Genomic DNA, 121,896 nt, shown 5'->3' on the forward strand with positions numbered 1-121,896 from the left:
AATTTTATCACTTCCTGTTATTTTATGAGATAGAAAAGAAGAAAATCCACTCGATATATAAAATGCTTAACAAAGTCCTCCACACTCTCAAACTCATGGGCTAAAAATCAGAAAAAAAAAATCTACAAAATCAGAATGTATGTAAAAATCTCATTTGCTATGTTTTAAAAGTTTCTCGATGAATATTCAGGAGTGCAAAATTCAGGAGTGTTTTCATTAGGAAAAGAAAAATAAAACATCCAGGAAATATTTGATGATAACTACTAAATTCTGTAATTTCAAAATTCTCTGCAATAATTCCAGGTGAAATTTACCTTAATGAAAATGATCCTACACAAGCTTTTAGGTATCAACATTTGAGTCCCTCTCCTTCTGAATACATGTCACTCTTTACATGATAAAATGCAAGGAATAACTGTGCTTAGCTGTACAGGTGATGTACCAAGCAGCTGGTGAATGAATATCTTGTACTTATCTTCTGATTTTATATTATTTTGAATCAACTGCTGCTATTACTCACTTATTCAATAATAACATTGCATCAGAGGCTTAGTGAAGACAGGAGGAAGGAATTTATCATTGAAAAGGTGATCTGAAACACTGCCAGTACTCACAGAATTTTCTTGACTTCATTCTATACATACCATAACATGTCTCGACCATGCCACGGACAACTTTCCCTGTAACAGGAATATTTAATCAGCGTCACCAGATTCGGTGACTTACGTCAATGTGACTACTGGTACGAATGCAGATTACTCATATGAATAAGGGATTGAGACTTCAGTCAGCGCAGCCTCTGGGCACGCTGTCGATGCAAATCACAATATGGAAGTGAAGCCATTAAAAAGTCAGAAGCGGGCTACAATTATCACACTAGTGTTTGAAATATTACTGAGGGGGTGAAGATTCTCCAGCTAGGGTGGGAAAGAAATATGTCGTCTCCAATACTGCTGTGTGTCAACTGTTAAACGCTGAGGTTTCTTTGAGATGACGACCCCTGCGTTGCTGCAGCAGGATGAAGTTTGATGCAATGCAGAATTTTTAACTGGCCATGATAATTATAAAGCAGACACAGAGGTCAGTTAGGCTGTTTTCACGACGCGTATTTCTAATGGGTCCAGGGTTTGGCATCACAATATAACTATTAAATTTTTTTTATTATACGTGAACCTAGCAGCCAAAACCAAGACCCACAGTATTCATTTCTGTCTTTGGGAATCACTAACATTTCTACAGGAGTTTTCAAATCAAAGCAGAATGAAAAACTGGCTGAAGGAAATCTGTTGCAGACCTATGTACTACATCGTTCTGTTCAGAACTGATGGAACTGAGTTTCATTTTCATATATTGAATCAGTCCAGAGTTTTGTTTCAAGCTGCATTTCCTGATGGTACTGCACTGCTTCATAGGCATTTGATTGAGGGAGTCTAATGACCTCTTTCCTTTTAAATGATGGGCTATCCTATCCTTAGCCCTGCAAAGAAAACCTTTTCCATGAGGCCATAGTTTCTGTATGTAAATGCAGAACTAAGCTATGAGAAATATGTATTTATTAACATGGAAATGTTTCTAATCTATGAAACCTCATTGTTCTCTGAAACTCCTTAAACAGCCAGTTCTGGCATTTCCAAAAGAAAGTTTTTAAGCATTTGAAACAAAGGTGTGGTATAATATTTCCATCAGTTTTTATTAAAAAAAATAATTACAAGGATTTTAGAGATCTTATTAAAATTGTAATTCACATCTATAACTTCTGAATTGTCTAAAACATAAAAGATTTTATTTTGGTTCCAAATAGGAATTGGTTTGCTTTTTTAAACTTCAGAATTGCCATAAGACAGAAGAGTCCTCTTTTCGCCTTGACCAAGGATAGGCTGCATATCCATGCTAGGGATATTCTGTGTATTTCAGATCAGAAAAGGAAGCATTTCTCTCCTTTTGTAAGTTATTTCTAGAGATCATTATTTTCCTAAAGAGTACATCATACTTTCTTTTTTGCACACTGTAGCTATCCTACTGCCTCTAACTCCATCTTCCATCATAATAAGTAAAAAGGGATTCTATAACAAACTAGTACTAAGACAAACAGATGAAAGAGTCCAGTTGTCATAAAATTAAATCCCACATAATCCTTGACCACAGAAACATAATCAAAAAAGAAAACAGAAACTATTTACATGCTGACCAGTATTGAAGCAAAATAAAATTCCCTACTATTTTGTTTTTATTTTGAACGGAGTCACCTGGAGACAGGGCGTGCTAGTTTTTTTAATCAGTATTATTGTTTTGTGATAGTATCAGAAGCATATTGGGTATTACATAACATAAGGATATATGATCCTCACTGTTAGTCTGATCTGGCTTCCACTTTGCCTTTGTTAGTTCATTAATTTCTTGTAGGGATCACCAAAGACACGGTACTTGAGCTGGGTTCAGCAGCTGTGGATTCTAAATTTCAGATGCCTGTCCGAGTTGCCTGCCAATTACATTTTAAATTGAGGACCTGAGCGAGTCAGTTTGCTTTCAATGTTCTCTGTGGGTCTACTGGAATATTTCCGCTCTCCCATATTCATCTCCAATTCCCAAATGGATCACAAAGTTTGAGGCACCGGCAGCAGCCGATCCCTGACAGCCTACCGCAGGACCAGCAGCGGCAGTCCGCACCCACCCGTGGACCGGAACACGGACAATGAAGTGCTGTATGTTATTTTCCATGAGGAGCAAGGCTCTGCTCACCAACATACATTTCTATTTTTTTCGTTCAAAATGAACGGTCCTAGGCCTGAAAACTCAGCAGTTTACTCACTAAACCATGTAATTCTCTTATTTCCTGACTAATATAATCCATAAGGGCCCACAATTTGTTAACTTTGCACTCAGTCAACCTTTTTTCCTTGTTTAGACTTACATTGCAGACATCATAAATTTTACATAACTAATTGCAACAAGACCTTTGCCTTACTTATTCTGAAGAAAAAATGTATGTCTCAGCAAGGCAATTTTCTGTTAAGAACTTGAGAAAACGGGGTTTTTTTCTTTCTGCAACACCGACCAATTACTTTAAAAATGGAACAGACTCACCAGCTTCCTGTTTGGTGATGACTATGGGGTTTGTAACCTGTGCTATTTTACACCATCTCTTCTTTCTGAGTGATGAAAACCTCCTTTCCTTAGAAGATTATGCATTATGCAAGAAAGAATTGTAGGATTTGTCTACATGGTGATTTTTTTTATTGTAAACTATCTGCTTGCCCATTAGGCAGTTAGGGTAAACAGCAATATTTGCAGCTTTGAACAAGCATCTGGGGAGCAGTCATAGCAAAAGCCTAAATTGCCTCAAACTGATTGGCAATCAATTAACTCAAGGGAAAAAAATCTAGCATAGCCTAGCTGAAGAGGAAGAGTTGAACTCCCTAATGGCCCAAAGTGGTATTAAAGTACTTAGCAATCACAACCCCTCATGCAAATAGTGGGAATTAGACCTGCTCAGTCTGTTGAAGCCTATTCAGCATTCGGCCTCTTACAGAACTGGCACTTTAACTTCTTTCAAGTCCCTGTGACAATTTCGGATATTCTGCTACAGACATTTTTTCAAAAGATGAGTCAGCTCTTCTGTATAGAGTTGCTAATAACATAAAGACCACAGGTTTCTGAGTCATGCATATGCAATAACGCTTCTTTCCGGAAACATAGCATTGATGTATGCAGATAAAGCTAGATATAGCTGCAGACAAATGATAGCATGTGATGGTATAAAGGCTTCACCGGCAAGGGTTTGAGAAAGCTGAATTGTTCACAATTAGTGAATTATACAAAATGTCCTCAAGAAGTGATGATGCCATATATTTCAGAAAAATTGTTATACGCTTACCTCAGACCTCTACTTCCCAGTTAAACTCTCTCTCTTAAGCCAGGTACATATTTAAACTTGACTGATAAGCAGTCTTTTCTTTTTAATGAACACCCTCCTACCATAATCTCATTGCTTGTATCTGAACATTCATAATCCGTGAAAACTCCTGAAGCAACATTAACAATTTTTTTATTTTTAAAAATTAGGTTTGGGAAATACTGATACAATTTTGTGGCAGAAATAAGAACTAAGACTAACCCTCTGAGCAGCAAGTGTTCTTTGGATGGACAGGAATAGAAAAACACAGAACTTTCTCTGAAGTTGGTTGATGGAAAATCTACTGTGCTCAGTGCTTCTGAAAATCTCACAACCTGACTTTCAGCACTGAAAATCAAACATTTCCCACAAGTCTTTTTATAGACTTGCACAGGACTAAGAAGAAAGCCTAAAAAATCACAGCTATATTCTTAAGAGGGCTCCAGTTAGATTTAATCAATTTGATTAGTTTATGTCTTAACCTTACCTTCATTTTACCACCAGTTTTTATGTCCTGCAGATTGTAGATGCTGATAGGTCGGCTCAATTCCCTATATTTTCCATTACCAAGGTTTCATTTTGCATGTAAAGCATGTTTCCATTTGCCTGAGGTACACCAGGGGCAGGGAAGCATTTTTCAAAGATAACTCATTTAATATTAAATGACAAAATATTACTCACTTCTTTAGCAAGATCATGCAGCTGCAACCTGGAGAATTAATTTGGGATGGTGTCTCTGTGGAGTTCAGGGCGTTGGTCTAAGCATACCTTTTGCTAAACAAAAAGCCATCGAGTTACTCAAAATTTAAAATGCTGCATGGAACTAACTAAAGGGCAATTATGATCAACTAAACATATAGAGGAAGTGCTTTTTAAACCAGAAAGACTGTAATTAATTATGGATAAAACAACCAAAAGAACTTCTTATTGCATAAGGTAATTAAATAAATCTATTAGCATGATAACAAAAAAGTGATCATGACTGTAGACTTTGTTTTGAAGATTATCACCATAGAGTTTTACTCCTGCACAACCAATCATGAAACCAGTGAAAAAAAGAAGCATGAACCCCTCCCCATTTTACAGACAGAAAATTGAGGTAGGAGAAGAAAAGTAGGCTGACTCTGTTCTTACAACACTTGCTTCCCTGTGTTTCATTGGAGAAAATTCCTGATTTACATTCACATAAATCAGGTTAGAGCCAGCCCATGAATGACATGACTGAGGATCTGTGTCAACACTGTGAGCTGATTCTCTGCCTCTCATCTCTGAGTGTTAGTAACAAAGCGTTCCTCTTCCTGGGAAGACCAAAATTGTACTCTGACTTCCAAGAGGAGCTGTTTCCCACTGCCTGCACGGATAATCGTTTCAGGAGGAACAGACACCATCCATCATTGAGCTGTGCATTTGCAAAAAAGGAAACAATACATGATGATAACTGATCAGCCCTCATGTAGATTTCATTATTTATATTGCTATTTGGGCTATTAGGTTTGTAGATTTTGAGTGTTGTTTTTTATTTCTAAGTTTTTCATTATATATTTAGCCAATTCCTTTCTTCTTTACAGCATCAATCTAAGAAACAGATTTTTTTTTTTGAATCACACCCTTTTCGAGACCTTCTACACACAAAATCTAATTTAGAAAAAAGATAGAGTGTGAATTTAAAATAGAATAGCCATTGTTGAACAAAACCATATGGAGATATTTTCCATGTCCATAATTGTTGTCAGTCAGAAAGAATAATTCTGCTTACAACTGACATCCTTTCTTATCTTGAAAACTTTCATCGGTCTTTAAATCCAAATCATCTTAAAGCTCTCCACAAAGAAGTGTATTAATATACCTAGCCTAATGGCACTGCAGTAGGCAAAACAAAATGGCCTTTACAGACTCACTGCACCTCATTCACTACACAAGCCATACGAAGCTTGTTTTGCTCAGAAAGCAAACTAAGAAAAGAGAATCTGAGTTAGCACATGTTCCTTAAAAAATGGCATTTGAACATGATATTGGCACCCTTTTGCTTACCAAACAAGACACGGCCAAAGTCCTCTTTAAAATGGAGAGCCAACTCCTGAGCCCAAACACTTACATGAGAATCATTTTACATCCCTCTCATTAGTTTTCGTTATTTATCAAAACAGTTAAAGTTAGCCAGGCTCATCCACAGATCCTGAAGTTTCTTCCTGAAATCCAAGACATATGGTGTGGCCTTTTGAAATGCTCTTCTGTTAAGTCTCCTCTCTTTGTTCGCTGCAAGTGTATTCTGCCAGATCTTCTTTCTGCTTGGCTTAGAGAGCCCTTTCCAAGCCCCTTCTTTAACCCTATGATTTCATCTAAGGACCTTCATTTTGAAAATTGCTGCCTCTGAGCCATCAGGTAATTCTCAATGCCCAAAACCAGCCTTCAACATGTTCTTTTGGGTTCCCATTTATTTTTTCCTTTGACCCTCTGACTGTAAACGATAAAAAACACCTCAAGAATACTCTTGAGGTTTGCTCTACAGCTCCCCCCTAGCTCTGGCTATAAGCCAGACTTCTAGGTGGGGCCTTATAACCCCAGGATGAACTAAGGTAGATCTGTAGCACCAGCAAAAAGAAGAAATTGGGAATGAGATATTTGCTTCCATTTCAGAAAATGACAAACAAGCATAACTCCCTAGCCCTAGCTGCTCTACCTGGCACAGTTCTGTATGTTGAGGTACTTAGACCACATAGCGATGGATACAATATAAATACATTGCTTTTCCTATATAAATTATATCCTTTGTGGTGCATTTCATGTACATCACCTATGTTGGCACAGCCACCAGCACACAAGAAATGATCTTCCTGCTTCTGACAAGTCTTTTTTATGTCTTTCACCGTGATTCAGCTCTCATAAATATTGTCATTGCCCCAAACCATAAAAGCTTTTTAACAACAATGTCTGAGTTCTGGACAAACTCTTTTCCCTAGTATGCAATAACGATTAAATTTGGAGAGTCCTCTAGTTCCTATGTAGAGATTAGGAATGGAAAGAGAGAGGGGAGGACAGAAGAATTGCTTTTAACCAAGTAGAAGTATTTCCACACTTGCCCTTCCATTGGCCAAGCAGCAATGTTTTCATCTATGTCCAATACATATATATATATATATATAGTGCTTCTGTTGGAACTGATGGCAAAGCCCCCAAACTGAGATACATCTGTTAATATTAGTAGTAAAATCAGCCTAGCTGGGAGGCCCTGAAGGGAGTGGGAGGGCATGGAGACAGTGTTTGACCTGAAAGGCTGGCTGGTACATAAAACAGCTTTCCACGCAAGGGCTGCAGTTCCCAAAAGCCAACATAGTCAAAATGCAGTCTGATTTAGAGCTGGTTTGGTACTTCTGCATACTGATATCACACAGTTCCGCAGGTCATACAAGCAGCTGGGAAATTTTGGTGTTATTTTATCCTTGCTAGTTCCAACACTGCTAGGTGGCTGCTCATGCTGGCATTGCTCTTCTAGCTGCCAAGGAATATCACCACACCCTATAAAATGCATTACACAGTGCAATGATTGTGCATGTTAAAGAAAGAATCATTGCTGCAGGAAAAAAAAATGAGCCTTAATTATAGGTAAGCAAATAAATTCATAATAACACCTTTCCATTTAAACTTTTTATTTCTTTCAAATTCTTCATGCATCTTTCTCATCAGGATTTAGAAATACATGTCTGTCTCACAAATAGCTCTTTAGGATATCCAGTATTTAACCTTCAACATCCACTAGCTGGTAATGTCAAAAATTACCTGGGATTGTGTCTGTTTCCAGGCTGAATAATTCAGGAACAGCTCAGCTGCCCAATTGAATTTGACCCAATCTGCTTGGCCTAGTATTCTGTCTCTGACAGTGGTCAGCACCAGATCTTTCTGAGGAAGGGGTAAAGGTCTCAGGTGCTGGAACATGTAGTAATTTGATTCTCACAAAGGTCTCATCCTAGTCTTGATAGTCAGATACTGTTTCAACCAGAAGAATTATGTTCGGGATTTCCTCTCAAGTGATGCCATCATCAATTCTAATTCTGGACAAGCTTTCTATTGGTATGAATACACAATTCACACTTTTAGCTGGAAACTCAGACTGTGGAATACTAAAATCAAACATGTATATTGGTTGGATTTCTGTTCAAACCTTTTGGTGTAACATTTGCAATTGATAAATATTTTCCCTGGTGAACCCTGGCCATCAAGTATTGTCAGAAATGAAACAGAAATGGATTGTGGATGCCACTCAGTTGAAAACCAGAACCAGCTTTGCACATGCAAACAAGTTTTTATAGTTTTTTCCTTTCAGTGATTGGTTAAGAACATCATGTTTTTATATCATTTATTTGGCTTTGTGAGTGATATGTGTTTCACTGTTTGACAATTCATGGCAAATCAGACTACTATATTTTGACTAGGTGGTTCTACTGAGAATTTAGACTTTGTAAAATAGGATTTTATTCCAGCCACCATTTTATTAAATCAAGAATTTGCATGACTCTTCAACTTTCACCAATTTATTGCTGCACACACTATCTGAAAGACTTTTGCTTGATTAATGAATACGTGATTTGGCCTTAAGTGCTGTGATACTCTGATTGTATTTTTGACATGTCTTTTTTTTCCTGTCATGTGTTATACAAGCCTCTTCTAATATAATATTACAGTCATAAAGATTAATAATGTAAAATGATAAAACAATTAGTAGCATAAAAGCACCAGATTTACTATTTATATAGCATAATAAAACTTCAGCATTCAAAGTAGAAAATGACTGTGCAAAACCTAAACTCTCTTTGAAATTCCACTATAGAAATCACAGTAGTTTATTGCCCAACAAAAGTGAAGTGGAGGAGCAAGTCTTTTCTTATAATAGATTTAAGAAAATTCTGACACTTCCAATTCTCTTAATTAAAAGTGCTCTCATGACTCATGTATGTCACTTTAAAATGGAGAAGTATATCAGGATAGGTTGTGGGTGTGCACTGATACCATGATTTACTCTCGATTGCTGGCTAGACTTATCAGTTAAAACAATTTAAAACACATGGGATTTTTTTCTTAACCACAGGCTAACAGGCAAAAGCTAAATGGATTTAACCCCTACAGTTTGAGAGTTGCGTGGGATTTAGTCACACAGCTCTCATTAAAGTCAACAGAAGTTCAAATCAATGGGTGTGGTATGGCAGCTTTCCGCACAGCTCTCATAAAGCTTCAAGGCTTTGCATGTCTCTGGGGGTAAGACAGTGGGTAAAAATATCCTATCTAGTGGGAGTCAGTGCAATTACACTGACTTCAGTGGAGAATCTGACCTGATACCTTGGGCAGGTATGACCTGGCAGGTAGATATATCTGTGGGCCAGGATCCACAGAGTGATTTCCACCAAGAAGTAAAGAGCAAGTGGAGCTTATACCACTTTGGGGTAACCTACTTCTTCAGCTGTTCTCAAAAACAGGCCATCCGTGACACAGTGTGCCAGCTAAAACTTGTGGGTGGTCTTAAAGGGTAGTCTCACGTGGAGCTCCTTGCTGTAATCAATCTTTTGGTCACAAAGGCACAATACGACTGTAAACCAGGCAATCAATGCCACCCCTTGACTGCAGAAGCAATCAAAGATTCAGAGGAACCTCTTAACTGTGAAGCTCATTAACATAATACAAGCAAAACACACCGACTGCAGGGAACCATTTAGTTTGTCAGGTTGGCTGTAACAGTGTATTATGTTTATGCTCCATAAAAGATCTAGTGCTTCTTTACATTTGAATGTAACTCATGGTGTTGATGCTGCTCTTTAAAAGCCATGCATGAAATCTATGGCTAAGGAAGTATATGGGAATGTTGCCATGAAAATTTCACCCCACATGTGCTTCTGGAGATATACACCTTCCTAAAACAAACATTCCTAGAGGGCAAAGAGATTCTGAACTTTTTAAAAGGCTTGCAGCAATGTTTCAACTTGTCCCAAGCTCTGTTGCCTTTTGCATATTTTTCACTTTTGGAGACAGCTTGGGCAAGATCTCCAGGAACTGATACGTAGAAACAGGCTCTGGCTCCTGCATTTCAGCATCTCCAAACAGCTCCTGCCGGGTTATCTGAGCACAGTTCTGGGCTCTGCCTCAAATCTGCTTGGCGACATGGGGTAAAGTTGCTTACTCTCTCTGCCTCAGTTTTCCACTCTTAAAGCACAGATGATAAAGCCTCCTTCCTTCTGTGTCGTGTCCTGTCTCCAGAGATTGTCAGCTTCAGGAGAAGGTCTCCACGACAAGGCGGTGTTTGTTCTCTGCCTGCAACGCAGGGTTGAGATCCCACTGAAGGCTCTAGGCATACTGGGCTCTAGGCCAAGATACGGATAATCTTGGCTTTTGGTTCAAACAAAGGTTCCCTCTCCTCACAGGCCATCACATTCATTTATTTTGCCCTGTGGTGAAGTTAATGCTATATCTATGATGTCATGGTTGTTTCCATGACAACAGGTTTATGACTTCAATGCAAAGTCAAATGGAAGGAGAAGCTCAGGGACATGAAGGAAAGCTCTTATTCAAATCAGAAACATCTGACAGAATAACAGAAAATAGAAATGGCCAAGAAGGTACATTTCTTTTATTGTTATACATGTTTGTGGCTTCTTCTTAAGTTTTCAACAATGCATACTTCTTCCATCACACTTTTTAATAGCTACTCTTCCACTTACGTTTCTTTAGTTAAAGCTGTTTTCTTTCTTCTTTTAAATACAAAATAAATTTGATACCATTTGTTTAACCAGTTAATGAATGCTTTTGCCTTTTTTCAATTAGGTTTAATTTAATAGGAGTAAATTTGGACTTCAGTATATTCTTCTTTCTGATGCCAAATATGAATGATACTATTTCTGAACAAACAGAGGAGCTGTTAAAACTGTGGCTTTCCATAGTTAGCAGAAAAGTCTTTCAAAAAGAAAATAAAAATATCCCACATCAAAGTTTTTTGAAACACAGATTGAAAAAAAAGATGCAAGAAAGAGCTATTATGGAATAGAAATAAATATTGGACAGGGTAATACAAAGACTCCAAAGGTTTTCTTTCTGAGTTTGTTTGTTTGTTTTTTTCCCTTCAGCAGGAACCTCCTCAAACACAGATGTATTTCCAGGGAGTAAGGTGCCACCAAGGTATAGACTGCAATGTGCCACAGGTAGGCCTCAGTGTTTTTCCAACATCAAGGTGTTTCTCCAGGAGCCTTCAAAGGAGCAATCCATTCTGTAGTCCCAACAAGCAGTGCCCAAGAGTATTTAAAGGTGAAGAGGATGCATAAAGAGGAGCCGTGAAGTTCACTGTCTATCCTTGTTATCAAGTCTAAACACATAAATTAGTCAATTCAAAGACACCGAGAATCACACTAAAAATTAGGATGGATGGCAATGCTTATTTAACATGTTGCAGTTTGATCTGCTGAAAGTACTTCATAATGGATGCCAATAATAAAGAAATTAAAGTCTCAGTTGAAAAGTTTTTGAGTAGTTACTATGCAACCAAAACTGACTAGGTTTAGCATGTTATGTCTTCACCACACTGCTTGGTTCACAAATAGTTGATTGAACTAGTTAATTAAGATAAATAGTTAATTAAGGCTGGAATTTTCAAAGAAGCCACAGGAATTAAGTAACCAAATTCAATGAGATTTGGGTACTTAACTGCCTTAGATTCCTTTGAAAAGCCCAGCTATAAATGCTCACCTCTTTAGTTGCAATTATTTATATTCACAGAATTATGGGTGCAGCTGTTTATAAATGCAGAAGCATGGCTGCAAAAGCAGACATGGCATAAGAACAGAGATTTCTCCATGCATAGCATAGTACATAAATGTATATAAGCAGTGGTCATACATTTAAACTATCCTTAAAGGAAAAATACCAGTGGAGTTAGTAACATCTCTGAAGCTGGTAAAAGCTTCTTAAGCTTACCTAATTAAAATCAATGAGATACACATGGGCGCAAACTTATTTTAAAAATATATATATATATACACACGCATATGCATACATAGAAGTATATGCATGTATATGAAGATTCAGGATGTGAATATGGGTGCAGACGATTGTTTCCATATGTGTTTTTCTTTGCAAAATAGTAAATTGTAACAGTATTTGCTATTGGGACAAGGGACAGCAAAGCTGCCATGGCAGTGTCCATGACCTCATCAAAACATAAGAAGAAATGCCTTTCTTAACAGTTACATGGAGGCAATATGGAGGTAGCTTTAATTTAAGTAGTATAGGAGTACTGTAGCAAAAATCTTATCTAAAACAGTAGCCACCTGATGGTTTAAGATGGGAAAGTAACAACCTACTAATATGCTAAAAACAAAACCCTAATCAACAAAACCTGACACCATGTCTTTGTACTTGACTGCAAAGCAAAAGGAGGAAAGCAACGGGTCTGTTTGATAAAGGCTCCTGGTGTAATAATAAAAATATGGCACAGATATCAAATTCATCCTTGGTGCTATCTCCCACTAAATCCAGTGGAGTTATCTGGGGCACTCTGACATGAACAGTTAAATCTTGTCCCTGTTGAAGTAAATGACAGAAGTGCTGGACCTATGATTGCCTTCCCTGAATACAGCATAGACCTTTCATTAGTGTAATTGCAGCCTCCCTCAAAGTCCGTTATCTTTATAATTACTGCAAAAGGTAAAGTCCAGTTTGCCTAATTAGCTTCTGATCCAGCAAAACACTTACACACATGAATAACTTTAGGCCTACAAATAGTGGTTGGGACGACTCATGTGCTGAAAGAAACACATGGGCTCAGGCCCTTTGTCATGAAGTGAATCACAAAGAGGAGGATATATCCCAAGGCCAAAGGAGTGGGAATGAAGAGCATCCAGCCAAAGCTTGTTCATTAGTGGGCAACATTTTTTTCTATTAAAAACTGCCAGCACTTTAATTCCATGTGTTCACAGCAAGAGTGCTGGCCCATAAACAAATCCAAAACATACAGGAGATCAATTTCTTCTAATAAGGAGGGTCAGTGACTTTCCATAAGAGTGAGTCACTGAGTTCTCCAAACCCTTAAGGTGTAGTAGAGCAAATGAAAATGAGGTTAGCTAAGGAATGCAAACAGACATATGGCACATATAGAGGTTTAGCTTCACTCCAACATCCATATGTGGCCATAAAATACAGCTTCTTGAATGTGAAATGTATAGATTTCCCTCTGCAACAAAGGCATAAAATATCTCACTCCCAAACAAGTATTTGAGCATACGAACATGATCCTTCACTTCATCTAGGACTACCCACCCAGTAAACCAAGCTGTATTCTTTCTGGGTGGCTCAGAGAATAGCATATTACAGTGGAAACACCCATTTATTTCATTTACTGCCATTTATAATATTTTCCACTATTTGTAGATAATGAATTCATCCACTTTTTGCCAAGATTATGCAGCCTGTTTTATAGCCAAAATTATCCAGAATCCTTCTAAAAATGTGTTACCCTTCATTTTCCATGATTGCTTAGTGGTTCTCTTGGAGCAGGACCAAAATCAACCATATTAACAATGCACAGCAATAACTGAACTGTCATGCTCATACTCTCTTAGCAGCAGGAAGAGTGCCATCAAGCTAGTCCCTGAAGTACGCACAATCCAAGAGCATAACTGCTCAGTTTAATTAAAGCCATTAGAGAAATGAGGAATTACTAGTGGAGTTCCTTCCTCTATATGTTCTACAATGGTTTTCTCATAGAGGTAGATACATTTCAGATTATCTGAGATTTTCTTGGCACCAGTGACTCTTCAGTCCTTTAGGATAAACTGTATATGTAGAATATAACACAACAGAGACCTACAATACGTAAAATGCCTGAACAGACCTAGCCCCTGACCTTGTAAAGACTGACAAACATCTTTAACATTACACACCACAAGTAGCTCTATGAGATTCAACACAGCTATAGACTCTGTGTAATACTGGCACTCTGCAACCAAACCCACGCACAGGGCACTGCATAGCTGCACCAAGCCACAAGCAAGGCAAGCAGAAAACTGTGGAAAATAGGGACAAGTCTCTCCTTATTTCTGGGATGATGTGTATTGGATTAGTGATGATTTCTTAGCAGACAACTTCCCTCTCTCCTCACTGGCTTGGCCATGCTGGCATGCTATGGAGGGTGGAGCTGAAGCACCATTCACACTCCACTCCACACAAGAGAAAGAGGAGAAAGAGGCCAGTCACATCTGCTCTTCCCTACACAGGGTCTGGCAGGATGAAAATCCCATGCAGGGGAGAAAGAGGGCTCCTTGCCATCACCAGGCTCACAGCTGAGCCCAGCATGTAAAATGCAGCACATGCAAATCTTTGCAGGAATTACTTAGTGCTCAGCCTGAGTCAAGTTTGATCCTGGAGTCAAGCTCAAGACCCTAAATGAAAGGAGAAATCCCTGCCCAGAGGTTCCAGTGGACAATGTTAGCAGTCGTAACAGAAGTACACAGCTACAATTATAAACAAAGGCTAAACAAAACAAATCCACTTTCATTTTTTACAATTTTACACAGAAAGAAAATGAGTGCAATAAATATGCTAACAGCCAAGTCTGTGTTTCTTTACATTATCACTATTTTCTTTGGCACCACTGGGGATCTCTTAGCGGGAGCTAAGAGGAAGGAGAAACTCTGGCTCAGCAACAGAGGCCCTGTAGCAGCCAAAATCTGTTCTTCACCCAAATCACCACTGATCTGCAAGGCTGAAGCTGAGCAACTGGTACTGAACAAGTTAATCAGCTACCATGTGTGACTTGAAAACTGGGGGAGGCAGGGAAGCCACACAGCAGGTTGAGTTATGGCCACTGGAACAAGGACAAGTTGTCATGATATAACCGAAGATTTCTTAGCACTGACAACTGACAGCACTGCAATAAATATTAGTACTCCAAACTCCTACTTGGATTCCCATAAATACTCCAGGCTTTGCCAAGATTCGCCTTTCCCTTTGGCCATTCAATTATTCAGTTTTACCTTACTTAGCTGGTTGGGGACTTTGTAATTTCTGGGGACTTTGTAATTTCTTCCTCCCTCTACATGCAACAACCCTGACACCAGTTTAGCTCCTCCTATACTGAAGGCTGTACTGACACCACCCAGTCTTGTCTGGCTTAGACTTCTTCAGCCAGCCCAAAACACAGATTTTCTCTTTCTTTGCCTGCCCTTCCAGTATCATCTCAAGGCCCCAGTAGTCATCCAGTTGATCTCAGTGGAGCAGCTTCTCAGCTGATTAGCTTTATTCAGATGGGTTTGTTTAATCTCCTTCCTTTTTCTCTCTCTCTCTCTCTTTTTTTTTTTTTTTTTTTTCCCCCTCTTCTGTCAGGCTCTTTGATTCCCTTTCTGGTTCTTCTCAGGGTCTCCAAGTTTCAGGCACTTCTCTAAACACCCTCTAATGTTTTGACTTTTGATAGTTAAATTTAAACAAAACTTAAAAGCTTTTCTAACTATTTTTACTCATTCTCAGAGTCATTTATCAACCCCATAGAAAGCCTGGATTCCCCCTACATAAATGGGTCACTCTGTTCATGTGTAGCTAATCTGTAACCTCGATTATCCCACAGGCAAAGACAAGAGTCTGGCTCATCCTTCTGGGTAGAGCAACCAGAAGCCACTGAACCTTTCCCACTCAAAATGTAGTCACTTCTAGGATATCTCCTCCCAGACCCACAAAGGTCACAGCCATTCCAGCTCCAGGCCTTGGAGGTAGCTAGGGTGTAACTTAAGAGTAGCGCTCAGGATGCTCTAACATACTCTGGCTGTAATGGTCATCGTCGTATCTGCACTGGCATAGAAGGCTCAATATGGTCAGTACTCTACTCTGGCTACGGCAAAGGTGTATTTCCTTCCAAAGCCCTGCTGCAAGTTGCATAAGCTATGTGCATGCTACTCCTCTTGTACGTCCAGTTCTCCCGAAAAAAAATCTGACTTGCACTTCTTGTATTTACTGGAATCAAAGAGAGGCATATGAGAAGGAAATGTGTGGCCTTTCAAATCCTCTAAACATTGCCCAGCTGCCACTAAAAAGGTGTCCTTACTTGAATTCATCTTTTATTTTCTTTTTTAACAGACAACTACTCTGCGCTTTCGTACAAAGCCATAGGAATTTTATTCTTGGACCAGCAGATAACCACAGCACATCTCTCCCAAGTTTCCAACCCCACAACCGTTTTTCTTAATTTTGAAACTTTAAAGGAAGAATGTTGCTTTGGCTTCACAATTTTACACAACTTGCTAGAACCACGGGAGAATGTTACAATACCAAGCCACATGAAATGGAAACATTCAAACAGACCTTTGGGCTGGATCCTCTGCTTCCACCAAGCTGCACTCAGCCCATGACTGGAGAGTGTCTGGCATGGCTAAAAGACAGTTTTTTTGAGATCTCAAATCCTGATGGCCAGCAGGAGTGGTTTGACCTCCCAGTGAAATTAAGAACTGCCTAAAAACTCCTCAGAGTTGTGTCCTTGGTTCAGGAACCCCAGGGGACCTTTCGGAAGCTAGTGATAACTGCAGCCCGACATGCTGGGCTGTACTCGGGAACCTGGGAGCTACCCCAGCTCGCTAACACAAACAGCTCTTTCCTAACACCTTTGGCAGGAGACTCCTGAAGCTGGCTCTGCGGGTTACGCTGCCAGCAGCGCAGTGCAAGGAGACCAGAACAGTTCCAAGGAACTGTTTCCCCTAAGAGGAAATGAAAAGGGAGACTGAAGCCACTGGCAAGCCATACATTAGACATTTTGGTTAAAAGCAGCTAGACTGCACTTTGGAATGACTACTCTTTGCAGACTGCGGTGTTCTCATTCCGTGTGCGTTGTACCCCCCTTGCAAGCAAAGCTAGTCTTAAATGATTCACAGTTCACTGCTCCAGCTATAGACAGTATTTTAGTTTAGTCCTCCAAAATTGTACTTTGCTATTACACATCACAATGGGGCTCAAAATACAGTAAATATACTGTATTTAAATGATGTTCTGCTCCTGTAGGCTAGCTGGCTCAGTTAGTGCACTTCAGAAGGGCACAACCCAGTTATTAGAACAGTATAGGCATATGCATGGAGAAAAACAAGGTTAGCAGGAATCAGAAACAGTCCATCTCTTCAAGGGAGATGGACTTCCATATGACTGGCCTGTACTGGGTTCTACATGGTCACCTCAGATAGTCTGCTGGTGTAGCTGCTTTTATTAACCGCAGTGTTTAACCTTCAGTCACCCAAGGTTGCCCATCTCAGCCTGATCATTCATCGGGCTGGGCTGCTGCCTCCCTCCCAGTACAGGGCTAACTATTCCCTGGTCCTTTTGCCTTCAGAGGAGTAGACAGCCATAACTCTGTACCCGCTCGGTGAGAAGCCCGTGCCATTGCGCTAGGCACTGGTAAAACACATACATCTCAGTGTCTGCCCCAACAACTGGACAAACTACACTTCAGGTAGACTGTATTATCTCTCTTGCATGTGGACAGGTGAAGCACACAGCGATTCTGTGACCTGCCCAGGGTTACAGGACCATCTCAAAGCAGGGTATTGCATCCAGCCCTCCCAACACCTGCAGAAGGTCACCCTGCCTCCCTATCAGAATACAGTTCAGTGCTAGCTAAGCTCATCTTACAGCTCTCCTTAAAACAAAACAAAACAAAATTCCCCAACTCTGGACTTTAAAATGCTTTAAAACACAAATGCTACAAATGCAGAGAGAAGCAAGAGCAGGAGCAGAATGAACTTAAGAAACAGAGGCAAGGGAAGAGAGGTATGATTTCAGCTGAGATGGAGAGCTGATGGAGAGATAAAGGAAAGACTTTCCAGATAGCTGGAGCTGTAAGAAGCCTCTTACATCAAAACTGGCTGTACTGGTCAAAGAGAGAGAAGGTTTGGGGTGATATCTGGCCCCTGCTAAGGTCTTAAAAAAAGAGTTCTTTCTAGCAGGTCAGAGATTCCTCTCACAGAGCAGCACACTGTTCGTGAGCCTTCAGATGATGCTGAAAGTGAGAAAGATCCTGCTTGTGAACTGAGGCTGCACGAAGAGAATCAACGCAACCCAGCAGGATCCCTGCAGCTCTTCTGAGAGTAGCCACAAAAATTACTGATAGCCATGTAAAGGCAGTAGCAGCACAAACCTCACCACAGCATAAATGCCTGAGCAGTTACTCAGCATCCCAGGTGGGTTTTACTGCCTTGGCTGAACCTGCATAGCTCTCATTTTGTTGTGATCAGTACCCCACTCTCACTAGTCTTAAGTGACTTCAAAAGTGTCCTCTATGGCTGTAGTCACATCTGTAAGTCATAGCATAGATAGATCAAGTGATTCTGCAAAATCTACACCCACCCCCCCAGCTACTTTGTCTTCCTCAGGTTTGCATGCTTGGAAATGGCTAGAAAAAAAGCTATAGGCTAATATATTTTGAAATGGTTTCTAATGGCTCCCTTTTGTCAGATTCCTCACCTGCTCTGTCAGGATGTTCATTTAATGCCTTTCATATTTCCCATGAAAGACCATAAGCTCCCAAAGCCTCAGCATATCTGCCATCTCAGCATTATCAGGAAAGAGCTGATGAGAATATGATTGCTACTGATGATTACAAGTACTTTACAAACACAGGAAAGCATGTTCTGCATTAATTGCTAATCTATTTCAGCCAATTTGGGACCATGACAAATGCAACTGGTTGTATCTAACAAGCTGCGGGATCAGGAATGATTCCATTTCAGTACAGTATGCCCAGGGAGAAGAATCAACCCTTAATCCCAGGTGACTAGTTTCTTTATAAATATATTAGCAACATAATGGAGGGCTTTTTAATGGGATTATAACCACACAGGCAGACCCCAAGCAGCTGCTCTGCTAGTCAAAGGGAACATGGCTGACAATAAGATTTAAGAAAGTGAATGAGGGAAAAATGGCAAATCTCTGGCATGGCACACTTAAATGACCTTACTGCTTAAAAGGAACTGGATTGTGTTGCATACATGAAAAGAAAATCAAATATGCTTAAAGCAATCTCTTTGGGCATGCTCATCACCACTTTCTCTTTCTCCCACTGATCCTCTGTCAAGAGCAGAGAAAATGGTTAAATCAAGAAGAACTCATCTTTTCATATACCAGGGACAGGTTTTAAAGCCAAAAAGATTTCACTGATACATTGAGTAACTGAGGGGACATTGTCCAAGATGGCAGGTCTCATATATTGCTACACAGCCTTTGTCCTCCTTTCTCTGCAGAGCTGAAATAATTGTTTATTCTGAGTACAATTTAACAGCTTAGTGCTGTAAATATATAGCTGCACAAGCATGTGTTTGAGTGTACATATATACATGCATATATATGTATACATGTATATGTACATATAGAAAAGGAGAGAGAGACAACTATGAGGCTGTCACTGGGAAAGACCCTAAAATGGCATCAGCAAGAGAGGAAACAAATCTCATTTAGAAATTCCTCTGGAGACATTTTATAGGAACGTTAAAATCACAGGCCCAGATTCTGCCAACAGTAATACCTGGGTTCCCCTTCTTTCCATTAATTTAACTGAGAGGGAGAAGAATGACATTGTAACTTGCTAAAGAAAAATATATTCTTTCTGAAGCTGATGGAAATAGTGAAAGACAACTGTGTCTGTACAAATGAAACATACACCTCAAACTACATAAAATATATATATACATTTTTTGAGTCATCACTTTTGTTTGTAGTTTGGTGGCTTGAAGTTGAGAGTAGAATTTGGCTCTGTGGCTTTGAAAGGAATACGGCATGGTATAACGCACATAACTTATGGAATAAAAACACTACAGTACACAGCTGATTTAGCAAGGGCTATTTAGTCAGCTTAACCTTACAGTGACAAAAATCTTTTCTGAAGTCCAGGTTTAATTTGCCCAGCTCTGGAATTCGGTTACTGGAGGCCCTTGGTTCAAGGTGGCAGAATGACTCAGTGCAGTATTTTAACACTAAACTTGCATCTTACATCACTCCGAAATATGTTTGTATAGAATTGGCCTAAAAACGAAGGATGCTGACTCACCTAGCCTGACTGACCCACACAGCCTGTCCAAAGTCCACTGATAGTAATGAAATATCCCCAGTGATTTCAATGGCCTGGGATTAGACCCACATGTTATTCTCGAACACCTCTTAAACTTCCAGGGCTTGACCTCAGGAGGCCCTGGCACCATTCCAGGCAATGTTGTGCTTCCTTTCAAATAACTGCATGGAGCACTGAGCTTGATCTCCTATTCACCACACACTACTGAGCCCATCTCAGTGGCACAGGGAGGTATTCAAGATACATATTTGTATACATGTGCAGAAATTAGCAGGGGTACCATGGTGTATAAAAGTTTAACTGGCCTGAGTTTTCATGGTTGTGAGGGTTAGCTGTCATGGCTCAATAAACACTTTCTATCACACTCTCATGGATTCTGCATGCATCACCATATATTGTCAAAAACCTAATAGTGAATTTCAAAACAGTTTCCAGCTGAAGAAGTGGATCACCTTCTAGTCAAGTAATTTTCTGAGTGTCTTCCTGCCTTTTCTGTAGGACAAGCTCCCCATCTTAAGCCTAGTTGGAGACAAAACTTTTGCATTGTACAGAATGGAGTTGTAATATGATCTCCTGTCACATTTACACACTACAAATGATAAGCACTGGCTGTGATGCACTAAAAATACTGCCACTGTGGGGAGAATTAAGTGTATCTCTAACACCTGATTCAGAAGAACAGTTAATGCTGTGATTAAGTTCATGGCTAGTCAGGACAAGACATAAGCTGATGTTTAAAGAGAGCTAAGCATGTCCAGAAGTGCCATCCTGAGTAATACCACCTTCCAGAACTGGGTCTGTCCCAAGGCGGTGGAAGGATATCCTTAAAGAGCTAAAAAGCACCACAGCCTTTGCTGCCTGGTACTCAAAGGATAAGATATGCTTTTTTGAACAGGCTTTAACATGAAATGAAGCAATCTGTATAATTTTAAACCAATATAATTTTAAAAGTCTGAACCAGAAGACTCCACTGACCATATCTCTCCTCCTAGGGAAAGAATGAAAGAGTAAGTTTGCATGGAACAGATGTTAGCCACATTGAGTAACACACCACTGACAGGACACTCAGGGAATGGTAGTTATAGGTGCCTGTGAGAATCCATAGAAAAGTGAATAACAAATGCTGTAAGTAAAAATGAAGATTTGCAGGGAGACAGGGGCTTTGAGCAGCACAGTATTTCAGCTCAGCTTACTGAAAGCTTCAAAATATCACCAGCTTTCAGTCTAAAATGCGTCAGCAATCGTTTCATTTTTATCAAAACACAATTAGGCTGTGGTGAATGACAGCATAAATCTTAAATAGGAAAGATATAGGATGAAAGACCACCAGGGTGGAACATAACTGTAAACCTCTCCATAAAACTACATTTGAGTTCTGATCATATACACAGGAACTCCTTTAAATGACTGAGCAAGAATCTTAACTCACTGACTTCCAAAGAAAGTGTTACCAATTAAGTGGGAGAAACTTTAACAGTCAATTTTAATTATGCTAAGAGATTCACCAATCAATTCCCAGCTCAAGCTGAAGTTTTTACAAGAGAGGACTGGAACCAATTTACATGCTTTTATGTTGTGTCTAGACTTTAATAAATGGTCTAAGCACTGAGCAATTCTATGCCAGTATCAAACTAGTTTTCATGTATACAGAGAAATGTACCAGCCTCTCTACAATTCTTCAAACTTTGTCTCTTGAAAAACTCCTGAAGAAATGACTGCAAAACTTACAGAGTCTATTACATAAGTACCACTGTGAGGGTTGTTTACAATACATACCAAGATAGCGATGCCACAGATTGTCCTCCAGCTCATTGCTCTAATCTAACAGACACAGAGCACACAGAGCCCGCTCTTCCTTTTAGTGGAAATGGAGTAGCTCCTCTGATTACAAGACATTATACCTACTGAAGATTATTGCAATAATATTAAACCAAAAAACAGTTGAACAACATGGAACCACCCAAGACAATACAAATATTTAATTGATGGCCCTAAAAGGTAAATGCAGGCAATCTTTTGAACACCTGAAGACATTATCTTTCAGTTCTGCCATCCCCTTCTTTGTACTTGCCACAGTCCTGATTAAGCTGTGGACTGGTGTGCTAAACAACCCCAGCGTCCAGTCAAGCCAGCTGCACTGATACCGGGGAAAATGAAGCACCTGGTAGCTACATTGTTCAAACGTTGCAGAGTCTGCCACAGCACACTCAGTAGTACTCTCGCTGTACGAGACTAACCACTACGGCATCACTTTGATCATTGCTGTAGGTCATAGAATCACCCTGAAACCAAAACAGTCTTGTTAAAAAATTAAGTTGAATTACCATTTAGGGAGCTCTGTTGAGTTTTTTTTCTTCCCTCCCTTCCTTCTTTTTAAACATGCCTGTCGGGAGTGTGAAATTGTATGCATTTATCACTACCCTGCTGAGCAAAGCTTGTTAAATTAAGAAAGCCATATTTAATTAAATAGATTGATAAACATTCACATACTTTTATTCATAGGGCAGTGTATATAATTTTAATTTTTAGAAACTGAGAGGTTGCTCTGGTGATTCAGGGCCTCTTAAGATGTTTCTCACAGGATGATGTCAGACTAATAAACCTCCAAGCAGCTCTGCATGCCAGAGGTCTGGCAGAGTTGGGCCTCTTGTCTTCTGAAGGCAAGACAGGGATCTACCTGCTACTGTATTTCAGGAAAGGCGGCAAACAACTTTAGAATTGCAGCACTGTCTCAGCTGCCACCAGAGATAATAAAACCCAGAAAGGGTTGCTTTTCATTTCACAGTAGCATATAGTTTTTGGCACAGCAGAGAGCCCAGGGTGCCCCATCTCACACTTCCCTCCTCCTGCCTGACTGCTTTGCAGAGAGCTGCTCACCTACACAGCACACACAGGCATACAGGGTTGTGCATGCTCTAGAGGCTATGGGTTTGGGAAGCACGTTTTGAGGATTGTCTTTGGAGCTACTCTAGCCATGTCATACAGAGGAAGACTCTTCTGTTAAGTACAGTACAAATATACAGAGAGCAGTCTGCCACCGGGCAAGGACAGTGGGGAGAAGTAGGCTAAAGGGCAGCAAGGGAAACAAGGCAACAAACAAATGAGGTTACTTGTCTAAGATCAGCCAGCAGGTCAGTAACAGAGCTAGGACCAGCACCTGCCAGCCCAGCTCCCTACAGTGCTCACAGGAGTGGTTTCTCCAGGGCGTCACTCTCAATTGCTGCCAGAATGAGTAAAACAGGCTCCTACTCAGGCAGCTGAAATCTTGACTTAACAAAGTATCCCTTGCTCTCAAGGATTAATTTTGCTGACTGGCAATAATAGCTTGTAAAAACAAAATGAAAACCAAATGCACCACATGCTGCAGGATGCTGGAATTGTATGGGGTACTGTAAGCAATGTTTTTTGCAAAGACAGAGAACATTATGCATCACAGTTGTCTGTGATGGATGATTTGATCCCCTCTCTGGGGCTCACTTTAACATAGGATGCCTATCAACATAAAGAACTGCTCAAAGCATTGTGCTTTTCCAAGTTGATGGATTTTTTTTCCTTTTGTCTCCTTCAGAAAACATACACAACTTTGAGAAGTTACAATCATCTCCATGGTTTAAAAGAAATGATAAGCAATTAAAAAACTTCTGTTTCTCACACACTTTTATTACACAGAATAATACACAATGTATAGATTCACAGACTTTTAAGGAAGCATCATGATCCTCAGACCTGACCTTCTGAATAACATAGGCCAAAGTATTTCACTTAGTGGTCACTGCTGCAAGCCCAGATCTTGTGGTTGAGCTGTAGCAAGTCATTCAGAAAGACATTCATCTTGATTTATGGGTACCAGTCTTGATCTGAGAATGTCACACAAAGCAGTTCCTGTCTTGAGCTTCATGCAATGAATTGGAAAGTTAAGCTGGTTCATGTGTCTGAAATGCCTGCAATCCAGCAAGACTCTCTCCAATTTCAGGCGGAAATAGTGTGTAGGTGGCTTATAAAACTTCCTTTCTACAGTGACCCCAAATCTAACCAAAAGGTCAGAATCATTTATGTTGCTTCAAAGGCTCAATTGTTATTCAGGCCAACAAGTTAGCAATGACAAAAGTATATTCAATTCTTTAGTCTATGACATAGCTCAGATAAACATGGTGAAAGATTGTTATTGTTTACACAAACTCTTTCTCTACTGAGAGAAACTATAATACTATTTTTTAGCACATTAATTGCTTATGGTTCTCATGCTGTGGTTTTTAAATCCTAGGTGCTAATAGCTACCTTTTGCCACCAGATACCTACCCACTCAAGAGCCTTTCTTCATGGGAAATCCAAAAGATGTGGATGAAATCCTGGTCCCAGTAAAGTCAAAAGGAGTTTTTCCAGACTCTGTAACCATCAAGACAGTCAAGCCGATGTGGGAGCAATACCAGTTCTAGTACACGGGGTGAAGAAGGGACTCCTTGTAGTTATGCAAGGAAGTGCTCTCAATGCAGCACAAAGATGCAGCATCCTAGATCTACCACTGTCCATGGATACATGGGTGTGCCTGAGTCCAGTAACACAACTACTTATGCTGCTATTTGTTAGTGTTATAACGTAATACAAGATATAAAATACAGATGCACTAAGCTGCATAAAACAGAAACATAATATTACAATGGCACTAATTACTTGTACCCTAGTGCCACCCACTGAGATGGGGACCCCTCAATACTTGGCAGTTGATTGACAGGTATTTAATGGACAGTGCCCCTGGAGACATAAAGACTAACTAGACAAGGCAGGGAAACAAGTAGTTGGAGACCGAGAAAGAGGAAGCGATTTGCAGATGGTCACACAGCAGATAGCTTGAAAAATGAGGAATTGGACAAAACAGATCAGAAAATTAATTCAACTACCTACTGTTTCTTAACAAATATTAATCATTCAAATGGCAGAAAGTCATTACTTTCTATTAAGTTACAAGGCCCTTCAACTTCAATCAACAGCCATTCCATTTCAACCTGGCATGCACCTACCAAACAAACACACACAAGCCCCATGGAAGTGTTCCTTAAAATGAAAAGAGCTGGCTGAAGTTTCATGTTTGCCCTTTCAAGTCATGTAAACCTGAGAATAAATCCACCTGTTGCCCTACCTTCAATAAGGTCACTGAAAAAAATTCCCTTCTATTTGCAAACAGCTTAGCGGCTGCTGAAGAACAGTTGCCAATAAACTTATTCCTAACAAAGATTAATCACTGAGAAGGGTTAACTCAGCATCAAGCAAAATACCAGCCACTGAATGGTGAGATTTTTCTATAGTAATTTATTGCAGTGTTCCATGCTGAGACTAATTAGAATTGCACAAAAGAAGATAAAAAAATTGTGAAAAGTAAAGTGAAAGGCCATAAGAACAGAAAAAGTAAATAATACAGAACAATAGGACAGACAGAGAATCAGAAAAGAAAGATAACAATAACAACACGACCAAATACAGTTTACATTTCGGTACTAACCAGGGAACGGGAAGGAAAGAAGAAAATCTAGTTCCATGAAAAATCAATTCTGAAAAAGTCATTTGAAAAGAGGTGAATACTATCCTGTTTTTTAATTAATAGTGTAGCAAACTTACAGCAAAACACATTTATTGTTAGTAAGACCATAATACCTCTAACAGTCTGTTTATTTTTCCTCAAAATATCCTAAACAATTTGTTTGTCATATGGAAATCTATACACTCAAATAAACTGCTATTAAATTTTCCTTACTGTAACTCCTGCTTATACTCTCAGAATGGGGATGGCAACAAGTTTCTAGCTGTGTAGCACACTGACTTCCCTGAAGGTACTTCTGATACGTATTTCTCAGAGCAAACTGAGACCCGCACTATATAATGAACACTCTGACAGGTACACTATACTAAATAAAGAATGATTTAGACTGAAGCTGGTAGAAGGCCAAATCCTCCCCTTTGTGCCTCAAGATTCACAGAACCAGAGGAGATGACTTCTGCATCCAGCTTCCCTTGGGAGACGAGGGGAGCAGGACAGCCGTCCTGCACAGCCCAGCAGGCTGAGTGAGTAACATCCCTGCAGATGCCTGGCCTGCTGTGTTACGCACAACGGAAGACATAGTCCGGCTAGGGATTTAGGGCTGAGGACACACAGCTTTCTCCAGGTTAAAATCTTTCTGTTTGGGGAGTAAAAATGCATCCAAGAAAGCAGACACTGAAAAGAAGAGCCCTTCTCCCCAGCTTTTCATGGGAAAGCTCAACTTCTCATTAGGAAACATTTGGAGGGAAACCTTTTGACCTGGCCTAGTCCTAACCAGAGCTGGGTGGGAAGCTCTCTTCTCCTCTCTCCAGAACTTAAAAAATGGTACTTTTAACAAATCAGAAGGAATTTAAACCAGCACAGATTTTCATGAAAAATCAAAAGAAGCAGCTGCGCCCCCCCACCCCCATCCAACGGACTTGAACTAAATATTTTACTTAAGTAACTCCACAGAATTATGCTTCTTGATTTTATTATTTAAACAGAATCAAACTTTAAGTTAACAAACAAAAAAGAGCAAGTACGAACTAAAAAGAAAGGGAAAGCACAATTCAAAGCATTGTGGGAGGTGGCCCAGCACCAGACTCTGATCCACATGTTGACCAAGCAGCATGAGCTGAGACCTGGGACCTCTTGGTACAACCACGGTCTTCAGCTCCGTGAGCAACCCTTAGTGCCCTCCTGTTGCCCTCCACCAGGGTAAACTGAATTGTCAGCTAACTACAGAATGGAACATGGTGTTTGCAAAACCACTCTGAGCTGGCTTAGCTCCACTCCTATTTACACCAGTAAGAGTCTGACCATTAAACTCAATGGGAGAAAACGTAAATTAAGGAGAGCAGGGTTTTTTCCAGTATTCTCTCCTAGATATGGCTTGTTAACACTGTATAGACACTGTGGAAGGGGAAGAGAATGGGGAAGGGGAAGGGAATAGGAAAGCAGAAGGGGAAGGGAATGGGGAAGGGGAAAGGGAAGGGAATGAGGAAGGGAAGGGAAGGGAAGGGAAGGGAAGGGAAGGGAAGGGAAGGGAAGGGAAGGGAAGGGAAGGGAAGGGAAGGGAAAGGAAGGGAAGGGAGAGATAGAAGAAGAAGAAAAAATGAGAGAAAAAGAAAGGAAGAAAAAGAAAGAGAAAGAAAGAAGGAGAAAGAGAAAGAGAAAAAAGAGAAAAAGAAAAAGAAAAGGAAAAATGAGAAAGCAGGAAAAAGAAAAAGAGAAAGAAAAAACAGAAAAGAAAGAAAAAAGAAAGAGAGAGAGAGAAGCAAGCAGCTGGTGCTGCAAGTGAGCAAGACTCTCCCTCATTTTCTTCTGTCTTTTAATAAATCATTGTAGCAGCTTTGTGACAGGTCTCTGTTATCCATAATGCCCAAGCAAACAGCTTTTCTTTCAGCCTCTATTCAGTTGGCTGCCAGGGAAGCAGGACTGCAGGCAGGAAACTTCAGTGGCTCAGCCTGCTCCTCTGTAATTCAATTAGAAAAGCAAGCATGAAGTCAATATTCATTGCGCCAGGCCAGGACTGCACAGCACAATGAAATGATAATGAGAAAGTTCACAAAGGAGACAGGCTTAATGATAAGTTTTTAAAGAGGTGCTGCAGCGGGTGACCCTCTATACGACTGGCAAATACACACGGGCATATGGGTCTTTACCCTCAGGGATTTACCCTCATCCCTTGCCATCTGTATCCAGGGCAGACGGCTGATTGTGAATCCAAGGGAATCTCATGATATACTGTCGCAGGTCGCCCTATTCAGCTATTTTGCAGCTCTGAAGAGAAAGAAGATGTGTTTCTTAAACACCCAGACCACAAGGGAACACATGCACTTTGCTGGATCACTGGCAATGCAGTTTCGAGCGGTGTGGAGCTGAGACTCCCACGCACAGCAAGGAGGCATGCCTGTGGGCGCACGGACCGGGGAAATCATGAGAAAGAACTTCCAACACTTCGCGGCGGTGCAGAAGAAGAACTACACCCTTGTACTTCAGAGCACAGCAGCACCAAGTTCTTACAACTGTGAGAACTAGGAGGAAGCATTTGTGCTTTAAACTGATCAATAAAGGGTAAAATGTTGGACGTAATTCTGTGACTCCCTCTCAGAGAGATCTCCCCCTAGAGAAGGGCTCTACATGATTTCCTTTATTGTCATTTTAGCGCTTTACTGGTGACAAGGAAATATGCGGTTATTTATTTTGTAAACATAATTGCATTTAGTTTTAAAAATAATGAATGATTGAAGTAGTAATTAAAAAAGCAGCATTGTGTGTACAAGCCCAGAGTTGTCTTGTTCTAATTCTGCTTTGGGATTCAACATTCCAGATCAACAGAATTTATTCTTTTTAAAATGACTGCTATGGTAAAGCCCTGGGCCCCTCACAAAAAGGCTTGGGCCTCATTCTTTTAGGTGCGGTACAGACAGAACGAGTGCCCCTGAATCTAAACAGGCAAACATGAGAAACGGAAAGTTTTTCTCCCCTTTAACAAAAGGGAAACAGGGCACACAGACCTTATGCAAGTTCCCTGAGGTCACACGGAGTGTCAGTGACAGAGTCACAAACTGAATTCACATTCTCAGGCTCTCAGTCCCAGCTCATATCATATTGTAATGCAGGGCACTACAATGCTATCAAATAATTTTCAGAAATACGTTATTTCCCTAAACTAATCTCTCAACCTAACTTATATTAGCATTCCACATATTCCCATCATCAGTAAAGGCTGCTTAATACACTGGTAAATAACACAAGTCAATAGCTATGTATTTTCTCAAAATCAGAAGGAGGTATTTTTCAACACTGCTCATGACAACAGCCAATTTTTTACTTCAGAGCCCAACAAAAAGGAAGTCAATTTTGCCATTCTTCCTGATTCAAAAACCCTTCAACTGCTAAGAATAGAAGTGGGTGGTGAATTGCTTCATCTGCAGTAGGAAGCTCTTCATGTCCTATTGGGCTGGTTCTTCAGCTGCTATAAACCCACACAGTTTCACCAAAAGCAATTCAACTTTGTCAAGTCACGCATGCCGATGCATTTGTATTTCACTACCTACTGAATCTCTTAATGCGGACCCAGTCTCTGCATCTCAAAGGGAGAATGCAGTACTGCCCACATCTGGAACTATCTCAGTGGGACATAACAGGTAGAACAGGCTGGTGGGATCCCTCTTACAGCCATCTCTCTTCTCTGGAGATCCTGTGGAAGAGCAGAGGCAAGCACCAGAAATTGCAAGTGTGCCCCAGCAAGCCTTGCCCAGGTCCTGGACTCGGAGCCAGCCTCTCTGGTATACGACATAGGACAACGGCAAAACATCTCAGAAAAAGCTGCTTTCTTCTAACACTGAACAAGAGATTTTATCCAAAAAAGGGAAGAGTTTTATCTCTAAAGTTGCACACACTTGTGTCTGCTTCTGTAATTCACATTTTCCAACAATTTTCTCTGCCCCAAAACCAACCTCCTGACTTTTGCCAGAATTTTGAAGCGTTACACACCCTTGGTGGACATAAACCCCTTCTTTTAGCAGCAGGGATCAGATGCTGAACTGATGCACATTCATATCTATACTGAATTATACCACCAGGGCCAGGTCCCATGACTTTTCTTTTAGGTTAATCAATCTCCAGTGCAACTCTCTCGCAGACTAAAGGAAAGAGGTAGGATAGCCACATCTTCAATAGGTATTTGTGCTCATTCTTACTTTTACGTAAAACGTCAGGAAAAATAAGAAGCACTGGTCACTTTAGGTGTCTATACAGTACATACGAATATACTCTCTGGATCTTTACATAGGTGTATAAACCATAGTTTTCACAACTAAATGCAAAATATGGATACTCTCTCCAAAGGCCCAGTGTGTAAAACTGAGTCCTCGCTGCTCAAAAAAACTAGAGGTCAAATGTTCCTATGTAACTCCTGCATGTAGCTGTCAGAAATGATCACAATAACTTCCCCTTTCTTATTTTAGAGGCAGCACTCTTATGTAACGAAGGCAAAATCTGTTGAGGTCAGGGATTCAGTGACAGCAGTTTCATCCACTGAACAGCCCTTACTTCTTAGTGACAGACACTGGGAAGTTCAGGAGACACTGCAGGTATCTATCTCCCTTTAGTTATCACTTGTTCATGTCAGACCCTGTTATCCTGTTTTATGCTCTGCACTTTGATGGGAGATTTGTCTGCACAGGGTCCTCGGCTGAGAATTGGCTTTTCCTTGAGACATTAATGCATGTAACTGGGGCATGCTTTTCTGGAGTATTTCTATCACCTTTCAAAGATAGAGACAGTCAAATCTGTCTTCCACTCATCAAGGAAATGCTTAAGGCATCAAGTGGGGAATTCCAGGCCAGCTTATGGCTGGTACTTTCCATTTTCTCAAGCAGCAAGGTTACATGGGACAAGGACTGTCATAGTGTTTATTGTGAGTTCCCTGGTGAGAAGAACATTTGACACTTTTCCTGGCTCGTTGAAACTTTCCTCCCCTCCTGGGGAAGTCAGGCTATCTCTATCGTTTGTACACAGCTGCTGTTACTTGATTTCACCCATCCCCTCTGAGCGCACACTAGCAGAGAGGCACTGAAGTCAGCTACCCTAGGTCAGGCTCTAACCTTTGCAAGGGTAAGGCAAAAGAGAGCTCTCTTCTTTAGCAAGTTCACAGTGTTCATTAGAGTTGAGCTCAAAATCCAAAAACCCTCCCAAAGACACATCAAAACACTTAGGGAAAGACCGAAATCCTTCTCAAATGTCCACGTCTGTATAGTTCCTGCCATGTTGGTTTTAGTCCTGAGTTAGGCTATTTCAAAATGGAAGAATGGGAAAAAATACACCCAAGAGAGAAAAGATGGTTCTATAACTAAGTGATTAGCCCAACCAGGGTTTAATTTTAAATACTGACATAGGACTCCTGTGTATCAACAAACAGATGGATTATTTACTCTCTGTACTGTACCACTCTATAAACAAATGGGTGACAGCAACACTTTTCTCTCATTCTTCGCCTCTTTCGATTGTCAGTCTTTACAGGCAGGTATTTTTTATTTCCTCAGAAAACAGCTTGCACAACAGCCCTCTCCTCAGGATTGCTAAACTCCACTGGGATACACCTTTTACTGGCGAACTACGGAACACGCCCACACGACACGGAACAGAAACGCATCTTGATGTTCCATGTGTCCTTTCAGCAAAAAGCAGTGCGGCTGGAGTTGGAGACAAGGATCACCTAGGTACAGGCTAAAGCCAAAGAGTTCCAAAATTGCATGCCAAGTTCAATGCAGCTGATAAATTACAGAAACACAAAATGGAGAGTCTTTTTCTGTTATTAATAATAAAGGTACCGCAACCAGTGAGTCCAGAGCTATGCAATTACAAGGAGACAAGCAGTGTACACAATCAGGAATCCTTATCAGATTGTTTGGTCTATCTTTTCCATTTAAAAGTGATGTTTAAACTATGTTTATAGACAAAAGAATTGATCAATGAAGCTGTCATTTGGTCATGAATAGCATGGAAAAAATTAATCAGGTGATGAAAATATTGCTGCTTCTCCATTTGGGGAATAAATTGAAGACATTTCAAAAAGATTTTGTAAAAACTTTGGGGACACGTGCAACAGCAAAGCCAAATGTTATGTCTTTGAAAATTTCCCACAAGGAAACATTTTTTAAGTTATTCGGAAATGAGTTTTTCCATAGGTAAAATATCTGGAAAAAACAAAACAGAGATTTACTATTATTTAAACTTTTCAGCTGCTCCCTAAGAAAATAAACTCAAAGCTAAACAAAAACTTCAGTGTTTTCCTACAAAATAAATAACAGTAACATTATACCCACTAAACAGGAATCAGCTGTATAAACAGTTTACCTGCCTCTGACAGCATTAAGTATAGAAAGAATTTCTGGGCAACTATATTCAAAGAAGGAATAACTGAAGTTATGGTAACCATTGTAACACAGCCCATAACAAATACTAGGTAGCAAATAGGGGGGACAAACATCTAAAATATTTTTCATCTTGAGTAGGCATCTTCAAATTTTTTACTAGAAAAAAGGTGACAATCACTGCATGCTTCTCCCGCTTGTTATTTTAGGCTTATCTAATAGCTACCATTATAAGCCCTTGATTCAAGATTTGATTGTCTTTAACCAATCTCAGTTCAATCATTTATGAAATCTGAGTGTCTGATTTTGCCATGTTCATTGCCTTCATCCATGCATAGACAGACAGAGCTGTATGCAATTTTAAAGTATTTTCAGCTCAGAAACAAAACACTACTTTTCTGTCATATAGTCCCTCGGATATTTAAATTTATTTCAACGAACTAAATCTGAAGAGATCACAGGCTTCAGATTGCCCAAGAAAGAGAAGGAGAGAAAAAAGATTAATCATTTTCACAGTATCATTCTCTACAAACTTGAACTATAACAACTCAGTGATCAAACGATTTGCAGTTGTGAACACTAAGAGATGGTAGCCTTTGAAATATGTCAGCATGTCAGAAATATTTCCCCCTCCTACTCTAATCCTTCCCACCAGCTTAGCGTATGTAAACTTTTGGTACTGCATGTTCAAGTTGTTCCCACAATATATAATGGAAAAATGTATGCTGTTGTGGAATAGGGGCATGTGTAATAAATACTACATGTGTTCAAGAGCCTAGAAATAGATTGTAGACTGCACATGTAATACAGACTTGTATCAGCGTACCTAGATTTATCAGGTCCACGAAGAGAAATGATCCTGATGGACGCAGCTGGGCTTCAGAGGACCCCTCTGAAGACTTACTTACATAGCACCAAAACCATCCGTGTTCTAGCACAGCTTTTGATAAAAGGGTATGAAACAGAGCATTGCTAATGGAGCTGCATCTACAGTAGGAGTTAGCTATACAGCTATAGTCAGCTGTACAGCTCCTGATATTCACAACTGATAGTAACCAGGTGCCTTCAAACAAAGAGCCAAATTGGGGAACATGAATCCTCTCATGCGATTTCAGTTCTACCATGCTTGTAATCATTGTTCTTTTAGAGGATTTGCAATAGGAACTGAATGCCGAATTCCCCTTCGTGCCTCTTTGGATCAGATCCTCAGCTAGTACAAACTGACTGAACACCCACAGATGTCACACAACCCTCCCATATTTATACCAGCTGAAGATCCAGCCTTTTGTTTGCCAGTGAGGGTGTTGCTCTACAGTATTATGGTTTCTGGTCCAAGTCATTCCTAACCTTACTGTAATTTACAACACTACCAGGCACAAAAGGGAAAGAGTAACTGCCAGTAACAGATGTCCTTAAGGACTGTCTAGAAAATATGCATGTAGCTAATACATGGTCAACAGAAAAATACAGGATATGGTCATACAAATATCCTATAATTATCTTAACCTAGCGCTTTGGGTCAGACTTCATTGCTCACTTCCCTCAGATGCTCTCCTGCCTCCTTCCTCACACCCTTAGCGCTGTCAGTGTGCTGTCAGCTTTACAGTATCAAGCATGTGATCTCTCTGTTGGTAACCTGTTCAGTGTCATTTAAGCTGCCCAGTCTGCAAGGCCAACAAGGTCAAGGAACTATCAGGAGTAAGGTTTCTTAAGTGCAACGTGTGAGACACCATCTGACACTGTTTACAGATAGAGTTAGCCTCTTATTGACCACAGGATAGAAGTTAAAAGCATTGCTTTGGGAGTTCAAATGTGTTAACCTCTGAAGTGATGTTTGAATTAAGGTTATAAAGGGCCTAAAGTTTTGATCAGAGACTTGGAGAATAAAAAGGATTTGGAAAAATTTTAGAGAGGGATCAGAGTAGCTACACTGAGTGTGCCAACTGCTATATTATTGTTGATTTAATTGAGTCCATCTATCAGGTCTGTGCATTATGTGATCCAGTTCCAACGATGTTTCCCTGCTGCAGCTGACAAAATACAGACTATACACTTCAAATGCAGTTGTCGGTCTTTAAAACAGGCAGTTGCAAAACATGTTGGCTGCTCTAGTGATCAATAATGGGAAGGGCAGTGTACATTGGACTAACTCCCGAACAATTAAATACTCGCCAGCGTAAAGCAAAGAACGACACAAGACTATGCCAAAAGCTTGTTCGCTGTTCGGCAACCCACAGGATTATAAACACTGATGGTTTAATAATCAGGCAAAATTAACAAAGCTGGAACAGCAGAAACATTCTCGAGAAGTTTTCTGATGAATACACTGAAGACATAACAAATACGCCTTCCCTTGAATTGTGCTCACATGCCATCTGGAATTCCTGATGCACTGTTTTCCTGGAAGTTGACTCACAGAGGAGGAATTTAGGCACCTGTGATGAACTGCATACACAGACTATGAAGATGCCACAGCACCTTCGCTCCGGATGGGGATAGAGAAGCAGTGCCTCTTACCAGAAAGGATGCACCCAACAGCTTGAATGTGTTGGAGTGCTGAAGCTGCACTTTGTAGCCTGAGAATGAGGAGTTCAGCCGAGCCCATGGAACAAGGGAACGGAAGTGCAGTGTCAGAGCACAGCGAGGGCCAGCTGATCCCTAAGGGACCAGGAGCTGAGCGTGATAAATTGCCAGGGGATGGACCAGCCATGGCCATTTCCCACAGTACCAGAGTGAGAAGAGCAGGGCAGGTGCAGGGATTGCAGCCAGGGGCAGCCCAGAGTCTTGATCGCCAGACAAGTCTGTGGTGACAAGGCAGGGCTGAGGCCAGACCAGGCCAGGCAGTCGCCCGTGCATCAGGGTCAGGAGGGACCATGGCCAGGCAGGGCTGTGGCAGGGCTGGAGCCTGGCACTGCTACAATGTTGCGGGGCAGGGACCAACGACCCTGGCCTGGGCTGAAATGGGGGCCTGGGCCTGGGCCGGGAGGAAGTCCAAGAAGCGGTCAGGGTCAGGGAGGGCTGCAGAGCCCTGGCATGCAGAGTCCTACATTTTTTCCTTAAGAATTTCACTATCTTTCATTATTAAATTCAGTATTTTCCCATGCCTTGGTTTCCCCACAGTAACACATTAAATAAGTTGACATTTTGAGCACTTTTACTAACTTTTCCGTATTCGTGATCTATCTTGTCAATATATGAAAGAGACAGAAAGAACACCAAAACTACAGAGAAGGAATGGTAAAAAGCTCCCTACCTTATCCTATTCTAGTGGCTATGCTAAGAAGGTATGACTTTTACTATTCCAGAGTCTTGCAGTAGGTGTGTTGCACCCCTTCCCCAAAATAAAGAGGCTCACCCACCCATGCTTTGATTTACTGGTGGAAGGAGAGATTCTCCTCCTGTGGGACACTCAGGAGGGTCTTGCTTCCCAGTGAGACAGGAGTCATGTATTTGTGACCATGTAACATGCAAGTACACAGCTGTTTCCTCTCCCTCAACTTTTCCATTCAGATCAGGGCTGGACATAGCCCTGCTTTATTCCACAAAGAACAGAGTGTATGGCCTGTGAAGAGAAGGTCTGTAGCCAGACTGAATGGGTGATGCTTCTGAGATGTTGTAGCGTCAGTCAGTCTGAGCATTGCTCATGTGGCCACAAAGAGCTGAGACCCTGACTGACGCTACAGAATAGCACTGAGGATAAACAGGCCCCACATGCCATTCTTTTTCTAGATGTATGCTAGCAGCTACAACCTTGTTGCAAACCTCCTCAGTCTTTCAAAGTGTGGAAAACATGTTAGATTTTGGTATTATTTCTGTGAAACATAAAAGGAAGTGCTGTGTACTCGGCTATTCTTGCTGCTTGCTATTCAACTCAGCAACTGTTTTCCAGAGATCCTCATTGCAACATAGGAATTGATGAGGTGTGTGTTTGAGGGAAGAACATGGCAAAGTGGTTTCTCTGTACAACTTAAAACAACAGTCTCTTTGGCTAGGTCTTATTTGATTAGGTCTGTCTGTGCTACACAACGGATAGGTTAAAGCAGCAGCTAAAATGGGGCTATAAGTAAGGAACTGATCACCTGGGAGAATATGCAGGGAGTATTGACCCTCTGATAGGGCTGCTCAGACGGTCACCTGGCAAAGGGAAGAGAAGGCTTCAAACACAGATCATTTTAAGTAACAGAATACAGTTGACAAAAGTTGAAAAAAGGTAATTAGTTACAGGGAGGAATGCAGCTCTGCCTGTGTGAACTGCATCTAGCTACACAGGATGTCCCTGTTTCTTGTGTTCTACAACGTAAAGACTGACTGGGGCTAAGATCTGCAAAGATTTTGTGTTCTGAGCCTCAGCTGTCTGTGTCCCTTAATTATCACTGGGGATGCCCACAAGGCCAAGCCCTGGGAAAGTCCATACTTCCAGCACCAGGGTGGCTGGAAGGGTACTCTGGAGGTCCATGATGAACTTCAAGGCCAAAGGCAGACAGACTTTAAGACAGCTGAGGCCTGTAAAAAGTGTGCCACAGAGACTGAAGGACACTACCTTCTCAAGCCAGAAGAGTAGTGAGTATCCAGCAATGTGAGAAACACCAGTGCTATGACCCAAGAACTTATAAGACCCCAACCACTCAAGTTTCTGAGCAAATCAAACCTTTTAAAAAAGCATTTCTATGGGCAAGGTAAGAAAGTACTACTCTTGGGCAGGGGGGAAACAGAGAGCTACAAACACCAGGCAACCTGTGGTAAGGTGAGGAACTGACGCCTGAGTCCCGAATAACCACCATAACACTACATTATCCCTCCTCTCTAGCAGTTGCCTCAATCCTCAGCTCCAGACTTTCCACCAAAGACCTTTAAAGACAGCTATGTCCCTCAAGGCCCTTAGTTCCTAGATTTGACAGAAGAGGCAATCTTCTCCTTTTGAAAGCTGTGTGGGGCACCTGTGGAATAGGAAGGCCCAGGAGACCTCCAAAGTAGACAGGGCCAGTGGGACTGAGTGAAGACAAACAAGTGAGTACATACAATCACAGGTTTCACAGGTTTCGTTTTGTATGCTCCAAGGCACCTTCCCGATATTCCAATAATTCAAAGGTAGGAACCTCAACAGGGGAATGTGTTCACTTACAAAAGGGAAGGGAGGAAGCCTTTTGTGCAGAGGAAAAGTTGGACTGAGGCTCATTTTAAGGCCACTTTCCTCAGCCAGAATGTGAGTTTATCTAGATGAGGAAATCAAATGGAACAGCAGTCGCAAAATAACCATATAAGGGAATGGGCTTGTTGTTGTCTTGTATATTCAGTTTAGACAGGTATCTCCAAAAAAAAAAAAAAAAGGGAATCCCAAGCACAGATGACCATCTCCTTCTAGTGAGGTAGGAATTTAAACTTCAGCAGTTTTCTACTCAGTGTCTTGGCTTATCTGAATCTCTTTCTCAGCTGTCTAACGTGCCTCGGGCCTGATATGGGAAGTCCAGGCTGCGACTTCCCAAATCTTAAATGTTACACTCGGCATTGCAACAGCCAAGTGCCTTCGTTGATTTACTCAGAAAAAGAGTTTCAGAACTAGCAAAACATTTAGTTTGCCATGAAGTGAAACGTTCTTTATTTTTAACTATCTTTAATTACAACTAATGTTGCTTTTGAAATGCAACATCACAGGACTTAAACTACTGGAATTCTCTTCATTTTTTCATTATAAAAAGCTGTTCAAAATGTAGTATGATGTTTTTTATCTTAAAAGTGCATTTTTAGGAAGATGGTCCAGCTATAAGGAATGAACTTTTGCCCACAGAAGACATGGCCTTACAGGGATCTTTTTGTTTATTTCTAAGAATAAAATCCTAAACTTACTGAGTGAAAGTCTGTTCCTCTTTACTCAGCTCAGCAGCCCTTAAATATGGAGAGTTTAAAATGGGCAAGTTTTCCTTTCTTCAGCAATGTTATGGGACATAGGATCCATACTCACCTTTTCTATCTCCAGCAATTATCTGGGATAATAATCTCTTTGTACTTCATAATCCCCACACTGCATAGTTCAGGAAATGACAAAATATAGGTAGCTATTAACCTTGCTTTTAAAGGTCATTTAAAATGCTCCCATTACACACAAACACAAACCTCTGAGCTGGACTTACCTTCAAAGACATTTCTCTTTTAAAATACGGTGTAGGTGCCTGGGACAAGGAACATCACTAGTAGCCAAATATTCTGGTGCCTAAATTAATACAGAACAGGTTGATTTCTCTCTCTCTCTCTCTCCCCTCTCTCCCTCTTTATTTTTTTAAATTGTGGTACATGAAATTAACATAGGGCTATAACTTGATATAGAAATATATATCTATTACCTCTTGTGTTTCTGAGCCTTACAAATCATAACCCTGTGATTTCTGGCCATTTACAGAGAAAGCTAAAACAAAGCAAAGTACTACCAAGTGTCAGTCTTAACACCGCAAACTACCATTTCAGAGTGCTGCAGTATATAGGTTCTTTTCTGTAACCCCACAATAAAACCTGTGTCAGATCCTTGTAGACCAGATCCCATATATGCCAAGTCCAAAGCCATGCAATCATTCCATCTGCCACTCAGTTATCAGTCAAAAAAACTGTCCCAGACCAGATGCGTAAGCAAGTTTTCAAAATACAGTATACTCTTTGTAGTACGAAAGTCTCAGTGTAGACACAATCTCTGGTCATTGAAAGAAAATCCTGATCCCAGGCAAAGCAAGAAGTCTGAGACCTGGAGATGACACCACAGCAGTATCACCGAAAAATTGGCAGCCAACCATAAATAAGGAGAATAGTGATGGTGTGGTAAGTGGCATTTATGTCAGAAGTGTCAAGGATTCATCCTTACGCACAGTTTTACAGCAAGCTGTTCAGCTGAGGCATGCTGGGAGTGTGAACTTCCTAAGAGACATCAACAGTCTCACTAGAATATGGACCCAGCGTTATATATGCATCTGCCGTCTTTCACACTTAATTTTTACTCAGAGGGAAAGGAATAGGTATAGCCCATGCACTGTTGGCCAGGATTTCAAGGACATGTACTGTTACAGAATGAACGTTGTTACAACATACTAGTTTGTAGCAGAAGATAAAAAATTTCACTCAGTGCTTTATAAGGAAATGCACTGATCTGAAATGCAGTCTATCTCAAATTGCCTGCTGGCAAAAAGTTCAGCTGAAACCCTGGGAAAACCAGACCAACATTGTGTGCCCTGTAATAGAAAAACAAAATATAGTTCCAGAAGCTAATTTTGACCCCCAAAGTTTTTTGAGCTCTATGTTAATGCTAATATATTTTTTCTAAATCAGTGTCATTTCAGATGGATGTACAATCTGAACTGAAATTTGCAGTTATTTGGAGGACTTGCAAGATCTCATTGACATTAAAATTGATACTTTGGCTGATTATTCCATCCTAACATGATTCAGCAGATCCTTAGAAAAGAAACCTCAGCTCCTGATCACTATTCATTTGCAGAAATGCTGTACAAAAATCAGAAAGAAAAGTTTGCTCTTGAACTTTCATAAAAATGCAGCCTTAACTTTCCATATTTTAAGAGTGGACTAAAAACATGAGTTGGTTGACTTAAGGTAATATTTTAACCAGAAAGCGTAAGAAAAGAAACACCCTAATTGACTGAAAATCCAGCTGTGGACTTAAAATAGAATTTTAAAAAGTTGCATTTTTCACGTTACTAAGTTCAGCACTGTCTAGTCTTTGAAGAAATGGATTGGCTCGACAGAGCTAGCTGGAGCACTCAGCATTCACACGGGAACTCTCTTCTGCTGTCAAGTAGCCCAAAAGCAGGGCTGTGAGACTTACCATATCCTGGCTGCTAGCTATTAAACATATCTGCTAGGGCCACCTTTGTGCTTAAAGAAGAGAATTAAAGATGGAACTTTTTATGCTTTTTGTGAATGCTTTGTTCTGTTTTAAAAGATCTTTGCTTTTACCAGAGAGATTTTCAAAGCTGAGGAAAAAATCTGTGGGCTGGACACATTCCATTTTAGTAGTAATTAAACTCTCTATTCCTAAAGGCCTAATCTAACTTTTAATGAAATAAACAGCATAGCTCTCACTGAGTTCTACAGCAGCAGGATCCACCTCCACCTACTCAAGGTTCTTCACATGGATTCTTTCTTGCTGTGATCAAGTAAGACAGCAGTAGTTAGAAATCAAAGTAGAGCAAAGTGTTTGAAATGAGTATCTCTAGCACAATAACAAATCTGTTCCACATTTTCCTCTATCAGTCCGTTATTGGAAACTCCAAAGAACATATCCACTGTCTGTTATATTAACATTCTGTACTTAAACCTACCACTTCATTCACTGATTTCCATGTACGACCGACCCCATAACCACATGCATTAAAATCCTGCAGTGCCAAGTGTTTCAGGGATCCTAAAATGAGTACTTGCTAGCACTAACTTTTCCATCTACCCACTGAACTCTCCCCCTGTTTCCTTACTGCCTCATGACTCACGGCTGAACCATGCTGTCTGAGCAATGCAACCAAGCGATGTCTTGCCACCAAGCCCCAAAACCCTCGCCATTCAAATGCAGTACAGTAGCAGTGCTCCAAAATTCAGCTGAACTCATGGAGCTTCTGACTTCCCTTAGAACTGATCCTGGCTTGAAAAATTGCTGATTTCGAAAAATCAAGATATTCCACGGAATCATTTTTACCTCTTTTTGATCAAGGAAACAAATCAAGGAAGGGTTTGACCTGAAACCTCTTTAGTTTCCTGACAGCTCATCTATCCAACACATTGACAGCTCATCATGTGGAGAGGCATCCAGCATCTGCAGTTTATTATACAGATGGAGCCAGGGGACCTCAGGCTTCCAATTGATCACTGGAAAGCTCAGCAATAAGACCTAGCATTTATCTAAATTTATAAGCTTCAGAAATAAGGTTCTTCAGAGAATGAAAAATCAGTGCAGCTGAACAGAAATCAGCAAGCGTCAGGCATTTGCAGAAGCTGAGGATCTGGCCCTTCTTTGGTAATATTTGATTAAAATAGACTTCGACATCCAGAATGCTGCACTGCCAAAGTTGAACATCAACTGCATGAGCAGCCATGTGGCAGGATGTGGAAAACTACTTTGCGTTAATGATTCTGTGCTCTGATCAATATTCCACAGCCTCCCCATGAATGAGTTAGTGTTTGACAGGAGATAATACAGTGGAAGCATCAAGTGTCAAATCACTAGGGTACTGCTGGATTTCATATTGCTATAATCCTGTACAGCAAGCATTTGAAAAGCTGCCTGGAGCAAAATAATAATAACTGCACAAAACATATGCAAAAGAATCTCACTGTTCTATGAAATGTAGCATTTAATCACATGGGTCCTTGCTGTTGGGAGGATAAGAGAGGCAAAGAACTGCGCTGAATACTCTCCAGTAGGAAGTCAATCAGCCTATGGCTGTTTATAACACATAATGGCTCGATCATATGTCTGACTCCCATTTCGTATTTTTTAAAGGATTAGCAGTGTATAAATCACATGATTAAAGTCACTGCAGGGCGTTTTATAACTGTAGGCTGCCTTTTATAAACTATAAGCTTTGTGACCTAAACCCATTCTGTTTTATAAATTTTTTCTTCAGTTGTCATGAGAATCAACAGGCTGTGCTTCTTTAATTGTCTGCATAGACAGCTTAAAGGTTTTTAAGAGTTTCCCTTACTCAAGTCTTTGTACCTGCCTTCATTAAAATTTTGCCAAGCTCTGCTGATTAGGTGGAAAAGCCTCCATCTTGAACAGCCTGTCCCTTCTGTGACTAGAAACCTGTGTTGATCTCTTCTCTGGGACTTCACAGAGGCACCCACTCACAGGGTGAAAGTGCAGAACTTCAGCCCACAGTGACCACAGTTCTATACAAACACCCTCTGCTTTTCCACCAATTACATGATTTTTTCTCTTCATGATTTTTTTCAAGTCTCAGAAGCCTGTTCTGGGTGTCTGACAAGTCACTCTTTACCCTCTTATTTTAAGGGGTCTGGAAGAGAACGAAGAATGTGGTAATATGAGACATAGTTCACTAACATGAGCATGGAAAAGATCTTTGGCACTGTCAAAAGCACCTGTTAAAATGAATATATTTAACAAAACCTTATCTCTCTTCATGGCATAAAAAGTTAAACACTTTATACTAAAGATTTTGTCTACACTTTCTTTTTTTTTCCCAGATCAATTTCCAATTCCAGTATTTAAAGAAGGCCCCAAACTATCTCTGTCCGTGAAGTACCACATAACCTTTCAGTCTGAAGACAGGAAGAATCCCCCTCTAGAAAACTCTTCTAGTTGTGTGCTGTTGGAAACTGGAAACAGTGAAATACCTGGGGAGTGAGGATGGTTCAACATAGGCCCATCAAGGCAGCCAAGCCCAAACTTTTTTTTTTTTTACACCAGGCAATACAGGAAGAGACTGATAATTAAAAGAATAACAATGAATTTACTCTCACAGTCTAGGAGTTAAGATGCTTATGAAGACAACCATGAATAAAAAGTTCAGAGCCCAAGTTCTCCATTCTGGAACTAGAAGAGAGTTGGGGGAGAGGGTATATCTCTTCCCAGAAAAAAAGGCTGAGAGGGACAGGATGTGGAGAGTTCAGCTTGTGACAACTCCCCTCAGCTTCTGTATAAGTTTGTTTTAGCCTGATATGATTTTTAACTCTCTTTGGAAGGCACATGCATTCGACGCTGTGTTTGTTCTACTCAGTGTCACTACTAAACCCTTTTTATTCCTCTGCAGGGAAAGCTCTATCACTGAATCTGTCTACTCCTTCTCCCATCTCCTCCCCTTCCCTCCCCTCTGACTCTCAAAGCCAAGACATGAAGTTACATTTCTCTATTTCTTCCATCAGCTATTGTGGTATGAGAGTTCCACTAAGACATGGGCATGTTCCAAAAATAACATGCGAATAAGGACTTCTGTGTTTTTAAGACCTGACCCAAAATATTTATTTATCCAGAAGTTGAAATTCTCACGAACAATGGGTGAAATTCTGAGGACAGGAGATTTGTGGCAGGCTTGGACATAACATGGAATTTCAGGACAACAAGTGCTATAATACAGGCAATGAAGGATAAGCCTTAAACCGAGTGTCAGTAGAAATCTATATATTAACATCATTTTGTAAGTGGCATCAGTCACTTTTATATTAGAAAGGAAAGATGATGAAAGCATAAGTACACTTAAATAATAATAGTGATTCCTGCAAATACCAGAATGATTTACCACTGACAGTACAGTAATGGATTGCTTATGGCAAACAGGAGAGTCACAGTTTCCCAGGAGGCTTATTCCCCCACTGCAGGATACAAATAATTCCCATTGACTTCAGTGCCTTTCCTGCCGTGAAGGACTAGGAATTTACTGGCTTCAGTGGGAGTTACGAATAACTTCAGAAACTATCAGGAAAATGAAATCCTAAAGAAACAAATAAAGATATGCCTCTGACTGCCTAGTTTTTATATCTATTTCAAATATTCCTCTCACTGTTAGCAGGAAAAAAACCTTCATGCAGCTCAAACTTACCCATCTATAGAACCTAAAAATTTCAGCAATATCTACAAACAAACATATATTGTCAGACTAGAGTAGAAACAGCAATGAAAGACACAAGGACCTGCAAGGTTTATTGTGGAAGAAATTCTCCATGAAGTATTTGTCTCTTGGACAGATTTTATCAGCCAACAGCCGAGGTTCCTTCACATAGCAGATGCACACAGGACTCACTCACTAGCATTGTGTAATCATCTTACTGTAATTCTGCATTTTGCTTCATTTACCAGTGAAGAGCAATCACATAAAAAAAATAACCAAAATAATAGGTTATACTTTTTGCCAGTCCTATGTTTAAATTCCCATCCTGCCCATCTATACCACTTGTCTGGTAGTGTATCTGGTGCAGATATGACAAATGTTCTTCTTTGAGAACCATATTTAGTTCAGAGAAAAGTCATTGCTTGAAAGGAGACACAAGGGGTAATGTTTAATCTGGTAGACCAGCAGATGGACAGTCAGAGAGCTGCTGGCCTACCTCGTTAGGTGCATGGCATTTTCACCACAGGAGTGTGTTTTCCAGAAACCAATGATATATAGATGTGTGGCAACTAAGTGGGTGTGCAGAGGCCTGTTGTGGAATTCTTACCATCTCCTCTCAGACATCTAGCTGGATCAAGTCCTAATGACATGACAGACGACCACAGGATCAACTCCCGTGTAGCAACTCCTATGAACGGAGACCCTACTGCAAACTCCATTGGAATGGCAGTGCTGAGAGAATCACTCCAGAAGCACACCTGTCTATGGAAAAAAGAATTAATAAATTACTCTCAGACATCCTGTGAAGACTCCCACTGATACCAGTGACACTACGGAGGGCGTGAGGGAACAAATTGGAAAAGGCAGGGTCTTGTCTTTTCAACAAGAAAAAACAGTCCTCATTATATCTAAATCTGTAATTTTATACCTGACGTAGGATTTGGATTCAACTGAGCTTTTCCGAGTTAATGGAGACTCACAAAACTGAGTAAACTGAGGAAATACATCCTTCTAAATGTCACCTTTATGAAACAGATAGGGCCTAAGGAAGGGGTTTATTATTTTCAAATTCCCATTTAAAATTTTTCTTTTATTGCTTTGAAGAACTCTGTTGCCTCTGTGACCTCCCTGAAAGGTATCACTGTGGGGTGTCTCACATTCTACCAGAAACGTCAGATGAGATTTAGTCCCACAGTCCTCAGTAAATTGAAGAGAGGGGAGGATTGTGTCATGGTGAAGTGATTCGATAGTACCATAAAAACCCTACATTCAGCTGGAAAGGGAACAGCATCTCACAGAGTATTCGGTTCCATTTAGGCAGAAACTGGACCCTGAGAGATTAAAGTCAGTTGGCCCACAAGATTACAGGCAACTCATTTATTAGAGTTGTTTTGCCTTCATTGTTGAAAGTGTGGACAGCCTATATGGCTTGGCAACAGGTTCTGCTGCAAGGGGATGAAGTAAGGATGCAGATTGGTAAAGGACTTAGAAGTGGGTCGGAGGAGAGAGGCTTCATCGTCTCATTATTATTTTTTAAAATACTTGCCATTCACTCAGTTCCTAAAGCTCAAAAAAAGCATCTTTCCAGAGTATTTTAATGGGCCCTGGGGCTAGGCAGTTGTTGATGTGGATGAGTCGAGATCATCCACTACAGAGGCAAAAACAGCACGAAGCAGGGAAACTGTCTCAGACTTCCCTTGGCAGACTTACTGGCTGACTGTTAATAGGGAGATCCCACCTGCACATTTTATAGGGTCAGAGCCATAACTGGAGGCTACAGGGTATACAGACTCTTGATCATTCTATTACAGTAAGGATGTATATCTCTAGTTAAGCTTGCAAACAATGCTGAATAGCTACTCAGAAGATTAACAGGACCTCCTACTTCATGGAAACAGTGACTGTTTACATAATATGTAATGACAGTAAATCATAACAAATCCTAGGAGAAAACTCCAGTTGAGAGATAAAATAACATGACCTTCTGATTTTTCTTCTTTTCTCAGTCTTACAATCCATCTTTATTTCTCCATCCTGTAAGGATTTCTGCATATGCTTAGCTTTCAGCACACCAGTAACACCACAGATTTTAATTAGTCTAATTAGGTAGGAAAAAAAAAGTGCATGCATAGGGGAATGTCCTTTTTTTCCCCTCCTTTATGTTAGTTCCTAACATGGTAAGGTCTCTGTCCATAGCTAGAGCTCTCTACCACTGTGATACAAATAACACAGTATGTTCCAATTTGCAAGGTTAAACAATTAGCCCTCTAAACACAGGGCTGGTATGAAGTAGTGCCACTACTGATCTCCATTCCTATACTAAACTAGACCAGCTGAGGAACAGACCCTGCCTAAGGTGATGAGTTAATAGGCAAAAGAACTAAACAAACATACTTCTGTGGGAAAAATACTTGCAACTGGACAACTATTTTCTGAAACTCATCTGTCATTTGAAATTAATTACTGAATAATACCCTGCATCAGAAATCCTCATTCCATCATTTGCTATATTATAATACAACACAGTTTTCACAAGACAAGCAGACCTCATTACTTTCCCCCGGCAACTCTTCCAGTTTCTTTTGGTGCATGCATGTGTATGTGAGCAGATCCATGATTACACAATCGGAACTCAGATTTACTTAAAATGAACTGTTCTAGTGCTTATTTGCAGGATGCTCCTCCGAAAAGTTATCTTCTCCCTGCTCAGACAAAAGAGTCAAGGTTAAAAAAAAATAAATAAAAAGAAAACTTGTTTCTTCTCACACCTAGCATTTACTCGTGTTGCAGTTGCACCACCAAGCTAACAAGCTGCCAATCCTGAAACCCAGCATGCTGGCTGCTGTACAGACGTGTGAAAAAAAGATCCAGTTGGTTCCCGAGATCTTTCAGCAGAAGTATGTCTGCACTGCATTATGATGGAGCCCTGCCCTTTGGAAGGCAGGGATTGTCGGCAGCTGTGCAAGACGTGGTGCAAAAGGTCTGCATGCCTGCCAGGTGCTGCAGGGCTGTGTGTCTTTCACATCAGCAGGGAAGGAGGAGATGTGCTTCGCACAAGCATGGCCCGCAGCCCTCTGCCAGCCCTGGTGGAGCATCATGGCATCACGCACAGACAGCTAGGAGACTCCTCCAGGACAATCTCACAGTTGGGAGGGGGTTCTGGCTGCTTTTGGGGGTTTATTACTGATTTAGTCATTCAAGAAAGAAATCAAATTTGAAACAAGGACTCTCACATGTGAATTCACTATGCTTCAGCACTTGCCCAGCTCACATTCGTATGGCAGTTTTAAGAACTAGTGGAAAAGAACAGACTTTAATGACCATGCGTCCTTGTGCTCTGGAGTGTGGACTACAGCAACTAATAATAGATGAAGGTTTACATGTTTTTCTTGTGTTTCTGCTGGGGCTGCTATGCCATTAATTCAGCTTGTGCCTGGCTACTTATGTTAAACATTCCCTTTGTGGCTTTCTCTAAATCTTAAATTTTGCATGTGACCACATGTAAATGTAAATGTGTATTTTTATGGTCCTGTAATCTCAGTGCTTTTAAATCCCTGTTGCCTGAAGGCATACAGTGAGCTGAAGCAGAAAAGCTTGGTCAGTTTGTGATCATTTAGAGCTAGTTTATTTGCTCTTTCTGAGTGGATTCAGTTCCTGTAGGTTTTTGCCTTTCGTGTAATAGAGTAAAGATAAGATCTAGGAACTTAATTAATCCTGCAGGGCCTGTGAACAAGGCTCATTAAAAAATAGTCAAACACATTATATTTAAATACCTTATTTACAGGAATTTATACCATATTTCTGAACAGGAGATATACATGCCACATACTTATACCTTTAACCATTGTAAAGCATTTCTCTAAATAAAGCTGAAAAATTCACCAAATTTGAGCTCAAAAGCATCTGGATTATACATGTGAATAGCCTGTAGTTTTAAAGACTAGCTGGTAACAACCGAAAGTTGCCTCTGCAGAACACTGTAAGCTGTAGTGTCCTTTCACCTGCACCCAAAAGGGTGCACATGTTCTACAAAATCAGCATTACTGCAGCCCATATCCTGACCAGTAAACACTGATCTGAAGCAGTTTCTCTGAGAGCTTTCCCATGTGTCCAAGGCAGAGACAAATAAGGTATATGTGATCATGGATGTCTCCAAGAACCCTTGGCAAGGCTTCGTAAGGAGTCAGAACGAGGTTATTAAAAACCTCTTTCTGGAGTTACTTCATATCTCCCTGTAAATTTTCTGAGTCAGAAAATAGCAGAGCACAGGTTCTGATACTCAATGCCCATGAATATATAAGTTTTTATCATACAGGTTCTACAGTTGCTTGAGCACAAAAGTATCCTCAGCAATTTTGAATTCTCCTTCTTTCCTAACCCTTCATTGATTCTACCTCCACACTCCATCACAGAGACATAAGAAAAGCCAGGTGAACAGAGATCTTTGGAAGTATCTAACCCAATTTTCTACTCTGAAGAATGGTATGAGAAAAGAAACATTTGCTCATGGGCACAACTGATAGCTCAAATCCACATCCTTAAAGTGCCACCTGATTTCACTAAGCACTCAACATATCCCACCGACTCAGGACTTTAGGAATAAACTGTACCGTGCAGGTGATTAATCCCCAGCTCATATGCTGGTGCATTACTGGGTGCAGCCCTACATATGTACCGTGTGTGAGGAGGCTTAAAAGCCAGGGGAATTACTCTTGCTTCTTGTGACATCTTGAAGCCTTGCTTCAGAATTAAGCCCAGTCAGTACTTAACTTTGTTGTAAGTGACCGCCTGACCAGTGAGTAGGATAAATGATGCCAGTGGGATAGAAAAGCATCTTAAATTAATCATTTGCTTAATGGCTTTCCTAGAGAAGGATGGGTTTAAATACATATTTAAGGGCATTCTCTGATACAGGACTTGTGGGAGTGCAAACCCCATCACAGGAATATTCTTTCAAGAAAGAGCTACATTGTGTCACAGGTATTTTAAATTCAAAGATATTTTAAATGTAATTCATTTTAAATTCTATATCCAGACACAGCTGGTAAAAAGCAACCAAATCTTTACTGTATAGCCTCTTCAGGAGGAGGAATCTATTTTTGGTTAGGGTTTATATAGCATTTCTTACAGTAGGAAACAGCCTAGGACTGGGGCAATTGCATTCTAATGCTATATATATATTTGGTTTTGTGTTTGCGGGTTTTTTTGAAAACCCTCAGCTTAAAATTCTGCCTCAAAGGCCTCAAATTAATATTTTGTTAGCCATTTTAAAATCCTACTGTTAAGAAAAGACAAAACCTTGACTGCTTCTGTAAGTAGATCCATGATTTATACTGTGAAACACTTTGGCAAGAGCAGGAAAATCTCAAATCAAGTTACTCTTCAACCTGTGCTAATAAATCCTGTGTTGACATGAACTCTTTTTTCAGTGCTTCATTTTCAAGGAGTCATGTGGTTTTTTAATAATCAGTCTTGTTGTTTCCTCTTCATCCTATTCAATAAAGTAGCAATAACTGCAAAAGCATCTTAGGCAATGCACTGCAACTCAAATGCAGCACTGAGAAATATCTCTGTGAAATCAAGTTTAATGAGATATCAAAATATTTCACCTACAAGTCTTGCCTGCTGGACAGTACTTTAGAAAGCAAAGACAGTTTCCCTACTCCAGATTAGTCAACATCAGGTTCATTGGTCTAACATTTCACAAAATATTTTCCCACATTTGTCTGACTGCAGTTTGAAGGGTGTAGCTGACAACATAAATGTGCCCTAAGGTGAAAATCCCTAAACATTTCCCTCGGCGATCTTTGAGTCTGGACGTTACTAATGCAGATGTCTGTAATCAAGAGATCTCTGTGGACCTGCTAATTATTCCCTAGACTTTTCCACTAGTAATAAAAATCCCATTTGTTGCAGCTTGTTTGCGGAACTGCTTCCATTTCCACAGTGGTGGCATTAATTAGCAAAAACCTGTGAAAATTGTTGGAGTTTATAGGTTCAAAAAAAAAAAAAAACCACTAAGCATTGCTCCTAAATATTCCTATAAATTCAGCCACGGCAACAAGTCTTGAATGCCCAACTTTCTCAGTTGGAGCAATTTTTCATGCTTGTAGCAATAAGTGGGAAATAATGGGGGTCTCAGATTCACATTAGGTAAGTTGCTTCTGTGACCTCTCCATGCAGATGGATGGTGAATTTCTCAGATAATAAATCAAATTTCCCTGATGGTACAGTGGCATCTCTCACTGAGGCCCGTTGAGCTGCTGGCTGCCCTCTATTCAAAGGCAGCAGGCCTTTGCCCTGCAGGATGCTTTCGCTACAAATCCTTCACTCAAGATTTGGAGATATTAGGGCCTCTATAAACTGCCCAGGCTTTTTGGGGAACAGCCAGCATCCTGCTGGGAAATAGACACTTTTCAACTTCATTGACATCTGTCACACATACAAAGAATAGAAAATGATCAGAAAAAAAAGGCACATTATGACTTTCCCATCAGCAGGGCCAGTTAGGTCTTTGTTCTCAACAGATATTTAAAAGGTTCATCAGAGCTACCTTGCTTAACAGTAGCTTTACTCAGAGAATCTTACCTTTGGGTTTTAATGACCGTAGAATGTTTCTCTGTTCCTTGATACTTTTTGCATTCAGCTAACTTTCCTGTAGGAATTTCAAACAAAAAAAAAAATAGCTATGATGCTAGTTTTTCCATGCAGTTTTTATTAACTTTCTTCCGAATAAGTCCCTGCAAGCAAAACGACACCAATTTTTATTATCAGAAATTTATTTATTAAGTGACAATCTAACTCCCAGAATAGCAAAGCATTCATTTTTTTGGAGTTAAAGCTTTTTTCCCAAATGACCCTAAAATAAGCATGGGAAAGCAGTATTGTAAATATAGTAATGAACTTCAAGCAATATACTCTTTTTGCTCAATGTACTGCCTATATTAAATACTGGTTTGGGATAGGGCTGTCAAGTACTGTGCTTATATAACACAGGGATAAAACTTAAAATGATGCTCCCTTGCTAATTAAAATCATTTGTAACTGTTTTAAACACAGAGGGCAAAACTTCAGGAAAAATTTCCCCCCCTTCAAGTGTGAAGTATATACACAACTCCTTCATTCAGTTCCTTATTCATGCAAGTATTTCCCTTAAAAAACAATACAATTGAGTAATAAATCACTTGGTAGGGAAACAAGAGTTTTCAGCTGTAGCCTTGACACTCTGTGGGATCATGAGCATACTTCTGGGACTCAGTTTCTCCAACTGTACAAAGGGCGATAATGAGCAATGTAAGTGCTTTTATATGGCATTGTGATGCCTACTGATAAAAAGAATTTTTAATTGCCTTTACACTTATCCCAGAAGTGAATATAATCTACTCATTTTCAAGTTTTTCTGTTGTGTTCAGCAGAGCCAGCATAAATTACATAATTGTAGCTGAGAACAGGATTTGGTCAGCTGGCTTCACTCTTTGTATCAGTTCCACCCAAGACAACAAACTTGAACAGTGAGGTGAATGAGGCAAGCTGGGCTTGGCCAGTGTTTAGTATTTCATACAAAGACAATGTTGAGTTTGATCTGGCAAAAGTGTGGGGAATAATGTGCCTACCCAAAGCAAAACTGGTGCAGAAATCTCAACATGCCTGCTCAGCTACAATGACAAAGACCTAGCACTACCTAGGTGCCTGGGGAAAGGGATTCAATTGCTGGTGGTTGGACAAAGAGGAACAACAACAGGCTGGTATCATCGGTCACTGAATGTTGACCATGGTATAATATTTGCAATTTAAGATTAGATGTAAGACTAGATGAGTAAAGGATAAGGTGGGCTTAGAAACGGGCAGATCGCTAAACCCAAAGCCAGATGGTGCACTGGTTTCCCGCAGCAGCATGAGAGCCTGAGAGTCATACAAATGAGTCACACCTGCTGAAAGCCATCCCAACAGAGTGATGAAGGGCAACCTGGCAATGAAAAGCAGTCTGGATCCCTCCATTGGGCGACAGATTTTTAATAACCTTTTCCCCTACTAGTTGGAAGTCTTTTTTCTAAAGGCTGAGCCCGAATGAACAAACTTAGCACTGTAAAATTTAGCACTCTTCAAAGTTTTAATGTAAAACACTATCAAATTCTACTGGGCAGAAAATGTGCTTTCAATGAAAAAAAACTCACTGTTAAAAATTAACATACTGAAAGCATTAACATAGTGTTTAAAAGACTAGGCTCTTTCCAAACACCTAACAACAAAAGTGCCTACAACATTCCAGAAATAAGTTTTCATTCAGTCAGAAGTTGAACAGTTAAATACCTTTAAAGGTCCAAAGTTTAATGATTCAGACCCTGGAATGACTTTTTAAAGCTGCCTAATTCTGCTAAAGCGTGTAATTTTTTATAGCGAATGGGATCTTCTGAAATAAAGCTGCAGCCTTATCTTTTTAATTATGATTTCATGGACTGCCGACAGAATGTATTTCACTGCACACTTCCGTGACAGATCTGGGTGTACATGAACACAGCACAAGGCTGATGCAGCTCAGTTTATCATTGCCAATACTGCTCATACTCAGAGCTCAGCTTGGAGCATGTTAGAACCCCATGAAGTATTTAAGCACACACTTCAGGTTTTAGGATACAAACAATGTAACCGAAGTGAAAGAGACTGTTCAGATGCTTAAAGTTACTCACCGCCTCAAGCATTTTACTAGATTAGCCTTAAGTACCCGCTATCTTGCTGGATCAAACCCTGACACAAGAGCAAAGAGGTATAAAACTGCAACAAAGCCAAATCAAGCCAAAGGCAGCACTGAAGTAAGTCAGTGGTCTTGCTAGCTAGTCCAAAATTTTTTAAATGTCAACCCTGCAATTACGTATTGACTCAACTGGCAAAAAGGTGAATGATTCAAAATCATTCTGAAAAGATCATTCTATTTTATGACTACAGCTAGTATAAATATTCCAAAACTGAGATTTTCAAAGGATTGTTTTGTTTTCTGTTTATTTTCTATTTTAAAAAGTGCCAAATAACCCCTCAAACTCTATCTTCTTTTGAATGGCTACCTATTTTACAACTCTGTGTGGATGACAATTCAGCACTGAGATTTGAAACTATCTAGATATTCTGGAAGATAAATATTCCAGAAGTGTCCCTAATAACATGCAAACATCTACATACACTAAAGAAGTATATTTAATACCAACAGTCAGTGCACAGCTAAGGTCCTGAGGCAAACAGCACAGATTCTAAAACACATGCATTGATCTTTTTTAGTATTATATCATTATGATCTCTTTTTAGCATTATTTAGATTCAGAAATAATCTGATACTATTGTTCCAATGTGTCCTGAATATAAGAAGAAACTGCTATCATTCAACCTATTGTCTTATTCCATGGAAAAATTTCTGGCTTCTTGTTTTGTTCAGGAAAAAACCTAAAGAATGCCGAACATGTCTTGCTGTCACTCAAGCACACTAAAAACTAAGCGATGTCACTCCATTCCATGGATCATAGAATCTTCTTTGTGTAAACATGTTTAACATTTTCAGACTCCCTTTATACATGAAAAAAATCTGGCAATCATTTCCCCAGGATTCTCTAAAGAAAATGGGTATACTTCATACTGCTTTGCTGTAAAGGGGAAAATTCATTCATTCTCTGACGTCTCTAGCCTCTTTGCAGTTGCGACAGCAGATAAGCTAATGACCCAGGATTTGCAAGGGAACTGCCCCATGCTGCGGCCTCCAGCTTTGCCAGGCCACACGGAATGTCTCATTTGTCTCATTAACTTCCCACTGTACCAACCAGAAGTTTATTATACAGTACTTTTCTCTTTCAACTTTTACAGTTCATATACCTCAGCAGGAGCCTGGACACAATGACCCAGGACGGCCCTTCCAGTCCTATGTTCCTATGAGATACATGAAAGCAAATCACGAAAGCTCCATAGCAGTGTTTTGGGAAACTTTAGATGAGATGAAGCACAACAATGGTACGTACAAGCTCAACAACAACTGCATTCAATGTAGTATGACAGACACAAACTATATTGTGTTGTTTATAAACTACACAAACATTTCCACTTGATTTCCCAAGGAAATGAGGCTTATGCAGTCATGCTGCTGTCTGTTCATCTGTCTCCCCCTAATAACTTTCAAGCCTCCTGGCACATTTCAATGCAAGTTGTCAGGGGAGAAGCAGAAGTCTCGAGGATAACTGAGTTCCTACAGATCTTGTGAAAATCAGTCATTTCACAGAGGAAAGAGACCTAAATTAGTGCCCCCAGCTGAGGAAAATCTCCTTGAAGGTGTGGGATCGATGGTTACTTGTCCAATCAGTACAAATCAGCTTATTGCTAGCCTACAGATCAGCACATGTGTGGCTCCACAGCAGAAATAGCACAGACTGCCCTGTGCCCTCCTGGTCATTAGAGGATCTGGAAGGATCCAGGGGTCTCATGAAGATCCCTAGAAGGTGCAGGGGAGACAGAGGACACAGTTTCATAGGAAACTGGGCTTCCACTACTCCTGGAACAGCTTCTTTTATTTTTTTTCATATAATGAGCAGGATAGCTTTTGATTTTAGCCCCTTAGCTGTACTGTTTCTGCTCTGTAAGTTATTTCATTAGCCTCAAAGGGATAGGAATCCAATACACAATCATTCAAGAATGCTTGCTCATGCTATTGGCTGCATTTTTCACTTGAGATAAAGAAATTTATTACTGGGCTAGTGTTTGCCCTGATACTTCATTTCAGTGCACAGATAATACAAAGGGCAAAATGCATCACATTTATTTGAAACTGTATTGTGAAGAGGTCAGCCATGAAAACAACATCTTTAATGGCCTAGGTTTGAAGGCCAACACTTATCTCAGAGAGGGGTAAGTGAAAAAAGGCCATGAAATACTCAAATAAGAATACTTAAAAATAAACATGGATAGAAACCCAGATCTGTGACAGAGAAAGGAAAGACATGTATAAACATGAGTAAATGAAAGAGTAAACATACAAGACGAAACAATGTACAGCAAAAACTAAGCTGGAATGAGGCTATTTCCAAATCCAAACAAATGGAAGTCTATCTCAGGAGAAATGAGAACAGCTTTTAGCTACATAGAAGTGCAGCAATGAGGAGCCAGCTCAAGCTATGTACCCAAAAGCACTGTCAAGTTTGCTACCATATCTGTACTGCTGAGTATTTCTTGCCAGGATGCATCATGCTAGCTAAACTACAATAAAAAAAATGCTCCATTGTGGTAGGTCACCTGCTTTCTCATTGATGTATTCAGCAGTCATGTGCTGGGACCCTTCCTCTCTCATACAAACATGATGAAAATGCTGTTGTTCTCATCACATGTGATGGCTGCACAACTAGTTGTGTCATCTAACATGCAGACGCAACCCTGTTAGGTGAACAGATACTGCTGTTCAGATGATGGGGACAGACTGGGGGTCTTGGAAAAGAAAGCAGCAATATGTGGTGCTAATAGAACAATTCAGCCAGCCCATAGATCCCTAAGGTTAGGTTTAAGGGTAGTGGAAAGGCTGGATTGAGGAATAGATGGAAGTCACACGTTAGACACCACTGCGTTAGCTCATGCTAGGATCACACCTTCACCTTGCAGTGCTGACATACCTAAAATGATGTTTTCCTAAAACAAGGTTTTCTTCTCACCTCAGACCACAGTGACAGCATGCTTTGTCCCAAAAAAATGGCTCAGGATTCCCTCAGACCTTTCAGAGACTGTTCTAGAGAGACATCCCGTTCTCCTACCCTTCCAGTAATTTATTAAACCATACAAGTCTCAGCTGATACACAAGGTTTGCTCTTTCTCACACTAAAGTTAAATCTACCTAATTCTATTCTCCTGCTGCCCATGGCTCAGGGGTGTCTTTTGGAACCAGTCCATCTTTCAGCTGCTAGTTACCTCCCTTACGCCTCCTCCTGCCTTCTCTTTTTGTTCCCAGATCATATACACCAATACTGTCATATTCAGGGGCGTTCTGATACACCTGCTAAACTCATCCTAAGTGCAAAGCAAAACCAGAAGACATGCCTTGGAGAAGTGCTGCTGATATGCATCATATGGAAAAGTTTTGTGAAGATAGCTGACTTCAGCGTCCTGTGGAGCAGTCTAAATCCTGCTGCTGCACTTGAAAAAAAAAATTTAAATTAATACCTCTGGGTGCAAGAAAAATCACCCTAAAGATAGAAATAACATTCTGAAAAACATCTGACACGGTTTCCAAGCCACTAAGAAAGTCAAATAGAGCAAACAGTGCAGCAACCCGAGAACTGAGCAGAAGGAAAAGAATGCTTTAATCCAAATGTACCTTGAAGTACAATACTCATGGATCCATCAAGGCCTGTCCTCATGAGTGAAGAGCTAGCAAATACTTATACACCAGGAAAAAGGGCAGATTAATTGCAAATGAGATAAACAGAACACTGATGCCAAGTTGGGGGGTCCTTTAAGTCAGATTAATTCAGTCAATAAATTAAAGACTGCAATGCTTTACACATTTGGGATGGAAAGCTTCCCTCCCTTTCCAAGTTATCTGATTCTTCTTATGAAGAATTACAGTACAGATAAAGGTTTTCTAGAGACTGTTTTTGAAAAAAGTTTACACTTGCATTCTTTGTTGAAAGCGAGTTACTTGCTACGGAGGTAGTCATATTTTTAAAGGATTCACCAGCAGATCTTGTTATTAGCAACTGTTTAACCATTCTGCTAACAGAGCATTACTCTCAAGAATTAATGAATGAATAATTTTGCTAAAGTAGTGTTTTTAGGAAGGACTGAGTCCAAATGAAACCACAGTCCAGGCATCTGAACACACAACACATCCTCCTCCAAACCCAGTGTTATAACTCAGTTGGATGCTGTTGCTAAAGCCGGCCTGTTATTTGCATGGATATGAATTGTGAGAACTGTTTTTTTTTCTTTTTAATGAGTTATTGATTTCTGAAAATCACTCAAGGCAGAAAATCCATACATTAACAGGCTGGCTTAACTCACCAAGATGTGTTATTTTATAGCACTACTGAGAAAATTCAATAGATAAAGTTCTTTCAACTGCTCTAGACAAGACAGATCGATGTGCCTCTTAGACAGAAATCAACGCTTTACAGCACTGATTAATAAGGAAATACATGAGAGACTACTCCCTCAGAGGGATTAAGGTGTTTACACTTTTTAAGCATGACAAAGACCTGAGATACGGGACCAGGGGGTGAAGCAGATATCCTGTTTATTGTACACAGTACTCCATAGATTTCCAGCAGATTGCCTTGTATTAAAAATTACAGGGCTTGAAAACTAAGAGCATTTGACAATGTAGAGGAATATACTTTCAAACTTAATAATAAAACATTAAAGCAGATGAGTTTTTGAAGGAAAAAAAAAAAGAAAAGCAGTAAGATCTTTGTCAGCTAATACAACTCCCTTAAAATAGTTGAAACACACAAGCTCTGCTTCCAGTTCAGGAAAGCATCCCTATTCAGAAAAGGTGTTTATGCACACATTTAAATGGTGCCCAACAGAAGGATGGATTTAAGTATGTGTTTAAGTGTTGTCAAGATCTGGATTTGTCAGCCTTCTATAAAATAAATGTGTTCAAATATATTTAGAGTAGATTCCCATACTGAAGAAACACAATGGTAACAAAACTCAAAAGGACTTTGGGGGAGTATTTTTTTTTTTTTGCTTTTTTCTTAAATATCCCCACATAAAATATATAAATTAAATTGATACTTCAACCTTGTTAGGTGTTAAAATTACTCGCTTTCTTGTGACTTGTTAACTGACAAATATTTCCAAGTTAAACACTGATTTTCCTTCACCTCCTTTTATTCCTTTCCTCAGCAATCTCTCGGATTATGGGATTACAAATGGATTACATACATAAACCACTCATTTCAGGTGTCACGGACTTCAGAATCATTAGGTCCTTATACAGTAAGCCTACAACAGCCAAATCAGACTACGTCCTTAGAGTATGCTATTCCTTTGAGACTGAAGTGGTTAAAGTTAGCGGAGGTACGATCTGGCCCACTATCTGGCAGGAAATAGTTTCTCAGAGATAACTGAGTGGAATTCTATGGCATGCAAAATAGATATGGTCATATTAGATAGTCTTGAATTCCCTTCTGACCTAAGATCCATTAATTTACTTATGTTTCCTTGGTAAATGAAAGAGTAACTTTTGACGAGATGCAGACATATCTGCATCTTCACTAAACTACTGCTGTACTTCTTGAACTCAATATTGTCCCAGCTCTCAGCTAACTTCACTGATTTTACTGACTTCTGTTTATGAAAATACTCAGAAAAATGAATAAAATAAACACAGCAACCTATGAAAAACATTCAAAAATTAAGATGTCAGTGGAGTAGACAAAGCCCAGAGCAAAAATCTTCTAAATTTTGTGCCTGCTTTGCTAATCGCTCCCAAGAGCAGAGTTACTTGCTTCATTCTCTGCCTCTTTTTTTCCTTGAAAAAAAGGAGAAATGCTGCCTGCTTGCTTTTCTCTCAAGCATATTGTAAAAATTAATTGATTTTTGTACTTGCTTGATTTCTTTAGTTTACTCAAATTTAATAAGGCACTCATCCAGCAAAGCTTTTAAGCATATACTCCAAGAACAAATGTAAAAACTTCTGTAAAAACAAAACACCTTGAACCTGACCTTCACAACTGTGATCTTTCTTCCTTTTTTTTGTGCACTCTGAAGTTTACAAGTAAATTTGAGGATTCTGCTTAAAATGGATTTCCCTTCTACACTTGCAGTGAAATGATCTCCAAGAGTGACTCTGCCATCCAGCTTGGCTTCTCTGGAATCAGTGGAGATTGCATTGATGAATGCAGGGAAGAGAAAAAGCTTGTGGGAGAGAGACATAAGGGAGATAAATGGGGCTTTTATGTTCCTTCTGCAGTGAAATGCGGGGTAATGATACAGAATGGCAAAAGGAAAGATTTGGAACTGTGCAGGGTTCACCTATCCTGGTTTCTAAGGAATAAAGCAAAAAGGAGCCCAGTGACCATACACTACAAGGGGGACGCATACCCCTAAGTGAGAGTGCCTATGTAGCAGATATAAGGCTCATGGGAACTGTACCTTGAATCGGACTCTCACTGGCAATTCAGGCTCCCACATTAAGTGTTGTTCTAATGTTGCCACTAGAAGTCAGTGAAGAAGGCTCTTGGTTAGACAGACTACTGTCAGACCACTTTATTTGGAGCAACTTCTGAGAACCATAAAATACTGGGAATAAAGTGAACGGAGACAATATTCTGTGTGGAAGAATGCAGAATTTAAAAAATCCACCATAGTCAAACCTCTTGAGAAATACAGAGTAAACATAAGGAAAATTTAAGCAGCATTTTCCTTTCTAGCCAACCAGAAAATAGTGTCCTTTCTGGCAATGGCTGCTTCTGAAGCCATTAATGATTTAAATAGTTTAGTTAACTCAGGCAGGGGAGGCAGACTATTAAATGTACAGAAATTCAATGACTACTGTACTGAAACAGTACAGAAAAGAAGATGGAAATATTCTGTTACTAATTGATAGCTGAAAACACAAGCTGGTATGAAAGGATCAAGCTGATGTAGTGTGGGAAAAAAAATGAGAGAAATATTGTTCAAAGATTTAGGAATAACCCAATTAGAACTCGCCAAGAAAAGGAAGCTACTCTACCCAAACTGAAACTCAGGGAGCAGGGAAAATTCTGACAGCCATGATAGACAACATACAGTAGAAACATACACGCAGCAAAAGTATCACTATTCGCAAAAACAAGACATAGTTCGTGAATATAAGAAGCCAAGACAACATCTAGCATTTGAAAAAGATACTAGAGCTGCAATGGCTCACATCACTTTGGCATTCGCAAACTCTTGCAAGGGAGGTACTGGACAAAGTCCAGCACAAAGTCAAAGGCTACTGCATGACTAGCTCAGAAAACGTTGCAGGACATTAGATAATGCTGCAGAGGATCAACTGACTACTGAGAAAATGGAACATTAAGTTCAGGTTGGACACAAACACACAAGACAACATGATGCTAGAAAGAGCAGTATTAGTGCTATCTTGTCAATATTAGCAGAAATAGCCAACAAATAAGCAAAACTCTTCTCCTTACTAGGGAATTGTAAACTAAGTATCAGAGTAGATAAACTAGAAAAAAGTATTGCGTAGCAGTACCAAGAGAAAGTATCTGCTGCAGTAAAAACATGTTCCTGAGTCTTTTTAAGACTGTACATTCACTGCAAGGGTATGGGACAGAAACAAATGAAAACTTTGATGTAATCTTTCAACAGCAAGCAACATCTCTGAGTACACAAACCTCAGAGAGCCCAAAGAGGATGGTTTATACTTCTGGTAAAGTGTCCCTGGATGCTACTAGAAGATTTGGATAGGATTATTGCTTGAGATCACAGAATGAGCGGAAGATCCAGGAATCAGTTCAATCCCCAGTTAACACAAAGGGAAAAAATGTAGTCCTTCAGCTATGTATTGGCACATCCCCACCACGACCAAAAAAAATCCTTCCAATGTGTAAAAAGGCCAAAACTTCTATATCTGAAGGGAAAGGCCTTTAGAAAGACAAGTTGATGTCCATACTTTTCTACACTGGATACATCAGGAAGGTTCAGACAACTATGCTCCCACACTGCAGACTAATACAGAAAAAGCTACCCAACACATTCAAAGAGCATCAGACCCTTTGACTGGGCATCAGAAGCAATACAACCATGAGAGCAAAGATCCCACATGTAATTGCCATGATTCTCTGCCAGCACCTAGGTCTCTGTATCACAGGCTGCCCTTGTTTCTGTAAGCTGTCATTTAAAGCATCGTTTGCTCACAAGAAAACACAGCAGATTGGATGGTGGTTTAGGCTGAGCAAAAATGCAGGCAAATCGAGGCAAATATGTCAAGGATATCCACAATGTGCTTCTTCAAGATGAGAGGATGGGATAGATTCCTCAGTCTTGCCATCCAACAGTGACCTGAGAGGACAACGGCAGGGAACAGTCCTGAGGCAAAAACATAATAAAGAATTTGAGAACCTGAAGCAACAGGTTAGCAATTCCAGTCCCAAGGTGCGATTACAAACTTAAAACTGAATTCCCTTGGAAATTTCCAAGGTGGGTATTAGCAGAGCCCTGGCAACAAGGATGCTGAGGTTTCCAAAGACTCACAGCTTCCTGTAGTAGCACACAGCTTCCTGAGCACTAAATGCATATTACTAATTAGTTAACACATACTTAGACTGTATAAAATGTTGTATTAGGCTAATGTTTTATGGGAAACTATCTTTAAAATGATTTATTATGAACCAGTTGGAGTTGGATATGTCATACAGAGCCTCGTGTTAAGCAAAGTGGGGTCTGTCAGACACCTTGGCTCCAAGCAATTTCTGTATGGCAGAGGATTGGATGCTACTCTTGCTTTTTCTATGTTTCTCAGTGATGAGAGCCCTCTGCCAAAACATGCAAGGTTGTACCTATATCAAGTTCACGGTGAATGAGGTAAGGCTCTGCTAACTCTGATGTAATCTGAAATAAATGGGATGGACAAATGATCAGATTAAAGAAGTGGGTCAGATCTGCTGCTGGCGCCACTCCACTGACGTCAATGGAACTAAGCTGATTTACACCATCTGAGTATCCAGCCCGGAGGTTTCAATGTATTTAGACAAAATAAATGAAAATGCACATAAAAAGCTCCCCTCAGAAAATCCTGAGGCAAAACTCTTCATTCCAAAATAAGGTAAATAAATGACAAGAATGTAGTTACGGCAGACATCACTCATTACAGTTCAGCAATGGAAAGAATAAAGGTCAGGGCACCCTCGATCTCGAATTGCTCCTTACACTTCTGAGTGAGAAAGAAACAGATAATTCAGCACAAAACAACCTTAACTCTGACCCAAAATAAATATCTTAGCAGTAGCTCTTACTGGAATGAACAGGTACTGTCCTGTGCCTCATGAAACATTAACTTCTATCCACATCAGACAACTGAGGCTACAAAATAAAGTTTAGCTTCTGCCCAGAACTCTGCGTCACACCTTTACTACTGAAGAAAAGCAGTATTTCTAGTCTATATGCAGGAATGAAAATTTTTCCAGAAGCAACTCCACATGATAGATAAACCTTTGGATAGGCCTCAGACTTAAGTTCACAAACCCACATCCTTATCCTAATTCTAATACATTTTCCTTCAGAAAATATCTTTATAATTGCTGCTTCTCTAAATAATACTGTGCAAATATTATGGTCAGTCAACATGTGTACATTGTAATACTTTTAAACTGTATCCTCCATGAGAAAATGGCTACTTGTTGAGAGTGTAAGGCTGCCATAAGAAATGAAAAATCAGATTCACTATAATAAAATCAGAAAGTACACACATTTCTTTGCGTCTAGCAAAAATGGGCCATATTCTCAAACTGTTGGAAATCAGAGTTGCCCCACAGAAGTTACCACAGCTTTGCCACTCGGACCAAGTGAGGATTTGCCTTGGTGCATTTATCATACAAAGAAAATAAAACATACCCTCAGACTTTTTAACGATAGGGATCTAGAGATGTGGAATTTCAGGCAAGTTTAGACGTACTTATTTTCATGAATGACACCAAGCTGCATGTATTCCATACAAAAGCACTCTAATCTATGTTTCCAGTTTACTTCATCCTGAGCAATTCCTAGGTTGCTTCTATTCATGCTGTATTGACTCAAAGCACAGATGTTTCTGCTGAGGACCTAAAAGAGAGCTGGAGCTCATGTCTTAAAAATCCATCACACATTCAAGAAGGGGTCAAATTAGTCTTGCCAGACATGCAAACTTAGTCTGGCATCTCCCAAATTCTTACTACTTGTATTTGCCACAGTAAACTTAGGTGTGTTTTATATATACACAACCCAAAGAAATATTTACAAAGTAAGGATATGTGTTTATATTTATATTATGGGGTTTTTTTTCCTCCCAGGAAAATAACTATTTTCCACTCCTAAACTTCAGCCTCAATTTTGAGGCCTTGTTGAGCCCTGCCTTCTGCTGTCTTCCAGACCCAATTTATACCTGCTTTGTCCTTCAGAGAGCATGAACAAGAATGCAAACAAGGGAAGGCCGACTTGCTAGTGTGATCTTTCCTCTTCTATGAGCAATTTAGTATTATCAGTCTTGTGTGTGTGTGCGCACGTGTGCACGCATGTGTGTGTATGCGTGCACGCATGCGCGTGAACTAGAAACCCTCCTCTCTGAACATCTACCCTTGGTAGCTGTATACAGAGTAAGTCTTGTGCTGATTTTATGCTGCCAGCATTCCTAAAATGTTAGAGCTAAGCACAGAATTTGACCTATAGCACAGTGGAGGAAAAGTTCAAACAGAAAATGAGAGATCCATACCACAGTCTGAATTCCAGTAAGCAATTTCCTTTTCCCAGTGTACCATAGATTCTCACCAGATAGGCAATAACAGACAGAAACCTTGCCAGTTTTTATTTTATTTTTTTATAACCCATAAAATTTCTTCAAACAATTGCACAGATTTTCAAGCTTCCCTTTGATCAGTCTTTGCAACAGTGATTCCAGGCCTCTGTCTAGGTATGATTCCTCAATCCCAACACATACAATGGAAATGCCCTAGCCTACAGAAAGCCTTCTCATTAAAGCTCTAATCTGTTCCACTACATTCTTGCAAGACAGAATTATCCAGCTTTAAAGCATGCCTCAATAGTGAGCCGTAATAAGACTGATAGAAACAGCTTAAGTAATTGGATTGCTATATGGTATTGAATGTCTGACAACAAAAGATATCAATCTCTATTCTACTACCGCATCTTTGTTCCAGCAATGAATTCATTTAGCAATGCACTTGGAGGCTTGCAGTCCCTGCAGGAGAAATAACAGACTGCAGACACAAAAGCAGGGCCATCTGATGAGCACAGAGAAAGCGACTGTGCCATTCCAAGAAGTTAATTACAGTGAACAAAAGCACAAGACTATGACTTGTTGACCATTACCATAATCACATTACTATAGTCTTCTTTTATTCCCAGCAGCAGAGGGTCTGTTCTCTCTTTCTATTTGGCACTGTGCATTATATCAGTGTTTTGTCACCTGAAATGTTCTGTAGAACAGACCTCCCTCTAAAGATGGTTGGAAACATCACACTTCCTCTGCTTTGGGATTGTTTCTTTTACAATTTATTCTCTTAGGGTTGATTTACAAATAACGTAAGAAGATTTCTTTTAAACTTGAATGAGGACAATTGCTCCAAACATTTTCTGCAAAAGAAGATCTGTAAGAATGTTTGCCTATGAAAGATTGTGTGCATTTATGACATATGATACTTCTGTTATTAATGTATATTATTGTAATCCAGACAGGACAGAATGGTTCGTGACATATAGCTTACACTCGCAATTACTTTTGGAGCTAGACATATCCCACACTTACATACATTTAACAACACTTCAAATCCTTACGGCCACTCCTGATTTACTCTACAACAAGGTGGCTCCTGGTCCCTTCTAATAACACTTGGCTTTCAACAAAAGTAAGTTAAGAAATTTAAAATGGATATGTAAGTGGAAATAGTACTTGGGCTCTGTGTTTTCATATCTGTTAGACATGACAATGTGTCAAGGGGGTTAGGATTCTTGAAAGGAATTGAGGGAGCTGGGTGGTATCTGTGTCTGGGAAAACCCTCGCCTCCCTCTCCATATGCCAGGGGACAAATTTTTAACTGCTGTACATCAGCCTGGCACAAAGTTAACATATCTGGTTCCAATAACTCCACACATTTCATACAAAATACAAACAAAATAAAATGCAGCTAGATCTCTTCTTCAAAGTGACTTAAATGGCACAGGGAATTAATTCCCAACCACTCAGAATTACTCAAGCAGTGCTGTGCCAAAAGCTGTATGATTTTTTTTTTAAACTATCACCAGCTTGAATAGAGCAGTAAGTACTTTTCAACTTGGAGGGTGGAGAGAAATGGGATTGTCTGCAGCAGAGAAGACAGGAGCAGTGTCCATTCCTCCAAGAAAGCTCCAGAAGCAAGAGCCCAGATGCTCTCCAGGAAAAGGGAGAAATGAACAAAACCATGGGAGAGTATCAAGATCACCAGCTCTCTCTGGGTGTCCAACCAGTGGCCGGGAAGAAAACGGACAAGTAGCCAGGACCTGCCTGAAATTCATCCCAGACTCATAATTTCTCTACAGAGGGTTCAATCTTTCTGCTGTTTAACTTAACATAAAGATCAAAAATTAGCTGCACAACCGTCTGCCTTTCAGCTAACCAGCTAGCGTAATCCAAGGAACTGTCATGGAAACAAATGAATTGCCAAGTGCTAAGTCAACCATCAAGCCTCAAAAAGAAGCTCAAGTCTATCTAAAGCCTACCTTGTCCATGGTTGGTGATTGCCTTAGTCATTACATCTAGTCATTACAGCCCACATCCTGCCTCTGTAGTAAACCCGTCTCTGTCCCATATCAAGGACAGGGAGGCTTAGTGAAGCATGGCTCTCCAGGCCTCCACTGCCCAGTGTAATTTCTACTTTGCTAGAATGCACCTCACCCAAACTGATCCTTTTCGCACCCCAAAAAATCTCTTGTCAATGAGCCAAACCCTGAACAATCCCTATCAAAGCAGGGCATGCTATTGAACAGAAAATCACTGCAGTCAACCAGCAGAGCCCTGGGGAGCCCTGTATGACCACAGGACAGTCTGATAAAAATCATCCACTATTGACTGGAATTGGTCTCTGCGGTATGGTCTGACACACCACAGCACATTTACTGTCATACCCAACCCATATTCCAGCAACAGCCCATCAACACTAAGAAATAAAAATACTCATCTCTCATGAAGTATTTTTCCTCTCCACAATGTCGATGTGCTAAAGAATGCTGGTCACAGTACCCCAGTTTTCAGACATGGAAACTGAGGCACCAGTGTGGCTTACTGGCCAGTTAAACCTGGAGAGGACTGTGGGTCTCTGCTCACCAGGTCCCCCCTTCTTTCAACTGTGAATTCAGGAATCCCAAAAAGTTTTATTTGAACTGTGACAGCTTCTAAATCCAGGCCTAAATTTTTAAAAGCAGCGCTGCTGGTTTGGAAACACTAAGTGGTATAGGCACTTTCCTATGTAGAATAATTATTAAAATCAGCAGTGCCTTAGGCTCTCTTGAAACTTGCTGAAGATTTACTCTTTAAACAAGAAAATGATTTATTTCAACAATTATCTTCAGGCGGATTAAATTATGTGCTTTTAGGGCTCTTATTCACCACAAAATTAAGAACACTGGGTGCCAGCCATGGAAGCTCCATGATCCTTTGAGACTCAGCACTGGCGGAGACTCATCCTGATCCAGGAGAAAGAACTGTCTCTTTCCCATGGCCACAAAATGCCATCCCTGACCTTCTGCTTGGCTCCGCCATTCGCACAAATCCTTCAGCTTCCCCCTTCTTGACCTCCTGCAAGTTCCAATGGACATATAAGGCACATGGCTATGCAGGACCACACTGGGCATGCTCTGGGTTGATGTCATGACAGAAGAGTTATGCTCTGAAAGGACTGCCTGATTACAAGCCAGATGCCCCAAAGCCACAGCATTTCCTAAAAGTATCTAAAAGCTCTAGAAGACCTCAGATTTATTAAGGAAGCAGTAACGTTCAATGAGAGTAGGAAGACTCCAGCAGGGATACTGAAAGCTTTTTTTAAAAAAGAATAAAATTTAAGAATTTTTTCCTGCACCTTCCTAGAGAAGAAGTCACTTCAGCTAGCAGTCTAGGAATATCTTTAACATCACGAAGGGCTACCTTTTGGTCTTGATGACTCAGGCTGAAAGTTCAGAGACAGTGAAGGTGTTGGTGAATTTTTGCTGAGAAATAATTCTTCACCTCCAAAAGCCTCAAATCCAAACTTAAATAAAGAGGTTCTTGCGCCAAGCAAGGTTTCGGAAGAATGACTCATGCCTTTCCCCCATTGCTGAATCCCAGATCTCTGTTTCATACATAAGAACCCTCAAATGTTGATTCTCCTTTTCCCATCCCACTCCATTATTTCTATTTCCCTTGATTTCAGCTTTTGCTCCCTTTATGGTTTTACAGCTTTGACTCGGTAAACAAAAGCCAGTTGTTCTGTGTGTACTGGACCTGTTCCTATTCTTTTCACCACAGACCAAGTTCACTTGAAATGAGCCATTCGCACTGCCTGATTTTCAGTGCCAGAAGCAAGACAATCTAAAATATGGAGAGTGTAAGCCTTCCTAAAACACATACTCCGGAATTAAAGATACCCCAATGTACAGGAAACATTAAAATTGTAATGTGATCATCCTCTAGAAGACCACAGGCCCTGAACCAACAGATTTTCACTACCACCATGCTATGAGTCACTACAAATTTACCTCAGCAGCAGTATGAAAGATCATGGTCAGGCTGAAAAGTCCCCTTAAGTCCTGCAGCTCTCCTGTGATTTAAATACCCTTCTTCCACTCAGATGTAGTTATCAGTTAGTGATAGTAGTACTAGTACTATATGTCTACCTGGTTCAGCCAAGCTGTGGCTTTCTCAGCAACAGAATTCCTTACACTTATACTTTAATAGACTAAAACCTAACAATGAGTGCTTTGGATGAGATAAGTGTTGTAAAATTTTGTCTAGACATTTGTTTATAATATATGTACATTTAGTTTAAATTTTGTTACTTTCCTATTACAATAATGCCACTATGTAAATTCCTTGCCTGAAATACTGAATCCTCATAAAGAAGGGAAGAGAGCAGAAGAAAGAGGGGTCCAGACATGGGCAAGGGAAGTGTTTAGAAGCTTAAAGAAACATCTGTAAAAAGCACCTGAAAACACCAGGATATGCAGCTATCCTAAATGTAAATGAGATGAGAGATACATAACAGATCAAACATGCAGCAAGTCATGTCCTCTTCACGTCCACAACACAAGACAAAGGTCCTGCCAACAAAATAAAAAGACAACATTTAAAACTGATTTAAGAAAAATCACAGTACAAATAATCAATCTGTGGAACCCTCTGCCAGAAGAGTAACTGGGAGACTAAAAATGCTGCATTTCAGAATGAGTTAATGGTTATATGGAGAATATCCTAAGTTATTTTTGACAAGATACAACTAAATAGATATAAAGCCCTGTGATTCTGATTCAAACTCCTGACCAGAGGCTCAGGATATATTTTCCTTCATAATTGCTCTCTAATTTCTTTGCCCCTTGTACTGACCAATACTGATACATGATATTGCACTGGATTGTTTTATCTGGTATGACAGTATTTATGCTTCTCTATTGCTTCCCTTATTTAACTGACTTCACTATAATGCATTGATATTAATAGCATTTTCCTTTTTTGAAAAAAATGGTCCCTTTCTAGCTCAAAGTCATTAGAAATCTCTTGAATGCAGGACATCCATTGTGAAAGCACTACTTATATAAAACTATTCTGATTGTAACATTCTGTTGACAAAAAGCCAGCGGCTATTTTGAGCAAGAATACAATTCTAACACATGTAAGCATAACAGTTATTGTGAAGCAACTACACTGTAATAAAAGCAATAGCTATATTAATAGTTATGTAAAAGCAGCTGTTTCTAATGTTTAAGGATCTCCTTTAGAAGCTTTAAATCTTCTAGAAGTTTGGTGTAATTGTTTATTTGTTTTTTAAAAAACCTTGAATTACAGACTAATCAGTTTTAATTGTGGTCAAAGTTATCAAAGATTTAATCGTGTTTTATAAAGCTGTGCTTTGTTGAGAAATGTGTCAAATAAAAATCCCAAAGGTCTTTTTAGATCAGTTTTCAAGCTATTTTTATCAACACTGGTTGAGTCGCTAGAATGAAAGACTGGCCTTATAGCTGAACCATGGGGCACATACTCAGCAAGTTATTTCGGCAAAAGAATTTCAGACAATTGATGTCTTCAGTTTCATGTTAAAGTATATATTTCAATTTCTACTTGGATTGGTTTTTTTTGTAAGATCTGGGCTAAATCCTTATTCCTAAACAGGCTTCCTTATACGCTTTGATTAACATCATGTCTCTATGCCACTATTCTGTCCTAACTACTTAAACTCAGTTTTATGGAGCAAGGATTGTCTCTTGATTAATATAGTTGACCTCCGATCTCAGTTATCAAGGCTAAGCACAACCATCACAATCATACTGGAAGTTGTCTCACAGGAACCTGCCTTTCACTCCTCATCTCTGTACAAGGCCTTGACCAAGTGATTTGCTGAGAGTCCAATTCCAATATGACTTTCCATATATTTAAGGCCAACTAAAGACAGTGGGATAGTATAAAAGCTCCTGGACTCAATGAGAGATTTTCTAGAAACTTTGAAAAAGTCTGCATCAAACTACTCAGAGGTTGGCCAGCCTGACTGAGGACTCATCTACTCTTATTTTTTTTTCATCAAGGTTTCTTCAGCCTTGGCTTGCCTAGAAGGCTGAAGTGGCCTATCCACATGACCAACTCACAGAAGAAGCCACCTCCCCTCCCACAGTGCAGGAATACAAAATTAGCAGTAACAAAATCAGTTTCCACCCAAATTTTGAGGTAGGCACAGCCCTTCCTACCCAAGGGTCAGCATATTCCTGCAGCACGGTATTGTCCTGCCCTGCCCTCCATCCCAACTGTAAGAAAAGCTACTGCAAGCTTTTCCACTGAGCCAGGCAGATAAAAAATTGCTTTCTTTCTGTCCAGGACCTGCCTCTACTACGCGATGTCTCTTATTTGGTTACCTCCTGAAAATTGCTCCCCTAAGCCCTAGCACCATCTTTTCTGGCCCTCACCAATTGCTCTGTCTTCCCAGAGTCACAACATTGCTTCACTCACTGGCAATGTGACGAGCCTCCAAGCCTGCTCTTTAGCAGGAAGGGTCAGGGCATGCCTTGTCTCTAGGAAGCTTTCGTTTCCTGTAGCCCTAATCCGTTCTGCTTCTTCCCACATCATCTTTCCATGATCCTCAGCTCTTCTGTTTGCTCCATTATATAACATGAATTCAAATACTGTTCTCTTTGAAGCTCTACCCATACTGGGCTGCTCTTACTTCCCTCCTTCATTATAATGTAATAAAAATATGCAGTAATAATATTATATAGTAATAACATGTACAGATGAGTTTCTTTGCTGAGGAAACTAGAGCAATCACTACTAGTAAGTGCTGATCCTTTTTTTTTTTCTTTTAATCTGAGCACATTCATGCTCACGATCTCTTCCCATTCTGTTTTCTCTCATCAACACACTTCCTCCCAAAACTCTCCAAGTCCAGCATCTTCCCCTCTGGTGAGTAGGATCACCCAAGTGACACTGCATTTACCACAGGATGCCGAGTGCTGAGTGCATTTCAGATCTACTTACCACGTTTTGTGTAACCAAATGGTCTGATTATTCCAGGGCTGTCCCAGCTTTGAGTACTGCTCCTGGAATCGCAAAGCACTTTACCCAAAACAGCCTCTGTGGGGGCGAACCCCTTTAGCAAAGCCATATGGCACCATTCACTGTCCCAGGACCCACCTCTGGAAAGTGGCCATGTCTCTTACACAAGTTCTCTCCTCTCACCAGCCAAGACTCGTAAGAACAAAGGAAATATCTAGAAAGATCTGGGATAAGGTAAAAGGAAATGCCCAGCTCTGAAAAGTGCTTCCAAACTGTTCCACCCAACATGGGCTTTCAGCCGCTCTAATTCCCAGTGTCTGGTGCTACCAGGAAGAAAAAAGAGCTAGAGTGAAGACGTTTTTATGAAAGGCATTAGCACTAAAGAATGAGGAGTAGGAAAGGATATGCGAGAGAAAACGGGAGCAGGAAGAACTGAAGAAAAAGGATGAAAAAAGATCAGACTGTAAAGAAAGGAGAAAGAAAAAACTGTGGGTAGATGAAGATGGTCCCTTCCCCCACTGCTATAGCTGGGTGGAGAGAGGTGAGGGGACAGAAAGGACACTTACATGAGAAAGGAGGAGGCACAGAGACCTGAATCAAACTGCACAGGAAAGGCAAGTCCAACTGCCCCAACTCTCAAAGCGGAGAATGTGTGGGATTACCCTCTGCCCCAAAAGTCACTGCCCTTTGGTCTTTTCCCATCCTTGCATTTTCCCCTGAATAAGAGATTTATCTAGGAACAGATTAAAAATCTACTGGTCCCTTACAGAAACTAATATGAAAGATAAAACTAATATTTCGAGGTGACAAGGGTATTCAGTCCCACTTCAAATAATTTTTTTGCTGAGCAGTAATCTAGATTTCCTTTTAAGTGCTCTGCTTTTGAAAAAAGACCCTTTCTCCTTACAGCTAAAAGTATTCTGCTGCCCATATATCTACCAAGAGCAAAAGAGGTCACAAACGTAATTTTCTTCTGTACTAGAAGGCATCACCCTGGGAATAAAGTTTGCAAAAATCCTTCTCTTTCGGCAAGTTTCCCTTAGCAAAGCTAACTGAGGTTTTGGGATAATCCTCCTCCAACAAAGAAAACATTTTTTGTAACCTGAAGTCACAAAAATAAAGAGCACATTTGAGTAGACAAACAGAAGTAACTTTATGGACATACTCTTTAAAGCTCCAACTTCATTTTGCCAGTTCTGGTCTGACAGCTTTGCATTTTGTCGGCAGGAGTCATGACTCCATTTGATGTGGATAGGTTTAAACAACCTAAAACCAAGCTGTGCACAAACTTCTGTACAGCAACAAATCTTTCCAATCACTTGCCATCAGTGACTGCAGTGCACTCACCCTGCCTGCAGTACATCATAAGCACTCTTTCTAAACGAAACATCATGCTTAGAATTACAATATAGTTAACTGTCAAGTCTTATTTCCCTTCTTAATGGGTTAGCAAATGGACTGACTTTTTTTTTTTTTTACAATCACCTTGATAGTGTTAGTCGATAGTGTTTACTCTTGGCTATTATTTTTAAGGAAGCCTCCTTTGGCCACAGTACAAACATCCCTTTTGCTGCAGGCTGCCCCTTTGTTTAACAATCTGATACATTGAGCCTATTGCCTGGTCCACTGCACACAGAGAGATGAGCTTCTCCAGATACAGGGATCAAACTTTCACTAGGCTCCATTCAGGCTAAAAGTGGCCATGCTAAAAAAAAGTTCAAAGATTCTGCAACCAATTCCAATGTCCTAGAGAAATTAAAAATTGCTGGGGGGAGATCTGCATCTGGCGTGAACAAGCGTTTCATGAGACAGTGGGAAAGCTTTTCTTTCGGCCAACTCAGTAGCTAGCTTAGTGTGTACCTATCCTAGTGAAAGTCTTGGGAAGAGCAGCATTGATTTGCATCAGGTAAGAGCACAGTCGCAAGACTTCCCTCTTCCCTTTTAAAATTGAACAAAATCACACAGAAATCCTATTCTTTTTCTTTTGGTGTAATAGTCCTGCTAGCTTCCCCAGGTGCAAAAGAGAGTTTTTCAAGGTAAGTGAAATCTGAAAAAGCTTTTCTTGCTGCTGGGAGATGCCAGCAAAAGAAGTACTGTTTGCCTTCAGGTTCTGCCTGCTATTAACAGTGTATAGCTCCCCGCAGGAAAAGACCCAACAGCAAACAAAACCAAAGAGCAGATTGTAGAACTAAGCACTTGAGTCCTCTGCAAACTAAACCAAATCGCCAAGTGGTATAAAGGGATAAGGTGCTATTGAAATAAGTGTGTTGAACAGGTCACACTTCCCTGATGGCCGTGAAACCATGCTGCTTTCCACCCACCAAGGCCCTAGCTAACATTACTTCTCATTTGCATGGCGTTTCTACATTAAACTGCCCTTCGCTCAATAAGCAGCTATCTTTTCATGCACGGCCCAGGGGAAGACGGAAAGATGCCTAACTGACCCCAATGTATATCCTATGAACCACAAAGGATGGGTGCAGTGAGGCCTGCCCTTCCTGACAGGAGGCTGCTGTGGAAAGCAAAGAGAAAAGGGGCTGCTCTTCGCAGAAAAGAAAAGGAAACAGAATCTGTCCAACTGCACAGAGCAGTCAATCCAGCTCGTGTCCCATCCTTACATCCCCGGAGCCTGGGGAGACTGCTCCGTCCTGGCCTCGGGGCATATGAACCTGTGTGCTTTCCAAAGGCCCCTGGATGCAGAAGTAAGGGAGAAGGGTGAGAGGCAAGAGACATACTCAATTCCCTGTAAAGGCATGCTGCTCATAAAGAAGTGTCGGCTTCTCATTTGTTGGTCTACATGAGACAAATCACCTCCTGGGCAAGAGAAGAGTCATTTCCAATGAAAGCTGTGGTACCTAGCACCCATGCAGTTCCTTCAGCTGGAGAGAGACATGGGAGAAGCCAGCAGGACAAGAGAACAGAGAGCAGCCTGCAGGACCCACAGGAAGGAGCATGGCTATCCCAAGGAAATCCCAGTCTTTTCATGGCTGTTGGACAACAGACCCATCTCCTTCCTGCAGGATCCTTCCTCTTGCATCAAGAATTCTGGGAAATGAAAGTCTGAGGAATTCAGGAATTATATGCCCGTCACTCCATGAAACTGCATTCAAGACAGGACAGGACAAGTCATTAAGCTAATGAGTGACTTCACTGCAATAATTACAAAATCTCTATTAATTTAATTTCTATAAGCAGGGATTATTGCAGGAACATATTTATTTATACATAAGCAAAATACTGTATAGCAAAAGACTATATAGAAAAATCTTTCTCTTTATATTTTCTATTAAAAACAGTACTGAGGTAGATCTATACTCCCATATATAATGCATTAAACAAATGCATTCTAATTTAAATCAGCTAATACCTTATACTTTCATAATTACTCTATTTAAGTATGAAATTTAAACTACCAAAACATTGAAAGCTAAGTTATGGAAGATGACTAGATGTGCTTTAACAAGATTAAGGACAAACAGTAAAACAAACAGATGTTTTGCTACAAACATTGGCAGAAGCAAACTCAGGGAACCTAGAGGTAGAAGGAAAGTAAGAGATATGTTAAAGTGGCAAAAGGCAAAAGTTAATATCAATGAGATCACGTAGCACTAAAAATGTTCCTTATATGTTACTTTGAAAATACAAGAGGCATGCAAAAACAGGCCAAAAAAGTCCTCTGAGGAAAAAAACCTATAGCCTTATATGCCCCTCTCAAGTATCTCTTTTAGCAATCTTGCATTTGGTTTCAGTGTAATATGAACAGACCTATCTACTTACAAAAGCTCCCCTCTTCCCACCAGCCTTGTTTGTTATTTTATGTGTTTCTGCATCATTTGCAGAGTTTGCTTTGATCTACATTCCTCCTGGATGTGCAGTTTCCTTTTCGGCTACCAAAAGGAAAACTGTTTGGTTTGAGAATTTGCTTATTTTGAAGCTCCGCTGGCCCCAAATACCTATTTTTAATCCAAATGAGCACAGTTCAGTGCTTTCAGCTCTTCAGCACCAGTTGCCTTCCTTTCAGGAAAAATCTCTTTCAAACAATAAGTGACCTCTTCATACTCTAATAAAATTGCCAAACTGTAATCCTAGCTGGCATAAGCAAGAGCATTCTGTTTGCTGCAGCTGAGTTTGAATATTTACACTCCCGTAGAATTTGATCTGTGATTTGCTTTTATTTTAGCATCATTCTAAAATGGTCAAAATTTCTCTCCACATGTAGAACCTGACAACAGATACCATACTGCTCTAAAACAGCATCAGAACAGGTAAATAAGAATCCTCTCAGTATTTCTCTATTACAGACCTAATCTGTTTTCCACTGAAAACAGAATTTCTTTTGCCTCCAAGGGTTGGTTGGGCCTTGGTGCATTTGTGATATGACTGTAAGTCCTTCTGCATAGACTATATGATGCTGAATGTAAAGTCTGAACCATTTTAATCCTTCCTCCTTTTCTAATAAGCATCACACAATACCAACACAGTAGGAATAGTCCATAGACAAAACACAGTTCATAAATAACAGGTAAACAATATTCAGATGAGAAGAGAAGACAGGACACATCCTTGGAATGACTCTTTGACTGGGAAACAGGATATATTCTTCAAGGACCTTGCAGGAATACAGTCCCAGAGGACAATTAGAGATTAGATCTTCTCCTCTATGGGGTTAGGCCACAGGAGTTAACTTGGGAAACAATTCAGATAAACAAAGAGCTAGCAAGAGGAAGGACACTGGTAGACTTTGCTTCTGTGTATTTATTAGACATGGGCCTTCATGTCAAGCTCCACATTAAGAACTTAGTCTCAAATGATAATAGAGTATTAACTGACATCACCAGTAATGGAAAGCAGGCGCAACCTCCTGCAATTCTGGAGACTAATTAACGATTGTGAGAATAGTCTTAATGAGATAGCCTGGAGCTAAGATTATCATGATCTGTCCAGAGAGAGTAAGGGAAAACGTAAGTATTCCTCAGCAAATACCTAACTCCTGCCATCACAGCGAGCGCAGAAGCTGGGAGCTTTATCCTTTCTTCATCTGTAGCCCAGCATATCATATGCAGTCAAAGGCAGAAGTGCTCTTCATGAATAATTTTTCTTCTAAGAAAAAAAACACTGATGAAATAGATTTGTTCTCAAGTGTGCGCATGCACATGGACACTGCCACATGCGTAGCTACATATACAGTGGGGGAAAACAGGGGTCTGACTCTGCTTGAAGAAAATCCTTTCTCATAAAAACACAGCTACACCCACTTCAGAAGAGTAAATACAGAGAAAACAGTTATCAAGGATGACTAACTGAAATGTCTAAGAATAGCTCCCTTTTCATACAGAAATATATGAGAAGTAAATACATGGAGCACCTGGTGAGCCTACATGAATTATGAAGAAGCTTTGCTGAAAGAGGAGGCAAATACGTAGACGACCCCAATTCTAAGCTGTTCTGGATCTCCTCTAAAATTAAGACAATGGAAATTGTTTCCTGCTGGGTGTATGTGGATGGGGCTATTGCAGATTCTAGTGTAAAAGGTTTTGCAAATTCTCATGTAAAAATCTAAACTGTGATTTTCTGTACTCACTCTTTTGAGGCACATTTTCCTGTAACATTACCCCCCCCCCGAGAATTTAATAATAAGCATGCATTAGAAAACTGTGATGGTGCTCCATGCAGTTCATTCTGTGAAACAAGGTTCCCCATCTCAGAAAGTGAGAAGACTAAGATGTCACAGAAGAGAAGTAATACTTGAGGCATCCAAAGAATTACGCCAGTGGATGATCCAGGGAAACACCTGGTTTCTTTCTTCCTTTTTTAAGGTTTCTAGAAACATATAAATTGTAATTCTCAGATAACTAAGCTAAGAGTAGGAAACACCATGAGTCCCATCTGGCAATACTTTACAAAGGAAGCACATCAGGGTTACCCCAAAGCAAATCCCTAAGAGCAGTGTCTGCCACACTGCTTGCAACACAGTGCTTCAGCTGTGCTGCCTGCCATCTTCTGCATTGTCAATACCACAGCTTGAACGGTTAAGACCTGAAACTGATCCACTTCAGTGATTAGGCTGATCCAAGGACACGGACAGAGGAGCAGGATTTAATGGACAGGCGGGCAGGAAAAGTCTTTTAACACTTCAGAAAACGTTGACTTGCTGGAAGGAATTGGCTAGCTCAAGGGATTAGTAATGAGATACTGAGCCCCTTAGCTCTAGGTCACCACCCTGAATCTGGTCCAGGTCAGTAGAAATCAAAAGCTGTTGCTGTTGAGTGGCCTTCAGGAAGTCAGTTGGTGGTCTTACTCCAGACACTACCGGTAAAATATCTGTACCATCGTAACTGACAACAGTTTGCAGCACTTACTGGAAAAGTTTAGGACTGGCATGGCATAGGAAAAAACTGAGCAGAGAAAGCTGTCCCAAGCAAACAGGCTAGGCTGGGATTCAGGAAAAACAAGCTCCCTGCTCCTCCACAAACTTCCAGCGTGACTTGCGGCATGAGATTAAGGACCCCATTCAAGACAGCTTTGGTTCCTCACCGCTACTGACTTCACTGAGCATTAGTGGCCTAAATGTCTCTGAAAGGTGTACCAATTACACTGCATTTCAGTGTCCCATCTTTAAAATGGGAATAACTAACTCACAGGATTGCTGGGGTATACGGGGTGATCAGATGCAAAAGCTAAGAAAGAAACCAAGATGTTATTTTTTCCCTAAAATCAGCTCCTCTAACTCAAGAGCAAGACACCAGCTGAGTATGCACAAGGCACCTGTTTGCAAAGCTCCATATTTGACATGCTTAAAAAGAACAAATTCCCCTTATAGCAAAACTACCCCTGCAAAAATAAATTTTCCACTGATGCTCAGTAGCACAGCGTCAAAGAATCCAGCTGCTCCCAGCTTTTATCCCACCTAGAATGAAATTCTAAGGTCTGTGTTGTGCAAGAGGTCAAAAAGATTATCATAATAGTCCCTTCTGGCCTTAAAAACTATGAAATTGGAGAGTGAATCACAAGGTATTGGTCACTATTGAAGGCAGGATAGTAGGCAGCATAGCTCAGTGACGGGGTGTGATATGGCAGAGTAAATCCGATGTTCTCAGGCCGTGTGAAGCTAAGAAACTGACATTTTGCCTTCTTTGTTGCCCATTTGGGACACCGAGAGAGATGCAGGTTATAATAAACCCAGTCCACCCTCAAAGCAGTCTAAGAATATTGCCTCTTATGAGAGTGAGTGCGTGAAGGATTGAGAAACACTAGTTATTTTCAAACTGGATTAAGTCTTTCAAAAGCTAATAGGTTTCCAATGAGCTGTGGTGCTGCTGCTGCAGCTGCTCTAATTTGAGAATAAAAGAATGCAGGCTTTGTGCCTAGGGACCTGTTATTGATCTGAGCAAGGAGGATGAGAAGGGAGGGGGGTAGAGGAGGGTTATCCTCCTTTCAACTGGGGTGGGGGCGTTCTTTTCAAAGTCACATTATCTGCTAGTAACAACAAAGCCTAACCCCATGACATGCTGCTCTATACAGGATTGCACTTGTTGAGAACTAAAAGCATTAGGGAAAAAAACCTCCTCTGGCTACCCTGCGTAGCTAACTTCATTGAGGGCCCACGAGACTCAACAGATGGGTCTCGGGACTCCCTCATTAGGAAACGTGCCTGTCCCTCTGCATCTGGTGCCTTGCTCTGCTCTGAGCCATGCACTCATTAGCATAGCAGGCTCATAGATTCCTTAGCACGTGCTTCCAATAAATATTGGAAAGAAAGGAAGGGAGGGAAGCCACTGCTTGGAGCAGCAGGATGAGGGTCACCCCCTAAACTGGGAAATCCTTCCCAGCACATGGGTGTGTACACACACACACACACACACACACACACACACACACACACACCCCTCCCCTGCTGCCCCAGAGGAGAGAGGACAATAAAAGGCAGCCAACCACAAACGGGCATTTAAAGAGACAGGTGTGGAATTGCTTCTATTCAAGTTGTGGCAGAGCCTCATTCGTTCCCCTCTGCCACAGTAAATAAAAATCATCATTATAAAAAAAAAAAGTCAGAGCAACACACAGATTGTGGATCTGCGAGAGTCTGAGGCCCTTTTCAGACATAAAGCGGACTCACACTGGGTTATGCCATTACCTTCAAAGAAATTAATTGGGATTTAGGGCCCAATTCAACAGCCAGGCTCTTTTCCTTTCAGGTCTTCACCAAGCATGTCTTGCTGTCAGTGTCACAAATCAGGGATGCCCTTCATCACACTTGGAGCGGCCCCTGACTTGGGGCCTCGATCAGGGACCCCTGATTCCCCCTGGATCAAGGGAGAATCATCTCCTGTGCATTTGAAGACGTGGTGAGACAGAACGGCCAACAAGGACGCAGGAATGTGAACTGTTCCAGGAACTGCAGAAAAAGCAAAGAAAAACCTTTATTCAGAGAGGCAGAGTGACAGGACTCTATCTTGATCATACTCCCTAACCTATTCTTACCCCATTCCTTCTCATTCACTCTTATGTCCACTATCTTGTTAGCAGTTGCAGGCACCTTGATCACAGCTGGGTCCAGAGTAGGACTAGCAGAGGTTCAAACGATTAACTACTTACGTTAATGCAGACCCTGTACAAAACACAGTGTTTCAACAGCAAACCTCCCAAATCAGAGCAGACTCGGACTCTACCAAATGCTGCTGGCTCTAATATGCAGTACCGTCAGATAGGCAGAAAGTACCTCATTGCATGATCAGTGACATAAAAGCCACCAGTGCACATATAGATAACATTTGCCTGCTAGTGGCCCTGTCATAACATGTAAAATGGACAAGACTTTTTAATTCGTATGTAAAGGGCAGGCACAGAATAAAGCTGCCATGTTTAGCCTCTTTGCCTAAAAACTTGTCTTTGTCTCTACCACCAAGGATGCTATCCGCCCTCTGGGGCCTGAGCTTAGTCTGAAAACATTTAGCTGATACAAAAAGGTTCCTTCTGCCAGACAGCAGGCAGTGCCAAGGGACTAGATAAACACATGCCATCGTGCCACTGTAAAGACCCCTAATTTTCTGTAGATTAGCAGAGCCACTCCCACCCACCCCAACTTTAAGGCTGAATTCACTGGCCAGTCCAGCAAGACACTGAAGCACACCCCTAATTTAGTTTTTTGTTCCTTGATTTAGGCACATTTATATTTTGGACTGAATCAGGATTTTAGTAATCCTAATTCCTCTAAATGCTCCTTCATGCCAAATGAGGCAACTCCATTTATATCCCCCACACAGGTCTAACAAAACCCAAAGTGCGGAATATTATCAGCCATGCAATAATGGAGGACAAGGACAAGAGATCATGTAATTCACACTCAAATTTAAATTTGCTAATTGCAGCCCTCTTCTTCTTAGTCACTTCCTTACCTAAAAGACACCCCTGTATTCTTTAGTCTTGCACACTTAAGATCTTTTGCAGTGGAGAACGTATTAAGCACATACTATCATAAACATTTAATAATGAAAAGAATCCATATGAAAACTTCAGACATTTTGATGCTTTCATAACAACAAAATGAAACTTGATCCGAGCACTTACGCAATACAATTGGCTAAAAGAAGCACTCTTACACAGAGCTTTGAGGAAAACCCTACTAGAAACTTGGAACTCTCTTAAAAGTATCAGTTGTTTATCGGAGACGGTACTCAGCCCAGATTTCAGCATAGCCATTTCTACAACTGACAAGAATAGCTGAGGTTACAGCTTATCAAATGAAAGTGTCATCCTGTCTGTGACAGACATGCCAGCACTGCTCAGTGTCACAGGCTTTGCACCTACTGGAGGCTATGCTAGCTTGATAAGATGTACCCCTACTCAGGCCTAAAACTGTAGTCTCAGCTCACCTCCATTTTTAGAATGCAGGGATTCAAGATCAAATCACTGACGTACAGAAATTCCACTACAGGGAAAGATAACAGAACAACAAAGAAATTATGTTCACAGGTTAATGTGGAGGCATCCAATAATTGATGGGTTAACAGAAATAACCAGAAAGCAGGTTCTATATGTGTTCATGTATACATGAAAGTGAAGGAGAAACTGTATTATTCTCTGGGATGGAGTAAGGTCTCAATATTATGCTGTGACTGAAAGTAATAACATTATGAATTCAGTTAATAACAGCTGGATAAAACTTAAAAGCTCTACAGCAGGCATAATTTTTTGGCTGTATAACTTTTAACTCTCTCAGGGACTTTACTGGTTTTCACTAGGATAATTTCTGAGTACTCCACCATCTTTACTTTTTCTTTATTCTCAGACTATCCTGTGAATTAGACAAATGCCTCATTTTAATTCCAGAGCTGAGGTACAGAAAAACTAAGGTGGGAATCTCAAAGTCACAAAAGGCACATGCACAATATACACAACAGGGCTTTGAAAGCACAATTGTCTTAAGCAACATGCCCCAGGGAAGCATGTAAGTGCTGCAGCAGCAAACAGGATTTAGGTCTCTCAGTCTCTAGCCACTAGAGCATCTTCTCCCCCCAAAATCTTTTGTCACTTTTGAAAACCTTGCCTTGAGATACAAGTTTAAGAAACTGTCTGACTCCAAAGAACTGCAGGTTTTACGGAGGCAGGTATGCACTGCTCAGTGTTCAGCAAACTGCACCTTCTCCTAAACTCTGCCACTCGCTCGACTTTCTCAACATAGGTAGCTTTCTCTCTTGATCCATTTGTGAAACAGTCTAATGAGGGGTGTGGCCTCCCTGCTAAACACTTTTTAATTAGTTTCTAAACATTAAATGACTATGGAAGTGCAATTCCCATTCCACTCAGGTGATGAAAAGCTTTACAGGAGTTCAGTCTCACTCTGTAATTAGAGAAATTAGCTTTCTAAGTTTAGATCACTCAACTGTGCAAATGGGTTCATCTGGTGGAATGTGTTGCTCTGAAATGTGTGTCAGCCAAGCAGCACGGCACAGCCCCTATCTCTGCCGCCCCGACACTTGCCCAAGTGGGGAGGTCAGCTGCAGTACAGTAAGAGGAAAATGAAGTGTTATAGGTGTATTATAGAAAACGCTTTATCTAAAAGCTCACTCATCCACGATTAACTGCAGTGGTATGTTTTTCTCCTTGCAAAAGGGAAGCTTAACTCCTAGATAAAGGCCTACTCAAATGGATCATGTTTCCCTTCTTTCACTCAATCTGCCTAGAACTATACCTAAAACTGCAGCAAATGTATTTTAGACAGTGGCTGATGTAGAGATGCAAAACTATTTCCCATTCTGTGCAGAAACAGAAGAATTCTCTAGCTTCTTCATCTGCTATGAAATAAGGTCAAGCTTTATGAATTCTTTATGACTACTGGCTCCACCTTTCCGTGGATCCTTCTGTGGTAGCCCTCTCTACTGGCTCATTCAAAGCTGATACAGGATCAGGCCCCCATGATTATGCAACTGTGTCGATGTGCATTATAGTAGTAAACAGAAATTTAGTCACTGACTTGACAAGGAGATGGAAGAAGTCCCTGAACGAAGAATTTCCAGAGGCGCCATTCCAAGCTTACCTTTAGGTATCACAAATCTAAGGAAATCCTGTGGGATTGTTCACAGCCATGATTCAATGAGTCACAGAACTTTAAAAGGAAATTACAACTTTCCTAACACAAAGAATTGGCTTTGTGACACCTGACCCTCACAGGCCAGGCGCTCCCTCTAAAGGCTGTGATCCTCATCCCATTGAAGTCCTGACTTCTCGCGGTGATTTCTGTGAAGCAGGATCTAACTCTATATTAGGAAACTGATTCAGGTCCGAAGTGAAGCATTACATGCAACACTGGACCTTGGCATACTAGATGTTTATAACAGCTTCTAATGTGGATGTAATCTAATTATGTTAGAAGGGTAAGATTAGCAGGAAGTAACTTTACACAATGTAAAAAGCTGCAAGACAGTCATTGAAAAGTTCTTTGCCAACCTCAAAGGAAGACACGTTGGCTCCGAACCTTGTAAGAAAATAACCATGTTAGCATTATTTTACATCAAGAATTTTAAATGCACCAATCTCAGGCTCCTGAAAGCTACCAAATTTCAAGCCCCTTGTGCATACGTAGCAATTTGTACATTGCTGTATGTACTGTGAAATATGCATCTTAAAAAGATCCTCAGATGGCATAACATGGCATGCTCAATTGGATTTCGGTGCTGCTTTACACTGTCTGAAGATCTGGCCTTGATATCTCAGTAAAGAAAATAAGGAGACAGGACTTCAAGGGTGAAATTCTGGCCTTAATAAGTCAAGGGTATTTCACTACTGACTTCCACGAGGTCAAAATTTCTTTTTGGGGAGGGTGGGGTGAGGGGGAGGGGTTGCTATACACTTCCACGCATGACTCACACTGTGCCTTGGTTTACCTATCAGTAATACATTGCATCTCAAGACGTTGGGAGGCTTAATTCATTAATGCTTGCAAAGCATTTTAAGTTGTTGGACAAGTAATTCTGTTTAAGTACAGCTACACTGCTGAGTCACAGGCACTGTGGGAACCAAAACTTTGGATTTCCTAAGCACTGGAGTCAAACAGGTGGAGTAACCTTTCACAGAAAGGCCAATGGCAGACCTGCCCTAAAGGTACAGGGTACTAGCAGGTAGCAGGGTATTTAAAGGCTGAGAAGAGTGAATGTGTGGCACTTGTGAATGAGTAACATTTAAGTAGGCTGTGGAAGCTAACAAGCACCCATTCAAAAAAGGACAGAGAGACTGTTTCTCGTATCACCAAACTGCGGCCACTTTGTGGATCAAATACAATGAAGGTTCAGCAGCTGAAGAAAAGCTTGACTCTTAGTAAATATGGAAGAACTGATACTATTAGAACTTTAGGACTGAATAAGATTAACAGAGAAGTATTTGGCAACCACGTACCTCACAGATGTACCAAAATTGCTGGTATATTACCTAAGCTCTGAACTAACAAATAGGAAGTGATCTGCAGGAGTCCGATTCAAATACTGAAGCATGAGCATGCTCCTAGCATCCAGGTCATGAGTACCACTGGCTTCACAGCCTGAGACACTGCCTAACAGGACAGATCTTACCACAGCCGGGAACAAATATGTACTTTGCTTTTGCCATAGGAAATGGAAACAAAGGAGATAAAATTAGGTCAGAAATCTCGTTTTCCTCTATACCACTGACAGTGGTGTATGAAATAGACATTTCTACATTTACTGTATTAAACGTGGGCGGAATGGAAGATAGGGACATAAGAGCTGCGCTAGGTCAGACCGAACGCCGCGTAGGCCGGGTTCCTGTCTGCAGCGCCTCGGGAAGGCAGGGCAAGCGATGCGGCCCCAGATCCCAGAACGCTCTCCCGGCTTCCCCATCAGCGGCTGCGGGACCGCCCGGACCCCAGCGGCGAGCTTTCTGTCCAGCGCCCTTCGGCGCGCGGCTCGTCCCCCGGCAGCTGCGCCGGGGGCTTCCCGGCGCCCCGCGGCAAGGAGTCCCGCCGATCGCAGGCTACGCGTCTCCGCCCGCCAACGGCCGGCATCGCCACAGCCCCGCGCGAGAGCCGCCCACCTGCCGCGCTGCCAGCCCGCCGAGCGCGGGGAGCCGCGCTGTCCCCAGCGGCGCCTGCCGGAGGCGCCGCCGCCCCCGCCCGCGCCAGGGGGGGCGAGCAGTCCCACGGCAGCCGGCGAGGCCGCGTACCCGCCGCGCAGCGCCGTCTCCGCTCTGCCCCGCCAGCCGCGGGTCCCGGCCGGCCACCACGGCCCGCCACAATAACGGCTGCCCGGAGCGGGGGTAACGGTTAGCGGGAGCTAACGGCCGCCCGGGGTTTAGGGGGGTAACGGTTAGAGGGGCTAACGGCCGCCCAGCGAGGGGAGTAACTGTCGGCGGGGGGAGTAACGGTCAGCGGGGGCTAACGGCCGCCCGTGGGGGGGGGGGGTAACGGTCAGCAGGGCTACGGCCGCGCGGGGCGCTCAGGTGGCGCGCGCGGCTGCGGGCAGTGCAGGTAACCGTTACAGGAGCGTTGACCAGCCCGCAGCAGGGCTGCGGCTCCCGCTTCGCCCCCGAGGGGGGACCCGCTCGTCTCCTCAGCGAGCGGCGGGCGGGTAAAGCCCTCGCCTCCCGGCGGCGCTGCGCAGCCCCGGGCGCCCCGAGCCCTGCGGTCGTCGCCAGGTGGCCCGGCAGGCACCTGCGGAGCGGGGCTTGGGGAGGCAGGGCGGGCCGGCCAGCACCGCGACCCCCGCGGCGGCCGGGACTGGCCGCCGCCTCCCCCAGGAGCAGTCGCCGCCCGCGGCTCGCTCTCACCCGTAGCCTGCTAACCCCCCTCTCCTCCCCCTCTCCTGCCGGTACCTGCCTTCCTCTGCTCCTGCCCTTCCCCTCCCTCCTCCTCCTCCTCCTCCTCCGCCGGCCCCCCCTCATGCATATGGATGGACGCATGCGCGGGCGGGCGGCCTCCCCGCCTGCCGCCGTGGGCTAGATGAAGCCGTGCGGCGGCGGGGCTCCCAGACGGGCGGCCGGCTCCGGGGCGGTGTGTGTGCTGCATGTGCGTGTGTGTGCGTGCGTGTGTGTGTGTGTGCGTGTGTGTCTCGGGGGGGCGGGGGGCGCGCCGCGCCTCCACCGCGCGGGGCCCGGCGAGCTGAAAGAAATAAAAGGATCGGGATAATAATCGCAATAATAATAAAAAAAGCAAAGAAAAGAAAAGGGAAAGAAAAGAGGGAGGCGAGAGAATAAGGAGAATAAAAGGAGGCCGGGCTGCTTTGCATTGAAGACCGGGGCGCTATTGAAAAGCGCTTGAAAAGCGGCGTTGTTCGGCGCGGGTGCGCGCCGCGGCCGGCGCGGTATATTAGAGCGGGGCGGCGGCGGCGGCGGGCAGCAGCGGCGGCGCCTCCCTCCCTCGCAGCGCGTCCCCGGCGCGGAGCGGCGGCCTGCAGGCAGCGCGGCGGCGGCATGCGTGCGCCCCGGCGGGCGGCCGCGGCGCCGGGCTCCCTCGCCCTCCTCCTGGCCCTGCTGGGGCTGCGGGCAAAGGTACGTACCTGGGCAGGGCGGCTGCTGCGCGGCCGGGCGCGAAGGGGAGGAAAGCCCCGGACTTCAGCGAGGCTGGAGGTCTTTCTTAGGCGCGCTGCGCAGGGCGGCTTGCGGGGGTTTTGTTGCTTTTTCCGTGCAACCGGGCTGCTGCAGTGGTCGCTTAAAAACGAAAACCTACCGTGCGCAAAAGGCGCTTTTGCACGGCTTCTGCAGCGAGAGCGAAGTTACTGCTCCGAACTTTTCTGCGGAGATACCAAAGGCAGAAGTGCTCCCTGCAGCAAGGCTGCGTTCCCTGGGGAAAAAAATATGTAATTGGTGCAAATCGCTTCTTTTTCGAAATTACTTTTTTTTTTTTTTTTTTTTTTAAACCGGGGCTAATTGCAGCAATCTTTGGGTGGCTAATGGGCAAGGTTTGAACCTGAGCTGGGCAGCCTTGGGGGGCTGGCTTTTCGCCTCAGCTAGGCTGCACCTACGAGGAGGCACAGGGCTTGCATTCCCTGGGTGCTTCGGCTGCATCATTTTTGTTGGCTGTGCTCTCGCAGTATGCACTCCTGGCTTGAGTTAGTTTTATTTCCTAACGATTTAGAAGCCCCCCTTCCCTCCCCGCTGGTTTCTAGAGTTGCCACTTCAGGTTCTTCTGCAGTGTTAATGGAAGTATTTGGTTGGGAGAATTTAAGAGCCTTTCTCATAGATGGCTGATAGGGAAAAGCTGGGCTTGTACTTTCTTTTTCCTTCTCTCTCTTGTTTGTTGAAAGTAAGTTGTTTTTAAAATGACTTTCTTCTGTCTGTAGACTTGTTGTAGATTGCATTTGGGAAAACTAAATATGGTAACTGTGTGTTTCTTGTTTCTTTTTTTTTGTTTGTTTGTTTTTTTTCCTTTGGTTCTTTTTTGGGATTAACAGGTGACTCTAGCATCGGGACAGTTCGAGTTGGAGATCTTATCCATGCAAAATGTGAATGGAGAACTGCAGAATGGAAATTGCTGTGATGGCACCCGGAACCCAGGAGACAAAAAATGCACCAGAGACGAGTGTGATACCTATTTTAAAGTTTGCCTGAAGGAGTATCAATCCCGGGTCACTGCTGGTGGCCCTTGCAGCTTCGGAACCAAGTCAACTCCTGTCATTGGAGGAAATACCTTCAACTTAAAATACAACCGGAATAATGAGAAGAACCGGATCGTCATCCCGTTCAGCTTCGCCTGGCCGGTGAGTGAGTGGCCTGCTCTGGCTCTGGCTCTGCCTCTGGACGGTGCTGTGTTTGAGATGGCCATAGCGAGCTGAGTTCTGACTGCTTGCTCGGGTGGAGAGGGACCAGGCTCGAGGAGGGAGCAGGCATTTTGGCAAGGGTGCCGGGAAGCTGTAGCCCAGAAATGAGTAAAATGTGGTGGTGTTTTTGTTTTTGTTCTCCCTTGGGCTCACAATGCACAGCCTGTTAAATTTGAAAGTCAGATGTGCAGTGAGGGGGATCTAAATGGGTCAGGGAAGCAAACCCAGTATCTCTGCACTTTACAGCATGAATAAGTCTCTTGAGACTTAGAAGGTCAGAAGTTCATTGTTTTTCAAACCAGTGAAGTCTTGGGCATAAGCCAAAAGAGCAGTGGGTTAGGGGCTGGAGAGGGATCCCGTGTGAAAAGTGTGTGTCATAGCTGGCCTCCTTCCCTGGAGCGTGTTTGGGAAGGCTTCCTGCTTCCCCCAAGGGGAAATCTCATTGCGCTGCTTGGTCTTGATGGGAGCTGCTGTTGCTGCTCTTGATGAACTAGCTGCCAGCTTCGCTGAGAGTCTTGATGTTTTGACACACTTGCAGACTCCAGGAGCTAAAGACAGAGACAAAACTGGCTTTAACTTTTGCCCCCAGCTGGGCTGCCCCCAGCACACCTTCTCGTGGCTGCTCGGCTCTGTGGTCGGTAGAGCTGGCTCCCCTCTCACTGCTTGCAAGGCTCTGCAGCTCAGGAGGGGGGGGGGCCCTCTGCCAGGCGCTCTCCCGGGGCTGTTCCCTCTTGCAAACGCTGGTCAGGCTTGCAGAGTGGGGAGATGCAGGAGTGGTGACCCTGTCGCTAACTGAAGCCTGCCTCGCTGTTGATAATGTGAAGGATGCTGGCTTGGACTGCGGTACTCATTGTTCCTTCTGGGGAGCCCAGGAGGGACGATGCTTTCACACAGTCCGTTCAGCAGAGGAGGCCTGTACTTGCTGTGCAGAACCTGAGGGCCGCTTTTCTGAAACAGCCTTCACCTAGGATGGTGATCCACGTGTGCGCGTGTCAGAGCCATGGGGTTTGTGGACATAGACTGCCACTGCTATGGCCTTGAATGCCAGGAGATGCACTGTTTTGTGCCCAGCGGTGTTGCCTATAGGCAAGCAAAAACTGAGGATGACTGATCTGGGGACTTTTATAGTCTATCTCTGGTGGGTTTTGGGATGCTGTGGTATAAAAGCTGGAAGCCCCCAAATCTATGCTCCTAAAACTTGTATTTAGCGATCACCTAGGAAACCAAAACTGGTTTCCCCCCTCGCCTTCTCCAAAGGCGCTGAGCACACAGTTTCCCAGCGACTGCCTTGGGATATGTTGATGCTCAGCAGTTTTGAAAATCCAGTCGTCCTAACCTAGATGCCTAAGGTCGTTTTTGTGAGGGGAGGAGGGCTCTTGCGTGCAGGCAGGGGAGGGGTGAATCTTGTTTCCTCTCCCCTGTCACTATCACTGCTGGCAAGGTTGAAGCATGTGTAGATTTTCCACTCCCTTCAAAGCTTGGCCCATCCTAGTCAGATAAGGACTGGTTGCTGGGAGGACCTTGACTTTTGGGGGAGAAAGCCCACCCCAGAAGCATTCTTCTTGCAGTTTTAGCGTAGACACCCACTTCATAGTCTTACGGCTGCCTGCAGCCCTGGGCTGTGTGCTCTTGAAATGTCCTGTGCTGCCTCCTACCTGCCTTCTCTGTCAGTTGTGACTTGTGAAGTATGGAAGGTTGGAGAGGCAGAAAGGTGAAATCAAATCTGTGTTTTAAGGAGATAGTATTACAAAGTACAATAGCAGAGTTAACAGAAGTATCCTCTGTTGGAAGTATAACTCCTGTCTCTTTCTTTCTTTCTCTTTTTTTTTTTTCCATGAAATGAGATAAAATTGTTATCAAATATGCCATCAAAGGGATAAAGGGTTTTGTAAAAAATCTGAGGTATTTGAAGCTCTGCCAGTGCTTGTAATGCTTGTGTTGCAGGTTTTTCCTTTTTCTTTTTTTTCTTTTTTTTTTTTTTTCCCCTTTCCCCCCCCCCCCCCCCCCCCAAGTCAGGTTCATCAAAGGTGTTTTCTTTCTGTTTTGGTTTGTTTTTTTTAGTTTTTTTGTTTTAACAAGACCCCCCCCCCCCGCCCCCGATCATTCATCTGCAGGAGTCTGAAGATGTTGCATATATATAAAAATGATGTGAAATTTAAATGCCTTCTAGCAACCCCTATCTTCTTTGGGGTGGGAAGGGAAATCTGTGTGTACAGGGAGGGGTCGGGGGGGAAAAACCCTGGAAGAAGTTTCTTAAGCTTGCTTGCATTTTCGTGAAAGAAATGCTTCCATTGTCCTGCTGAATCTAATTGAGCGCTGGAATCCTTGAGGAGCAGCAAACCTCTAGCACAGTCTTTGAAATGCGTAAAACTCAATTTCAGAGCTCTGGATACTACATCTGAAATTTTTGGAATAAACTCTTGTGAATTCCCATGCAGTGAATGCACTTTTTGAGACTGTGATGACTGTCTGTTCACAATTATCCAGCCTGCTTCCCAGCTTTAACTGCCATAGGATATGGCTTTTATGCTAGCCATTGTGACTTTCAAATAGCATTTGAACAAAAGAATATTTAATGTGGCAAAGCTCTTATTTGTGCTAAAACTGGGTACACAAATCGCTTTGGGAGTTCTGAAGATAAAACAGTAAACTTAATTAGCCAACTCAAATCTTACACTGAAATTTCAGCACTTAAAAGAATTTCTTTTCAGTGAATACTGTTGACTTTAGAAAAGCTTGGAACCAGCTTTGCCTCTGTAAACTTGCCCAATTATAAGTTTCTCTTTGAATATGTCCAACTGAGAACTACAGTAAAGGTAAAAGGAGCTGGACTGAAATATTAATCATATTGCACTTGAAAATTCTTGTTAATCTCTGAATATATAGCATTTGTGCTCGACTGTCCAAGGGAGGCTGTTCTTGGACGTTCCAGCTTGATTGAGTCAGTAACATTAAGAAGTCTTGTTGCCTTGATTACTTTTTTTTTTTTTAAAAAAAAAAAAAAAACCCTTCCTATGCCAAGCTGCTCCCTTATGCCTTTTGTCAAAAATAGTTATATGGCATTAGAGGTCTTTATTCACCAAGCAAAAGAGGAAGAAAAGAAAATGGTGTGCTTTAAGCACGCTGTTAGATTTGGTTTGTAGTTATAATGTAGGCTTGTATTGCTGGAGTCTTATTAATAACTCATGCCATTCGCTGTTGTCAGTTTTGGTATGTACCCCTGTGAGTAATGGGTGTGGAGATGGTGGGCTGTAAATTCATTTAAGTGATTGGAGGTTTGAGTAAGTTGCTAGGAAACAGCAGCAGAACGGCATAAAGGAAATAGCGTGCACCCAGGAAGCTGTCCCCGCAGTAGCTAGCGAGAGTACAGTAAATTACAATTAAAAATACACCTAGGCCTTATTTGCACGTTCATTTTGAGACTTTAGTGGCTTTCTTGACAGGCAAACTTTGCTTACGAAGCCATATAGAAAAGTATGGAACAAAAGGATTTCCATGTTCCACATGTCAAAGTCTGTCTCAACAAGTCTTGTTTCAGAGTAGACACATGCTCTTCTCTGACATAAAGCAAATCTCTTGCTATTCTTGAAGACTCAAACAACATCCAAAGTGTGATGTATACAGTACCTTGAGGGAGCTGTGCATGAATTAACTAAGCAAAGCTTAGTACTGAACTTTGCTTTTATGTAAGGGAAGATTTTTGGGGGTTTGGTGAGACTATGAGTAAGAAGCAGGTCAAAGTTGGCAATTTCTTTGGTATGCATAGCTCCAATTTCAAACAGCTTGTTTATCCTGAAATTATGATCCTTGTAATTATTTAATATTGAGGCCAATTGCACCAACCCACCAGGAAACTACTGAGGTGGAAAAAACCTTACAGCGTCTAAATGGCCTTACTATAAAATATGATTTTAAGTTTTGAACATCTTATTTAAACCTTGCTTTAAAATACAAAATAACCAGTTAGCCTTTTCTTTTTTTAATGACAGATCTTAGTGCTACTGGTTCTTAAAGATGTAAAAGACATTGTCTGGGCAGGCATTGTTTTTTCTGGCTAGAGAAAGATAATGAAAGAGCTTTAGTGTTTTTAAGCTGTGTGTGAACTTTTTTTCCCCCCCTCTGTCTTGACAAAAGGCTTCCAAAATACTTTAATATCAGCTACAGATTAGTAACCGCTTTTTGAATCTGAGTGAAAAATATCACTTAGTTCAACCGCTATGCATCTTTTCTTGTTGGGTTTTTGTTAACCAGTAGGTTGCAATCATGAAACTATTCAGGGTTTCACTTTTTTTTTTTTTTTTTTCCCTTCCCCCAGTTAACTTGCAGTAGTACGTGCTAGATATTCTTAAAGCTATTCTTCAAGAATGCCTGATAAATCATCTCGGCTGATGGGCAAATCAGAAAAAATTTTTATGATAACAAAACACCTATCAATCAAGTAGTATCCACACTGTGATGCTTACTGTTGACCAATAATTTAAGAATAAATCCTCAACATTTAAAGTGCAGTGTTTCACCTACAATTATTATCCAAAATGGAGCTGAGAGTATTAAATGACATCTGGAGCACAATTAGCATCCATAAGACTGCTTTTTCTCAGGACTGCAGAGAATTGGTGCATCCATTCAGAGGTTTTGGACTTCTTACCAACATGTTCTAAAGAGTCATTTCTGTTCCAGGCAGTTTAGAACTTCATCTTCCTGGTAAATCCATTTGACTGTATTACCATAATACATCTAAAAATAAATCCTCATCCCGCCTGCTCCCAGAATTCTTGTTATAATAAAAGCCTGCTCCGATTTAACTTCAGTGGCAGCTGAATTGGGCCTGGCATTGTTCATTGAAGCTTATTCTTAAACTTTCTCAGACTACATCCAGCACTGTCAGCTTGTTTATGCAGCTGGAAGTCAGCATGTCTAAAATCAATTGCGTAAAATCAATGCTTTATGCTTAAAATTCTAGTTAACTTGAGGAAACTTGCTGCTTCATTCTGGACTGAAGGCTAGATTTGAAGTAAACTAGTTCTGTAGCTAGTAAAGGTGATGCCTTAGCAGTTAAATGAGATGATGTGCAGCACTAGAGGCTTGCTCTCTAATGCATGGCCTTTATTCCAACTTCAGTGCATAAGTCTGAGCCCTGCAGTATATGCAAAGACCTGCAGTTCCTGAAAGTTTCTTTTATACATAAAAATAAAGACAGGATTGGCTTTGAAAAACCAAACCAAACTTGACTTTATATTTCTGCTGATGGACAGAAGTTTTCTATGTTAATTGAGACCTTTCTAATTACTGTAACTGGAAACCCATATGTCTTGCATGGGGAAAGATGTCAACGTTAGAAGTTTTTCACATTCATTTCTTGTCACTCTGTGGAACTCATGGTTCTGTGGTCACTATTCTACAGCATAAATTGCACTCGTTATTGTCCTAGTATTCAGAAGAAACTGTAAAATGTGGATAGAAGTGGTTAAAGTGGTTTGTAAGTAGTCAAACATCCAGAGTCCTTTACCAGCTCAACCCAGTTCTTATGCACTTAGGTAAATAAGTAGAAAGGCTTCTTGTTCAGGCTTGTTCTATGTGAACCTGACTGTTTTGCTTGGCTGGCTACTAGGTATTCTCTCTATTAACCTTGCCACCCTTTTGTAACTGGTGCATTTAATTATCAGTGGGATGCTTTAAACAGGTAGGGGGAGTGATAAAAGCAGATAATCTGCTTGTTGGGGAAGGTTGAAAGCGACCATTGACAACGTGGCCTACCTGCAAGTCTTTGACAAGTGGGGTTTTGTGAGAAAATAACTTCATAACCAGATAAGGCACTGATTTAAAATGCTATTGTAATGCTATGCACCCCAGTAGCTGAGATCACTTAAAAATCATTTTTAAAAAAAAAGAAAAAGTTGAGATGCAGTAGCTTTTTCTTCTCTTGAAAAGAAAGAAGAAAAGAAAAAAACAAAGCGGGGGGGGGGGGGGGAATGACCCCAAGGCTCCCCCCTCTGCCCCAGTACAGTTTGATTAATGCATGCTAGTTCTGTGATTAGAATACATTGTAGTCTGGCCACCCAGACAGAGGCATTGACTGCTAATATTAACCAAGAACAATAGTGTGGCCATACTGACTGCAGTGAGGATTACAGAACATAATGGGGCCTATCCAAAAATAATGCTAATATAGGACAAGCAACAGGAAGCAGCAGTAGACTCAGCATTGCTCGGCTCCCAGACAAACCGTGGACTTACTTCACACAATGGCAACTTCAGCACATTATGTATTCACAGGATACTCATTATTCCAGCAGGCTTGCCAGATCGGAGATCAGCCTGCTTTACTGGATGCTTAAGCGTACACATAGTTCGGGTAGTGGTACTTTTGTGTCCTTCATCGTTTGACAGGAGGGTGGCAGTTGTATCACAGAGAAGGTCTTGACTTCAGTTACTGGCATGGCTTGTGCTGTAGAAAGAGGGGGAAAAAACTGCTCCTGGAAGCTGCTGATACAGTTAATGATTGTTTTCACATCCTCTCCTTTATGTGGCGGTGAAGTGTTTACCAGCACTAACAGCAGCAAAGGAGCTGCTCAAAAGGCAGGCTGAAAGAACAGTGTGCTGCGTTTTCATGTAGGCTTACTCTGACGAGGCTGTTGGCTGAGTTTTCTGTTTGAAGTTCAGTCTAGCTCTTGGCCGTGGAGGCATGAGATGGCCACAACTTAGACTTTATTTATATAGGCAGGGTTAAGAGAGTAAAAGCTTTATAGGTTGTTTCCTTATGTAGGTGGGCCCAAAGAAGAGCTTGCTGATTACACGGCATTCAGCAAAGGGTTAAAAGGGTTAGGTTGTTTCCCTTCTCTTCCCAAATATGTTCATATCTCTCTGCATGATGAACCAGTTGTCTTCAACTGTTTTGAAGAATTATTCTGTTGACAAAGTCAAAGTTGACAGGCTGGCTGCGGCATGACGTTCTGATGCATCCGTATAGCATCATCATGACTTCTCATATGGCAACGTGGGTATCCAGCAAGAGCCCTGCTGACTTTCAGAGGAAGTGGTTTTGTGACTAGCTCCTACGTCTGCTTAGAGATGTCCTTCTCCCTGGCCTTTGGGCACTTTGAAATGCTCCTTAGTTTCTCTCTTCCCTGTGTCACCCCCTTCTAGCAAAAGGGAGGAGGGATTGCTGCAGCTCTCGGCATACTTGCCGTGCACTCCTCTGTGGCTGGCTGTGACAGCGTGCCAGTCTCCAGGCTTCTTCCTTAAGATCCAGGTAGGGTGCGAGGGCCGTTCTGAGACTGGTCTTCACAGCTACACGTGGCTGGCAGAGCATGAGGTGAATGTTGCTGGGCTTAACCTGTCTTCCTTGTTTGACAGAGGAAAAGCAAGTGCAGCATTTAGAATGCAAACTTCTCACTGTATTTGTCTAGTCATGGTTTCACATGCTCAGCAAAGCTCTTGCATAGCTTAACCACAAGGATAGGAGGGAAGAGGTTTGACTAGTTGCAGCCTTGTTCAAAAAGAAGGCTGTCCTTTCACTAATACGCCTGAAGTTTCAATCTCACTCTGTCCCACTGAATCTCAGAAAGCCTCTAGAAGCCAAAATACAAAAACACGTTTTCAGAGTGGATATCTGGATGAAGGGAAGGAAGAACGTAATTAAGCTGAGAGCTTTGAATACCTTCTGCTTACTTGGACCTTCTAGTATTTCATTTAATAACCTAGAAAAGAGGTTGCATTGCCCTTACAGACACTTAAAAGGGATGGATTTCAGGGTCTTTGAAGTCCTTCCTGAGTAGTACTATCAATGGATCAAGACTAAACCATGGTGGTTTGTCACTGAGGAAAATAGCTCTCGCACACTGGTGCTTTTTTGGAGTGCGACCTCAGCCATTTCCATCCTCTCACAGCTTTTTTTTGCTTGAATTTGACTGTGCTGGCTCTGTCTTCTGGGCTGATCAGGCTGCACACGCCCTGCAAGCTCTGGCTTCCTATTCCTTTCAAGCTGCCTTTCCTCCAGCCAGAATGCCTGCCTTCTGCTGAAGATCAGGTTTACAGCGGCTAATTGGGTGCGACTCCGGAAAGTTCACTGCTGCCGTGTTGCCTAGGATGTTGCTTTGATGGAATAAGGTGCGTGATGTGGAATTCTTGTGTCTGGATATGTATTTATTCAAAGATGGGCAGAGGTCAGCTGTGGGCATGGGAAAGCTTAAACCTCCATGCTAGAAGTAGTCATTCCTGGGATATCTTAATTGTTGATCTATAGAGTGGGGATGATGTGCAGTCTTCCCCCCTTCCCCCCCCCCCCCTTTAAATCTGAACAGTGCAATCTTTACACAGAACTACTTTTGAGGGGATTGGGTAGAGGTATGTGATTGTCAGACTGTTGAGGGGGCTCAACCCTGTTATGGGGTTGTATCCATGTCTTGTGTTTAAAGGTGTCTCATCTTCTTGAATACCAAGTCTTGTCCTTTCTTTGCCCCATGCTGAGAAGGACAGAGCTGAGAGATTAAACTGCCATTCCTTGTATCATCACTTGTCAGGACAGGGACTCTTCATGTAAAATATTCAGCTGAGGAGAGAGCTGGGTGTATGTGGGGAAAAAAGAGAAATGCTAGACTAGGTCCGTAAAATATTCAGCTGAGGAGAGAGCTGGGGGTATGTGGGGAAAAAAGAGAAATGCTAGACTAGGTCCGTTTGCCCATTTCCCCCCCCTTCTTGCTTCCATCCTATTTAGAGAAAGATGATACGTCTGCTTAACTCCTGCGTGGAGTTGGAAAGTGGTCACACAAGTATCTAGCAGCAGTAGTGCTTAAAGCAAGGATTCCGCCTTTCCTTTCCTTCAGGGCTAGGTGTGTTAGTAAACAGTCTTGAGAACCAACCGGGAACTGTTGCTATGAGTTTAGACAAAATATCTTCCAAAACAATTATGCAAGGCTGAAAGCAAAACATCCTTAACTTTATTGGAAGTAGTGCTAGTTGCCATAATTCATTCTCTATATCATAACATTTTTTCAAGCTTGCAGTAACATGTTGTGCTTCTCAATGTTTGTAATTAATCCAGGGAGGAAGCACCCAAGCTAGTGCAATATGTATCTGTAATATGGCTCAGGAGTTATATTCTGTGGTGTGCGGGTTTCGTTGTTGTTTGTTATTTTTGTTTGTTTGTTTGTTTGTTTGTTTTTACTTCTGACTTGTGTAAGGACTTCTTAAAATCTGTTTCAGAGTTTTTAAATGATTAGTCCAGTGCCGGTGGGGGTGAGGGGCTTTTATTTTTCCCTTCTCCAAGTTGTAAGACTTGTTCTAGAATAGTAACAAATAACATGCAACTTTCATGAAATATTAACCAAAAATGGTTTGGGCTCATGGAGTCTTTGCATAAAAGTTTGGGCACATGTCTCAGCTTGCCCAGCTTTGCTTACTTTTTGAAGCATTTTCCCACAGTTATCACTGAACAAAATGGAATCCTAGTCTGCTTTGAATATGAAACATATTTAGGCTATATTCCAAGCTGGTGTCCATCACAAACTAGGTTTTCCTTCAGAGGCTGCATGCTGTGTCCAGTCGTGAGAAAACAGTCTTCAATTCAACTTTTTTTTTTTTTTTTTTTTTTTTTTTTTTTTTTTGGAAGTCTGTCTTGCACCTTGCAGCAGCTTACTCTTAAAACTGCATTTTTTGTTTCTGTTACAGGAAGGTGTTAAATTTGCATACCACAACTGAATAGACTGCCACTGAGTGCAGATATGATTAAGGAGAAATAAACTTAATGATGAGCAGCTTCTTTGGCAAAGCATTAGAAGCCTTCCATGGAGAGGGGTTTTATTTGTTCGATTGTACTCATCACCATAAAGATGTTACACTTATTACTGCATTTATAGTCTTTATTATCATTTCTTTTATTAATTCACTTATTAAAGGGCATTTTTTCTTATTTTTTCCTCAGCTTTTTCTTTTGATCTCTTTTGAATCACTCTGTTTGCATATGGCTGGTTAAATAACAGTTTTGAAGGATACAGGCTAGACTGCAACATAGCAGAGCAGAGATGGAGGAGGGGAAGACTTTTTTTTAACGGCTCTTGTTCTCAAGTTAGGATTGAAGATAAAGGTGGCTTAGATGTAATAGCTGGCATCTTTCCAGCCTGTGGAATCACTTTGGTTAGTTTATGCTTATGATTATTATTACCGGAGTGCTAGAGAGCTCATTGGCAGACTGGTGCATCTGTAAATGTGACACAGGGTGGATGGTGCTTCTTCCCTTTCCCTGCTCTTCCAAATAGCCTGATCCTAGCCTTTGTTTTACCATGCCTGTCTCTCGGCCCCCCCCCCCCCCCTTCCCAGACCCATCAGTTCTTCCCTTAGTTACCTGATACTTGTGGGAGCAGCCAGGGCCCTCGTGCAGACAAAGCTTTCAAAGGGGGTGCTGAAAGGCAAAAGGCCCTAGAGATTGCGCTGTCAAGGCAGAGCAGAGTAATCTTAGCAACACTTCTTGCTTTCAGGATGGCTGGGGGAGGGGAAATCCAAGACTAGTTTTTTTGTAACTAAAATTCTTTTGAAGCAGTTCTTGTTTGGGGGGGGGGGGAGGTTGGGAGGAGGGCTTCTTTTTTACTTTTATGTTAATTTGGTGCTTTCTTTCATGCCCTCTCTCTTACATGCGCAGTTCTTCTAAAGAAGCTCAATTCTGGTTACAGCACAGTGTCAAAGGCTGTACTTCCTGGTTAAGTACATAAGATGCATTAACGATGACAAAGATGAGCAATCCAAGGTGAAAGGTCTCTTAAATCAGACTGGATCAGGTAGCTTAAGGGGCTACAAGAAGATCATGTCTGTCTCAAGTATAATCTATTACCTATTTATGTTTTTAAGTATGCAGTTCTAGGGCAGAGGCCAGGAATGTCTCAGATTAAAATTGTATTAATTTTTTTAAAGCTTGTGTTCTGGCTTTGAAACTCTTGTATTTCTCTTTTGCAGAGATCCTACACATTGCTTGTTGAGGCATGGGATTACAATGATAACTCTACTAGTAAGTATCAGTTTTTCCAATTTACTTAGTTCAAACTCCTTGATTTCCTGTCTATTGAAAGCCCTTTGGGAAACAACATTTATCCTTGAAGCATGAGTGAGCTTTCTGTAACAAGAGGATCCAGTTTGGGGATGAAGAGATCAAAATGGAGATGGTGTCAGTATCCTCCCAGTCTATTCCAGTAGTCTACCCAGCCTACTCTGAGCAGTCCGTGGGGGAGAAGGGCGAAAGCTCCGCCACCCTTGGTTTTGAGCAACTACTCCAGGCTCTGCAGTAGCCTGCCTCCCCCTTGCTGCATGGAGAGGTCGAGTAGCTTGCTGACTTAGACGCCTAAGGTTTGATGCCTAAAAATAGACATCCTTCCTTCTTCTTGGGGAAAATAAATGCCCAGGTTGTGGGGGGGAGGGATTTGTTTTGTTTTGTGAGGTGTCTTTTGATTTTGTGTTTTTTTGAATGATATTCAGAAGCCTAAATCTTCTTGACTTAGGACCTCTTTTAAGTTTTGTACTTTACAAAACTGAACTGAAAGCACGTGCTGCTTATCTGGGGGGAAAGGGGAAGACACTGTGCAGTAAAACTTGGTACAACCATTCATCTAATGATCAGAGATGAGAAATAGGAATGATTTTCAGCGCTTCCTTGGGAGTTGGATGTGTAAGGTTTTATATTCAGGGACTGAAAAATATTTACCGGATACCACCTGGTAGAGTTCATTGGGAATCTTTTGCCTGGAATGTCCCTGTCTGGTTGGTTTCAGAAACTTTCTACTGAGCTTTTCCTGTTGACTAGAGGAAGCCATACAGTCTGTTGGCATATGAGCTATCCTACCTATAGCTACTGATACTGAAGTAGATGGGCAAAATTACCTCTGTTCTTAAGCTGAAGCTTTAATAGTGTGTGGGGAAAAGCTGCAGCAGAAAGTATCAATAAAGGTTCATGAGTTCAGATTCGTACAAGTCTTTTTGCTTCAGTATGGAAGCAAAAGCAGCACTGTGGCCCACCTTCCACAAATGTTGTAACAGTTCAGTATAGTCCCCTTTGGAGTGCTGAGTGAGAGCTGGAGGATACTAAAATGGGCTCTGTGCTTTGCAGAAGAAAGGCCTTGCAGATATGTGCACAGTGCTGTGGGTTTATGCTTACCTTTAATTGGTGAACAGTAGATTGCTTGGAAGCTGCACTTTGGGTCCAGGGGCCTCTCTGCACAGATCTGCTTTTTTAATGTATATGGGATGTCCTATTAATTCTGGAAGAGAAACTCCATTGTAAATGATTCATGTGAACTGTGAGTGATATCTGTAATCTGCTTTACAACCTGCCATGCCCAACACTGTTGGGGTACATGTGCTTTTAAGCCCTACCCCAGCACCAGTAATGGGGGAGGGCCCATGAAACTTCTTGGATCTTGATTAGATGTGTTTTATCGAGGAGCAGAAAATAGATCGCTATGGCAGCGGAGTTGTATTGTAAATGGAAGATGCCAGCATTCAAACTGAAAGCCTTGTTTATAGTAGAATCTGAGGGTTTTTTCAAGCTGGGTCTCTGCCACTTTTACTATTATTAGAGCTCATCTTTTTTCATGAAACAACTGCATTTCCAAAGCGACACAATGAACTCTTTCTTTGCTTTCATGTTCTGGATGTACAGTTGTCTTCAAACAAAACTGCCTCATTTCTCAGCAGTGCATTTGACCAAGTGCAGACATGGCCATACATATGTTCCTGATTTACATTCCTGCACTAGCTTTGCTGTCACCTATCCATCTGTAGGTCACTTCAGTCACTGTACTGCACAAACCCTTTTCTTTGTTCTGTATCACTTTACGTACAGTAGCTTTCCCATAGCTAAAGAATAAGTCTTGAACTAGTTAAGCTAGAGCTAAACAATTGTCATAAGATAAAACGATGAGTATTTTTAGATGTCTACAGGATTTTCTTTTTGTCCTAATTACAGTTGAATTGTGAGGACTCTGTGAGAGCTCTCTCACACAATGCCTTCTAAATCCACTGGTTTTTATCTTGCAGTAGCTCTAGCATCCTTCTGATCAATCCTTTCATTAGGAGATCCTTGAGTGGATGCTTCCTTCCCCCCTCTACATTCCACTCCTCCTACGTTGCCTTTACCACACGCTTTCTTGTCTCGCTTCCAAGAGTGGCTTGCAGTTAAGTTCTGGCCCTGATGAAGCTGATGAGAATCATGCTTTGTTGGAGCCAAGATTCAACCTAAATGGTTTTCTTACCCCAGTTCTTGTCTAGATTCCATCTTGCTACTGTTGCTTCATACATAAAGCTAATGGGGCTGACATTGCATCTCAAACTATGTCAAAGAGCTATTGTAAATGACTAGTATCAGTTGCATGTGAATTCCAGTCAGGCATAAGAGGCTTCAGCACAGTGTAAACCAAGCATAGCTGGAAGTTGTCTGAAGCAAAGACTTTCAAAAATAACTATGGTGTTGGGGTGGCCACAGACTGCTTAGAGGAGCCCAGGCTTTTTTGGTTGGCTTCCTCATGCTGGGCAGTTATAATTTCTGAAAACTGGACCCCTGGAAAGCAAAGGTGGGCACTCAAATTAGCTAATTTTCTCTTTGCCTGAAAGCTTTACTATAGTTGCTCATTGAATAAAAAAACAGACTAATGGCTTTGAAGTTTAGCCACCAAAAGATAAATGAAACCAACAAATTCTCTGGCATCTAAGTGCAGAGTGGGAGTTAGAAATACACAGAAAGCCTCTCTCTTCCACTTCATCAATTTCTAATTGGTTAATGTTTCCTCTAACGTTTCTATCATGGGATCCTGAGTCAACTGATGTCAAGGGAATTCCAAAGCCCACTTTCTCTCAAGCCTCCCTAACCTTTTTTTTTTTTTTTTTTTTTTTTTTTTTTTTTTTTTTTTTTTTTTTTTTTTTTTTTTTTTTTTTTTTTTTTTTAAACTTAACCAGCATGCTGCTTTGGGATTGCATGCTACAGGCTAAGAATGGCAGAGTTGTTGCAATGCCTTCCCTGAAGTCTGGGTCAGCACACTTGTGTAGGTGTGCACTGACTGGTGGGAGTAGGGAGGGGTGGAGAAACTTTTATGCAAGAAAGAACATGCCAATACTTCATTGTGAAAACTGTGGGTGACAGCTAAGGAAAAGGATCTTACAAGTCTCTGAGCCCTTACTTGGATTTAAATGTATAGTGACAGCTTTATAACCTGTATCAACCCATGATCTAAAGTGAAATCACAGCTGGTTTTCAATTGGGCCCTTAACAAAATAAAGTCCAGTGGACTAATAAGGATGTTTCTATGTAAATTCAGTACTCTGTGGATAAGGGCTCAAAGGAGCTGGTGGCTGGAGTTGAGATGTTGTAGACATGCAGCAGGGACATGCTTCCTAATGAGCTGACAAATAGGGGAAGAATGGTAGAGCAGAGACAAGAGGAAAGATCTCTTTTCCAAGGCGTTTGTTTTTCTGGTGCCAAGAACTGAAATGGCTGTCAATGGTATGTTCCCAGCGGAGAACAGGAAAAGACTCTTTATAATGAACTCAGTATGCTGGAAGCGGGGGGTGTCACAGCACTAAGATGAGAGTCATTCCCCTTCTACTGCTTATGGGAGAAAAGGATAGAGTTGTTTTACTCGCAAGAAACAGGATGTCTTTATGCACAGGCTTGGTATTTGGGGAAATGCATTCACTTTCCAACTATGCTGTAGATCGGGGTGTAATCTTGGCAAGTGCAGCAAAGCCATCTCCAGCGCGCATGAGTGGAACTATAATCGCTTGACTAGCTCCATTCAAGACAAATAGATATGCATCTGCTTAAGTACCTCTTAGAATTAGTCTGTAATCTTGTTGATGAGATCTGAGAGTCTTACACCTGCACAATACAGGACATGATATTGCTCTGGATATACCAGTATGGAAAAGTCCTTAGGCATCTACATAACTTGTGAATGGGCTTTAAATTAAAAAAGGGCTACATGCATTTGAAAATCTTGGCCATAGATGTGGGGTTGGGGCCTTAGTGCCAATGAGTAATTAAAAAAAATATATATTCAAATGAAAAACATCATAAAACCAGAAATACCAGAAGGTGGATAAGAATTGGTTGCCCTTAATTGCATGCTGTAAACACTTAAGTGCTGCAGTCTTGAGCCAAAGATACCTATAACAGCTTAGAATATATATATATATATATATATATATATATATATATATATATATATATATATATACACTCTTCTGTTGTTGTGCAGCAAGTGCTTTGACGTAACTATCTTCAAAACTGTAGACAAGCAGGCAGGGCCTAGTAGAAAATTGATAACAGGTATCTGAGGCTCGAGAAGCCTGTTTAGATGTTCCTTTTGAAAGCTAAAAATCAAAGGTCCTTATTAATACATTCAAAAGTATTTTATACAGAAACCTGCCCATTTGTTTTCATAAGCTTTATGTAGCAGCTTCATTAGTCTTCAGCTTTGCCTTATGTTAAATCCCCCAAATCTTTTTAATTGCTGGAAGAACAAGTGAACATCAGTGCTCTCTAATTCGTAATACTTGAATGTGCTACTTCTTCTCACACTGCTTGCTAACACATCATTGGCAAACTGCCGTTCTACCTAAAATTTTTCTGTCTCTGGATTATGCTGTCATATATAGAACAGTGCAGCCTGGCACCCCAGCCTACCTTCCCCTCCCCCTCCCCCCCCCCCCCCCCAGGGTATTTTGGCTGTTTTATGATAAACTTTCACTCAGCAGTCAAGTGCTTGCTAGCAGCAGGTCGTATGGCAGTGTCAGTTCATTTAAGTCACAAGACCTGGACTACAAAGTGAAATACCACAGATGTATACAATGTTCTGCGCTAATGTGAAATATTATTATTTCAAGCTATAATTTAGACAGTTGTAGATCTCTGAAAGCCAGAGAACTTTTGCTGGAACTAAACGTCAAGTACGAAGTCTAATCTTTGAAATCTTCTATAGAGAGAAGGAGAATCTGTAACAAATGTACACAGTAATTTGAGTTCCTTGCTTGGAGCTCTGGTAAGCTTGAATTTTTAGTGGTAGCTAACATCCGAAAAGAGAACTTCCACAGTATTTCTCAGCCAGAGCCTTGTGAGATCACTGATGTCGACTGAATGCCAAAGCTGTTCATTTTCAAGAGAACTCAGAGCTTACACTGGAATCCCAGAAGGCTGCAAATTTTTTTTTTTTTTGGTTGCATCTATGTCCACTTTGTAGAGACTGCTTTATTAGGCTATCGTAGTATGAAGTTTTCATAAATACTCTAGTTAAAAACAAAACCAGTACTAGTAATTGAGTTGCAGGGGAAATTGCATTATGCATCAATCTATTGGAGCTAGGAGGAAAAGCAGCTCAGTTTTCTTTAACCACTAGATTTGTGATTCTTATTGGATGTCTTCACACTGAGAAATTGATAAGCGATCGGCAGTAACTTAATGGTCCATCTTGACTTCAAGCCTTGTTTAGTTTGCTGTACTGTATACGTGTTTCAATTAATGGTGTGTAGTTCCAGGTCAGCTTTATCTTACTCTCTAACACATAAAGTTAATCAAACCAACTGGTTGCCTCAGAGAGTCTTGTCTGTGAAGCTAGAGAACTTTGATTTGGGAGGGAATGATACCTAAATAAAGATCTAACTCTGATGTCTCTTCTCACATCTAGATCCTGATCGCATTATTGAAAAGGCATCCCACTCCGGCATGATCAATCCGAGCCGTCAGTGGCAGACTTTGAAACATAATGCAGGAGTTGCCCACTTCGAGTATCAGATCCGTGTGACTTGTGCAGAGCATTACTATGGCTTTGGCTGCAACAAGTTTTGTCGACCAAGAGATGACTTCTTCACTCACCATACTTGTGACCAAAATGGCAACAAAACATGCTTGGAAGGCTGGATGGGACCAGAATGCAACAAAGGTTTGTGACAAACGCTTGAACTGCAAATGATCGGCAATTTTGGATAGGCTGAGGAACTGACACAAATCTACAGGATGCTTTGTGTCCAGACTGTAGTTTGGTGATATGCTAGTGCCGCTGTTGGGGCTGACAGAACAGTGAAGTAACTCTACACAGAGAGCCAGGGCCAGGAGAAGACTAGTTTCAGCCTTGTTTTAAAATCTTGGAGAGGTCTGAATATAACAAGTACTGGGGACTTAACAAATGTGTTCTTTCTCTGATTATCCACATCTTTGCCCTTGGGAAGAGAACCCAGCCCATTGACTTGAGTGGGAGTTCTGCTGCTGACAAGTGGCAGGATTTCCCCTTTGGTGCAGAACTTCAAGACAAGCAGGAAGGAGAGACTTGTTTTAGAGCTGACCTGGCAAGTGTAAAGCTTTGGTGCTGAAAAGTCCCAGGCTGTTTATTCTACCTGAGCTGGTGTTTAACATGCTTATTAAGGATTGACAATTTCCTAGGTAATTTCAGAAGGAGAAAGCAGGACTCTGAATAGGGGAAACAGACTATCAGTATGTCTTGCTGACTGAGTTTACCTGCAATTTGAATAGACGCTCATCTTAATATCCTGTCTGTTCAGAGATATGGCTCAAAAGCAAATCCAGAGTAGTTTAAAAGCTGCTCTGAATTAGATGTAAAGATAGGGAGGATGAGCTAGTTCTGCAAAATGCAGAGGAAGAAAATCTGCAGACTAGAAATGACTTGCAGGTCTGTAAAGTGAGATGGCGTCTCTGCCATTGAAACAACTCTTTCAACAGTGTTAGGCGTGATTCCTCTGTAAAGCTAGCTGATAGATTTGCTATTGTAGGGAACACCTACCTTCATTTTTTTTATCCAGTAGACTTGATATGAGAGACTTGCTAAAACCTTGGATTCAGTAGGATTACGATGCCAGTTAAAGATTAAAACATTCCCATGAGTTCGAAGATGCAGGAAGCAGGCAGCATGCTGATACTCTTTTTGTTTTGTTTTGTTTTGTTTTGTTTTAACAGCTATCTGTCGTCAGGGATGTAGCCCCAAGCATGGTTCTTGCACAATTCCAGGAGAGTGCAGGTAAATGCTTCCCTCCCCTCCCTTCTTGTGCCCCCCCCCCCCCCCCCCCAATAACTAAACAAGTGGTGCTAAAGACAGTAGGATTGGGGAGGGAGGGTATTCCTGGGAGTCTCACTTTTGACCAGGGTGCATTATTCATGCTGGCTTGCCCTGAGTAAAAGGGGGGGGGGGGGGAAGGTCTTTTGAACGCACTGATAATTTTGAGAGGCTTTTAGCTTGTGAAATGGCGATGTTTGTAAAAGGTATGAGATAAATCCTGTGAATACTGCCTAATGAGCACTAACTAATTGCTTCTGCATAAATAGTGCAAATGTTTTGGGGAGGTGTGTGTGTGTTTGTCTTCTAATACAACCTGTTTAATAGGCATTTTCCACTACAAGTTTGAACTACAGCGTGACTTCTTCTCACTTCTCCCTTTCATGCCTGTTTTCCCCCTTCCCTTTCTTCCACTCCAGAGTTTCTTCCATCAGTAGGCAAAAGTCAAGCATTCTTTAGAATGGGATTAGTTAAATCTCTTGGTTCCTTTACCATTGTGAGCCAGGCTCTGAGTGCTGAGAGGTTAATAGCTGGGATGAAATCTTGTCAGTAGACTGATGAATGCAGAATTTTGCTGCTGTGCTTTGAAGTCCATTCTGTCCTGGCAAGGAGACAATGAAAAGCAGAGTTTAGCCATAACCCAACAATTAAATATTTGGAATGCCTCAAAATCTGCACCATGTATTTACAGCACAGGGAGGTTGTCTTCTCTATCAATGGAGGGGTAATGCATATTAAATATGGACTTCTGTTTTAATTAACAAACTGGTTATAAGTTGTTTTGTATAACCCTTTATAAAACCTGTTTACATGTGGATAGGGAACTGAGGGCTTGTGAGATTAAAGAGTGTGGATCTTGATCTTGTTTAGGAAGAGTTAAGAGTGAAACTGGGATATTCACAAGTAAAATGCAGAAATCTGAAGGAAGTCCTTCCCTCCCAGCCCCAAACATACTGCTGAATTCTCCTTTGCTGGAAACTTTCACATGAAGTGGGTTGCTATTCTCCTCAATAAGCTGTACTTCAAGCAAGAATTAAACCTAGGGTGTCTGACAGACTACACTATGTTAGAGGTCAGTTCAAATCCCCACAGTAGTTTGTTCTTTCTCTCTATCCCTGTAATCTCTACTTCAAAAACAAAACAAAAACACTTTCATCAAGGAGAATCCTTAAAGTAAGGTAGAAGGTAACTTTTCATCCTCTACAAGAGAAATGGCAAAGTGAAAGTCAAGCCCCAGGATGGACTGAAATGGGTTATGTTAAGTGCTTTTAACGTTTAGCAGCACTGACATAAGCTGCTTAACCCCTAAAACACCAATTTTTTTTTTTTTTTAAAAAGGAAAAAGGCCAGCAAGTAGTAAGAAGTTTGGGGGGGTGGGGAGAATGGTGAGGAGAGCGTATCGGTCAAGGCTACCAGTGATTTGTGCTTCTGTCATCAGAATAAACATGTCTTGTAGGGGTTGCTGTCTCTTAGTCAGAACAACAGGCTTTGTTTCCAGATTTTTTTCTTCCCTTTCTCTTTCTAAGGCTCTTACCTCCCACTCACTGCCCAGACATGCACTAGTGCTCTTATTTACTTAAGGTGCAACTTTCCCACACTTGATTTGCATAGTCTTGAAACAGTGCTGTCCTTCTGGTGCTTTCAGATAACTTCTGCTTGCCAAGTTAGACCAGTATCTTTAAAGAGAACACAGAAACAAGATTTTATTTTCTCTTAAGTTTTGATGAGTCATGTAGCCTCTATGTTACAAATGCAATAGAGGTTAAAAATAACATCCAAGCAGAAATTGCTCTGGGTTCTGGTACAACAGACAACTTGCAAACACTCTTAAAATATCCTTTTCCCTCTTCGTGCAAGTCACTTTCTTTAATGCAAGCCTGCCAACAAAACTAAATACAAGAAAAGTTAACTTTAAATTTCTCATGAGGAGCTGCTACATACATATTATTAAGCAAGAATTACTACTATGAATCTTGTTCTCAAATGAATATCTGATTGGGATGTAGTTTTTTTGTTTTCTGGTTTTCTGGTTTTTTATTTTTTGTTTTTTTTGTTTTTTTTAAGATGACCATAGTCTTATTCCTACTTGCTTTGTTATACTCTGAAGCTGATCTGTCCAAAGAAAGTCCTATCTCTGGCTCTAAAGTTTTTTTTTTTTTTTTGGGGGGGGGGGTTGTTTTTGTGGAAAGTATGATTTTTTTTTTTTGTACTTGTTTCCCTTTACACATGCTTTGAAGAAGACAAAAAACCTTTAACTTGAAAAGAAGGAATAAAATTCTAGATTTGGATGCTTCCTTTTTTTTTAGGCGAGGTGCCTTAATTATGCTTGTGTGTAAGCTCACAGGCAAGTTGCTTTGAATGCAGTAGAAGTTAAAAGGGTATTTTCCTAAATTTTGGTCTTTGTGCACTCTTCTTATTCTGTATATGAAAGGACTTTCCAAGAGCTACTTGAGAGAGGCTGTTTTGCTTGATCTCGGTTTTTCTTTCATGATCTTTGTCCACAAAGAAAAATAAGTTGGACTAACTCTCTATCTTTTTGTTGCTTTTATATATACACAAGCTATCAAGTGTTTCCCAGTGATTTTTGAGTAGGTTACTATTGAAATAGCTATTGAAGAAACCCAAAGTTAATTAGGATGCAGTTTGTCACCTGAGATTTTTTTAGACGGGAAGTCAGACTTACCACTAGCTGTGTGTAATTAACCATTGGATAGATCCCTCTAAGTTTTTCCCATGAGAAGAAATTGCTGGTAAAAGAATAGTGGGGGGTTTTATAAATAGAAAGCTTAGCTGACTTCTGTACAGAAAAAGGTTTATTTTCATAATCTAGAGACAGCTTAGTGCATAATTACTGTTGATCAATTACTCTCAGGACCCATTAATGAAATACCATACTTCAACAAAACCTTGCTTTTAAGTTTCAGCTTGTCTTCCTTTTCTATCTGTAGATGAACTTTAATTTGAAGAATCCTTCGTCTACTTTGCCAGTGAGAAGTGAAGTGAAAGCCAGAATAAACTTTCTTTTAAGGAAGCTTTACTTTAAAAGAGCATCTTCGTTTTTAGTAAGGAATTCATGCAGCTCATTAGTGGTGGTAATAAATAATTAGAATAATAATGATAATTCTTTTCCAGATAGGAAATTAAAGTTGCTTGGAATTGGGTAGCTTCTAGTTATTACCTGAAAAGAGGTTAGCATAGATCAAGCTCTGAAGTACGCTGACAACTGGTTGTCTTTGAACAAATGCAAAATTCTGGTGTGTGCTGTTTTCTTTGATCTTGTCTTGTGGCCCAGTCTGTACTTCCTCTGCATGTCTCCTAGCTCAGCAGAAGGCTAACTCCCAGTAAAGCGCAGCACTCTTAATGCTTTGCTATTGCCTTGCAAAGGGCTCAGAGTTGGTGTTTATGGTTTTGTTTGTCTTCCTGTAAACTCAGCATGGCTGAAATGCCTGCAACCTTGTATTCATGAGGATCTCTGGATAACTGTTGTTTCCACTGACGACTATTTTTTTTCCTCTCTCTCTGTTTATAATGCACTCTGTCAAAGTCCAGAGATTGATTTGTAGTGCACACCCACCCTCTCTGCCACATTTGTATGAGGTTCCAGAAAGAGTATTATTGTGCTGAATGGCCTCATGCTGGTTCTCTCAGAACAGTTATTCTTTTGTCAGGAGGCCGGCTACAGAGACCTTGGCAAAACTACTAAAATGTTTGTTTATAAGAAACCATCAAACAAACCTTGAATAGCTTCTCCACTTCCCCTTGTCCTCCCCTTCTCCCCCATCTCCCCAGTCTCTCTCGAGGCTTTGGAGTTCTACACTCACATCTACACAGAGCAATTCTAAGATTTGCTTCCCTGTTCTGAATTTTTTTCCCCCCCCTTTCTTTTATAAAGGTGTCAGTATGGATGGCAAGGCCAGTACTGTGATAAGTGCATTCCACACCCGGGATGTGTCCATGGCACTTGCATTGAACCATGGCAATGCCTCTGTGAAACCAACTGGGGTGGTCAGCTCTGTGACAAAGGTATGCTAATCTTACGGATAGCCAAGTGTAACACTTGAATTTTAACACTGGCAGACTTATCGGGAGAGGGAGTGCACACAAGACTGAGAGTGCAAGCCTCCTGAAACGTGGCAGGAGTTTTTGTCCTTCAGCTACTTAGCATTGTGTGCTCCGCTGTTCTAGTGTTGTTAGCTTATGTGCTTAATTTTGCTCTGTCCTATCCTACTTTTGTGTGCAGATGTATTCTATAAAGTCTCTACATAGAGCATGCACATAGTGATGTTTCTGTTGTCGTTCAGCCATGGGTTTTTAAGCTCCTTGCCCTTTGCAGATCTGAACTACTGTGGAACCCACCCACCCTGTTTGAATGGTGGTACCTGCAGCAACACTGGCCCTGACAAATACCAATGTTCCTGCCCTGAAGGTTACTCAGGACAGAACTGTGAAATTGGTAAGTGTTCTTGATGAAACTACTCAACTGCCCTGTGGCTGTTGTTTCTCATTTAGTGGCTGGTTTCGGTTATATGGATATACCATGTTGAGGAAGAGTGAATTTCCAGCGTTAATTATGTCAGGGATAGCTGCAAAGGTCCAGACTTGATTCATCTTTGGCAGTTGATATGTCCTTAAATTGGCCTCCTGCTTGCTGTTTATCTAGTTTGGCTGTGACTCGAGCAGGTGCATGCCACAGTGCATTGATCAGTTTAGTACAGAAGATGACTTCCTGCTAGTGGCCTTTTGATTGACAGTTCTCAGGAACAAGGTACATCAGGAGCAATGATGGGGGGTCCAGAACAGAAGCATGCAGAAGGAACAGGGGGTGGCTTGTGGTGATACTGCTGTAGTCTTTACCGCAGCGTACTTCTGTCTTGGTGCAGCGGAACATGCCTGCCTTTCTGATCCCTGTCACAATGGAGGAAGCTGCTTAGAAACTTCTACAGGATTTGAATGTGTGTGTGCACCTGGCTGGGCTGGACCAACTTGCACTGATAGTAAGCAGTTGGGCTTTTTGTTTGTTTGTTTCCAAAATTTTATTACAGTGAGAATGACCAAGTTACTGTTTTAGATCTTTCTAATCCCAGACAAGCTTACAGTGCAGCCTACCTATCCTGTGCTAGCTTTAGCATTGGTTCTTAGCATCCATTTATATCACAGTGCACTCTCTTCTCCTGTGCTTGTACTGGGGCTTTCCTTGAATGCAAGGAGAAAGAATGGCCAAACAGTTTCTCGAGTTCTGTTCTTGAGAACAGACTTTGGGTGGCATTTTGGCAAGTTCTTAAAATACTGTCCAAGGGACCTGTTGTATCAAAATCTGACTTCCACTTGCAAAAGGCCCCTTGATATATCGGGTGTAAATTTCTTCCCCTATGCTCTATATGCTTTGAATGCCCTTTCACCTTTTTTTAAAGGATTCTTTTGCTAAAATATTCATAGAAATTCCAAGTGGAATTGCTGCTGTTTTTCTGTTCCTCAGGATAAATTCTAGAAGCAGCAACCATTTATCAAATATAGCAGTTACTGAAGTTGCCTATTTGGTAACAACTGAGCCTCTTCTTATCCTGCATTATAGATATTGATGATTGTTCTCCAAATCCCTGTGGTCATGGAGGAACTTGCCAAGATCTAGTTGATGGATTTAAGTGTGTTTGCCCACCTCAGTGGACTGGTAAAACATGTCAACTAGGTGAGTACTGTGTTTCTCTTTGTTCGATGTTGCCCTGGAAAAAAAAATAGAGGGATCCTAGTTCTGCAAGGATATGATTGCGCCCTTTGCTTTAGGCATGTTTATTTTTCTGAAGCTTGTGGATGTATTCTGGCATACTCAGAATACTAAGTTTCTTTGTTTGCAGGAGTGGGTCCTAAGACGGCTTAGAGTGGCATCCTTCTTTCATTTTTGTTGTTGATGCATGCTAGCTGTTGAAGAAAATAGTTAACTAAGCCAAACAGGCGTACTTAAACTGCAAAAAAAAGCTGAAGTGGGGAGGGTGTAAATGTTTGCCTTCCATGCCTGCCCCCACATGTATTTTTTTCCTTTAGCCTGTGAGAAAGTTGCTGTATCTCTTCAGCCGTGTTAACTCCTCCAGACCAAGGAGTTCACAGCTGGGTTCCAAAATGTGGATGATCTCACGAAGAATGAGCTGTCTGCATTCTTTACACAACACACACATCCCGGTGACAGGCTGCAGCACTCCTCCATCAAAACGCTGGATTGAGATTGGGGGGAGGGGGGGCTCTGAATGAGTAGCTGGGTAATTATCAAATAATTGGCATAGCCAGTATGTTTTAATTGCAGAGAAATTGCAAGAGACTTCAAAGACTGATGCATGATTGACTCTTGTTCTCTTAAGTCACACTAATCCAGGCTGTATATTACAAGTTCCTTTTAGATATGAACTGCTGATTGTTGCTGTGAAAGCAGACTGTAGACTTTTTTTTTTCTTCCTTCTACCCTACAACCAGTTCACTTGGCCATTCACCTTGTCTTTCAGATGCGAATGAATGTGAGGGCAAACCCTGTGTCAATGCCAACTCCTGCAGGAACCTGATTGGCAGCTACTATTGTGACTGCATTACTGGCTGGTCTGGCCACAATTGTGATATAAGTAAGTGTCTATATCCTTGGGTTTATTAAAGGTTAATCGTGTATGTATTCCTTTGAGTTCTAAGCTCAGATTTAAATATTGGGCAGAGTCTTAGCAGTTGATGTTTTTAGAAAGGGAGTAGTTGGTGTGGAATGAAAATACACAATTTTATCAAACTCATTAGTTCATAACAGCTATATTCTGATAAAGTGACTAAAACAATGATGTGAAGTTTCACTAACTCTAGTAAGGAATCACCAAAGGTTCCCACCCATTATAATAATCTTATCTCAAGGGAAGGCATGCAGGAAACTTGACAAAAGGTTTATCTAGTTGCAGTTTTAGAAAGACTTGAACTCTGTATCTAGTGTAAATATATTTTTGCTTTCTAACCATGCTAATTTTACTGCAGATATTAATGACTGTCGTGGACAATGTCAGAATGGAGGATCTTGCCGGGTAAGCCACTGGTTTTAATTTGGTTTCCCCAAGACTTGCAACAGTAACTAAAACATTTGAGTCTAAACACAAACAGTGCAGGAAATAGCAATAAGCTGATATGCCACAGGTATATGTTGTCAAGTCTTTGAGGTGGGGCGGGGGGGAGTTATGTCATGCTTGCACCATTTAGGAAGCATGTGTGTGGAACAGCAAGAGCAGAAAATATAACTGCAGTGAATGACCTGTCTTCACCACCACTGTCACCAGTAAACAGGCTTGGTTGTTGTGTAAACTATCTATTGCAAATATAGATCCTCCACTTTAAAACATGGATTTACATATCCTACTGAGAAATTAAGAATGTAAGCCATACTAGTTGGTGGATATTTTTTTCCCCTAAATATTATTGCCTTGTTTTAACACGAGCTAGTTTCTTACGTTGGTATTGGATATAGTAGAAGATATTTGGGGACTCCTAGGGTTTTTCTTTTTCTTATTTTTGTATTTATTTCTACATATAGTAATTACATATGTATTTTATATATTATATATAATGTATTGTATAAAAATGTATATATACATGTGTGTATATATATACATTCATGTGTGTGCAGATACATACACACGTGGGGGAAGAGAAAAAAAACCCCTTAACTTAAACTTTCTTGTTCTTTCACAGGACTTGGTTAATGGTTATCGGTGTATCTGTTCACCTGGCTATGCAGGAGATCACTGTGAGAAAGACATCAATGAATGCGCAAGTAACCCTTGCATGAATGGGGGTCACTGCCAGGATGAAATCAATGGATTCCAATGTCTCTGTCCTGCTGGTTTCTCAGGAAACCTCTGTCAGGTAAGAAGCACGGGTGAAAAGCAGGCTCTCAGCCAGTGGCGTTTCTACCAGCACTCTGTATCTGTACCCTGAATACCTTGCATCCAGTGAACCATAGTATAAAGTCATACTTGGTATAGCTGTCAGTCTGCCAAGAAAGTGCTTGATTTATATATATTAAAGAAACAACACAGAAAAAAGCTCACAGGCTGCTGAAGATTCTTTTGGTCAAACAGATTGCAAGTGTTTGCATGTCAGGTTTTGTTACATGCTAACTATTAACTTTCAGTGACTGTTTAATATCAAGAGGGCTGTCTGTTGAAATAGTTGCAAGTCTAACTGAACTCTGTGCATCATGAACAATTCATTGAGGCAGTAGATAAAAAGGTCAGATTCCATGATGTCTGCTTGTCGTAATGAGGGAAAGCTATGATAAAACTTCTGTTTCACTCAGCTTTCCCCCTCACCCCCCTCCTTTTATTTTGATTTTATTTTTTTTAACCCTCTTTCATTTCCCTTTCTTCCCTCTGCACTACTTACAGCTGGACATAGATTATTGTGAGCCAAACCCTTGCCAGAACGGTGCCCAGTGCTTCAATCTTGCTATGGACTATTTTTGTAACTGCCCTGAAGATTACGAAGGGAAGAACTGCTCCCACCTGAAAGATCACTGCCGCACAACTCCTTGTGAAGGTTTGTGGGAATGACTGATAACACTTTCTGCTCATCCCCTGGCAGAAGACTCAATGCAGCCCCCATTTAGTGTAATCAGTGGAAGAGTTTTTTATATAAAGAGGCTGAATTTCACCCAGTGCCTTATGCTTATATTGGTGTGAAAAGATGAGTAATACTTGTAAATACCAGCTATTTGAAAGAAGATGCGGAAATGAAGCACATGTAGCAAGCAAATAGCCAGCTTTGCTGAATGTATTTTAGTCCAAATAAGTGGTCCAGCAACCTTCAGATAAGATGCTGCATTTGTTTTATGCATGAATAATTGGCATAATCCTTTTATTCTAAAGTAGCAGGCACAAGTCTTTCAAATGTCCTTCCCTGGAGTAATAAGGTGGCTTTTAGCATATAAAATCATCTAGAATGGGCAGTCCTTACTCGGATCTCTGTTTTTCTGCAGTAATTGACAGCTGTACTGTGGCAGTAGCTTCTAACAGCACACCGGAAGGGGTTCGTTATATTTCTTCAAATGTCTGTGGTCCTCATGGAAAGTGCAAGAGCCAAGCAGGTGGAAAATTCACCTGTGACTGCAACAAAGGATTTACTGGCACTTACTGCCATGAGAGTAAGAGCTAAAAAAATACTTATGTTTTACTGTCCCTGAATCTCTCTTTAGAAAAAGATTCCATCCTTTCCTCCCATATTACTTGAAGTTTTTGTTTGTTTGTTTGGGGTTTTTTTTTTCCGTCCTTCTAACACAGTGAACCTTGGAACTGCTTTAAGTTTTCATATCCCATTTGGGTGAGGCAGATTGGAATTTGCTAGGCCTTGGGGAAAGTTCACAGTAATGAACCTTCTGGCCTTGAATTGTATGTTTTTAAAAATCTTATGTATACAAGGTCTGAGGTATTTAATAATGGGATTTAACATGGATTTTAAGGGCTCCTGAAAAGTTCTGTTTTAGAATATCCTTTTTTTCCTAAATTGCTGAGTGATGGCTTCATCATTTCATGTCTGCAATGTTTTCAGGTATTTCTTGTCTTGCTTAGCACTCTCCCTCTTGAGAGGGGCTTAGAAATGGAAGCAACATCAAATAGTCGTCAGTAAGATGATAACTTTTAGTTACTGAACTTCCAGTGTGAATTTTTTCTCCACTCCTCCCTGCTCCCCTCCAAATTGTTGCAGATATCAATGACTGTGAGAGCAACCCCTGTAAAAATGGTGGCACTTGTATTGATGGCATCAACTCCTACAAATGCATCTGTAGTGATGGATGGGAAGGAACATATTGTGAAACAAGTAAGTTGACTCTTCTTCAGCACCCAATAAGATCTTTTGGAGAAATATCAGGAAGGAATGGCTGATCCTGTCTTTAAGATGATAGTGACCAATACCAGCTCAACATGAGGTCTGCTTCAAAGGCCTCAGAAGATGAGGTGTCATCTTTTTTCCACCGAGTCCTAGGTTTTGGAATTGCAGCTAAACCCAAGTTAACAGCAGGACTGGGAATAGAACTTGGATCTCCTACTCTTCAATTTTCTGCTCTACCCTTTGGATCACTTTCCATAAAAAATCTTTAGTATGAGTATATACTGTCTTTAAAAGAGCAGAAATGCCTTACTTGCATTTTGTCAGTCCTGGGAATAAAAGGGGAGTGAGCAATTGGCTTCCATCCTCTGACAGGAAAATTTGTATAATAGATCTTTCCTCTCTTACCTCTTGTTTATTGAAACAAAATGAAAATGAGCTGGAAGAACATGGCAGAATATTCTTGATGTTTGTGACAGTGCTTAAAGCATTAAAATACTTGCTCAAGTATTTAATCTGTGATTGAGACACAAAATTGGGGACAGAAAATAGAAATTTTTTCAAGCATTAAGCATTTGTCATTCTGTAAATGCTACTTAGTTCACTTTCTCTCCATAACATTTCTAGATATTAATGACTGCAGTAAAAACCCTTGCCACAATGGAGGAACTTGCCGAGACTTGGTCAATGACTTCTTCTGTGAATGTAAAAATGGGTGGAAAGGAAAAACTTGCCATTCCCGTAAGTTCAGCATTTCCAAAACGTAACAGGCATACTCTATTAGGCTGTTTAAACTTATACTGTATTGCCTTAAGAAAGCACTGGAATTAAGGATAGTTTGGGCTCTTCCTAGGTGACAGCCAGTGTGATGAGGCAACATGCAATAATGGAGGAACATGTTATGATGAGGGGGACACTTTCAAGTGCATGTGTCCTGCAGGATGGGAAGGAGCCACCTGTAATATAGGTAAGTACCCTGCAGAAGCAGATGCAGTACTGAATCTGTGACCTCAGTTTTCCCTCTTGGCTCAGTTTTGAGAGCTTTCCAAAAACTTAGTGGCCATTTCTGTTTCTGTTACAGCAAGGAACAGCAGTTGCCTGCCAAACCCCTGTCATAACGGTGGTACCTGTGTAGTCAGTGGCGATTCTTTTACTTGTGTCTGCAAAGAGGGCTGGGAAGGACCCACATGTACTCAGAGTAAGTTGTCTTTGCTTGAACTTTTCCAGAGTGTTGCCTGATGAGAACATTAGCTCATCCTGTTGCCCTTGGAGTCAAGATTGAAACCAGAAGGGAAAGCTTGTTTGATGTAGGCTTTAGCATCACCTGAATCTTTGTTTTTAATGATTTTATGTGATAGAGCCTTGACCTGGGCATGAGAAAGTTGCAAATGAGCTAAGTGGAGACAGATGTTGTCTTGTTTTCTCCCGGATTCTTTTTCTACCAGCAGCTCTGTCTGCTTCCACTCATTCCCCTCCCTCCCCCTGTTAAATTCTTTACAACAATCTCTTCCTGTGTACATGTGTTCCACAATGTAGTTAACAAATTTTGTGGTGGAAGCCTGGAATCAATTTAGTAAAGAATTTCAACATATTTTTGTAAAAGTTAAAGTAAGTGTAACTTGGGCATTAGGGGAAGTCCAATCATTCTTTACTGACAGTAGAGTTGCATTAGCCAAAGTTTGCATGTTTAATGTGTCTGTCTTTGCTTTGCAGACACAAATGACTGCAGTCCACATCCTTGGTAAGTTGCATGTTTATCTTTCATTCTGTGCTGCCCCCACCACCACCTTTTTTCTTTGGTTACGCTAGAATACTAGATTCCTTTTAGAATACTAGATTATTTTTATTTGTAGCAGGCTTTTAATATATTTTTTTCTTTATAGTTATAATAGTGGCACTTGTGTGGATGGAGACAACTGGTACCGCTGTGAATGTGCTCCAGGCTTTGCAGGTCCTGACTGCAGGATCAGTACGTGTTACAATGGACTCTACCTTGTTTGTTTGTTTGTTTTGTGGTGTTGTTGTTGTGTGTGGTTTTAGTCTCACTTGAATCTTTTGTAACAAGACAGTTGTCTTAATTGAGACAAGTGGCAGATCAGATTTATGATAGATGGCTGATATCTTCCTCACCCAGATCTGTAGCTGATGTGGGAGGAGGTAGGAATTGCATTGAAAATGAAAGAAATACTGAAGTTGGTCCAGCTAGAACTGAAACCTCTTGGTTCAGCTGAGTGGGGAGAATGCCCTTCAGGATAGTCTTCCCTGTTTGAATGTGTTTGTTTGGCATGGATTTCTGTTTGACATGAAAGCATGCCAGCCAAAAGCCTCGTCAATTAATAATCTACCTGCAAGCCCTGAGGTGATGCATGTACTTCCATGTAATTTAATAACAATTACAGATAGGACACTAACACTTCTTTAATGACAGTCATGGAAATAGAAGTTTCATAGCAGTAATACAACTGGAAGGGGTTTAATGTTGTCATCAGTTGAAGAACACAGGTGGACAAAACTGGACTATGTCAAAGGAGAGGAAGCATGTTTGTGTGAGAAGAAATGTGTTTTTGCCCTTGAAAAGCTTTAAGTCACCATAAGGGTCAGTTTTGATCTTTGTTAGTGCCACACAAAAGAAACTTCAGTGAACTTGCTCCAAGATTATACTGGTGCTGCTAATAAGTATCTATCTCTAAGTAGACACTGGAAATTGAACATAAAGTTCTAGTATGCAAATCTCTGTATGCTTTGTGTGACAAAACAAAAGGATGTTACAGAGTATCTTCTCCCCCCTCTGCTCCCCATCATAGACATCAACGAATGCCAGTCTTCGCCTTGTGCCTTTGGAGCTACATGTGTGGATGAAATTAATGGGTATCGTTGCATTTGCCCACCAGGTCGTAGTGGTCCAGGATGCCAAGAAGGTATTCTAGATGTCATGGCTGGTAATAACGTTTGTAACAAGATCAGTATAATTGCATTTTAACAGATAAGTTGTTTTGTTTTTAAGTAAGTGTCTTCCTTTAGTGAACAAGCAAGCTTATTAAATCATCACTGAGTTTAAGGAGAACTGAATGTAGGGAAAGGGGAATGCTTAAGGTTTTTTCCACACTTTTTCTATCTGAAGTTTTAATTCTAGTCTGTCTCTTTAGTTACAGGAAGGCCTTGCATTACCAATGTTCGAGTAATGCCAGATGGGGCTAAGTGGGATGATGACTGTAATACCTGTCAGTGTCTGAATGGAAAAGTCACCTGTTCGAAGGTACAAATGTACTGTGTTTTGGGTTATACTGTCTTCTGTTCTATAACTAGAAGTTATTTATATCAGTATACTTATTCTCTTCCAGGTTTGGTGTGGTCCTCGACCTTGTATAATACATGCCAAAGGTCATAATGAATGCCCAGCTGGACATGCTTGTGTTCCTGTTAAAGAAGACCACTGTTTCACCCACCCTTGTGCAGCAGTGGGTGAATGTTGGCCTTCAAATCAACAACCCGTGAAGACAAAATGCAATTCTGATTCTTACTACCAAGACAATTGTGCCAACATCACCTTTACCTTTAATAAGGAAATGATGGCACCAGTAAGTAACAGAACATAGTTCTTCCTGCTCTTGGAAACAAGCATGTGTGCACCACAGCATAAAACAAATTACTTTACCGGTAGAAGTACAATAAAAGCTGATACTCCTTCATTATCAGAGCAAACACAAGGTATAAAGGGCCGCTGCTTAATACAGATTTCTACCTTAAATGCTTTTTTGTCCATAGAAGAACAAAAGCTGGCTTGGCAGGAATTCCACTCCTACCCACCCAAGAACTGTTATTTAGAGTAAACTCTTATGGCAGACAGACACACACACGCGTGCACAAAAATATATAAGTAAAAGCTTTTTTGTATCCTTTAGGGACTTACCACAGAGCACATTTGCAGTGAATTGAGGAACCTGAATATTCTGAAGAATGTTTCTGTTGAATATTCCATCTATATTACCTGTGAGCCTTCACACTTAGCAAATAATGAAATACATGTTGCTATCGTAAGTACCCCTGGAATATTTTTTGTGTGTGTGTCTTCATAGTTAATTGCTGGATACCTTTGTAACGTGGTTTTCATAAAAATCATAATTCCTGGGGTTTTTCAGCACTTATGGTTTAGTTTCCATTCCAGTGCTCTTTTGAGAATAGGGAAGGAATTTTGGTTACATGTGCATACCTGAAAGCTGCCATCTGGTAGCAACTGCACTAGCATAGTGAAACATTTTTTGTTATACTCTCCCCTGAGCGCTGTTCCCATTCCCCCACCCCCCTCCTCCTCCTTTTCTTTTTTTTTAAATTTTTTTTCTTTTCTTTTTTTTTTTTCCCTCTGTTTCGATATGGAAAAATACTAAGAGGCTTAACTGATTACTAAAGTTTATAAATAGTAGATTACCCATACACCTGATCTGGTATTTGATATTAATTGCATGACTCCTCCTTTAGTCTGCTGAAGATATAGGAGAAGATGAAAACCCAATCAAAGAAATCACAGATAGGATTATTGACCTTGTCAGTAAGCGCGATGGAAACAACACGTTAATTGCTGCAGTCGCCGAAGTCAGAGTACAGCGGCGACCAGTTAAAAACAAAACAGGTAAGTTCCTGTCTGTCTCAAGAATTTCACATCCTTTTGATACCTAGAATAGCTTTTCAAAGCAGGTGAAGCTTTCCTTGCTTTTGAGTTTTGTAATAAGTCTGAGAATCTTTGCCTCTTGGCCTTTTTAACTGGGAAGAGTAAAGTGGTTTTGCTTGAGGATCTTACTCTTTCACCCTTGAGTATTCTGCAAAAGTTCTAAAATAATAGTCCAGCACGTCAGAACAGCTACTACTCTTCTCCCCTCTTCATGGAGAGAAAAAGAAGAAAACAACCAAAGTCATTCTTGTTGGCTCTGAAAGCTCCATTTATTTATCTGGCTATGCCACTGTCCCAGTCAGATGAATTAAATACAGGGTCAAGAGTGTCTATTAGCTTTCCACATAGCACCAGACAGTAACTACATCTTATTGACAGCCAAGCCATGTTCCCTCTAAGCTGGGAACCTTGGCAGGGCAGTGTAATGAGGCCTGCACCACTGCTGCCTTCCATGACTGACCTCTGTGGTAAGAGGCAGACATCTCTTCCTCCAGGGCTATCAGTTAGTACACTGAGTACTAAAGTCACTTAGACCAACCTGTATTCTAAAACAGCTAAGATTATCCTTATGTAACCCTCTGATCCACTACATGTAAATTAGGCTTAAGAAGTAAGAGTTGTTTCCTTTGTAGGAAACCTTGACTAGAACTTGCAGCAGGGTTAACTGGTTTTATATCTCTTCCAGATTTTTTGGTGCCACTATTGAGCTCAGTCTTAACAGTAGCCTGGATCTGTTGCCTGGTAACTGTTTTTTATTGGTGCATTCGAAAACGCAGGAAGCAGAGCAGCCACACACACACAGCATCTGATGACAACACTACCAACAATGTAAGGGAGCAGCTGAATCAGATAAAAAACCCCATTGAAAAACATGGAGCAAATACTGTCCCAATTAAAGACTATGAAAACAAAAACTCTAAAATCGCCAAAATAAGGACACACAATTCAGAGGTGGAAGAAGATGACATGGACAAACACCAGCAGAAAGCCCGATTTGCCAAACAGCCAGCATACACATTGGTAGACAGAGATGAAAAGCCACCTAACAGCACACCTACAAAACACCCAAACTGGACAAATAAACAAGACAACAGAGACTTGGAAAGTGCACAAAGTTTAAATCGAATGGAGTACATTGTATAGCAGACAGTGGGGTGCTGCCATGCAGGGCCTTTAAATATCATTACAAAGGCACTCAGAGCTTGTAGTTCTTAAACTGTTGTGTAATATTTGAGTCTAAGGCTATTATTTACTTAGAATCCCTGTGTTAATTTAAGTTTTGACAAGCTGGCTTACACTGGCAATGATAGTTGCTGTGGTTGGCTGGAATACCAAGTGCTGCATTTCACATCTATGCAAAACTAGTCAAAAGTGCCCTAATGTAAATTCAGCTCTAGCTGATACATCATGGAAACGTTTCATAAGGTATTACATAGCCTTATTACTCTTGTTTAGTGTTAACTTTTTTTTGCCAGATGTCCCGATTTATACAGTTTCTTTAGAATAATACATTTTATTTATATTTATTGAATTTGAGTTTTTTGTATATTGGTTTTATGGTGACGTACAACTAGTTCTGTATTTGAAAGTGCCTTTGCAGCTCGGAACCACAGCAACTATCAAAAATAAGTTTATTATTTATTTTTTTTTAAATTGTATTTTTGTTGGGGGTGGGTGGGGGGAAACTTGTCAGCAGTTGCTGGTAAATGAAGAATTTAAAGAGGAAAATGTGTCAAAAATAGAAGTTTGTATAGATATGTAAATAATTCTTTTTTTATTAATCACTGTGTATATTTGATTTATTAACTTAATAATCAAGAGCCTTAAAATATCATTCCTTTTTATTTATATGTATGTGTTTAGAGTTGAAGGTTTTTGATAGCATTGTAAGCTTGTGGCTTCTTTATTTTGAATTTATTTTCCTGTTACATGTTGCCTATATGCCAAAATTAAGGTGTTCTAAAATAGTTTATTTTTATTAGGATGGGCTTTCATGCCTTGATGCTGGTTTTTTGTACAATGTCAAATGTTTGAAACACCTTCCATAGTATCACTTTAAGACTATTTGTAAGTACTGACTGAGGCAGTTTAGATAATTAGACTAGAAAAATTTTTTTTGCTGCTTTAGACTTGAAAAAGTGTGACAGGCAGATAATCTGCTAAGAAGCAGTTTAAGGGAACAAAACTGAGCTATAACTTTCTGTAGATGAAATGTGAGTGGTTGCATGTAATTAAAATATCAAATTAGCGTGTGAAGTTGGAAACACGGCAATCTTATTTTGTAAATTCTGATTTTTTTTTTTTCCTCCTCACCATGAATATGTAATACTGAACCACTTGTAGATTTGACTTTTTTTTTTTTTTCTTGGTAATCTACTGCATTTAGGGAGTATTCTAATAAGCTAGTTGTTGAATACTTGAACAGTAGAATGTCCAGTAAGATCACTGTGTAGGTTTGCCATAGATTACACTGCCCGCCTTAACAAGTGAGGAAATCAAAGTGCTATTACAATGTTTAAGATCAAAAGGCTTATAAACATAGTAATCTCAGTGGTTAACCATTGAGATCATGAAGATACCTTGTATTGTGATATTAGTGTTATATGAAAATGCATCTTTGATGTGTTGTTCCTGGCAATAAATCTTGAAAAGTAATATTTATTAAATTTTTTGTATGAAAACATAAAACAGCGTGGAGATTATTGAGCCTGGAGGCCCTCCCAACTAGTTAATTGTGCAAAACCAGTGGAAGGTGGCACTTTACACTTCCAAGAGTAGATACTGATTTAGGTAAAGTCCTTTTTTTTGTTAGGTGACTACCCCTTCTCATCTGATTTTTTTTTTGAATCAATTTGAAGGGATGTAAAAGCAACATGTCCCTGTTTGTTTGTTTACCTGTTTGTTTTTAATGTCTTTTGACTCCATGCATTTTTAAAAGAAATGTGAAGTGACTGCAATTCTGCAACTATTTTACTTTGCATGGGCCAATGACCTAGCACAGGATAGTAGGCACATCTGAGTAGCTAGGCAAGATTCAAACTGCTGACCTGGATGGGAAAGGATCCATAGATGATACTGATCTCTAATGGGCAAGTAGTGCTTTGTAAACATCAACTCATTATAGAATATTTTAAAAGTTCAGTTTGTGCTTTTACTAATGCAGTCTCTCCCAGTTAAGAGGGGCAGCGTATGGAAGTATTGGTTAGCTGTAAGATAGCCTACTTTTTATTTTAGCACACACTCCCAATGAAATG

At 41.0% G+C, this 121,896-nt stretch overlaps 1 protein-coding gene and 1 long non-coding RNA gene across 8 annotated transcripts; one reads left to right on the top strand and one right to left on the bottom strand.

Moving 5' to 3' along the window:
* Positions 1-43,477: 43,477 nt before the first annotated feature.
* On the bottom strand, positions 43,478-85,384 carry LOC135327961 (uncharacterized). 6 transcript variants are annotated; one of them, XR_010388650.1, is made up of 6 exons: positions 84,159-84,218; positions 77,971-78,231; positions 50,000-50,066; positions 45,958-46,113; positions 44,019-44,173; positions 43,478-43,646 (listed from the first exon to the last, which is right to left on the bottom strand). It is a non-coding gene; the product is annotated as an uncharacterized LOC135327961 (long non-coding RNA). The 6 variants fall into 6 exon arrangements; XR_010388647.1 differs by lacking the exon at positions 84,159-84,218 and adding an exon at positions 84,842-85,384 and having other exon boundaries at positions 43,478-44,173; XR_010388646.1 differs by having other exon boundaries at positions 43,478-44,173.
* On the top strand, positions 84,234-121,330 carry JAG1 (jagged canonical Notch ligand 1). Of its 2 annotated transcripts, none has more exons than XM_064509986.1 (26): positions 84,234-84,833; positions 85,736-86,041; positions 97,049-97,100; positions 102,760-103,014; positions 104,043-104,103; positions 108,032-108,162; positions 108,473-108,592; positions 109,020-109,133; positions 109,712-109,825; positions 110,631-110,744; positions 111,136-111,182; positions 111,844-112,017; positions 112,539-112,689; positions 113,129-113,293; positions 113,854-113,967; positions 114,604-114,717; positions 114,830-114,943; positions 115,058-115,174; positions 115,690-115,717; positions 115,860-115,945; positions 116,781-116,894; positions 117,123-117,232; positions 117,318-117,554; positions 117,879-118,010; positions 118,453-118,603; positions 119,328-121,330. In XM_064509986.1, exons 1-26 carry the CDS (start codon positions 84,756-84,758, stop codon positions 119,783-119,785), a joined length of 3,657 nt encoding a protein of 1,218 aa, XP_064366056.1. In that variant the 5' UTR covers positions 84,234-84,755; the 3' UTR covers positions 119,786-121,330. The 2 variants fall into 2 exon arrangements, with proteins under 2 accessions (XP_064366056.1, XP_064366057.1); XM_064509987.1 differs by lacking the exon at positions 84,234-84,833 and adding an exon at positions 85,466-85,587.
* Positions 121,331-121,896: the final 566 nt, after the last annotated feature.

This window comes from Dromaius novaehollandiae, chromosome 3 (assembly GCF_036370855.1).
Source record: "Dromaius novaehollandiae isolate bDroNov1 chromosome 3, bDroNov1.hap1, whole genome shotgun sequence".
Taxonomy (NCBI): Eukaryota; Metazoa; Chordata; class Aves; order Casuariiformes; family Dromaiidae; genus Dromaius; species Dromaius novaehollandiae.

Bases quoted from the DNA above. Each gene is read 5' to 3' on its own strand.
- JAG1 (XM_064509986.1), top strand. From the start codon at position 84,756: ATGCGTGCGCCCCGGCGGGCGGCCGCGGCGCCGGGCTCCCTCGCCCTC. The intron at 110,745-111,135 runs GTAAGTGTCTAT...ATTTTACTGCAG, and splicing joins TGGCCACAATTGTGATATAA to ATATTAATGACTGTCGTGGA. The intron at 114,944-115,057 runs GTAAGTACCCTG...TTTCTGTTACAG, and splicing joins AGGAGCCACCTGTAATATAG to CAAGGAACAGCAGTTGCCTG.